General features: G+C 45.2%; 6 protein-coding genes and 1 long non-coding RNA gene across 41 annotated transcripts in view; 3 read left to right on the top strand and 4 right to left on the bottom strand.

Moving 5' to 3' along the window:
• CLASP1 (cytoplasmic linker associated protein 1) overlaps positions 1–10954 on the bottom strand; it is a 132460-nt gene extending 121506 nt beyond the window's left edge. For 17 of the 31 annotated variants that reach the window (XM_015868740.2, XM_015868742.2, XM_015868751.2 and 14 more), the window contains exons 1-2: positions 10795–10954; positions 1638–2112 (exon numbers count right to left, since the gene is read on the bottom strand). In XM_015868740.2, coding sequence (XP_015724226.1) covers positions 1638–1832 — 195 coding nt within the window. In that variant the 5' untranslated portion in view covers positions 1833–2112; positions 10795–10954. Of the gene's footprint in view, positions 1–1637; positions 2113–8271; positions 8371–10794 lie in introns of those variants that run through there. The other 14 variants (XM_015868755.2, XM_032445785.1, XM_015868758.2 and 11 more) reach the window with 2 other exon arrangements.
• Positions 10955–17296: 6342 nt separating this feature from the next.
• NIFK (nucleolar protein interacting with the FHA domain of MKI67) lies at positions 17297–18897 on the bottom strand. The gene is made up of 6 exons (XM_015868775.2): positions 18781–18897; positions 18577–18702; positions 18337–18445; positions 17923–18134; positions 17653–17730; positions 17297–17473 (listed from the first exon to the last, which is right to left on the bottom strand). The coding sequence occupies exons 1-6, from the start codon at positions 18895–18897 to the stop codon at positions 17297–17299; spliced, it is 819 nt and encodes a 272-aa protein (XP_015724261.1).
• TSN (translin) lies at positions 18784–22765 on the top strand. Of its 2 annotated transcripts, none has more exons than XM_015868774.2 (6): positions 18784–19210; positions 19316–19409; positions 20071–20167; positions 20729–20844; positions 21342–21421; positions 21784–22765. In XM_015868774.2, the coding sequence occupies exons 1-6, from the start codon at positions 18896–18898 to the stop codon at positions 22018–22020; spliced, it is 939 nt and encodes a 312-aa protein (XP_015724260.1). In that variant the 5' UTR covers positions 18784–18895; the 3' UTR covers positions 22021–22765. The 2 variants fall into 2 exon arrangements, with proteins under 2 accessions (XP_015724260.1, XP_015724259.1); XM_015868773.2 differs by having other exon boundaries at positions 19292–19409.
• A 4824-nt stretch (positions 22766–27589) lies between these two features.
• Positions 27590–61926, bottom strand: LOC107316822 (kalirin-like). 4 transcript variants are annotated; one of them, XM_015868770.2, is made up of 7 exons: positions 61767–61926; positions 36931–38660; positions 32617–32791; positions 31665–31869; positions 30617–31239; positions 30055–30200; positions 27590–29287 (listed from the first exon to the last, which is right to left on the bottom strand). In XM_015868770.2, exons 2-7 carry the CDS (start codon positions 38496–38498, stop codon positions 28492–28494), a joined length of 3513 nt encoding a protein of 1170 aa, XP_015724256.1. In that variant the 5' UTR covers positions 38499–38660; positions 61767–61926; the 3' UTR covers positions 27590–28491. The 4 variants fall into 4 exon arrangements, with proteins under 4 accessions (XP_015724256.1, XP_015724257.1, XP_032301685.1 ...); XM_015868771.2 differs by lacking the exon at positions 36931–38660 and adding an exon at positions 40178–40296 and having other exon boundaries at positions 61767–61920; XM_032445794.1 differs by lacking the exons at positions 36931–38660; positions 61767–61926 and adding exons at positions 40178–40296; positions 59477–59700.
• A 1240-nt stretch (positions 61927–63166) lies between these two features.
• On the bottom strand, positions 63167–81447 carry IQCB1 (IQ motif containing B1). The gene is made up of 14 exons (XM_015868772.2): positions 81239–81447; positions 80845–81007; positions 79941–80103; positions 78139–78268; positions 75893–75986; positions 74694–74793; positions 74003–74175; positions 71737–71849; positions 70512–70621; positions 66401–66543; positions 65832–65980; positions 65243–65371; positions 64723–64879; positions 63167–63716 (listed from the first exon to the last, which is right to left on the bottom strand). Exons 1-14 carry the CDS (start codon positions 81440–81442, stop codon positions 63487–63489), a joined length of 2058 nt encoding a protein of 685 aa, XP_015724258.1. The 5' UTR covers positions 81443–81447; the 3' UTR covers positions 63167–63486.
• On the top strand, positions 81405–93712 carry EAF2 (ELL associated factor 2). Its single transcript, XM_015868777.1, has 6 exons — positions 81405–81572; positions 82868–82962; positions 83786–83922; positions 84648–84790; positions 87585–87851; positions 92840–93712. The coding sequence occupies exons 1-6, from the start codon at positions 81470–81472 to the stop codon at positions 92884–92886; spliced, it is 792 nt and encodes a 263-aa protein (XP_015724263.1). The 5' UTR covers positions 81405–81469; the 3' UTR covers positions 92887–93712.
• A 32789-nt stretch (positions 93713–126501) lies between these two features.
• Positions 126502–133328, top strand: LOC116653702. Its single transcript, XR_004308079.1, has 3 exons — positions 126502–126753; positions 126920–127063; positions 127983–133328. It is a non-coding gene; the product is annotated as an uncharacterized LOC116653702 (long non-coding RNA).
• The last annotated feature ends 8403 nt before the right edge of the window (positions 133329–141731 follow it).

Raw genomic sequence — 141731 nt, 5'->3', positions numbered from 1 at the left:
ACCTTAAGATCCTTTATGCAATCCTCTGCGTCCCACCACAAAACATCGCTGGTTCATCAGTCTGAACACACAGGAAGTCACACTGACCACAGACATGTACATCAGGAGATCCTGGACCTACCTGACAAGATTATACCAAATGCTGCTCCAAGCAGCTCCAAGTAAGGTGGTCTGCCAATGACTCCCTGCTGATTTCACCACCCTCCCCCTCGCTATTGGATTGTGAAGGCGAGACAATACACTGAAGCCCCTAATATCACCACTAGTTTCACACATCTCAGTGCAGGCTTTAGTTATTCCCATGTGAAAGAGAAGATGGTATTGGCTCCTGTCTCAGTGCTTCACAAAATACTGTCAGGTTAAATAAAAATAGTGTATGAAAACACCAAAGTCTCAAACTGCCAGTGATGGTCATGACTTACACAGCTCAAACCAATGACAAAGACAATTCAGTCCTCCCCAAGTGCACAGCAGCAGCAGCTGAAGCTCCCTTTAGTGCAAACTGAGCTGAATTATGCCAAAGATGTCACATTTCACAGCAGTCTGAAGGAAAAGTACCAGTAATATAAACATAGGCACTAAAACAAAAGAGATTGGTATATTGAGATGAAACACTAGCAAGATATTAAAATAAATATCACTTAACTCCAGGTAGTCTCTGCTTGTCCCACTCAAAAGTTTCACATATGTGATTACAGTCATTTACTGAGAAAACAGTCTCCAGAAACTTGAGATAAGTCCACGTTATCCTCACTAGAACTTCTTAAATGAAACCAAACGCCACCCATAGAACATGAGTGGAACCACTCGAGTATGGAAGTACCACTGGTTTATTTCTGGATAGAACTCCACAATAACCCTGTTAATGAGCTTCACTATCAGGTCTGTAGGAGCTTTTACTCACAGATTTTTCTGGATTTACCAGAAAATACCAAAACCCTCCTGGTCTTCCCTCTAACAACAGTGCAAGTATCCCAGCAGCTTTGTCAGCGTGCCTTGGGAAACAACCAGAACGCAACTTCTCCAAAGCACAGCTGCAAACCCCTCCCCATTGAGGACACTGCAGACAAGGGAGCAGAAGCAACACGACAGGGATAACAAGGCAGCTGAGTTCCACATCCCACTGCTGTGGATGCAAGGTTGTTCAGTTCAAGAGAACGTACATGCTCGTTACCTTTCCTGAGCTAACTGCAGTAGATCAGCAGTACTTAAATTATCTCCAAATAGTAAAAAAAAGAAGAAAAAAAAATCTAGCAAGAATTAAGAACAGTATGAAAAGCACAGGCTGTATATATGTGCTTTTTGCCATTTTTATATGGCAAGAAATCATCCACACTGTCAACTAATAGGATGATCAAAGCGTTCCACAAACAACCAAGGCATACAAAGAAATCAGGATGTCACAGAGTACGAGCACCCAAAACAAATCCGGTTTGCTGAAGTGTAATTGCCATGAATCCCTGATATCATACCAGCAATCAGCTACCAAGAAATGGGACCAGGATGGGTGATTCAGTGTAATGACCAGCTTGCAGAACAGCATATTACGAAGTACGCAACACAAGTTCCACTTGGATCAAGCATCACTTGGAATTCAATTACAATCAAAATCTTCATTGTAATTTGACAAGTCTTACCTTATAATTGCTGGAATTCACCCAAGAGGTGGCCAGTCCATCAACCATTTTATCCAGCATCGTCTGATCATGTTCCAGATCAGCTGACTTCTGTTTATCTGAGAAGTAATCTATCAGTTCCTGACCAACCTGAAGTCTCTTCCCAACATCCTTCTGCAGCACCTGCGCTAAGCAGTACTCCATACTGGGCTCCATAGTGTCTCAGAAACACAGCACTTGCAAGAAAGCCAGAGGGCAGACAGTCCAAAAAATCCCTCTGTGAACGTACGCAGGAGGTCGCCTCTTTGTTCAGTGAAGGTTACTGAGGGCCTGGGTTTCAAAGATGCAATTCTGAGAATGGCAACAATGCACCATGTGTGTGTGAACAGCAGCTGGCAGGATATTAAAAGTCCAATTTAAATAACTAGTGATAGATGAAGCAATGAGCAGTGCTGTACTGTTGGGTCTGCAATAATTCTCAATTCAGCAGTCCATTCTGAAAGAAAAAGAACAGTATTATAGGTTAAATTAAGAACAGAGCAAAAAAAAAAAAGATTGAAAGCATGTCACAAAATAGGTTATTCACATACAGCTGCAATGCTGCGATAAGCTGGATATGAACATTGTTCTATTTTAAGGAATCAGACAAGGTAGGTCAAGACAAAAACCCCTGGTTATTCTTCACAACAGCACTTAGCCAGCAGATCCCCAGCAGCAGCTTTAGAGACAGACAGCAAATCTGGACCTTCAGAAAGGATTAATAATCAATATTCTTCCAAATGCCACCATCACCACTCACCTACAAAAGAACAAAGCCCTCATACAGGCCATCAGGAAAACACATCTGCATTAAGGAGTGAAAGCAGGACGGCATCTGGATCCTGTTTGGACCGCTGGCCACCAGCAGTCAGTGCCACCAGCTGCCTGCACGATTCAGTCCTAATGCTGCGCTCCAGGAACCTCAGCAAGCAGTTTTCAAATACTTGGTGCTCAAGGTGCTTGCAGGCTGAATCCTGACACATCCCAAAGCACAGACCCAGGAAAAAGCACGGCCTGCTGCAATAGCATAACCACGGCTCAACCAACAGGGCCTGCGGCATCCTGAGAACCACAGCCGTGGAGAAGAAAGGCCAGGCCAAATTTTGCTGCCACTCAAAGGCACAGCATCTTTCGTGAACAGAAAGTTGCACGTCTGAATTTGGCCACGTTCCCCAGCATTTGAAGCTCTCTTCTCCAGGGACTGCATTAGAAGTTGTTGGGTTTTTTTAAGGGTTTTTCTCTACCTCCAGCAAACCATCCCCTCCAGGCACAGACCTCCAGCTGTCCTCCACCAGCCAGGGCTCCCACTGCAACCACGCTGCTTCTGAACCACTTCCTCTTCCAAGTTAGCTCTTTGAGTAGGAGATGATAAAAACCCAGTATACCGTTTTGTTTCCAGCCTAGTAGCCAAAACTCCAAGTCTGCTCCGCTTTCTGCACCAGAATAAGGAAAGCAGGCCAAGCTCAGTGTGAAGCAAGAGGCTGTGGAGCAGATACCTGCTTCAGTACACAAGGGAAGCTGGATGCACATGCTCACTAATTGGAAGCACTGGGCTGCAATGCTAAATACCTTCCATTTGAGCAAACAAGGCCTTCACAAAAGTTAATAAAAAGCAAAGCAGGTCTGAAAGCAGATGAGACGCTCACAAAGTCCCTTGCCGGGAAGTAAAAGCACACTTGCACAGCACGCTGTATCAGCTCATTATCTCACCCCCATCCTCCCTGGCCGCACTTGCACACTGCTGCATCCCACAAATGGCTCCAGAGGCTGCACCACGATTCACCAGGCAGGATGAGTCCCCAGAGCACAGATCCTCCCCCCACCAGCTCAAATCCCCGCAGGCTGACAGTGGTGCACAGAACCAAACTGGTTCTGTACAGCCAGGGACACACGTCAGCCAACTGCCTGGCAAGCCCTGCCATCAACCAGAAGGGCTGCTTGATGCCCTCAGACTGAAATCCCTTCTCACCAGCAAAACCTGACCCTCTGGTGCAGCAAGGAGGAAGCATCAGCTGCATCTACACAACACCTGAGGCTCTGTCAGTGCCATGGGGCTCGAGCCACTTGCCTCTGACCAGCGCACCCACCTGAGCTGTCCAGACAGCATCTCAAAGCCTTATTGTTTTATAAATCCTATTTATCTACCTATTAAGTGGGAAACACAATCATGTCCTCTATTATAGCTTCTCTGTCAGACCATAGGTAAGACACTGACTTCCAGTTCTGAAATTGTCAACAACAGCCCAATCAACACTCTAAGTCAGAGCAACCCTTATTTCTTGCTTTGTAAATGAGCCTCAGGTTCCAAACTAGCAGAGAGCCATACCTCCTCTGTACTACTGGTGCTGCAGCTTCTCCATTGTGTCAGCTCAGCACTAACTGAAATACTCTGATCTCTCCCATCCTTACAGAGCACAATATATTTCTGGCAGCCAACAGCAACAAGAAGTGATAGTTTGAAAGTAAGCTTGACAAAAAATTAAAAATAATTTAAAAAACCATTCCCCAAAGTGGCACAGGTGAAAAACTGGGCCACTTCCATCACAAAAGCACAGCAGTCTTCCACTGAGCCTCCTCATCTGTGCCTTTGAATACAGGCCCATCCCCACCCTCCAGCAAGGGCAGGCCCTTGCTTCTTGCTGAAGGCGCTCCTTACACCTTAGAGGGTCTATCACACCCTGCACGGCCTATCTGAAACATCCTACTTATCTGAAACATCCTAACTGCGTGGCCTGCTTCTGGATCCCACTTTCAACAGGAGATCGGCTGATGTGGCCAGGAAAGTCCCTTAACTGCTCTTAACATGGAAATGTGGAACTTGCTTAAACCTGGAAATTAATTGAGATTCCAGGAGGGTGTGAATGACTGCGACTTACCGCAGAATAGCCATTGCTGATTAACTGCACACCGACAAGTCCCAACACATCCAACAAGCCATTAGGTGCCCATAGGGCCGTGAGAAAGAAACAGCCCAACTTTCAAGCCTTTCTATGCAGTTTCCATTTGAAAGTATCTAAGTCTCTGCCTACAAGCAGAGAACAATCTCTTAATTCAATAAGCCAGAAGGGCTGCTGGCTGCCTAGCACCTACCAGCCAACAGGTGTTTAATTTGTATCTTTGTTTTAAATCTAATACACTTTTCGATACATGAGTTAGTCTGCTAATTACCCTCCTTTCCCCATGAAAGTACCTCCTGAGAAAACCAAGACCCAGGCTCAAAAACATGAACTTCCCAGGTAGCAAAGAACACAGCCGTTCCATCAACACACCTGAAATCCATTGGGCAGATGCTCTGGAAAAAAGCTCACAATCTCAGCCCTAGGAGGCCACTTCTTTTCCTGCACAATCTCATCACCACTGGTTGTGGGTAGTGTTATAGGATACAAGCATTTCAGGCGAGGATTTGGAGTAGCACCTCTCCCCCTGAAGCAGAGTCACACAGGCATGGAAACCAACAACTCAGTGGCACAGATCACGTGCTTGGAGCTCCTCCATGTTTCAGAAGAGCTGTGGATGCAGGCTCTGGAGCACGGCGCTGTCCCGGTCCTCCAGCTACGCTCCCAGCTTGTAACAAGACTGACAGTACCAAGATGGAGATTAAATAATGTGAGGTGAGGAGGGGGAACATCCCAACCACACCAGATCTGCAATGGCAAAAATACAGCTCCTTCTTTCACTATTAAGCCATGAAAATGATGTGCTCAGCCAAAGTCCCTGCCAGCAACACCTACATTTTCCACCAAGAGCTATCCAGCAGAAAGTCATTAGTGAGGCTTAAGTGTAAAGCCAGCTTGGAGCTCAGAACGGTGAGTTAAAGGAGAAAGCTGACAGACTGAACAGTAGTATCAAAGCTAAGGAACTTCGGGCTATCACTGTAACTCCACCAAAGCTGGTACAACTTACAGCAAAGCAATTGGAATAAGTCAATTCAAGGAGCACAAAGGAAATACTCATTACCCAAAATGGACCCACTTTCATGCCACCACGTAACCCAATGAAGTTTTTTCAGTGCACAGCAGAATCCCACTCATTCCAGACTAACATCCCTGCTCTAACCACCACGTTGGGTTGGCACCTTCCAATTATGTCCAAAGGTCTATGTGCACCTTCACATAGACCAGTGCAGGTCACAAGCTCCCACCAACTGAGCCCCACACAGAGCTACCCAGGGGATCACAGGCAGCAATGCTCCACCTGCCCTCACAGGTCTTGCCAGCCCTTCCTGTAGGTTCTCCTGCCTGCTCCCAGCTCTAAGCTGGTCTCAGCAACTCCCAAACCAGCCAGCCCTTTTTTTGGTGCAATATTTTGTGCATAGTGGGGTGTAGCAGAGCAGCTGTATGAGTAACACAGTGACACAAGAGTGCCAACAAGGCTCCCTCACAGGTCTCGGGACATAACTGCATGCAAGCTTCAGTTTAAATTTAGTTTCATGTATATGAGACAGACTGCCTTGAACCTTGACTTTCCACAACAAAGAACGGCTCCTCCCAACCTCCACCCCAGCCAAATGCAGTAACTCTTCAGGTACCTTTTATCAGCTCCAACAGCTGAGTGCTGCAGGAGGGCTGTGCCTGGTCCCAGCAGCAGAGCCCTGCCGCATGTAGAGGCACCTGGAAACCATGCCCTGCAAAGCTCAGCCAGGGCCCATAGCATGGCAGCTCAAAACCCAAGCTGTGAATGAAGGGAGGGCCTCTTCAGTCCTCCATCTCCTTATGGCCTTCTCCATGCCCTGCCCAGGGGGGCTTTGGTATCAGTCCTTCACAAAGCTGGACACTCACTAAGCACCCAACTGGACCTGCTCCTCCCTAGATATGCAAAAAGCAGCAGTTTGCAGGAGAAACCCCCCAGCACTTGGCACGGAGAGGCTCTCCCCTTTCTCCACCTGGCTCCATATGTAGGAGATAATGTTTATTTAGTGCCCAGGGGTATTTCACAATCACTGACTGCTTTAAATCAGTAATTAGTGTTGCCTTGTACTTAAGCCTCCCCCCTAATCCAGTGATCCTTAGAGTTCCAGCCTAACAACTCCTGTTCAAATAAGCTGGAGCTGGTCACCATTGGAAGGGGTAGCTGCTCTCACCTTGCTGTAGAGCCTGCCGTGTCCCCTGGACCCAAACAGCACCAGCTGCACTAAGGCAGCTCCTCTCCAGCCCTGCTGCTGGGCTCACCTGCAGAACCACCTATGGCTGAAGGCTGCTGGGACCCTGCTATGTACCAGCTGTTCTTCAGGCTTGCTTGCAGTCTATGAAGGGGCTTTGCCTTTAAAGAACAGACAGTAGCCAACCCACACCAACACACAAATTCACTGCCACAAGGAAAACTGAAGCAGATTTCCAGAATGAAGATGTCTGAAAGATTTCCAGGGCTTAAGCTAAGACCCTGCAGCCCCCTGCAATCCTTCCAGGACAGACACTGGCTGTGAAAGTTGCATTACCGTGCCCTGGGTAAGATAAGCTTTTAGACAGCAGGCCTGCTTGTATGCCTCCATAAGGGTTTGCACTGCTGCCTCAGCAATGGGACAGCTCACAAAGGTGCTGATATCAATGAGGCCTCATCAATCTCCCAAAACATCTCTGCAGCAAGCCAAGACTACCCTGCAGGCTTACAACCTGTGTGTGTTCCCAGCAGCCCGGCACTACAGAAAGCACTGCACTGAGCAGGAGCCCCTCCTCCAGAGTGCGGCAGGAGGACGCATGAGTTGCAACGGCCTTTGTTTTCCTAATACAGATTTCCCCTAATTTCCCCTCTTCGAAATTAGCACTGACTCTGGATGATATCCAGCCATACAGTTACAGTACTTTAAAATGGAAGTGTCTGGCTCCCTTCCTACCACAATCAAGTGCAGGGCAGTTTCCCAGCACCCGGCTTTAACCCTGTCTCCTGTCTCCAGCAGCAATGAGATCTGCTGGAAAAACATGGGAAGAAAAGAACACTTGCACCTGGAGCCTTGCTGGACAGTGAAGCTGAGCTGTGGGAGGTTTAGAAGTGAAACGTCACTGAAAATGAGTGGTATCCCATTGATTCCCTGCTCACCAGCAGGAGCTTCCAGCACTCACCTGAGTCCCGCAGTCCCTATCTGCGCTGCAACAAATGCAGTCTTGTAGGCTCAGACCACTGATTTACATGATCTTGGAGATGAAAAGCATTTCTTAGTGTTAATGAGAGAAAAGGTGGGAGAATACCAAGAGCCTATTTTGCAGGCAGGAACGGGGCAGAAACTCATTGCCTTTCCCAGAGTCACTGCAAACAAAGCCTGCAGCAGCAGTAGGAACCAAGGGCCAGATAGCACCATGGGGAAATAAAAACCCATAGTACCACATGCTGGGTACAAGATCCGGATAATCTAGTTCTAAGAGATCAGTGGGTTGTGGTAGAAATGCCATATTCCACAAATCCTCCAGGAGCCTGTTATCCCCAGCAATACATAACTGGTCAGGGGCACACAACACAGAGGTAGGGCTTTTGTGTGTCAGCCCCAGCCAGAATCACCCTGGCAGCAAGTAACAGAGAGGGAAGTGCCAGTGCTCAAGTGCCTGTGAAAACCAAGGCACTGCTACTATGAACACACACACTTCAAACTGAACAAGACATTCACTCCAGCAGGCCTGGACAGTACCTTTAACACCGTGGAATGGGACTCCAGCAGATCCTAAGTGAGTCACTTTGAAAACTTTATTTTGGTCCTGGGCTCCAGGGGCAGCTCAGAGACTGCAGCTGTAAGAAATAACCTGCAGAGAAACAGGCACACCTGTGAACCCTCCCTGCTGCTCAGCATCACCCTGAAATACAGGTCAGCACCTGACTCCAGCTGGACCAGATCCCTGCTTCAGCAAATCACCCTTGGTTCAATGCAGCTTTCTGAAAGCTCCTGGAATGGGAAGCACCTGCAGGCAAAGCTGAGAGAGGAACCCAGCCCAGCCCTGAAACACAAACGTTTCTGTCAGTAAGTTACTGATGATGATGCTTTTCTAACAGGTCTATGACAGAGCCAGGTACTAAACAGCGCAAAATGCCACGGAACCTTTCTGAGTTCCTAGATATCCAGCTGTGCAAAACCTCTTAATTAGCTCACATCAGTGGTTCAGACAGCTCTGAAGACTGCTAACAGGTAACCCAAAATACTGAAAGAGCTGTGAAGAAACATGCTCCAAACTTCTGCATAGGCTGATGAAAACGAAGAGCAACGTGAGGGGCAAAGCTGAGGCTGTTCTGCATGAGGCTGCCACAATCGGTGCCATTCGTCAAGGCAGAACTGAGCCCCTTTCCTCACATGTAGATTGTTTGTTTACAATTTAGTAGAGTCTGAAGAAATCAATGAACAGATTGGTTTCATCTACTCACTCAGCTGCACTACCTTGTGATACCAGCCAGTATTTGTAACACACTGGCAAGAGCTGCTGGAAGGTGCCCCAGCCCCATCAGGATCCAGAAGGGAGCTTCAATTTTGTGCAACCAAAGCTATGGATGCCCCATCCCTGGAGGCATTCAAGGCCAGGATGGATGAGGCTCTGGGCAGCCTGTGCTGGTGGTTGGTGACCCTGCATACAGCAGGTGGATTGAAACTGGATGATCATTGTGGTCCTTTTCAACCCAGGCCATTCTATGATGCTGTGATGACTGCAAGCTCCAGCCATGGCCCAGCCACTGTGATGAGAAGCTCAGTGACACACGTGCCTGATCCAAGTAACATGAGGCATGACGGGTACCCTAATGGCAGCTCTCTTCAGCTACAGCTCAGATTTAAGGTTCTAACAGGACTTCAGAGATGAAGCGCATGGAGGACCGGCTCACTTGTTCACATGCACTCTCTACAATTGTCCCTCTGGGGAACATCACACAAACAGAGAAACCCCTCCCGGCCCCCAAGCACACCGTTGTCACACTGTTGTCTCACTTTTAGCACTGCTGTCAGCCAAGTGAGGCAAGGACTGAGCGTTCTTCTTGGAACACAGACATTTCTGAACCTGTCTGATCAATCACAAGCACTTCACAGGAACGCTGCACACATCACTGTAGAAAAGAGATCCTGTTTGTGCTGGCAGTCATTAAAAAAAGCATGACTATGAAATAGAGGCTGACGGTGATACAGTTGTTACCCCGTCCCTCTGGTAACTTCCAGGCTTTCATCCTACTAACGGATGGGATTCCACAGTGAAAAGAGGCAGGAGCTGGACTTGGCCAAGCCCAGCACTGCAGCACAAAGGCTCATCCCATACACAGAGCAATACTGCTGCGATGATGAACACCCTGAACATTGCAGTGCTACGGTTCCATCCTGCTGCAGTTCAGTCTTTGACTATGTCAAAAACTTTCCACTTTGGGAAGTTCCCAAACCCGTCCATCCCAAACCCCTACAGCAAACCCTTATTAAACCCAGCACGGTTGTTGCTCCTGATGCCTTCGGGAACGACCGTTTGAACGGCGGGCTCGTACCATCGGGCGTCAAGCGATGACACTCGGCTTTCTCTCCCACCAGCAACCACAGGGTGCCGCCAATGGAACCAAACAATGGAGATAACTCTTCAAAAACACGCACAAGAAACGTGACGGACTATCGGGCTCCGATAACAAAATGGACTCCATCGCATCCGCGTGAGATGCGCCCACAGCACCGAGGCGGACACGGCGCCCCCGCCCCGCCGGCTCCAGCTCTGCCAACGCTGCTCCGACGGGCTCAATCCTCCGACGGGCCAAAGCTCCCGCCCGGCGGACACGGGGAGGCGGCGGCGCGGCCCTTCCCTTCTTTTCCTTTCCCTTCATTTCCCTTCTTTTCCCTTTCTGTCCCCATCGCTGCCGGTGCGGCCATGTCCTGCTGCAGGTGTCGCGGGGCGGCGCGCAGTGCCCAACAGCGGCGGGTGACCCAGCCCACAGCCCGCAGCGCAGAGCGGGATGCGCCCAACGACGGCGCAGCTCTTTGTGCCCATCCGCGGCTCCGCGGCCCCGCGCCCAGGGCCCGGCGGCGCTGAGTTAAACCCAGCCCCGCGCACACAATAGGGACGGCACAAGCCCCGACCTCCCACCGCCCGCTCCTGGGCCCTGCGCGCCCCCCCCGCGACCCCGAGGGAGCCCGGCCCCGGCAACCGCCGCCCCGCTCCCCTCGCGATCGCGCTCCGCTCGCAGCCCCGCGGTGCGGCGTTACCTGTGGGGCTGGGCGGCACACACACGGCGGTACACGGCAGCACACACACATACACACACGGCGGCGGGGCGGGGGCCGGGCGGGCTCAGTGCCGGCGGCGCCCGCTGCGCTGCATGGCTGCGCCCGCCCCGCTGCCACGGGAAGAATGGGAGCCGGCGCGCATGCGCCAACCTCACCTCACGGCGCAGGCGCGGCACCGCCCCGCGCCTCTAGAAAGCTCCCGGCGGGCAGCGCGCATGCGCGACCAGCCCCCGTACGGCTCCAGCGCTGAGCGCGGCTCTATGGTACGGCGCGGCGCTGAGATCAGCGCTCTCAGTGCGCATGCGCGAGGCGGCAATCGCCGCCCTACCTCACACAGCGAGGGAGCGACATCCACCGCCTGACAGAACTGATCCCAATGGACGGACCCACATCCACAATGAGAGGGGCTCTCACTGAATAGAACCACAGCATGGTTGGGTTGGAAGGGACCTTAAAACCTAGTTCCAACCTTCTGTCATGGGCTGGTTACCATCAGATCAGTCCCATTCATCGTGGCCCTGAGCATCGCCAGGGATGGGGCATCCAGGTAGAAACAACTCACCGTACCTGAACAACCTGCTCCTGCCTTTTCCTTTAGGGCCCTTTTGCACAATGTCTGCTCAGGAATCTGAGGGCTGAGCACTCCGAGGTGAGACATTCATTTACAAGTGACATGAGGATATTTAGCTGCCCATGAGACCGCAGCACTGGAGCCAAAGCCTGGCTGGCCCTGGGTTGTACACTCGTGTAGACTTGGAAAGCCACATTTCCTTTAGGTGCTGTCACAGCTCCAGTGCTTGCACAGACAAGGGATGGCACAACTTAGCCTGATTCTTCATAACTCCGATCTTTCCCTTTGCCCTAACGTGGCAATGCCACCTCACGCACTGTTCACCTGAACACACCCATGCTGTGCTAAGGACAAGGCAGCACTGCTCCTGGTACAGAGATAAATAGCACAGACTAACACAAAGTGCTGACCATGCTTTCGAGTGGTGTTGATCTGCTCTAGCAACATCCCTGGGCAACTCACCTTGTCTACCCCTCACCTGTGAAGCAGGGAACAAGCTCCTTACTTGTACCGTGACAGATCACTTGAAACAGAGCATTAGCCAGCCTGGATCAGCTACAAATGTAGTAATTCCTCATTCTTTCCCTTGCACGTGACAGCTGTCATAGCCCCAGATGTGAGCACTTTCAGCTCAGACAATACGCTACCTTTAATTGGTGCTTCCCTGCCAAGCCTTAGTGTTCTGCATCAGGCTCTTTCCACGTGAGAGCTGCCACTAACAAAACATGCTCTGACCCACTTAGCTCCAGTGTGAAGGCATATGAAGCTGTGCTGCAGTCACCAAGCAGAAAGGAAAATCTGATAGCAGTAGGCTTTGATTAAAGGGAAGTGAGCAAATGGCTTCGAGGCTAACAGTGTGCATGTGGGTACGTCTGTGTGTGCCTGCAAGCTCACAGTCATTTGGCCACTCAAGAAGAAAGATAAAAGGTCACCCCCACACAGTGTCAATTGAGTTTGATTCAAGGTTTTCCATTGGAAATGAGGTCCCACAAGCCGTGCAAACACCTCCCAGGCCTCCTGCACTGACCTGCAGGCAGTGAATGGTCACCCTGGCCACAACATCAAGGCAGTATTAATTGTTTTGTAACTCAGGGGTCCAAGCTGAAACCCCCCATAAACTGGGTGCTGGCTACTGGAAAGCTGGTGCTTCCAGCCCCTTCTGACCTGAGATGGACTGAATGCAGCAGCCTGGGAGGCAAATGGTGTCTCGCCTTGTGCGGCCATAGGCAGTGGGCCTTGCAGTTGTGTTGCAGTGTACGTGCCCCTGCTCTTCCTGGCAGCCCTCAGGCCTCTGGCAAAAGACATTTACAGGTCAAACTAACAGGCATCCTATTTTTGTCTTACATTTAAATCGACGTTCAACAACATTTCGGCCCTATTTCCTCTTCCTACATAACATCCCATGTGCACATTCAGATGGATTTTTCCCTTCCTGTTCTTTTTCTGTTTCATCATCTGCTGTTTTCATTTTACCTTTTTTCCACCATCCAAACACAATTAAAACTCACATCTCCTGTTTTATACATGCACATCACACACACACGTACCTTACCAGCATGGATCCCTTTCATCTTTGAAAAACATTTCCTTTTTATCCTCACCCAAATATTAAACCAACTGGAAAGTGACATATCGAGGTTAGGAATGCAGCTCGCTCTTGACAGGGGAAAAACGCTGAGCTTTGCAAGAAGCCAAATAAGTGGATTAAGATCCTTTCTAAAGATTAGCTCACCCTTCACCCCAAATGCAGATTCCCACTGAAATTAATGGATGCTCTTAGAGCATTCAGTAGGAGAGCTGACACTGCCCAGCAGTGCAGCACACACACAGCAACAGCCCCCTCAAATCACTGATTGCAAACAGCCCTTAAAAACCAATGGATTGAATCTCTATGGTGTATTGACAGAGCAGGATTTCACCTTGTAAAATTACAAACCAGTTAAAAATATAAAGATGAGTCAGGAGTTCAGGAACAAAACAAGGGCTGCAATTCACCTGCCGTGACTGCACTGCCATTACACCAGAGGATAAGGTTTGCCTTAGGACTGTGTGTGCTGCCTTTGAACTGAGTGCTTTGCACTTGCACAGCTCTGTCCTGCCCAGTCACACAGCCCTGCAGCTCCAGCAGCTGCTAACGTGGATCCTTTGCTTTCAGGAAACAATTCAGCAGAGCACCCTTGAAGCATCACCCAATTAATAAACCACAGAACATCATACTTTACATAGGAAACCCGTGGGAAATGCTTTACAGCCTTGTTGTACATTTCCTCTGCCCATCCTGCAGGCTCAGCTTGGCATCAGGAGTCACACTGGGTTCCTTCCAGCTCTCCCAATACAAATCCCAACCCTGCAAGCAGCAAGGCAGCTGTGCTGCTGCTGTCCTGGTACAGACCCTGCTCACTCCCCTGTTGTAACTCACTGCTTCTGCAGGGCATGCTGACAACTCTGTGACAGAGGTGACTGCACTTCCCTGCCCATTTTTAAAGAACAAGAACCACACACAAGCCAGGGGAACTGGCGGCAGTGTCCAACTGCAGAGCAGTCTGAGCCCCAGGTTGGTACCTGCTCACCAAGCCCTCATCTCAGCCAGCACCAGAAAATGCAAAGGAAGGAACAGAGCATTCCCGACTCACCGAAAAACATTTTGTTTTTCACCTGTGCTTGCTCCAGCAAACAGATGCCGTGCTGACATCAGCTTTGTGCATCTGGATGGTGCTCCACAGCTCCTGCTTCACTCTCTCAAATAACAGACAGCATATCCTTTCCCAGCATATGAGATCCATAGTAACTGGCCACAGGAACTCAGCTGTGTAAGTAATCCAGCGCTCCCAGGACAGCCAAGCAGCTCTGTACCTGAAACGTGCTTAACTAATGCTAGGTGAGAAGCAATGAGAGGCCTCACCATCCTCAGACACGAGGAAAATGTCTCACTTCAGCAGCATTTGCACAGCACGGTGCACAAACAGCCCTGCCCAGCCTCCTGCATCACGCAGGCAAAACATGGACCAAACAGCCCAGCATAGACAGCTGGGAGAAGAGGAAGGTGCCAGAGCCCCCCACCCCTCCTGGTACTTTACATGGAGAGCAGGGATGCCACTTCTCAGAGCCACAACTCCTCCCTCGTGCTATGAGCCATTTGCAAACTGGTTTTAATCTTGTTCCTCGGGGCTGCAGACAATTAAAAGCCAAGCAAGCAAACAGGCTGGTTACTGGAAAGAACAAGTCACTTGCCCAGCCTGCTCTCCTCACTCGAGGCTCACAGGCAGGCACTGCCATCCACACCATCCATGGCTATTACACTGCTCATGTACCGTGAGACCTGGGGACCGTACCCCACATCTAACAGGTGATAAAAGCAATCCCATGTAATTCCTTCATCCTCTAGCAGTCTAACACTGCCAAGTTCAGAAACACCATTTCCTCCAGGCTGACTTCATCATTTCTATCTTCCCTCTATTTTTCAGCTAATTTTGCCTTTTCTTCTCTCTTTTACTTCCAGTGTTTCATGTACTGGGGAACACTGTGCACTCCTAAGCTGCATTCCCTGTCCTGCGAAGCAGAGGAAGCTTAATGAGTATAAATGAGCAGGCTTTGCTAAAGAGCATCTGTTTCTAAAGCTTGAAAATGGTACTAGGTACCAAGCCTGGAAAGTTTCTCATTACAGAAACGCAGAGAACTTGCAAGTTGTGCCTTGCAAACAAGATCCCAACACACCTTGCATCACTGTAAGAACAGTGCACAGCATGCCCTACATCCAGGAGCTTTATGTTTGAGCAGGAAGAATGAACCAACGACTGCAGAGCTGAGAAATGAAGATCAGACCGAGGCATAACTCATGACACAGCACGGCTGTTCATTTGCTACGGAAACTATGTTTGGCAAGTATCAGGTGTCTGAATTTCTGCTTATGTGCATCTCCCGGGACAGCAGTATATTAATAACTCGGGCAGCCCAAAAACAGAAACTGTCACCAAGAAAACTTACCCTTCTGCTGAGAGCTCCCTGCTTAGTGACTGGTACTCAAACGGCACAGGTTTGTGCTCCCTTATTTTAAGAGTCACCATCTAAGCCAACCTTGATTGAAAAACCAATAAGAAAGGGAAAGAAAAATGACAGCAGGAAGCAGGTCTTGTTATAAACAGAGCTTTCAGGAATGTCTTGCTATCAAGGCTCACACTGCCACACAAATATGAGGGAGCGAGTTCATATACACAAACCTTTCCAAGGGATCCACAGAAGCATGCAAGTAATGTCCTGGAAGCTCACACAACCAGACAAGCACGACAGGCAGTGTGAAAAGAAGCCACAGAGTCCAGCAGGGAAAAAAGAGGCAAACATGCAGAGGCTTCCAGGCATAGGCAGAAGAGCTGGCACAAGGAGCAGCAGCAGAAGGAAACAGCACAAGCTTAAAAGGCAGGGCAGGGAATGGGACACGTGGGAAGGAGTTACTCAGACCTCAATGAAAGTGAAACTATATAAGTTACTTTAGATAATGTTGTCTTAAGAGCAGCTTTAACTGAAGAGCCTTGGCAGAAGTAGTATTAATGGAGCGGCAACAAGAAATGGGCATATTTAGGATTCATGTCAGATTTCTCCTGTATTCTTAAGTCATCTTAGAGGTGCATCAGGCACAGCAATGCAGGTTGGGCTAGATGGGTTTTGCTGCACATGCAGGAGGTCAGTTCCCAGCACTCACTCTGGTTGCCAGAGCAGCGTGTCCCACACCGTTGCAGTGCTGCCCTCCTGTGTCAGGCTGCATTCGATGGACCTGGCTCCAGATGCAGCTGGGTGCAGCACACTGCTAACAGCCACCTCCACTAATACAACACAAATATGCGTTTTAAAAGAAAACTGTTTGCTCTGGGCAGATACATTTTATTTCTCTTCTGTTTCTCTCTGTTGTATCAAGTCTTGTAATAACCTTTTCCAGCGCTGCTTATCTGTTTCTAACACACTCATGCTGTGTTGGTATTTCTGCCAACCATGGTGATCACATTAATCTCAAAGCACAGTGCAAACCTTAACTACAGACATATGGATGTTCTACGGGTCTGAGGTGTAAACACTGCCTGTTTCACATCAATAAGCAGATGCTCCCCCCCTCAAAAAGTGGCTGGTGGTGATCATCAGGCTGTCAATGCAACTCCATTGCATGCCTAAGGTGACAAGCGTTTGATAGAAAGACAAACGCACCCAAGTGGCTTCCCCAACAGCTCCCCGACAGCAAAGGAAAGTGATTTGAGTCACTGAGAGAATACCATTATAATTACATACACCTTCATTGCTTCTCACCTTCCTGAACCCTTTTTAAGTCCATTGACCATTCCACACTGTGGCAAAGGGTGACATTCCCCGCAGTGCTGAAAGCCGATGGCTCAAGGGGGCAGCATGGTGTCCTGGCTCTGCACAACACAGCTCAGGGAAAACCTGACTGATCACCAACAAGATGAAATGTAAGGAATGTCTCCCCTTCTATTGGTGTAATTATGTGAGAAATCACACACAGCACAGACTCGCAGTTAAACAGAAGCATTACCAAAGCCAACGCAACTAAGAACAGTTAAAAACTGTATTTTAAGTCATCGTGAATAAGTATAAAATACAGACGCCATCAGCATGGACAGCCTGACATTTCCTTTCAAACCTGTGGGTGCTAGAAACAAATGACAGAACCATCACAAGGCTCTGCCATGACTGTAGGCACTTCTGAGTGCAAAGCCAAGACAATCTTCACAGGCAAAGACAGAGCTCCCAGCAGCCAGCAGCAGGGAACTACTGCTGAGTACTTCCCTGCCCATGAAAGACAAGCAGCCCGGTCAGAAAATCTGAGACAGGGCAGCAGAAACTCCACCTCATTGTTTTGATTTGAAGAAGAGGAAAAACGTGGCTACGGCCATCAGAACTTTAAGCCTACTTTTGTTTCTTTGAGTTGTTTTTTTTCCTTGGCTGCTTCTTTGGTCTCTGCGCAGTTTTCTTAGCGCTTGGAGGGGGCAGTTTGATCACTATTTCATTGTCTTCTGTGTCATCATCCGCCTGGTGAGCTTTCCTGCGCTGCAGCACTGTAGGAGTACAGACCGGAGTAGGATCCTGAAGAGAGCAGAAAAACACGATTCATTGCAAAGCAGCTGCCAGAGAAAGTCATCACTGCCTCCATGGTACCACAAGGCACCTCAGTGCAGCCTTCACAGCTTCCAACTGCAGACTTGAGCCGCCTGGCTCAGGATGGATGGATTGTGGTGCTGGGTGGCAGCACCGTTTGGTCTTACCTGGCTGGTCAGAGAAACATTCTGCTTGGGCTTGGATGCTTTTGCTTTCTTCCACTTGGCAGGAAGGCTCTGTGCAGCCTAGGAAGCAAAACAGAGGAGGAGAATCATTACAAACTTCCCACACGAATAGTTCTTTATAACTACAAAAGCTTTGCTGCAGGAATCACCCAAATCACACGGGTTGGAGCTTGGGAAAGGCCCGTGTTGCTCTTCTGTGTCCTACAAATCTAAACAAGGGACTATCACCCATTGAAACCAGCCCAGACTCACAAATCCAGGGAAGCTGTACTTGATCCCTTTTTCAGCCAGTCTCTTCCGCAGATTGTTCTCCTTCCGCAGCAGCCGCTTGGCCATCTTTGCCTTCTCAACCAGGGAACGGACCTTGTTGTAGCGCTTCACCGCCGGCTGGGACGGCTTATGGAACATGCGGTGGCTGTTTTTGAAGAGGTCAGCGTGGACCCTTTCAGGAGGCATGAACTGACCTGTATCATGTGCACGGATCACACTGTAACATCACCCACAGCCACACCGAGCACCATTATGGCGCTGTAACACACAGGAAAACCCCTTGGGGCCAAAGAAAACCAATAAAGACACAAGATTCTTCACGCGGCCCCCCCAGAAGCACAAGTGTGTGTGGGTTTGCTGTGCTCATTACAGACCGTGACCCGGGGCCGTACTCACACTTGAGCAGCCTCTCAGAGAACAGGTAATTGTTCATCGTGTCTGCCACGATCTTGGCCACGTCGTCAGACTCGAACTCGATGAAGGCGTAGCCTTTGCTGCCTCCCGTCTGCAAACAACAGCACAGAGACCTGAGACAATGCTGTGATACCTACATTAAAACGCTTCGTGATTCCAGACCCGCCGTGCAGCGGGAGCCCCCTGTGCCCGCTCGGGGAACAGCAGCCGATCACTACGCACCTTCTTGCTCCGTGAGAGTCTCATTCTCGTTACGGTTCCGAACTGCTGGAAGTATTCCCGGAGCTGCGGCTCGCACAGCCCGCGCGGGAGGTGCCCCACGTACACCACGCCCGGGGTCAGCCGCTCCTGCGGGACACAGCGCCCGCGTCACCACGGAACGGAGCGGGATGGAGCGGGTCGGGTCCGTCCGTGCGCCGCACTCACCTGCGCCGCCTTGTTGCTGCGGACACGCCGCACCTTGTTCTGCACCGCGCGCTGCAGCTGCGGCTCCAGGGACAGGAACGACGGCGGTGCCGCGCCGCACGAGGCCGCCTCCGCCATGATGCTCCTCACAGCGCCGGGCGGAACTGCGTCATCTCCCCTCGCGGCGGCAGCGTTGCACATCCGCCGTCTCCCAGTCCCGGTGCCTCCTGTAGCTCCGTTCGCTCGGCCCGCACAGCGCAGGGCGGAGCCATCGCCGCTCGGCGCCGTGACACCGGCCGCTCCCCGCACTGCGCTGCTCCCTTCAGCCCCGGGCTGTTCATCAGGCATCGCTCGGGGCAGCCCGAGGCGGTGTCGGTGCGGCGCCATGTCAGTGAGCGCCATGTTCGTGGCGCTGCAGGGCGCGCTCACGGCCGACCAGGACATCAGAGAGGTGGGAGCGGGACGGGACGGGACGGGCTGGGGTCTGGGGTCTGGGAGCTGTACAGCACGGCTGTGGGGCACGGCTGTACAGCACGGCTGTGCTCTGTGCCCGCAGGAGATCAGGAAGGTGGTGCAGGCGCTGGAGCAGACGGCCCGGGAGATGCTGACGCTGCTGCAGGGGGTGCACCAAGGGAACGGCTTCCAGGACAGTGAGTGCGGGCGGGGACTGACACGGGGCGTGTGCAGCGGTACCACAGGAATCGATATGGGGCCAAACGGCACGGGGCTGTGCAGTACCGAGGGGTTCAGCCCTGTACTATATCCCAATATATATTATTTGTGCTTTATTTAATACTAATAGCTACTTGAAGGCGAGAGGTGGCTGTGAAAATAGTAGCACTCGGTGACTGCAGCTGTATTTCCGTGTGGTTGAAGTGGTGCTGCTGCCAAAAGAAGCCGTGCTGGGTGCTGTGATCTCTATCGGGCCATCACAAGTGGCAGCGCTGCTCCCTGCTGCTACAGCCTTTGTAATGAGTCTTTATCAGCAGCTGCAGAGAGATGGAAACTCGAGGAGACGGCAGAGACACAGTGAAAAGCACTCAGTGGATTTAAGCCAGGCAGGGCAATTTGTAACCCCAAAGGGAAGGGCAAGGGGTGGCTCAAGGTACCTTCATAGAACTGTGTGATAACTGAAAATTATGGGCTCTGTCTGACCTTGCACTCAATGCCCCTTTCAGCCTTTCCCCACCTCCACTTCTCATCTGTCCTCATCGTTACACATTTGTAGCCCTGTTCCATGCAAAACGCTGGGTTCACCCACAGCATAACTTCTATCACACGAGTAATTAGTCACCATTGTTTCTTTTCCAGTACCAAAGAAATGTCAGAAGGCTCGGGAACACTTCGCTACAATAAGAACACAGATGGAATCTCTGAAGACCAAGTTTCCTGCAGATCAGTATTACAGGTGGATCTGAGCATGGGGCAAGCGTATGTGGCACCTCTGATTTAGAAGTGTGGTTGAAAGGCTCACAGAACCAGTGGATCTGCTTGAGAAGTGCTGAGCAAGTGTGAGATCTTAGGAAGGAAATCGTGAGAAATTGATGTTCTGTTGTAGCATCCCTTGGTTGTGAAAGCATTCGCTGCTCCGTTAATTGCAGTTAAGCTGTTAGGTCTAAATCTGCCACAAAACAGCTGTTTGATGCTGCAGATCATGAATGAAGTCATCACCTTTGTTTGATTTGTGGCCAGAAGGGGGCAGTGTGTAGCAAGGACAAATCACAGGCCAGGGGTGTCAGCTCAGAAATGCTGCGGGGAGACGAGGGGGAAGGAGGACACTCAGCTCGGGGGTGGTTCTGGGGACCGAGGAGCGGATTTCAAGCTTAGTGTGGTTTGGTGAGCAAATAACCTCACAGAGTGAGATGTGTACAGGTTGGAAACGGCCTGTACTGCAGGTGTCTGAAATGCTCGTTCCTCAGTAATAGACGTTACTTATTGTTTTATCATGATTTGGTGTTTTCTTCAACAGGTTTCACGAGCACTGGAGGTTCGTGCTGCAGCGGTTGGTGTTTCTGGCAGCGTTTGTCGTCTACTTGGAGACAGAAACGTTGGTGACCCGAGAAGCTGTTGCAGAAATACTTGGGAGTAAGTTGGTTGTGACAGAAAAGACCTGTGAACGTTGTCAGGTGTTGTAGCTTGGAACTGGAAAACTGAATGCAAACCAAGGTAGTTCTGCATCAGTAAGTTGTTCATTGCAAAGAGTGCACGCAGAGCGCCTCCTGCCAAACAGTAACACAAGGATGGCTGCTTATTTTCCTCATTTATAAAGCAAAGATGTTTTGATGCTGTAACTGCTGCCTCCCAGAGCTCAGGATATGGGAGGGGGAACACCAAAAAAACTGTAGACCTCTCTGCTCTATGTAAATTTTGTTAGATTAATTGTAACCAGTTGAAGATATAAAGGATGCTAAATCAAAATGCTATGGAGAGGCAGTAATTGCATCGTATACAGGAAAGGGATGGTTTTTATTTTGTAATAATATTTCATAAATTCGATATTTCAAATTGGCTGCAGTAAAGAAATGCAGTTTCAGCTTGTGCTCATGTCCAGTATCACCTCATCACACTCTGCCTTTTTTCAGTTGAAGCTGATCGGGAGAGGGGCTTCCACCTGGACATTGAGGACTACCTGTCTGGTGTATTAACTCTCGCCAGCGAGCTGGTAGGGAACATATCCTTGCAAACTTCTGACCTGAAACTGCCATAGAAGTAGCATGTTACTGTTTTCCCTGTCCCAAGCAGTTTGTGTAATGGTGGTTTGTATTTGAATGAGTCTGAGCTTTGGCCAGCTGCCTGTCTGTGCGTCAGGGTTGTTCCTCACTGAATATATCAATATTAAGTGTTAAACGAGGCTCTGGATTGAAAATTCACAAGTCTGGTCAACCAAAAGGCAGACGTGAATTTAATAACCTGACTGCTTGGAACAGATCGGCTTCATTTGCTAAAGGAACCGATGGGGAGAAGGGGAGTGGCTTGGGTGTGTTCCTGTGATGTTCTCCCAGGTGATTTGTGCCTCTGCTCCAGGCCAGGCTGGCAGTGAACAGCGTCACAGCCGGTGACTATTCTCGCCCTCTCCGCATCTCGACTTTTATCAATGAGTTGGATTCGGGCTTCCGGCTCCTCAACCTGAAGAACGACTCCCTGAGGAAGCGTTACGACGGCCTGAAATACGACGTCAAGAAAATCGAGGAAGTGGTTTATGACTTGTCCATCAGAGGACTCAATAAGGAGGCAACGGGTGGTGTGGGCGGAGAGAAATGAAGGATGCTCACTGTAACAGCACCGTTGATTACCTCAAATGGTTGCCAAGTTGGGAGGCGTGCGAGCAAAGCCTTCCTGCAGTAGATTAGAAGAAGTGCAGCCGATAGCTGCTCTCTATTTTCTTACAAAAGGCGTAGTATGGGTGTTAGATCTCAAACTGTTTTGTAACATCACGTAGGTTAGCGCTGCAGACCCTCTGTTCCCACTTCAGCTCCTGTCAGAACACACACTGCTGTTCTGTGGTCAGTCACTCCCACAAGCCAGGATTCTCACTGGCTCTGTAGCGAGAAGCGTAAAGTGACCAACTGCAGGTAGGATTTGAGTTCTAACAACCTGCACAGGCCAGGATTCTACTGTTTCCTGTGTTTAAAAACCAAAAAGCTCACACAGTAAAACGTGTGGCCCCGAAAAGGTCCTTTGCATGTGAGAGATCTGCAGACAGCACCAGCCTTTTCCACCTGTGCAAACAAACAGCTCCATCCTCCCAGTGCATCTGTTCTTCTCAATGTCTTTCCACTTTCTTCCTCCAGGGGGTGCAGTAGCGCAAGGGAGAGGAGCAGATTGTTTAGGAGGAATATTTCCAGAGGATGAATATGAACAATCAAGCTTACGTGGGTTAGTGGGTGTTTCACTTAGTTGACAAACGTTTCCCATTGTTTCAATTACGTTTTTATTTTGTTTATGGAAAGAAAATGTTTTCTTGGTTACTTTGGCCAATAAAAACTGCTCTTTGGCCATTTGGTAACTCTGCTGTTGTCTGATGATGTTCCTGCCTTTCCTGGGAGCTGCACTTGAAGCATCGCAGTTCAGATTCAGCCTTCAGCTGTATGTGGGCTTGTTTGGGGTGTATGCTGTTAAATGGTGCTAGACAAACTGCACACTGATTGGATAGGCTTAAAAAAGCAACTAATATTGACTAGTTAAACAAGTTAAAATGGAGAGATACAGAGGAGTCTGTTAGTGCTGTGTCCAAGATATGGCAAGGTTTATCTTCAGAGTGCCTCATAATATTTAATGTTTGTCCTCATCCTCACATTGGCAGATAGCAGCGTCTCCCTATCACAGCTGAGGAGAATGAGGACGTAACTTCCTGCAGCCCTTGGTGCTGAGCTCAGCTTTAAAAGCGTGTGTTTGTTCCCACCTTATGCCACTGCCTGCTTCTTATTTCAGCCTTGTGGAGGTGGGAGGAAGGAAGGAATTAAGCCAGTTCTACCATCAAAAGCAAAGGCTCATGAAACATTGCCCTAAGGCTCTGAGACTGGGACCAGGGTTACACAGGAAACATGTGGGAGCTTGAAACATGTGGGAGAATTAGAGGCTTCCTGAGCATCAGTCTGATGCCACTCAGGTTGGAGGGCTCTTGGCATGTGGGCAGGTTTCTGGTTGCAGGCCGTGTGTTAAGGCTTTGTGCTGGCTCAGTGCTCCAGCAGCTCTGGGTGTGTTTGGTCACGGAACAGCTCTGCTTCCTGATGTGGAATCCCATATACTTACCTGGTAACTCGGTAGATGCCGGATCTGGCAGCTGCTGCGTCTCCTGTGGCTTTCTGCAGCCGGTGAGGCAGCAGTGCTGTGCCACACGTGCTGACGTGCGGGTGCTGTGAGAGGGACAACTGGAAGAGCAGGTCTCTGAGGGCTTCCAAAGCCTGCCAGCCATGGCATTGTTTTGTCCAGGGCTGCATGAAGAGCCAGTGCCTGACAGTGCAGTGTCACCTCCCCAAAAGGTGTTTAGCAAACCTCTCGTTCTGTCCTGCTCCTGGTTCTGTGAGAGCTCAGCATCTCCCTCTGGAAAAGCGTTATTTGCAAGAGCCAGTCTGCGTTTCCCAAGCTGGGTCTGGGGACGAGAGAAAGAAACTGCAGAGGCAGAGCTCTGAAGGCTGCAGAAGCTTAATGGCTCATAATGGATGAGATGTTTAACTCGGAACTAACTCCTACTGGGCACTGAACACACTGCAGTGTGCGGGCAGCGGGGAGGGGAGGCAGTGAGTCAGTGAGGAGCACTGGAGAGTCTGACTCAACAGGCAGCACAGCTGCTCTGAACCGCTCCAGCCTGCAATGCGTTCCAACCAGCGCTCTCCTGGACCGTCCTTGTATTTGCTTACAGCCTTTTTCCTCCATCTTGACGTCATTTCTCTGCTGCTTCTTTGCTTCAGCAAAAAGGGCAGTCAAATAGTTGATTAACTGTTATTTGTTATGGCACTGCCTGTTCAATCCCTGCGGATCAATGAAAGTACTGACCTGAAACCGCTCAGGAAATAGGGGTGAGCGGTGCCATAGCACAGGATGCAGCGGAGACCTCAGGGTGGTTGTTTAACCAGCTCTGTCTGCTGGAATTGATAAACTGCAGCCTGAGCCCAGCGTCCTCTTAGAGCTGGCAGCTGTAAAAGGGCACATCATCACCTCCAGACCGCCCTGTTCTGGTGCCAGCACACGCCTTTGTGCAATGAACTGGATGAAGGAACCGCTCCAGCTGAAACAATCCTTTTCAGAGGTGCTTGCTCCAAGCCCGGTTCGCTGCACAGCGCTGCACACCGTGTGCCAGCACACACAGGGAGCCTCCTTCCTCACCCTGTGGTGCCTGCTTTAATTGTTTGCTGAGCTGCCTGATTTCCTTGCAGCCATTAACTGCTTCCAGTTGTTAGGACCTGCCGAGGATTTTCTCTTGGGGCGAACAACATGCCTTCCCTTCCTGCAAAGTGATGCCTTCCGTGCTGTAGAACCTCACGCCCCTTTATCAGTCGGTAAGGTCATTACACACTGAGGCAGTAATGTCACTACGTGTTTGACTTTGAAAGGAACAGTCCTTTACAGCACAGCATCTCTTGTACATGTGCTGTGGGCCAGGAGTAAATTAATTAGGATACATATTTCCAAGCAGGTTTTTCTCCCTGTGTTCATTGCTACTTCTGGTTTGCTCTGGGCAGCCATCGCTGGGGCACTGCCCTGCCTGAGGGGAGAGTGACTGGCCCAGAACGAGCCCTTGCTTGAAAGAACGGGGAGCACGCTCTTGTCTGAACGTTTGTTCAGCTGCACGTTCACACTATACACGCTGTCAATTTCTTCCCCCCCCCCTTTTTTTTTTCCTGGTTAGTTACCAGTCAGACTCATGCTAAATTCCTGCTAACGGTTCTTTATGAGTTCTGATGAATTAAGGGAGTGATCTGACTTTCTTTGCTCCCATTCATCCTAGAAGGATCTCTTCCTTCTGTTTTCCTTATACCAACAAGATCAGTTGGAAGGAGTTTTGCAAAGCAACCTTAGCTTTGTCAGTCATGAATTCTGAGAGGCATAGAAGTATCGTGCAGCCCTAAGAAGGCCAGTTTGGAACAAATAATGACTTCCCTGGCTTGCAGCCTCCTTCCAAGCACCACGTGTAATGACAGCACTTTGCCAGGCTAATCAGGAATGGAAAAATACCGCATGGCTCATCTCTAGGGCTGCCCAGGAAGATGTGTGCATGTGATACTGAAGGACCTGCAGCTTCCCAGGAGACAGAGGGACCATCCAGGTTCAGGAAGGCGCCTGAGGACGATGGAAACTTACAGTCTCGTTAATGTGCTGGCGCCGCTCACCCTCCCTGTGCAGGCTCACCCCACAGCACCAGTGTTGGCAGGGCTGGAGAGACCGCTCAGTGCTGGGCTCCCTTTCAACACCTGTAAGTTAAAAGCAGGCAAGCAGCTGAGTACACACTGGATACGCAGAAGATAAATAACATTCAAACTGTCCGGTGGGGCATGTTCCACAATCAGACTGTCCCTTACCGTAGCAGATGTCCCAGACCCAAGAGCTTGTGCCGTTTCCTGGCCATAGCTTTTTTTAGGACAGCACCGACTACATGTTGTTTGTAACTCAACACGGGGCAATTATGGATGGGCTTTTCTTTGGGGAGTGTGCCTGGTGCACAGGAAGCAGTGGAGGCAGGAGGAAACAGGAGGCAGTGTTTGCAGCAGCCGGGCTGGCAGGTGTTTCCTGTCCTACTTAGAACCCAGAACCTGAAAAACCAAATCATCCTCATGCAAGGTTGATGCTGAAAAGTAGACCTTATCCATATACTTGTTGGTCCCTAAGCTTTTGGAGCAGCCAACGGGACCGGTGGTAGCTTTATTTAAAGATATGACTGTACCAACAGTTCACCTCTGGTTTTGTTTTTGAGTGTGAATTGGAGAGAACCAGAAAAGCACTGGAAAATAATTGGCATCTCAGGAAGCAGCAGCAGCTCTGTGGCTGTGAAAGCCACTTGCCCTTTGGATAATGCACTAGGCTTACTTATGTCTTCTCTTAGCACAACTGCCAAAGGAGGTAACGAAGAGCAGGATGCTGCAGTGCTCTGATCGTGGGAGAGAAAAGGAAGGCACAACAAGCTGTTGCTTTTTGCATGGTATGAGAATGAGGCTCAAAGGCGGCTCGATGCGGATCTGTCATGAGAGCATCGCACAAGTCTTCATCCAGCAGCTGCTGCTTCTGCGTCAATTGATTTGAAAAACAAACAGCAAATTAAAATGAACGCCCCATGCTATTCACTGCCTGTTGAGTGTATGTTTGGGGGAACAAACAATTTGTTGTCTAACAGCTCGAAATAGCTGCAGGGAATGCCAGCTCGCTTCTGCTGCTGCCCTGACAGGCGCTTTGCCAGCTCCGGCTCAGTGCAGCGTGCTGCCACCCTCATCTTGGGGACGTGTCTGCAGCATCTCCAGAGGATGCACATACTCCTATTTCCTCACAGACAAAACAAAGCACTAAAGAGAAGATGCAGCCAGTAAGCGTGTTTCACTGCTGGGTCTGCTTCAGCACCCAGAGCAGGACAAGGAGCCACAGCAGCCACAGTAGAGGGACAAACCTGGATACCCTGTGGAGGCCTACTTAAGTGTTGGGTCAACGGGGACCTTACGGGATCAGAGCCTACCCACCTTTGTGGAGGCAGCCCTGTCTGCCTTTGTGGACCAGCTGATGCTGACCTCTGGACAGATACACAAATATGCTCCTTGTGTGTATCAGAAGGATCTTGTTGATGGCGAGTGATGCCGATTGGCTTTGTCCTGACCCTGGGGATCTGAATGAATGTTTAAGGACTGTTCTTTGAGTTTCACCAACCAAAACTGAGGCTCCTTTAATTCTGCCTCTCGGGCTGTACCGTGGCCTTTGTCGTGTTAGTCACAGCATGGCATTTTGCTGATGGTGTAATCGCGGGGCCACAGCCAGTGGGAATGTCAGGCTGAAAAGGTTAGGTCCTTTTTGCCTTTTACCATTGTTCGGCTACAAATAATTTCCCTGCCGAGGAACTGAGAGCGGTTGGACCTTACAGGGGAGCTTTGTGGTCTCAGTTTCAGCTCTCATTTCTCACGTACTGGGGCCTGACCTGCCCAGGCAGGACCTGTGGCCAGGGCGTAACGTTTTGTGCCAGTCTATTGTTGCTTAAGGTATCAGGGCTGCACTGTTCTCCCAGTTCCATTAGCACCACCTCTGAGTGCTGCTCAGGAGACACAGGCACATCGTTCACTCCAATGCTGCTCACATCAGTGAAATATCTATTCCAGAAAACCCAAACCTTTCTTTGAAAAAATACCCACCTAAAGCCATTGAAACATAATTATTAAAACCTTTTATGTTTCTCTACTGGACAACGTCAATTGTTCCTTTCAGTTAAATTCTGAAATACATTAGATTACATCATTTAAATAATCGCATTTTAAGTTCACTATTCGTGGTAGCAGAGCCATATTTACATACAGGTCTGAAATATTTTAGATGCGCTGTGATGATTCAGTCTCTTAAGTCCATGAAATGCAGACTTCCAATGGGGGGATACTGCTCTTCCAAGGGCCTTTACATGTATTTGGGTTGCACACGTGAGAGAGCAAGAACCCCTTTCATCGTCTGACCTTTTTAATGTGCTGTGAGCATGCAGATGGATCTGAGAAAATGGACTCCTACTTGATTTGGATTAAATATGAAAGACCTTTAAAACAAGTATTTTGACTGAGGGTGCAATTGAAAAATGAAATACAGTCCTTGGGAGTAATGATGGAAAATATTTTCTCCAACTTTCCTCCTCTTCTGCATAATCCTGCACCTAACTTTGACCCTGACTTTACCTACTGCTGATGAAATATAGTCAATGGTGGAAACCTCTCTCACGTAACCAAGACCGGCTTTCAACAGAATTCATGCAAACGCAGGCATCATACGTCATTCTCCCACAGTGCAATATCAACACATTGAACTCATTTTCCTCCAGAGGTCTGCTCCTCAGCAGGACCCTCTGTGTATGTACATCAGCCACGAGCAGGCTCTGAGTCCTGAGGCTGGAGACCAGGATAAGGCAGTAACACTTGGTTCCAGTGCTGCTCAGTAGTTCATGTGTCGGACTCCTTTCCATGTTCTCCATGAAGCAAATTCAAGCCGCCGAGGCTCTCCGCGGTCCTCCCACGTGGCTCTGGCCAAGCCCAGTGTCACAGCGTGCTGCTCAGGCGGCACTCAGGGCCTGGTATGAGGTGTGCTGATCATGATGTTGGGCAGCGCGTTCCGACGCTTCTTCCAGGAGCCCAACTCCCGCGAGTACCGCCTGATCTGCCGGAACCAGTGGTGAGTCCGTGCCCGGTCGCTGTCCCGGAACACAAACGCCTCCCTCCTGATTTCAATGAGTTCAAAAGTGTCATCACAGTCAGGATCAGTGGAGACAATGCAATTACTCAGCCTCAAGGGCTCCCTGAGCAAATGGAACTTGCCATTATTTTTGTCCCTGATGAGTACTAGCACAGCATCCTTCACAGGCCCAGGCTCAGCTGACTCCAGGCTGGACTCAGACACACGTTTCATATTCACCAGGAGCAGGACCTGCATGTTCTGGAACTTCAGGGTCTTGCTGCCTTTCTTTACCCACTGGCCGTCAGGGGGCTGGGCCAGCTGCAGAGACCCCTCCATCACAAATCGTGTTTCTTCCCGCAGCCATCCCACAGTTTTCAGGGCGGTTTCCCTCATTTCAATGTTAATGACTTCCCTCTTTTTCTTGCTGTCTTGGCGAAAGGAGCGGAGGGTCCACGTGTTCCCTTCCTGCTTGGTTTTCATGTTGATGTGCTCCAGGTGGGACTCGATGCGGCTCTTGGCCTCCCGCAGGCTGCCGTGATCTGGGTGGTACTCGGTGGTGGCCTTGATGATTCTGCTGAGCAGCAGCGGGTACTTTGTGACCCTTTGCAAAGGGGCCATCAGAAAGGACCTCAAGTTCATCCGTCGCAGTGCCGTGTTGTCATTCTGGGACACATTGAGGAATATTCTGCAGGGATTTAAGAAGAAGGAATGAAATGGTGGCTGTTTTGTCAGCAGATGCTGCAATCCTAAATGCAAAGGAGCAGTGAGGTGCTGACAGCTGCTGAGTGCTGCCTTGTGAATTTTGTCTTCTCAAGAATTAAAAACGTCTGCAGCCATGCTCAGCTGCAGAGCAGTGACAAGGGGCCTGGTATGCTAGACTGTAATATCCTAGCAGTCATCTGTTAATCACTGTAAAACAGTGAGGATGTGATCTTTCCCTGGTACACACTGACATAGGCCCGAGGCAAATGCATCAGTTTATATCAGATTACATAAATTTGTAGCTTCTTTTATCATTTGATCGCAAAGCTCTCTAAACAAGCATTTGGCACTGTCATCATTTTATAGCTGTTGCAATGGAAACAGAGAAATGACTCGCCCAGCAGACTGGGGTGAGGAATGGGGAACATTCAAGTCATGCACACTTCACCCAGTGGTTTTTCCCAGTGGAAATCCAAACCGTGCTCTGGTGCTCAGACTGAGAATGTTCTTAGCTGGGTGTTCTTTAGTGAAAGCTAAGCTCTGTGGTCAGTGGGCAAACACTGGTAGCACAAAATACCGTATATAGATGGATGCCAGCAGGCTGCCTCGCTGAGCATACTGAGGGCTGAACATATTCTGAAGGATAAAGCTCCTCACCCCAAGATATCACAGCTCATCCCTAACCAACATTAGCATCAAGACTTTGATCCAGCTGAGCTTTGCCCTCAGCCTGGTGCCCTCTCTCCTCACCTGAGCAACTCTTTCTCCTTCTCCAGAGCATTGAGCATGTTGACAGAGGAGGACTGCTGCAGACAGTAGGTCTGAAAGGCCGGCAACATGTTGACGAACTCTAGAAATATCTCGCCGATGCACACAGTCATCAGGTCATCATCCCCCTGCAAACACGCAATACAGCCCCTGCTGGGTTAGCTCAGGAGAAGCGTAAGCACAGGGCCTGCATTCAGTGCTATTGGTACAAACTTGCTGTAGGACCTGTGGTCACACTCTTGAAAGTGTCCAAGCTACGTGACTTAAAGCTAACTTTGGTAATAGGACAATTAGGTCCTGTTAATGGGATAAATGGCTGATGACCTGCTAAAGGCAGTGGCATTACCATTGCAGAGTGAGGCCAGCAGATGTTACCTGGCACTGATCTACTGAAAACACTGGTTTACAATAATTGAGTGAGCAAGGGACTGGGGAGATGACCAGAACCCACGATCCTACCTCCCAATCCCCCGACTCCAGCTGTGCTGCCTCACTAACACAAAACCTATTCCTACCTGCCCAGATCAGCATGCAGACACCATACCTGATCAAAGGCCTGATCGATTTCTTCCTGAAGTATCTCCAAGAAGCTTTCATTGAGGTCAATGAGCTCCTGGATATTGCTGAAGATGCCAAGGAGCTGCTCCTGAGTCAGCAGCCCAGCTGACTGCATGGGGAGGTAGAACTCCTCTTTGATGATGCGCAGGTCCTCTCCATAGCTGGCCTCCGTGTTGACAAACTCCAGCACAGACTCCTTGCGCTCCGTCCTACGCTTGCGGCACTTCTCACAGAGGTCAGCCCGCCTCTGATTACAGTTCTGCATGTCTGTCTCTACTGGGAGGTCCCTTTCTCCACAGTCGGTACAGGGCCGGTGGGCTTCCCAGGCCTGCAGGGAGCTCAGTGTTTCAGATGCCCTGTTCCTCCACTTCCTGGCTGACATCTGGCTAATGCCACTGTCTGCCCTCTCCACCTCTGCAGACTTGGTCCGGGCGGCCTCACTGGGATCCAGGTCATCACGGACATCGTTCACACCCACAATCCCGCTGTCTGTGCTCAGGCTGCTGACGTTGCTCCAGTGACGTCTGGAACGGAGGGAGCCACGCGGGGCACGGCGAGTCTCATCAAAGCTGCTGCCATGGCCGAGGTTGGCTTTTGCTACCACTGGACCTGAGAACAGACACAAATCATTACAGGCACTGCCAGCCAAACAGAGATCACCTGGGGAACTCAAACTGGCAAAGCCGCCAGCAGCAGGAGCCCTGGTGGGGAGATCTGATGAAAGCAGGGCTGTTGGCTGTTGGCTGTCTCCCCCTGTTTTGCTGCTGGGAAGTTAGGGAGTGGGGATCAGAAGTAATTGATGGGCGAAGCTTGTCTTCCCTGCACTGCCGCTATCTGTGATCTTGTTTGGGCTCCCTCTCCCACTGCCATCTTCCAGACAGGGACAGAGACACAGCAGGATAGATCCTGATTTCTTGTACATCAAGGTTAACTCTGGAGTGCTTCCCTTCCCCAGGTCAGTAGAGTTACAATATATTTACACTAGAATAGCAGGTTAAGCATCCGGCCCACCACAGAGTGCAGGAGGTGCGTACCATAATCTCGCTCCTGCCGGCGTTTCTGTGCATGCTGCCGTGCTGCTGCTGCAATCTTCAGCTCCAGCTGCTTCCTCTTCACTGAGTCTGTTGGCATGGGGTCACTGAAGTGCGGCCGCAGCCGGCACTCCCTCTGGGCCTTGGCACCATCCGTGCTCTCATGGACGATGTCAGAGCTGGATCGGCGGCAGCTGGGACTGGAGGTCTGCAAGAAAGGCAAGTGGGGTTGGAGCAAGGCAGCGGTCAAAGCAATGTCTGCTTTGCAGCCACTGGATTTCAGTTGCCAAAGGAGGAAAAAGGCAAGTCATTAGCAGGGCAGTTTGAAATGCAGATCTTCTACATGGTCAGTTTGGGATGTTCTATGATTACATGATCACAAACCCCATGTCCCTCTGTCTTGCTTAGTTCCAACAGCAAGGACTCCTCTCCCCTGTGGCTCTGTAGCTGTCAGTACAGCAGTTCAGTGGTGGCTGGGCCACAACTGTTGAATAAGCATGGAGAAGTGAACAACACAGCCCTGGCTAAGGCTCTGAAGTCACAGTTGCGTCAGTCCTACAGGGATCTAACTTTGATTCTCTCTGATCTGTGAATATTTCAGAGCTGCTGGTCCAGGCCTTTAAGCCTTACCTACATTAGTGGATTGACTAAGTGTGGACAATAGAAGGAGCGGGCACTGTGGCAACAGAGGGCTGGTGGCACGGTGAAAGCCACGTGGGGCTTTTTGCTGAGCTCCCTGCAGTGGCAGACAGGCAGGGGCACACAACTGTTACACAACCGTTTCCTTAAGTGCAATGAAGTAGGCACTATAAATCCTTCTGATAAATTGATGGTGGGAGTTGATGTGATCTCAGATGCCAAGCTGCCCAGCTTCTACAACAAAGAGAACTTTCAGAGCTTCTGACAAGAAAAAGTCCTAAACACACAAAATGAGAGGTGAATTCCTCTCCCTTACATTCCCCGCAGGTTGAGCATCACTGGATTTCTCATTGCTTGTCTTATCCTCCCAGCTCTCTGTTGCCATGGACATTGCTGTGGCTTGCTGGCTGTCCTCTGGAGGTGGGCGATCGTCTTCCTTCAGCTCACACTGTCCCTCAGAGGGGGATTTGGCAGCAGTCTCAGCATTGCAGCTGCAAGGAAAGAAGCAAATTCTGATGAACATCACGTCTGCAGCTTACCTGCCATTCCTGACGCAGATGAGACCGAGCAGAAAGGCAGAGTCTGATCAGCCCAACCACAGCAGGTCAGGGAAAGTTCAGGCAGGAATCTAGTCTGGTTGGCATAGATCTCTGTGTCTGTGTTTCAGGGGCTCTAAATACAGCTCTGTTATAGCAGTGCAAATAAGTAATTGCACTCATACCAGAATCAGTCTGGGATATCAAGTCTCAGGTGTTCACAGGACTATTTTGTGTTCATAAAACGTGAGCTTCACCCACTGGGACCAGAAAAACCTCCTTCTAAGTAGGCTATATCCATTTTTCCTGCTATTTAAAGAGATGCTGTCAACACAGAAGCCATACTGCTCATGTGTAAGAAAATCACCTGCAAGAAACCACAAAACTTTGAAGAGATTGGAGGATTAAAGGAGCTCTCCCTCTGTTCTTCATCTCATATGATCCCAAAATCACAGAAACCACTGGGAAGATTCCCTCTCCTTCCAGGGAGCTCGTGATCAGGATCTTGGTGCACTGAAGAGCCCTGAAATAAATGGCAGCCTGCGAGTCTCACTGGGCAATTCTGGGATGCTCTTAGTCACAGCTGTCTGCCAGTAACAAGGGGCTGGCCTGGCTGATACAGGAAGCCTGTTCCAACCCAACACTCCTCTCCCTGTAGATAACACCCCTCCAGACAGACACAGCGTGGTACAAAACCACTGACTTGACACAGTGGTGGCCAGGCTGCAGTTTGTGGCACAACCTGTAAATGGACAGAACACGGATGTTTGTGCATAGTGGAAGCTGGTGTCTAGAAATATTTAAGGTTATGAATGTACCTTGTGCTTAACAAACATCTCCTGTGATAAAATCTGCTTCTTTTTAAAGGCTCCTCTTGTGAACTGATGCTGGTAGGTCATACTGCTAATGCACAATTCCAACACTGTCAGCTACAAGCAAACACATGAGACAGATGGGCATTTTCTTTATGATGAATGACAGTTGGCTCTGACAACAAACCATCAGCCAATACTGAGATCACTGAAGAGGGAACAAATCTCCCAGAACACAGACTGGCTCTTGTCAGGCCAAAAAAGTTGGTCTGAAACTTTGCAGCTTCATCTTCCTCCATCAGTGCTTCCAGGTCCCAGCTGACACCACCAGATTTACCAACTGAAGAGTTGAGCTGTGGGCGTGCAGCATTGGCACAGTGTAACAGGAGACTCCTGGCTTTTGCTTTTGCTGTGCTAATGCCCTGCTCTGTGGATTTAGAAATGACATTTTGGCCCCCCTGGCCTGTAGGAAGGAGAGGCCAAAACCCACGCTGCTCTGGAGCAGTCTGTATTACCGTCTGTGTTAGAACACTGCAGGTGCATGGTAGGGCTGTGGTCAGATGGTACTGGCCTGGTCCTGTCTCTTTCCTCCCTCCAGTCCCCAGCCACGTGGTGGTACCACTCCTTCAGCACTCTATGTGGCCGTAATCTGGATTCTAGAATAAATCTTTGAAACCATCTGTGTTTGAAACATATCCTCCCTCACATATTCCCATCCAGATCATCTCAACAATATTGCACTGATTTGGGTAAAATGCAAAGAGCTGAGCAGGGCACACCTGAAGGAGGGAAGTCAGAGGTTGGGGCAGTAAGAAACTCTTAATGAGGATCTGCCACAGCCAAAAAACAACGTTTCCAAAACTTGCTCCTGCTCAGAATAGCTTCTGACTGAAATATACAGAAGGAAAGGAGCACGCTGAGGCACACAGAGCCAACAGGGTGTATCTGAGCATGTTTCCTTTCTGCACATCCTTATTCCAAGGTTCAGAAAGCGGACGATCTATAGAAATGCCTACAGAATTTCTGCCTAGATCACAACAACTCCTCCCATCCAGGACTACAACCCGAGTTAAATGTATCCAATGACCCAGGAGGGGATGAAAGCTGCTACGATTCCTAAGCCGAAAATAAAATACTCTCTGGTAAAACATTAAGCCAATTCAATGAGTCTTAAATAAATATGTATAAGTGAATAGGAAGGCAATTAACTTACCAGACAAAGCTGATCTGTAAAATTGTAGCACTTACACAAAACCACAAGAAAGACGATTTCAGCTGTCTTATTCTGTGACATTCCATCACAACATCTCTATCAAAGACTTGCTGAGTTCTACATCTGAAAATAGGCCCAAATTCCCAGCTTTCAGCTGCTTTCATGTAAGACTTAGGAAAAAGCATAGCCCAGTCAACACAGTATAGGACCCAAACGACAAGAAGACTCCTACCTCTGCAGTGAGAATCAGCTTAGGTTACAAATAAATAATCAGCTCTTAAAGTCTCAGGTGAAAATGATGGAAAATAGAGACTTTTCCAGCCAAAGGAAACTAGTGTTTCCTACTAAGCTCTACCTTGGCAATGCCAACAGATGAGTTCCCTCCTGCTATCCTGAACAAATTACGGCCTTTACCACTAACTGTTGTTAGTATCTGAAATAAACAGGTCAGGGTTGTTCACTGACATGAAACAATCTTTCTAATACTGCAATTCACATTTTTAGATGAATTCCCATTCTGTTGATTACAAAACTGTATGTATTTTAACAAACCCAACTAGGGAGACAATACCTTCACAGATACAAAGGCAACTAGGATATTAAAAGCACAGAAACTGCGCTGAAATCATAAAAGCCCTGAGCAGAAAGTATTTGGAAGCAGAGAGGGTAGTAGGAAGAAACACCACATGCACTATGCAGTTCCTGTATACCTTGCTATGCACGTACCTCAGGCTCTGGATACTTAGTCAAACCTTTGATCTACTCAGCCAGCTGTTCTTGTACTCTTACTCATAGCTTGTGCCATTCTGTGCATTTCATTTCACTTCACACTGGAGATAAAAATAACCTACTCAGTGAAAATGATTGCACGCCACAGCTTTTTTTGGTCTATTTCCTCATCAGGCTTTCACACTCTAGCACAAAGGCTGAGCTGGACAGCTGAAGGAAGCCTTGGATTATGGAGCTGCCCAAGTATCTCTGCTCGTCACTCTGGTTCTGTTTAGATGGGCAGCTACAGCTCCATAGGGGCTGTTTCAGATGACTCTCATTCCTGTGCAGAAGTCGCCATCATCTCTAGTACTGAAGAGCTCTAGAGTTCAAGCCAGTGCTCAAGGCCAATGCCCTGGCATTTCAGCACTGCATGTGTGGATGCTGGAAGCATCCAGGAAGCCAGTCAGATGTAATTCTTGGCAAAGCCAGTCCAGAAAGCCAGACTTATGAAACAAGCCACTCCACCAGCACTCCTCCTCTTCCCATCAGCCTGTGCTCACCATGACACCGCCCGGTGTTCCTAACTTACAGAACTTTGCTGATCCCTGTTGTGCCACTTGCCTGCATGGGAAAGCTTCCATTTCTTTGGAAGGAAGGAAGGAAGGCAGCAGGACAGCAGTGTCCAAAACTAGGACAGAGAAAGCAGTCCTTGTGAGCATCTTACCCAGAGAGAGGAATAAAGCATCTGGAGAAGGAGGAGGAAGGCTTCAGGCAATTATTTTGCTCACACTGCTGGTGCTGGCAGAGGGACAGTAGGTACTTTCACTTGCTGGCTCTGCTGATACTCTGGAGGGCAGTAAAAGGCTCACACAAGTCATCCTACTCTCAGTTGTTTGCCAGTTCACTACACAAAGACAGTAAGTGAAAGCCCTTTTTGCTGCACGTCGCACTACCTGCATTAATGTTCTGCAATGACATGACAGACTTTACATCTTTTTTTTTCCAAAGGGATTGTGTGAATGTTTTTTTTATCTCTCTGTTGTTTTATACTTACAACAAATTTACTACAAAAATAAAATGAGTGGGAAACTGAGCACCAGGGCTGCTATTAACTGCTGTCTGGACAGGATTAAGGGACTAAGGTGCACAAAATGGTGGGGGTTTTTAAGCTTAATCACAAACAAAGATGGATTTTAAGCTCAGTGGCTTAAAGACGTGTCAACACGCTGCAGAGACCTCAAGACAAAAGGCTCTGTCAGCAGCACATTTATGCTACAGGAGTTAAACGTGCATATCAGGAGAGAGACCAGATAGCTAACAAAGGAACTACTTCCAGGCGACACCACAGAGCATGTTACCTTTTCTTAATAAGTTCCAGGGCTGAACCTATGAATTCATCCTTCATTTTTTGAAGCTTAGCTCCATAGCTTGACAAGTCTGCGCCTTCTAACAGCAGCGATGAACAGCAAGAGGACTGGGCTTCAGAAGCCAGTGGCTGCCCTGCAAGGTGGAGGACATCATTTAATTGTCTTGTCTCTCCTTTCTGCTGCTCACCACTGAAGATCTCCTGCCCAGCTTTGCGTATTGCTCCTGCCTGCAAAGATGATCGTGGAATAGGGCTAGAGCAAATGGGGACCGGGGATATATCCGGGCTGGAGATCTGGACAGTTCTGTCCTTAACTTCAGGGCTGCTTATCCTGAAACCATCCCATGTGACTGGATATTGTGAAAACCCAGCAGAGGTGTGGTTTTCTTGGAACACATCATCATCCTCTGCTGCGATGGCAGCTTCATTCACAGCTTTGGTTCCCAAATCTTCTGGACAGATGTTCCTACTGCTCTCCTCACCCAGGGGCTGGTTTCCAAGCAGACCCTTACTCAAGCACTTTGTTGTCTCTCTGCTGCCAGCAGAAGGATTTGCCTCCTTACTTCTCATTTGCTTGAATTCCTCAAAGGTGGGTATGTACAGCCTCCCTTTACAGCGGCTTTTCCTGCTCTGCCCCAGTCTTTCTCTGACATCTATTTCCCCACTGAGTCGTTCCAGCGATTCTGCTGTTCTGGATTTCTCCATCTCATAGCTTTCCTCAGCATGCTGGAAGGGCAAGCTAGGGGAGCTATTCTGCCTGTGGAGTCGAAGCCTCCGCTGAGCCTCCTGCTTGATGTCTTCTGGACTGATGATCCTGTGTGCGACACAGAGTCTCTGCCTCCCGGTGAGGCTGTGTCTCAGAGCAGTGTGTTCCACCAACACTGTGCAGCAGCTGACAGCACAACCATTCTTGTACTGCTGGCACACCTGGCATTCAGAATACTCCTGTGCTGCCAGGTCAGTCAGGGCTGCCTGTGGACGCACTGGCTTGTTGGGCTCTGCCACCTTACTGCTGTGCAGCCTCAGCTTCTCCTTCAGCTCTTTTTTGGCATCCTCGCGCAGTGCTTTGTCCTCTGCAGAAGGGAAGAGCCACTGAGGCACTTTGACATAAGGAGGGAGGAGCACATTCTGTGCTGACTGTGATGTCTGTTTATGACGGAGAGAAAGATTTCTCAAAGACTCCAATGTGCTCCTTCTGGGGGCCACATCCACGCAGCTTTCTGACCACTGACGGGTGCCTCTATAGCGAAAGATGATCTCGTTATCCAGGCTCCGGCAGTGAGAATACAGCCCAGAGTCAGCTACTGTTGCCCAGTGAAGGTTCTCCACGCTCCGATACATCCGTTTTTCCACAGGACTGGCCAAAAGCGCCTTGCCTGTGTGGCAGGAGTGTAGAGTGGGGAAGTCCCCAGAAAAAATATGAGTGTCTAAGTTCTTTAGTGGATGCATGCTGCTAACTGAAAACTCCTTTAAGCCATGTTGTGCATAGAGCTGATTATTTTGGCAGCTCAAGATCACCCGGCAGTGTTCCTGTCTCTCATCAACATTGATGTATGTCATAGCAAATGCACATGGAGGCTCTAAGACAGTGGCTTCTAGGGGGAGAGGAGGGAGCTGGGTTGTCTCTTAGATGGCAGTCAATGTCCACAGACAGCAAAGTGTGCTGCTGGGTACTCACATAAGTGGACTCTCACATGGGTTGAGTTGCCATGCGCAGAAGACCTGTGAATGGAAGGAAAGATGAGTTACTGAAGCAGCCTGGTGATGGCTTGCAGGATGCAATAGCAGACCTGCTTCTAAGGAATGCAGAAGCTGACCACCAACAGCTTGGGTAGAAACAGAGCACTAGGGGGTGAACCACAGGGCTTGGGGCGGGGAATCTTTCTCACCTCTAGCCAAGCCAGCAGAGGCCTTGCACTACCGGTTTTAATTTTGGAGAAGCTGATACTATGCTCAGCAGCTCCCTCACAAAAACACTGCTCAACTCTAGTGAGAAATACTTAGAAGTGCTTGTTGCAGGCCTAGCTTACTCACACAGAAGTATTAAGGAGGTGGAAGATTTAGAAGAGAGCATGAGTTCTTTTTCTCAAATGGGTTGCAGACAAAAATGTGGGAGCTGAGCAAGAGGGAGGGGTGGGAATGATGGTGTGGTTTGCAGGACAGCTCAGGAAGCAAGGTGAAAGAAGAAGGCTTGGTGGTGGTGACTTGATTTACCCTTCACAGGTTAATGACTGTCAAGCAAGTCTTTCCAAAGCCTTTCTAGTGCAGAGATTGAGGTGCCTCACAAATGTACCCTCTGAAACACTGAGCAGCAGGTCTGAATGATCATCCCAAATTACAGCTCAGAAAGAGAAATTGTGGTTGTCAAGGTTGTTCCCATGGCCTGTGTTCAGCATTGTATGCTTGGGGAACCTAACTGACTAAATCACGTGTTCAGAGCAATACAAAAATACAAAAACATTTCAGTTAAAGCCAGTAGGATGTAGCCTAAATCATCCTTGGAAATGAAAGGAGTAATCTAAATCAGTCAGGCTTCCTTACACCAAATGGAAAACATCTAATTTCTCTTATGGATTTGGGCTTCATGGACTTGACTGCAGTCAACATAAGACATCAGCGTCTGCTTGAGACCCATCCATTTCCTCCACTGGCAATCAAAGGCAGAGGGAATGAGAGAGTAAGGGCCATATGTAGAGGAAAATAAGATTAGGCAGGGGATATGACCTTAGCCTGAGATTCATAAGGGCAACATGGAGCTGGGATGGCGGGCAATAGTCTCTTGTAACAAGCTGAGCAAGAAGCAATCAGCTAGAACACCCAGAAAGAGATCCTTTGCTAAAGCAAGACAGGATCATATAAGCTGTAGCCCAGACTGCTTGCCTGTCACGAGGCTGAATTCTCTGCACACTGCCAGCTACTGGAGCAGCACAGACACCTTGACCAGGAAGGAAATGAACAGACTCATTACTCCCTGAAGACTGTGGATTGCTTGGAAGCCAATCTTAGTAACCCTAGCAGCTTAATTCATGCCTTGATTAAGAGTGGTTTGAACTGACATACTTTCCCCTTGTTAATGAAACTATCTCTAACATCGTCCCAGAGAAAGAAGACAAAGTTGCTCCTGCGAATCACTGTGAAATGAAGAATATTATTACAGTCCTTCATAACTACTTAAAATTAAAATTAAAACTAGCTCTTAAGGTGTGGCTGTTCCCGAAGATGTCAAAGGCACTTCTCACCCAGTCTTCTCATGGTGGGGCTGGAGTTCCCCTTTCTTCACGGCTCTGGAGGAGCCCACAGGTGACAGCAGAGAAACGTGAGGATCAGGACTTTCTGTGATCATAGGTTATAACATGATCTGTTAAGAAAGAGAGAATGAGATGACATGAGAGCCAGTCGTTGTGTAAGGGCTCCTGTGAGATGGTGTCGATGAGTGCTTTCTGCACTCTGCTTTCAGATTGAGTTGAAAGAGAAAACAATCTTTGCTGTAGTGAGAGCTGAAAATAAAGCAGTCTTTGCCCATGGCAGTGAGCTCCATACAGTTAAGGCTGCTCACACCCTGTGCGAAGTGAGTCAGTGAAGAAAAAAAGAGCGCAGACAGGAGGAGAAGCAGTCAGGAGAAGAGTGAAGAAGCAAGGCTGGCAGCTGTGGGACACCTGCTCAGGTGGTGGCACAGACCATGCAGGGGTGCCTGTGTCCTGTGAGCTGGCCTCTGTGTGACTGAGTGGTGACAGGAGAGGGCACCCCTTCGCCTCGAAGGACAGCAGAGCCCAGTTTCATCAGGGTGCCTGCTGCTGCTTCATAAGGGCCGGATTTTCCAGATGGAGATGTGTGTGAGGTGGCAAAAGTTGCTTCTGGGGGAGGAACAGCCAGGAGAAGCTGGTGCTGGCAGAGGGGTAAGCAGGGTGGTGACAGAGGCAGAGCAGAGAGGAGGGCCAGAGATAGAGACAGAGCTGTACTGGAGGCAGCAGGAGATAGAGACTGCTCAGAGGAGGCTGTGCGGAGGTTGCTGACATGTAGGTAGGTACCAAAAATAACAGGATTTAGTGGAGAAAGAGGGATATTTTGTTGCTAAACTGTAAGCAAAAATCTCTGTAAAACACCAAGAGCAACTGGGACTACTGCTGACTGGGGCAGCAACCACAAAACACTGAGCCCTTCTCTCTCCTTCCCCTATTCTATGTGCTCCCTGCCTCGTGGCACAGAGCATTACAGTTTCAGCTCAAATACCAGAGTGTGTCAGGTCAGCGCCACTGCTATAACATAAACCACACATCCATGCAGTCAGCTCTAAAATAACATTACCACAAGCACACCACAGGCTCTCTGCTGTAGGATAGATGGAGACGAAGACAGAATAAACCATCTGAGTTCATCTGCTTATTCCTGATAAGCCCAAGGTGACCTTTCAACACATTCTTGCAGGCTCACTGTACATATAGAACATTCAGGTGCAGTCCGACGTTGAAGAAACATTGGAAACCAGCGCAAAATGAAGGAATTTGTCCCCTGACCCATTCAGAGCTATAGATATGCTCTGTAGGTGATCCTAGGTGTAGAAACCAGTGAGTGTCACAAAGTGTGAGGCGAAGAGGGATGTAAATGCTGATCTCTCACACAGTGCTCCAGCTCTGGGTCCTAACTCATCCTATCCTAAAGGTACACAGCAGTTCCAAAGCACCCTGTTTTCTTCTAGTCAAACCAAGCAGCAACCTGGCAGCTCTGTGTTGCATCCCGGCACACCTGAGCACTGGGGGTTGATGCTGTGCTCTCCTACCCCAAAGCCTTTCAAGTCAAGCAATCCTGGAGCCCAGCACAAAAAGCCAAATAGCAAAAGGGGGCTTAGTGTTGACTCTCAGCAGGAATGGCACCATCGCTGCTCTTTGATCACATTGCCCGTTCCCTGGCCCAGGGACCAAAAAGCTTCTGGCTGTTTCAAGCCTCATGCCTTAAGTAATCGTAAGACTAAAGGCATCGCGTGCTCAGCTTATTTTCTACCATGTGATTGTGTTTAATTTCTCCCCCACTACTCTGATAAATGCCTGCTTGGAGACTTGCCACTCACCTTCATTTTCTTGCAAAATCCTCACAGAGAACTTATTTCTCGAGGATTAGAGCTTGAAGGATAAATCATTCCTTTCCATAACACACAAGAGCTGTTCTGCTTGGCTGACCTTCCCAGCAAAGAACCAGGAAAATGTCAGGAGGATGAAGCAGGCAGGGATGAGGATAAGCTGTTCAGTGCTGGTGAAAAGCACTGCGGGGAGGACCATTCACATCCAAGGTCTCCAGGGACAGCAGCACAGGGGAGCACAGAGCCTATAGTGCCTCAGGAAAGGAGGACACAGAGTCCAGCAGGGCTGAACAGGTTTACAGTGCTGCCTTGCAGGGTTTGCTGCACTGAGACATGCCTGACAGACTTGTCAAACTGGGCAGCTTGTCCCACACAATGAAGGAGAGTTGCTTGTTATTGCCAGGTGTCTCCTGCCTTCATCAGAAATATTCAGCAAGTCTGGTATATTTTCCACTCTCCACACGTGTAACGCTTTAGTCCCAAACAGATTAATTTATGAGTCATGCCCATCACACCAAAATCCTGTTTCCACAGGAGGGGAGTAACTGAAGCCATCTCATTGAAGCTTGAAATAAGTGATTAAATGAGCCTTCAGGTCTTATCCTAATTTCTCTGACATAGGTTTTGCAAATTGCACCACCAAGGCACAGTCTCCCTTTTGTTTCAGAGATCCACCCAGCTAGAGGGAAGCAAAAGGCACATTTCAAAGAGCTGTACACAGGGTTTTAGCAAGGTACAATGCTGCTGTGAGTTCTGTGCTCTAATACAGCAAACCCCATGGACACAGCACAATCTCTGCTGCCCTGACAGGCACATTGCTCCACTTTGGCTGCTTCTGCTTCGCAGAACACCAGCAGTCTCAAGGGAAAGAATGCCAGAAGCATCTACTTTTCCAAGCTAAAGGTCAACAAGAAAAAGGAAGGTTCTGTGACTGCCTTTGCTTTCTTAGCTGTTCAGTTAACCAGGGCTGTGCTGCAGGAACTAGTTGACACAGTAGAGCAACCAGCAACCAGTCTTACAGTGTGTCTGTTAATTGTAGCAGCAAAGGTACAACCACAGCAGTTATCTAAATGGGTTTCGTTTCCTGGGTTTCTTTCCTTTCATAGGGTAAGCAACTGAGTGCAAAATTCCCCGAGTTTACAGCTTCATCACTGCTTTCATTGTTCGCTCCATGGCACAAATGAGGATCGCTAACAAGAGGAAAAATCTGCTATCTGGTTTCAAAACTAGAGAGAACACAGAGAAAACCGTAACCTCTTCCCCACCCCACTGCATTCAACACAAGTTTATGCAGCCCATTGGTGGTCACTGCTTAACTCAGGTCACTTTCAAAGCATCTCCACCACTGCCATTGTTACCAGAGAAAGAACCAGTGTTGGCCAAGGTCATGACTGGCTGATGAGAGCAGCCAAAGGCATATAGTTAGCATCAGGTGTTCCAGAGCAAAAGAATTCCTCTATAGAATCTGCTGTACAACGTAGGAACATCCTGCCATAGCACATACACTTCCACCATGGAGAATGCAGGAATTACTATAACTTCATGTGAACTCCTATTTTGGTCAGATTAGCTCCTAAACATTGTCAAGGTAGTGGAAAAAGCAATCACAAAACGTTAAGGAATCTCTTGAAGATCTTAAGCATTCTTGGCTTCCTTTCTGTGGAATTTTTTAAGCTGTTTGGGAAATTTGCTTGACTGAATGAAAGGTTTCACCTGAGGGGCCCTACTGTTCCTCACATCTGTGCACTTGGCAGCAGTGCCCCTGATGAATTTTTCTGGCTGCTCTTTAAGACTGAGCAGCTCCTTCTGATGACACAGTGCAGTTTTCTCCTTGTGTTCCTCTTTCAGGAAGGCTGTGATGACAGGATGCTTCCAGAATGCCTCTAAGGAAAGGCCAGCTCACTGATCTCAGTAGTGTCATTTCAAGGTGACCCGAGCTCCTGGTTGTTTCCGTTACTTTGGGAAGAGGTACCTTGTTTTGTTTCACTGATACACGATATCGCTCCAGTTGTCCTCCTAACAATGTAGCAGAAGGATTGCACACATTAGCATTCACTTTGTGGCAAAAGAAAGCTGAGTACCTCAGTTTATGTAGCAAAGGCTCGTGGAGACGCAATTGTGACATCTGGAGTCCCAGCTGGAGTAATGTGGCAGCATGTGCTCTGAGGTGCCCTAAGAGACAGCATCACACAGAACCTGCTGAGCTGTCAGTGGGTCAGCACCCTGAACTCCACTGGATGACTCCTGACATCCTATTGGCAATGAAACCCATTCCTGGGATGGATCACCCACAGCACCTGTTGCCTTGCGGAGTGCATATGAACAACAGATCCTGCACCTCATGGAACACCAATAGCAACTCCACTCCCTCCGCTCCTCAGCTGGAGGAAGAGCACATGGGGTTTATGAGCAGGAAGAGCCAATACTTAGCTTGACTCAGCTGACATCTGGGACCTACATCAACTCCCTAGTCCTGCTTACACACCAAGAACCAAGCAGTCCCATACCTTTGGGTCACACAGAGAAGATCTTGTCCACCATCCATCCTGGTGCTGGAATAGCACACAGCAAGCACCATTAGCCCAAACTAATTGCAACCTCCAAATCTTCTCCCTGTTTGGCTCCAAGATCCCCACATCGGTTGCATGTGCTTCTTGAAGGCAAACCTGAACCAGGAACACCCATCCAGCCCCCATCAGTTCTGGGAAGCACAAAGCTACACAGGAGCCTGCTGTACAGACTGGCACCAACCAGTTCCCACTCAGACACAGCAGCAAATAGTTTTAGGCAGGAACAGATGAATTTTGTCTGCAGCAAGAAAGAGGTAAAAAAAATCAAGCCATACTAAATGGAAAATAAAATCAGGTGCTTTTTTAACAGTGTAATTCAACCCATTATTTAATCTCATAATGTGTAGGACCTGAGTCCTGACACTGGACATTTTTCAAGGTGGAAATGCTCTGAGTCGGAATAGAAAGACACAGTCGAGAAGGAAGGGGGTATTAACACAGAACCAGACCTATACAGTTGGATCCATCAGGGTTGCTGAAAGGATTCATAATTCCTTGTTCTAACGTTGCACCAAGAGTCCCAGCATGAGCTTTAAAATGCATATGGCAAAGGAAGGCAATCACACATTAATTCTGCTAGTTAGTATGTCATCAGCTTCTGCTCCCTAAACCTTAAATTTTGATTGAATTAGTGGCTTACTGCATCGGAATTTCCAAAAAGGCAACATGAAGCCTAACAGAAAAATATCTCTCAAAGTAAATCTATTGATTTTAATTCATTAACTGCACTGGGACCTGGTCCAGCACCTCCTGAAGCTGATGGAAGGGGGATGAGCCGAGTCTTTTCAAGCCAACAGCGCACACCCCACTGGCAAGCTCAGAATTATGTCCAAGGGAAGAGGGAGATGCTCTGGTGGGTCATGGAGATGATCTCATCCTACAACTTATTTGGTCACTTCTCAAGGCTGCCAAGCACAGGGGTACTGCCTGCAGAGGCAGGTTTGGCATGGGGAAACCTGGGCTGCAGCATTGCCAACAGCCCTACTTAGTGAGGGTGTCCGCAGGCAGTCATGCTGCCCACTCTGCTGAGCGTGGATGTCCAAAGCAATGGTTCTGAAGAAAACCTGGGAAGGCTGTTCCAGTCAACTGTGTCAGCCCAGGAATTAGTCGTAAGAAGGTCCAAAGCTGCACGATGCTCATTTCACCAGGCAGTGAGAGCCCTGACAGAAAGCTGGTGTAGCCGGCCCGGTTCTGCCTCTGGGTCAGAACATCACAAGCCTTTTCTCTTCCTACCTACTGGAAAGAAGAAAGTCTCTTTCTATTTTTTCTTGTTTGCACATTTTCAGCTCCTCAGTACCCAAGTCTCCCCTGTGGGCCTCTATAAACAACCCCCTCCCTTTCAGATGCTGATGCTTTTCATCTAATTAGACACTGGGCCAGACCAGAGTTGGGTGTAAATCAGTAGAGCTTGTCAATGCTAATTTAAATCTGCTGAGAATTCCCCTTCCTTCACCATTTAGCAGAGTTATATGACATGTCTTTTATCTAACCTCACAGTTTAACTTGCCATTCCCCTTTCCTGGCCCCCGAGCCTCCTGCTTTGCTTGGAACTCCCCGTAGGCTTGCTGGATAAGTCGCTTATTTGCAATGTAAAGCATCTCTCAGTGCCACAGTACCGTGCAAACAAACCCAAGAGAGGCATATTGAACAATACTTCTGCAGCAAACCCAGCCGCAGCTTTTTCTGACAGTGGTTCCCTGCAGCACACACTGCTCACGACTTGCTAAAGAGATATGTCCCTTACCATCACCATGCAATGCAGAACCCCTCTCAGGGAAGGTAGTGGAAGAAGATAAGAGGTTTGACTCCACAGTGGCCCTAAACTCTCTTCTTTCTCCCTGGAGCTGGTGGTGACAGCCCATCACCCAGCTCAGCACTGCATACACCCTGACTGTCAATAGGCAGGACACCATGAATGACTTCTTGTTGCTATGGTGATATTGATGGATAGTCCCTAGGGCTGGTGAGAATTCAGGGAAAGATAAGAAAAAAAAAAGTGGGTCAAAAAAATTCAGCATGGAAGTGTGAGTTTGCCTATAAATGAACAGTTAAATGACAACCAGAATGGATTCAACAGCACTCTGCACTTCCTGAATCCTCCTTCTCTTTACGGGAACAAAGCAGTGCAGAGCCAGCACCATCACTCCTGCCAGCAGCAGGACTCTGCTGCTTCAGTACTATGAGGATATCTGCAGGCCTTTCATTACCAGGCACTATTTCTGCCGCTTCACCCTGGTAATTTACTTCACATACAGAGTTGAAAACTTGGCTCCAGTGAAATCACTTGGAGCCCTGCCAGCGGGCAAAGAGCCAAGAGTTTGCCTAGATCTCAAAAGGCCTTATCACAAGTGACAATTTCATTCAGCTGCCACAATAGCCACCAGCAACCTCCTGCCTTTCCAGAGCTGTTTCAAGTGCAAAAAAGTCACTGTAACGCTGCTTTCTTTGCTCTGCTTTCCAGACGCTCAGCACAGTGCAAACCTCACAGCTTTCTCTGCAGTACATGATGCAGTGTGATCTCTTACCCTTCATCCAAGCTGAGTAATGAAGCAGTGACCGCTGGCAAGGACAGGCTGTGCTCCGCTTGCAGTTGGGCACTGTCACCTTGCACAAAGTGCTCCAGGGATGTGGGGTTTAAGAACTGGCTTTCTAAAACGCCACTTCTCTCTTTGGCCTTGCATTCTCCAAGAATAACTTTATTTCTAATCCAGGCTACTGACATCATAGTAAAGGAACAACAAAATCTCAATGGACTTATTCCTCTGCACATAGCATTTATCTGAGCCTTTGAGGGGTGTACAGACTGCAAGGTGCTTGTTTCATGACCCAGATTATAATATAAATAGTATATTTTAAAGCATGCCTATTATCCTAGCAAAGGTTCTATGCTTTCTGCCGTGCTTTGTCTAGAAGTTGCCCTAAAGAAGTACAAACCTCACTAAAGAACTTCTTACTCCCAACAGTGGTACCACTCCAGGTAAGTAATCAGCTGGTGGGATTTTACTTCCAGAAAGCTGTTATTGTTTTGGATCTGTCATTATGAATAAATATCATTACACTCCCGGTCTTGCCAGTAATTGCCCTTTTGTAGATCAGATCCAAGTGATGCATCAGCTTTTCCACCACTCACACATTCAGATCTTTCACTCTCATGTGATTCAGGACCAGGAGACAAAATCACCCTGTAACTCTCTTCTGTATCCTTTGATAAACGCGATTTTAATGGACTATGGAGCCTGAAAGCACTTTATGACACGAACAGATCCCAAGAGCAAAATTCAGTGAGTTTATCCTACATCACATGTGGCTATTCATCAAATTTATTAGGCAAGGTTCCTAAGCACGCAGAGGCCTAGCCAGCACTGACAGAGGCTTTCTCTCATAGAGAAACCCTTTGATCAGACTGTCAGCATCACTTATTTGCTTGTGTTCCATATTCTTAAATGCTTCAATAAGTTATTTTTCCCAGCTGACTATCAGAGACAAAGGCTGCTCTTTCAACTTGGATTTGCACCTCTTTCCTTCACCTCCACTTCAATTAGCTATGAAAATGTTTAAGTTTTTTTTCCCTCCAGCTCCTTTTGTCAGCCTGCCTACATTAGATGTTTTAGGAACACTGATGGCTGAAGAAAACTCCAGTTGGTGTCCACCCTACAGGAAAGGCTGTAGCTAGCAATTAGCAAGCTTAATGTCCTGCTTGACCTGCTGCTGGCCAGGGCTGGGTACACAGAAACAAGAGCAGCAGCATCTTTCCCCCAGGTAGAAACAAGGAAATGGGTGTCTGTGAGCATCACAGGTGGAAGAAAGGTTTCACCACTAACCAGGTGTGGTGACATAGCCAGAAACTGGTTTTTCGCTCTGGAAGATGGGGGAGGCTGTAGGGACATAATATGTCCTTTAAATAAGATCTTTGTTACACGTCCATCATATCATAAGTAATTTCCTGGCAACATTTATATCATCACCATTAAAAAAGGAATTCTATGACTGATCAATATCAGCAAATATGCTCTAAGAATGCTCCTAACCACATACATATGGTTTAACTTTTCAGTATTGCCAATGGACTTGGTCTTTTTGGTGCTCCACTAGTTCGTACTCCAAAAGTTGATAAAAGAAGAGACAAGATACGCCCATGTTTTAAATCAGCTGTAATAAAATGGGTTTGTTTGCTCAAATGCACAAGATAACGTGTGTGACTAAATCGCATCTTCCTGCAGTGTAGGTCAGCCAACACACATGTAAAATGCTGAAGAAAAGTAAGAATGAACACAGCAGTTCTGCAGCTCTTTCTAAGCAAGTGAAGAAGATAAAGACATTAAGCCAGACCCCTCATCCTGTACCATGGACCCCAGGTACTGGCTGTATCACATACAGGGTATCTCTCCAGATACCCTGTGGTCCTTCCTAGGCCACTGTATTGCTGCGGGTTCTGAAGCTGGCTGCTTCCAACCAGCTCTGAGCTCTGTTTCCCTAGCAGTAAGAGGCATCATGACTTTCTTTCCATTCTGCAAAGCATTCCAAGTGTCTCATGAAGGCTGCTATATTCTTATCCATTTTTCTTTTTCAACTGAGGAAAAAAAATAAGGCACAGATCATAGTACATGACAAAAGTCCTTGACTGCTAATTGAAATTATCAAGGCAGGACTAAGTTGATCCAGGAACAGCATCATGGCTGAGCTGCAGGCAAACAACCAGATTTCTTCTAATAACTAACTTGGCTCCTATACAGCACTGAAGTCTGAAGCCTTTGCAGTTGTCTCCAAATACTGACACATACCCAAAGCTGAACACTCTACAGCAAGGAAAGACAGAACCACACTACAGTTGGGTGATATCAATCAAAAGAGAGGACGTACCATCTATGCAGATAATCATTCCTGGTAAGTAGATCTGAAACCTTCACAAATTCCTATTTTAAGTACCACCCTGAAGAGGAGATGGTGCCTATGCTACAGCCAATATGATGGTAAGAGCCTTGTACAACACAGCACCCCAGAAAGGGATTTAACCTCAGCTTCACAAATATTGTTTGTCAAGAATTCCTGCATGTAGCTATAACACCTCTGAAAGTTTAATTACCACTTAAGAAATGGAAGACAAAACGAGCTATGTGACCTTTCCCACCCCAGAATCCTGTAGGTCAGCATTATTTAAGACAACTGGGAGCCTGAAAAGCTAAACATTAGTGTTGGCAGATGAACAGATGGATGGATTACTGCCAGCATAATCCATCTTCCCACTTGCCTCCATAGGACTGGGTGACATTCAAAGCTAACTACTTCCCTATGCAAAGAGAAATGCACGCAGTGCAATGAGCAGGCTTTAAAATGGACTCATCAGCTGGCAGGACCAGTAGCAAAATGCTTTATGGCTGCTATTCAGTGTTGCAGGCGAAGCTATAAACAAAAGACATCAGGCTGTGACAAAAGTGGGTGCTGTAATGACTGCAGTGGATTTGCCATAAAGCAACTCCCTAGCAAGTTGCAGAAATCTGTCACTCCTCCTCTGTGTATACCCTAAATCTAATTAGCCTTAATAATTAATCAGAGCAGATAAAAGCATGGTGTTATCATTGAAGGGGATACCATCTACAGTTCCATGAAAAATTTTCATCCCTGCTTTTGTTCGGGGTTCCAAGATGAAATCATCCAACCAGTGAAAAAATAAAAAGAGCAAAGTCCATCTTGTAGATTTACAACCAGTGACTGTACAGACATTGGCCAGCCTGGAAATTGCCAGGCACACTCAGTTCAGAGCAGCTCACGCAGCTGATTCTAACATGTACATTTGTGCCTCTAACACCCTAAAGGACAGTCACACTGCTGACCGCCCTGCAGTGCCACCCAGATCACAATGTGTGCTGCGGGTTTTATTTTTGCAAGGGCTGAAGTCTTCAGGACTTACTCTACAGGCTGGCAAACATCAGCGCTGTTGATAAAGTCAGGCAGAGCAGCCAAGTGCAGGCAAAATCTGGTCCTGGGATCCAGGTGAACGGAGCTTCCTGTAACCCATCGAGCTTCACTGAACTTGCCTATATAATTTAAACCAAAAATGCACTCATTTCCACTTACTATTGCCCATATGCCACCATGGCTAAATATACTTACGTATTAGCATTTATGTGACATGCGGTACAAAATCCATATGGCTCTTTTCAGCAAGCAGCAATAGTAAGAAGGGGGAAGTGCAGAGATTTTAGAGACAGAGCCTGCAAAGCTCTTTCTAAGCACCATGAAATGCTCGCTGCATTTTAGAGACTGTTGGAGCCTATTCTGCTCTTCCCACACGGGCACAGTAGGATTGCACCCATTGCACAAGGCTGCTGTCCCACCTCAGCCTCCTCACCAGGAACATCCCTCTTGCTGCTCCATGGCATGGAGTTTTCCAAGCCCTCAGAGTTGGAGTATGACTTTTCCAGGTTAAATAGAAGAAATAAATATTTATAATTTAACAAAGGAACAGAAAACCAAGAGTTTTCAAAAGCCCATGCAGCAAGCACCACCAGGTGACCTTCCAGGGTGGATGTAGGAGTAGAGCAACTCGAGACTGGCGTCAGCGGCCTTTCTGACTTCCAAAAGGCAAACAACACAAAGGAAATCCTTTGAAGGTTAAGGATTTGCTTTAGTAGATAAAGTGCAAAAGTGTTTGCTATCACTGCTTAAATCACAGAAAAATAGGGCAGGTAATTAACTGCTTCTGGGTACTGCTTACCTTAACCATCAAGACCGTTAAACATTCACATCCACAAAGACAAAAGCTGTGTGCCTGCCAGAGCCTGCAGTCTGAGTGCTGAGCCGGGGCCTCACGCTGTTAGTACTTCCAGTCCTATAGATGAAGGGAACTGAACTCCAAAACTTGCTGTATCCCTTACGGGCACACGCTGTGTTAGACTTAACATTGACAGATAGTGAGGAATTGATCACAGAATTAAAAACATAACTGGTTGCTTAGTTACCAATGATCTGTACGCAGTTATGCTCACTGTGTGCAAACAGCCCAGTACAAACCAATTATCCATCATTACGACTCTGAAAACACTGCTTTCAGAGAGCTGAAAACAACCATGTGCCAGGCCATAAAGGAGCATTAAGCAGAAAAACCGAAATTATAATTGAGAGTTTGGGGTTTGGGGTTTGTTTTTGTTAAGTTTTCAAACATATGACTGAGCAAAATATATTGGCTTGGGAAAAAACATTGGGTTCTTGTTTATTAGGAAACTGAATATAGGCGTGGTATGCTGGGGAAAATAGAAAGTAGTAAATTAAAATGACAAGCTAAGAATTGTACAAAACTGATAAGGGGGGGAAAAAAGAGCTAAGAAAAAGCTGCAGGATTAACGATAGCACAAAGCAGCTGGAAACTGCTGGGTCCTAAAAACAGCACAGTCTCATTTCTGCAATGAAGGAGAACAACAGACAGCAGCAGTGCCATGAATGCAGAGTGAGCAGCAGCTACCTCAGTCAGCAGCTCAGCACTAACTGCCCTAGGAGCTCTGTAAAATTAATCTGAGGTGATTCACGTTCTTTGCTTTGCTACCAAGCATGAGATCAGTGGCCTTAGACTTGGGTCACTTTGGAAGATAACAGAAGAGCAGTGCGATCCTGTCAGCTGGGAACAGAAGCTAGACCACAGCAGACTACAGGTAGGTGCTTGATTTATGGTGAAGATCTGTAATGCCTAGAATAATCTTCTTGGGGCAGTGATGAGCAGTGGAAATGGGTAAGACATGGGGAACAGAGCCCAGCCCCCATGCAGGGCAGATGAGAAGAGCCAGCATGCGCAATGGATACAGAGATCTGCAGATATCCCCTCCATATCTTGCAACACAAATATATGGTTATTGCTATTTAATAGACTGTGGGGAGACACACTTTGATTTCTCACTATTAGATGCTATTCTTTCATGTTCCATCCACAAAGATCAAACAATTAAAACTCCCATAACCATGACCTTCCTTTAGCTAAGTATGCCCTTCATCTATCAATCAAAGTCTTAGTGCCACTAAGTCCTTTCATAGGCCCATGCTGGAGAAATCCTATGCATGTATCCCACAGTTTTTACAGAGGAAAGGATGAAATAGTTCAATCTCACTTCTTTATGCAACACAGCACCATATGAAATAAATACTATATTAGCAACATACATCACCCTTTTGCCTTTAACTCCATCATGAGATTGGTTCTTTTTCAGCAAGGCGAGTGGAAGCAAACAAAAGGTTGAGTAATTTTGAGGTTGATAGCCTATGAACAGAGACAAGAATGTTTGTGCACCCTCAGACGTACACAGAAACTGCCAATACTGCTCCAGTGTCAGAAAGCATTTTCTGTTGTTGTGCTTGAGCAGAAACACAGGGAAAGTTACGTTACAAGTGCAATCAAATTAGCTTTTAGGTTGCTGTGGTAGCTACTACGTTGTACAGAGGTTTATCGGCAACTCAGACAGGGTTTGCACAAGGTACCAAGATGCTAGTTGCATACGTACCAGCAGTACCAGATTGATCCATGTAGATGCTTACTAAATAGACTGGTTCATAAATGCTCCAATCTACCCACTCTGGGGAAATATTAGAGACTTAGTAACAATTTCAGGAGAACGAGTCATTATGAAAGATGGAAAGTGCCTATTAGCTGCTGCAGTGTCCAGGCCATCTGTCTGAAGGGTCACCCTTTTTTTCCAGAGGTCAGCATCAAGCAGCTGAGTCCACTTCCATACATGCAGAAGCACCTTCTCTATGTAAGGACAGAGCACTGGGATCCCACAAGAGACAGGGATGTTCTGTTGCCTCTGCTGACCACTGTAGAACCGCCCCAAATTAGCACTGTTTGCTACTAATCTCTTGTTAACAATAAAGGCCCTCAGGTAAGTAAACCTGGACACAATGTAAAAGGCCCCAGGAAATAATGGGCTTACCTTATCATACCCCAGTTGGCAGCACTGTCTGGAACATGGTGGAAAATTTGAGCTATTAAAATTAATGAAGGAACCGGCTATTCTTGAATAATTCATTACATATCAGCTGCTGCTGAGGTAATAGGAGCTCAGCAAGATCCTCTTTAGCACCTCACAGTGCCTACAAATCTTTAGCTAAAATAAAACTGAAGATCGGCTACTGAAAGGTTGAAGGGCTCTCTCTGTGTTTAGTGGGAGGCCCTGATTCCCATCACTGAGGTCTTCCAGCTGCCACCTATGGCAGCTATGCCAACCAGCCAAGGTTTCTCCAATGGAAGACACCCAACTAACACCAAGATTTTTCAGCACCCAAACCATTCTGCCTCAGCCATCAACTTTTGCAGAACATAATAGTTCTATATTTCACGGCTCTTTCCAAAAATCAGCCTTAGACTTTTATATTTACCATAAGCTAAGGATATCTGAAGATAACAACCAGAAAAACAAGTCGATATATTTGAAAATACATTAGCTGGTCATGCAAAGAAGTAGGTAATGCCATTCTCAGTATGGAGACCTCAAGGTATAACGTCTGCTGCTGCTAAGGCCTTTCATTACTACAGGAATCAAAGTGCCCACAGTCTGGGCAATGGCAGAGCTGGATTTTGGTGGAAGTACTCTGATGTCAGCAGTTGATATCCTGAGATATTTAACCCAGCTCTGTGAGAAAAGACCACCAAGGTCTTCTCTTTCCACTCCTCTCCAAACAAACCACGTCATCAATCACTTGTGAGATTAAAGCCTACCCCCTTTGCCTGAAAGCGAAGGCAGCACTTTCTCCCCTGGCTGGCTGTCTCCTTTCTGGGGGAGGTCACACCGATTTACACCCCTGAGCTTTTTGTGGACACAGGCAAAGATCATTTGGAAAAGCCACAAAGTGATGTTGCAACTTCTCACCCTGGTGTGTGGACAAAGAAATTACTGTAGTTCTTAGAGCTGGGGGGTGGGAGATGCTGGTAACACATGAGACCCAAGGTCTGCTCCTTGATTCCCCCAAAGCTTCCTTTGCTTTCTTCCTTGAGGATACTAGCAGGCACTGACTGCATTTTCTCCATGCGAGACATCATCTCTGAGATATGATCACGTTGTAATGATCTGAGGAGTTGAAGAGCGGAGATGGGAGTAAAGGATTTCACTATTAAAGGAATAAATAAACCACCACAGCAGGAAATGGCAAAGAAATCTTGAAGATACGCTATTTTCTTCAAGTGATGCTGTGAGGTAAAGACTGTGAGGGAAGTAGAAAAACAGAAGTTTCACCATACCCTATTTTTTTCAGGAAGATATTAAAGCACATCTCAGTAGAGACAGTTCTGGGGAAGGCTGGCTGCTGGATCCTATTCAAACATTCACCTGGTTTCTTCTTTCTCAGTCTAAGCAGAAGGGGAAAATAAAAATATAGTGTTTTGTTTTTTGTTTGTTGTTTTTTTAATCTTCCCTGCAGGTACGGTGGAACTAATCCAAAAGTGAACACTCACACAGCTTTGCCTAGGGCAGCGTAAGCACCTTCTCTAGTGAATCACTAGGTCCCCAAGGCTTTTGATCTCCCTAAATGAGTATTGTGGGGAAATGCTACCAGGTGCAAGACAATGTGACACTGCTGAGCTAATGCACAACAGGTGTGTGTGGTGAGGGCCCGTGGGACACTGCCCCAGTCTCCCTAAGGTGCTGATGTACACCAGCTTCTCACTGTGCCTCCGTTTTCCTGCCTAGTGCTATTTTCCAGTCTTCCACAAGTGATTTCCTATGTTGCTGCCCAGTATCTCTGAAGAAACTGGTAACAGCAGCTCCTCCCTGTTAAGGGGTCAGTAGGAGCAGCTGTTGGCAGATAGGCACAGAGGATAGCACTGGAGGCAAAGGAAAACAGAGACAGACAGAAAATGGATGCTTTGACCATGCTACAGACAAGTAATACACGGCAATGTTTGAAAACACAAGTTCTGCAAGATGGAGATAACAGAGGCAGGACCAGACCTACTCAGATAGATCTGAAGCTTCTTTGAAGGTACTGCAGCCATACAAACATACTCGCAATGAAGATGAGGCTGAACTGTTTTGATGTTAATTGCCTGGCTGCTCTAATTGGATATGGGCATCTAAGCCTCAAAGTAAGCTGTATGAAAAGCCAAACCAGTACTTAGCTCTCAACTCCCTTATCGTGACTTGCCCAGTACTGGATGGTCAGCACATACATTCCTGTGCATTAGAACTGTCCATGGAGCTGACGTTTATTTTGCACCTGAAGCTGCTGTTCAGATTCTCTGAATTGAGGCAAAGCTGCTCTGGCCTGAGCTCAGTTCCTGCTCCAGGGAATGCCCTCAGGCACCAATAACCATCATCAGGAATCAGGTAATAACCACTGAGCTGCTGCAAATTCAGTAGTGCAATGACCACGCTGAGATATCCAGTGATCTCAGATGATAAGACGCTGGCATCACTCATTCAGCACAGTGTTCCCCCGGACTTGGTGAGGAACACACTGCTCTCATATGGCAATTACATCTGAAAAACCAGCTACTACAAAGCAGTGTTTTGAACCAGAAGGTGATGAGCACAGCTTCCTGAGATGGCACAGAGTCCTGACATACTGGGCCCCTTGCTGCCATGCCAAGGGGCTAGCACAGAAGGGGACACAGTGCTGCAGTCAGACTCCTCCTTCCACTCACAGCACAAGGGTACCTCCCTTTATCCTCTGGCTCTCTACTAGCCAAGAGGGGACAGAAAACATTTACTCTTCTGAGCGTTGCACTCCCCTGAGTTAACCTGGTGGAGCCCATCAAACAAGAATGCCACATAACCGAGCAGAAAGGGAGCTGTACTTGTATTTAAAGAGACACTGTTACAGACCTGATTTTATCCTTCATTACCAGTGTAAATAACCCAACCTGAAGTGAGGTACTTGACTTTGGCTACTGCCAGAGCAAGGAGGACACTGCAAAGAGCTGCCAAGGGACACTACAATGAAAATGGCAACTTGTTTGAACAATTAATCACATCACAAGGCAAGATGAATCAATAATATGTATCGAGCTGGGAAAGTTAATCTGCATCCAGAGCATCATAACAAATTAAAAGGAAATAAAATCAGTACAACTCCACTGGCTCTCATTACTTTCACAGTGGAGAGTAATTAAAATCCATAGGCCAAATTCAATGCTGGAAGAACTCTTCTTCTGAAGCTGGAGGCACTGTTCAAGGGCATTGCTTTTTCCTACTGCTGTGTGTTTCAAACAGTAACAGGATAAGCAGGCAACCACATTAGAAGTGAGGCACCCTGCTCCTTGCCCTTCCTCATGTGGAGTCATTTTGCCCATGCTGCCTTGGTATCTGATGGGTCTGAACCTCAAAAGCTCCAGGCACCTGATGACATGGCCTCCCCAAGCCGATACATAACCAGCATTCATCAGCCCTAATCCCACCTCTTCCGTGCTCCCACTGAGCTGTGCTCTCTCATCCCCACTGCTCTGAGCACAGCCACTCCTGCTACACCTTACTTGCAACATGAATTCCTTTCCCCACCACAGAGCAGGGAGCTTCTTCCTAAGCCATCTGGTACAAAAAAAGGGAAGAGAACACTGCACACACTGTGCTGTTGTAAGCATGGAAAGGACAGCTGATGTGGCTGCAGGCTACGTGAGTGTCTGTGGCTGCTTCTGAGCCGGCCTACCTGTCTTATAGATTTGCTTCATGCTACTGCTAGAGCAATGAAAAGCCTGAGGAACACACTGACAGCCAGGATAGGTGTTGCAGGGTTGTTACTCCCCTATTTGCACGTGACCAGAAATAGCACAGTAGTGTATAGGAGCAATGACTGTGATCCTTGGAGACACTGCTGTACGGCAATTAGGTAAGACAAAACCTGGAAAAAAGGGTAGATCTTCTCTGAAAGATGTGGCTGGCTGTGAAAGCACTGTGGTAATAGCACACCTGGTTCTGAGAGCCTGGAGTAGGACCTCAGTCCTTCCCAGCCCCCAGACTCAAACAAAGAAGCAATGCATCCTAATCTTCAAAAGCTTAGCAGCAAGGGAAGCTTGCACGGCTTACTCTTTCCTCTTCCAGAAACAGATTTGCTTTTCTTTCTTTCACCTGTGACTCTGGCTGCTGTTTGCTCTCAGTGACGCTCTCAGAGCTTTCAGCGAAGCTGTGCTAACAACTTGTGAGGTCTCCCCACTGCAAATATGGCTCCTCCGAGCATAAAGCACTGCTTTGCAAAACCACGTTGCACGTCGAGTAGGAAGAGGGCTGCCACGCTGCGGCTCATAGACAAGTTATCTTACACTGCAGAAACCTGAAGCCTGATTGCTCACAGAGAACAAAGCTGTTGCAACAGCTGCGGTAGAAAATGGGGCACATGAGTGCAAAACAGTTAAGTACCACAAACCAGGCCTCCTGAGGGAGTGCTGCAGGATCTTCTGTAATTGAGAGGTCTCCATTCAGTTCAGGCCTGAGGTTTTTCCAGGTTAAACTACCACAACAGTGAAACTGTATTGATCCTTTACAAGAAGTTGTCTCCTACAGCGAAGAGGAATGTGATCTTAGCACAGCTGCAGTACTATATGTAACAGAGATTAAAACAAAAACTGGGACTCTAGGTAATGTGAAATCTCCTGTCTCTAGCAGTATGCAGTGATGGCAGGCAACTGGTTTGAAATTATCCTAGGTTCTCCGATCTGGTATGGCCAAAAGATAGAGATGCCACTGTCCTGTCTAAAGAATCTTCTCTCTACCTGATTCAGAAGGGAATTCTGAGCACTTCAGCTGTCCATTCACATGCCTTCCTCACCATGCCTCCAGAAACAGTCAGGCTGCTCCATCACAAAAAAACAAGCTCTGACAGGATGCTGCCATCACTGATCTCAGCTGCTGGGCTGCACAACATCCAACTAGAACAGCTCTAGGACTGCAGCTATGACCAGCATAGCATCTGGCTGCTCCTGCAAGCACTAATAAAGAACCAAGAGTGTAAACTGCTATTGGCATCTGCTGAGGCTTCATATCCCAAAGGAAAAAATATTTTTGCTTACATGTATCTTTAAGCATTTCAACAGCAGCGGAGGCAAGGGCGTAACGCTCTCTCTAGCTAACAGCACTTGCAAAATACAAAGCCGTGATAATAAGAACATACTGCTGCTTTTTGGCTTCCTGTGTAGGAGAGAGGAATAGAGATGAATTTCAAAAGCATCTTCAGTTCCTTCCTGGAAGGAAGCCTTTCCAGGTGCTACTTAATTCCCAATTAGGTTATTTCTAGAAGATGAGGAGGTTCTCAGAAAGTCCACAGAGGTCCCCACGTTGTTCCATGGCTTAACAAATAACGTAAGATGGTTGAGATTTTTTTTCCCCTTTTCCCCTTGTGCTTCACCTTGAAGCAGCTGTTAGCAGAGCCAGAGAACTCCTCTTCCCCTCAGCGTATTTAATACAGCCTTGGCAAAGGAAATGCACTCTGTCATCTTATGAATATGGGAATTGCTTAATTCTCCAGCTATTCTCATTACCTCATCCCGAGGGTCTCAGCTTTCCATAGCTAATTCCTGAAATCATAGACTTTCCTCTGTCCTCACTGTCCTTGAACAGCAAATAGCAGGTCCTCATATAACCAATGCTGGTGTCTGCTGTGGGAGCTCAGCCTTCCCAGGGCCCTCCCTGAGAAGGGAGTGCTCTGTGGACAAGGTGACTGATCCCAGCTCTGCAGGACAGATCCCAGAGCTGCTCACCTTTGTTGCTGTAAAGAGGGTTTGAAAACCCCAGCACTGCAACATGCTGCAGTGGCTCGGGACTGGCTGAATGGCTCTGAAAGCCAGGAGCAGTAAAACACAATTCTGGCAGCAGAGGAGGATCCTCCATTCCCAAAAGCCACCAAGCTCCCTGCCTCCTTTCCCCCATCCCCCATGAGTCCCACAGTGCCTTCCACCTGTCACTCCACTACCCCTCCTTGTCACATACCTTCTCAGACCACCTTCCTTCTCTTCATCCATGCAGCTGTTCTGTGCCCCCTCGTTATTTCTCCTAGGCTCACTGATGCTGCCAGCCTTCTCCATCCTCCCAAGACTCAAAGCAAAAGATGTTCCTGTGCTGCAAGGTGCTAATGGCTGCCAGGAACCAGCTGTTGGGGCCGCTGTGAACTGCCAAGCAGATGGAAGCTGAGCTCATTATGAAGCAGGGACTGCGAAACTCACAGGAACTCTGGCCAGAGGAGCCTCCCAGAGACAAATGGGTGCATCCTTTGCATGCCATCGTGTGACAGGTGAGCAGGACAGCCACTAAGCTGCAGACAGCTCTACAGCCCTGGCTGAAGAACTGCATGCTAAGCCTTCTCATCTCACAAGCACCCATGAGTGCTGCTGCCAGGCTGCTCTGGACAAATAGAACATGCTCGTGCACTGCAGTGGCAGCTGGGGAAAAACCTAATGCTGGTCTCAAGGGATAGATTCCTGCAGGGCACAGGCAAGAAGGGGCTCTTATCAGAGGCAAGGATGTATCTAATACAGCGCAGGCTACTGAGCCCAGACTGTGGCAAGGTAGAAAGAAACACAAGTTCTTCCTATTTTCTTTTGTGACACGGGACATTTTTTTGCCTGGAGTTTACCAAAACAATAACTGCATCAGTGCTAAATAGAAAATGGATCGTGTCTTTCAGCAGCTCATCCTTCTCCTTCAGGGCTCAAAACTACCCTGACAGAAGGAATCACCTTGAAGTCCATGGTTTTGTAACCAGAACCTCCCTTCCAATTAGTCGTATTATAGGGCTGTAAATACAATAGTTCCATCAATAGTATGGAACAGTCATGCTACATTTGTATTAACATAAATGAGTGCTAATGTAGCACAGAGCTAATCTGATATGACAGTAATTGGCCGATGCCCAGCAATGGAGGCCTGAAGCGATGCTCACTCCCTCTTCTCTGCAAGAACTGTCCCTCCAAAACACCAGAAAGGAAACAAACTGTGACACCGCATCGTGTCTGCCGGTAGGAAGCAATGCCTTGTGGTCCTGCAGCACTGCAGGGTTTGGCATCTTGTTTCTCGAGGGTGTTTGTTGCAAGAGTAGAATTTGATCTTCTACAAAGTTAAATATTGAGGAATAAAGGTTTCCAGAAGATCTCAGAAGACTCGAGCTGCCCAGAGCTCTGCAAATACCAGGTGGAGCACAATCTCAAACACTGCCCATCTCCTGTCTGGGCCACAAAACCAAGCGGGCAGGTTCTCAAGCAGGCTGGCATCTTTTGGGTTACAGTCACCACTTATTTTGCTATTGAAAGCGTGCCCTTCAGTGCAAGGTTAGTCTTTTCAAAGGGACAGGCCCTCTCCCTTTCATAAGAGAGGCTGACAAAGCCACAGCAGATACCTGGCCGTTCTGCATTTCCCTCATCAGCACTATTTGCTGTCTGATCATACAGTGCCTCATCCAACACCGAGCCTATTCCATGGCTGCTAGCTTATACACCCGCACACACCAACAGCCACAGATCCATGTCAGTCAGACACTGCTCTTCCCATGCTAAAGACACACAAACCTTGGCAAAACCATCTCAAAACATGGCCTGGTAGAGCCCAGGGCAGCTCAGGGAGCAGCTAGTGAGGATAAGAGATGACTTTATCATGAGGCATGGGAGAGAACCTCAGCCAGAAGCCTGAGGAGCTGTGAGAGAACCTCAGCCTGAGGAGCTGTGAGATCCTCGTTTAGGTTCCAGATGCGACTTAAATCTGACTTCAATCTTTTTAGGTTCCCAATCTGCTCCTCCATCTGCAAAAAGGGGGCAGGAAAAGCAGCACAACCTCTGCAGCAGGGCTCCGAGCCCCCATCGCTGCCTATGGAGCACTCTATGGAGTAGCAAAGGGAAGCGGGTATTATCGCCCCTGTGCCCTGCGTACAGCTTCTTCCTGGTGCCCTTCAGTGCCACAGCGATGAGGGGATACAACAGTGCAGGCGCAGCGCGCCCTTTGCTGCAGCGCAGAGATGGGCGAAGCGGGCGCCTCGATGCGCCCCGGGGGATTCCCGGACAGCCGCTCGGATCCGAGATCCGTAGCAAACAGCCCGGCTACCGGTACAACGGCACCGTGTGCTGCAATGCCCGCAGCATCCCGCACAGCCCCGCTGTGCATCCCGCACACCCCGCACACCGCGCTCCAGCGCCGCACCGACAAAGGCCCCACACAACCGGCGGCCCCCGGCCGAGGAGAGACGGGAGCGGCCGCCCGCCTTTGTGTGGGCCCCTCCTGCCGCCGTACCCACCTGCACAGCCCGCACGCGGCCCGGCTCCTCTCGCCTTTGTTGTGCATGCCCGGCAGCGCCGAGCCCGGCCCGCACCGCCCGCCCCTCAACGCCGCACCGCTACGGGCCCGGCTGAGCCCGTCACCGCGGCAACGGCGTGTGGAGCAGGGGGCGGGAACGGCACCGAGTAACGGCACCGCCCGCACAGCGACCGTGGGAGGGGAGGGACTGAGGGAGGGTGGGAGAGTTCGGTGTGCGTACCGAGAGCCTCATCTCTTGGCATAAAATACACGAAGCCACAGAATAGTGCGGGTGGCTGTACAGCAGAGGATGCGGTGCTGGGTGTGCAGACAGGCAGCGTGTTTGCAATGGAACAGGTGGTTTGCTGCAGTTCAGCTGGGCATTGTCCAGCACTAGAGCCTGGCAGCTGCTGGGGAAGATTCATCCCCATCTTTTCCAGCTCTGTTGTTGGTTTCTGATGGGCATGGTCTAAAACTAATAGCAAGGCTGAGCACAACATGTAATTCAGCAGTCACATGTGAGCACCCTGGCAAATAACGGGTTTTTCCACCGGTTAATTCTCCAAGAAGGGAGCTGAGAGCCAACTCAGTGCCTGCTAAAAGAATTAACCCAGAGCACAGCTCTTCCTCCTGGCAGCTGCCCAGTTATTCATTTTAATGTATCAGCTGCATCTGAACGGCCTTGGACTTCTGCCTACTATTTCTATGTATTTGTTTTCCCATTCATCGCTAAAATTAAAACTCAAAACCTTCTAGAGGAGATGGAAAGCAAACATGCTGAAGCAATATTGCTGTCCATATACAAATTGGCAGAAACCACTGCGCTTTTTCTTCCTCTGCAGTGTTAAAAGACTTTCTGGGTCTCACCTAATAAATACTTTATTAGTAGTGCAGGCACCTACTGCAGCCTTGTGTTCTCCTCTCTTTCTATGCAGATTGGTCAGCAGTGAGCTATGGACCTCGACTAAAGGTTTTCAGCACAGACCAAGTCACAGTGATTGTGCTGGAGACCTTCCTGGATTAAATGATATCCGCATGGTTTAAGAAGATGAAGGTGGTGGTGCAGATGGCCACACTGACACTATTGATCCCATTTAACAGTTACTGCGACCACGTTACAATGCAGTGCACTGGATGTGCAAGGAACTATGTGCTTTTAAAGGAAAACACATAAATTCTAATAAAAAAACTTTCATCTTCTTGCTTTTTCACTTGTTTCTAAGCATGAAGTGGAGATTCCTCAGTCCAAGCTTTGCCTGTGCTGACCAGAGTTAACAGTTCCACCCTGCTGGAAACACTCAACCTACTGCCTACTTGCCTGACTTCTTACGTCTTGATTTGTTTTGAATACATCTGAGTGCAAGTAATAAGTGAAAATGCAAAGGTTATATACAGTCAAAGTTACATAAGTTACAAAATATCTGTATTTGCAAATACAGTATTTAAATCCTTTTTGTAACAATTATAAAATATCCTTATTAGCAAGGACAGCATTTAATCCTTTTGGTAATAGCACAGTCAGTATTTTACTGCTGATGTACAGAAAGATTCTTAATACGGTAAGTAAAATAAAACCTTGTTCTTTTTCAGTGCTTTGTCTTAGAATTCAAGTATTTGGTTTCCTTAAAAACACATAAAAGTAATGCATAGTGCAAGGTATGAGCCCGGCTAAACAAGTAACAGATCCTTCTGCCTGCAAATGGATTAGCTTCCACCAATAGCTATAAGGATTTCCTTCCACCAATAAACAGACTTCCAAGTTCTGCATTCAGGGTGTCATCAGGAATGACATCATCCTCCTCAAACTCATCTCCAAGCTTCTTCCACCATGGCAAGCGAACGTATTTCAGCATAGCACTGTGGGACTCTTTGGCCTTGGTAGCTACAGGGACTGATCGACTCATGAAAACAGCGAGGTCTTTTTCTGTGGTCTCTGCTAACTGAGGGGCATCTGTAAGAACAAGGAGAAACAGGTTGCTGTATTTTGTTTCTTATGCTGCAGTTTTATGAGTATTTTAAACAAAACAATTAAGATCACTCCTCTCTCACCTCCTACTGTCCTAGGTTACTCATTATCCCTTGCTGACATTACAGTTTTATTGCTTTGTGATAAACCAGATTGGAGAAGTAATCCAAATTAACGCTAACTCAAAAAGTAAATACAGAACAGAGAGAAGCAGGGAAAGCAGGACTGTATCATTCAGTGATAGTGATGGTAACAACCAAACCAGATTCTCATGAAACTGTGACCTAAGAGGAGCTCCTGGTCACTGGTGCTGGATCAGCACTCCTGGCACAGGGTGATATCAGCGTGGCTGCAGCAGCACTGTGTGTTCACTGCCTGGGGGCCCCAGCACAATGCAAGCGTGCTGATTTGCCTGTTCAGGCAGCACTGAGCTGCAGTCACACCATGTGACAGAATAAGCAGTGGAATTTTGGTAACTTGCTCAATTTTGTCCTGCTTGGGTGCTCTCTGCTGGCTGCAGTTTGCTATTCTCATTTTCAATACAAGCTATGTGAAATTTAGATAGCACAGCAGTGAATTCTGTTTCAAATAAGGCCAGGCCAGGCTGAAGGAAGACATGCCTCAGAATTTACAGCTCAAAGATTTCCCTCTTCATCTGAAGAAAACAAGAAAATAGATTAAAAAAAAACATAGAGGTAGAGGTTGTGTAAGATGCCCTTAAAAACATCTATGCTTTTTACAAGGGCCGTTGCTTTTGTTGTGAGTACATCAGAAAGACTTCCAGCATAAAACTAAGCAGCTCCCTGAAAAGCAGACATATTTACAGCAATACGTGGATAATTTCTAACAGGGCCTCAAAATCTCACCATAAAATGTATGGCAAAAGAAGAAAGCTATTTCAGTTTTTAAATAAGACTGCTCCCTTTAATTTTCTTTCTAAATTAGTTTAATCCAAACGCTAATTAAAACTATGACCAGAGCAGTCACGTACTCATTAGCAGCTCCACATCAGTGTTGACCTGAGCCAGTAATGACTCTCTCCGCTGTGCTGCTCTCTGATCCAGCCTGCTTCTCAGCAGGAACTGTGCCAGCTTTTCCTGGGCCTGCATATGTAATTCTTTACTCATTTCTTCTGACATTTGGGAAGCCTGGAGGAAAATAAAAGTTTGTTACCATGAAGATCCATTAATCCGCTGGGGACAGATTAACATCCAAACAAGGAATACAAATGCTGTTCTTAATTGTTAACTTAATCATTTTGCTTCCTCTGGAGCTCTCTCCAAACCTATCTACCAAGTATACGTAATTTTCCAATTACAGTTTGTTTTGACCTTTTTTATTCAATTAATAGCTTAAATCCCCAAGATTTAAGCACCTTGCTCTCAAACAAGCAGGGTTAATATAGGCATATCTCACATGGATCATCTTGATCAGATTTTACGAATACACCTCATCCCTACAGTATTTTACGTTGCATCATTAATGAGAATTATGAAGTGACTAAAACAGACCGGATGCAATTTGATGTAGTCATCCACCTTCTGCTGTAAAGCTACTCTCTGTTCCTCAGTCAGCCCTTTGGGATCTTTCCAGGAAGAAACAGTTCTCTTTCTTCTTCGTTTTTCCAAGAACTTACAAGCCTTTGAAAAGAACACACGAGAATATGAGAATCATAGACAGGGAGCTTGGCTCACTTTGCAAGGAATCAGTGGCAGAAAAACATCCTAGAGCTGCACTCCTTAAAACATAACTTCAGCTATAATACCAAAAAGGCAACATAAAATTGTCAGCATGAATACTAAATAATGTTAGAACACTCGTAATAAATGATGGACTTATTCATCCCGTAGCGATGTTCCAGCCTTTGGTTTCAAGTGGTAGCTCGTATTTTAGTTAGAAGATTGTATCAGGCTTTTTATCTCATGCGAAATTCAACCTCTCTAGGTAACTTGTATCTATAGATTATCATCCTCTGCGTATGTTTTGAATAAGTTATAGCTATAGCAACATTAACAAAAGTAAATAAACAAATCTGGTTGGGAGGCGTCAAAATACTGCACTCAGTCCTATCTAATTTCAGAACAAAGTTTAGACACTTACTGCTCTCTGAATGACGACAGCTGCTTTATACTCCTTAAGAGATTGTTTCTGTCGATGAAAATCCTTCCTTGCTCCATAACCTCGCCAAAATCTCTGGATAGTTAATGCTGATTTCACCTCCATTTCCTGCATGTGCTTATTTAACTGACCTAGCAATGTGAGAAAGATCCAGTTATAAGACCGTGGGTTGAGATCTACCAACAATTTACACTTTTAATCCTTAAAAACTGGATGATATCAAAAAGCTTGGCTACTATCAGTTAAATACACCTCCTCGAAAGCCCACTAGCTGCAGGCCATCTTTCAGAGGAGACCTGTAGGTGCCATGGAGCTTTATGTAGAGAGGGCCTCCTTTTCTCCTGGACTACTCTGAAGGCAGCATTTCCCAATCAGTAGTTACTGAGCCCTTGAAGAATTAGCACGTTCTTGGTCAGGAAATCATGTCAGGAAAAGGGATGGTAAGACTACAGTGCAAACAGACATGAAAGATTAGGAAATACATTGAGGAAAATGTTCTTAAAGAGACCCAGACAGTTTAATCTTCTGAAACACTTCAACGTAACACATACTGGGATGGATTATTTCCAGTAAGGACAGCTGTCTTTCATGGAAGAGTCTGATGGCCCTCTGTCTCTGATGATGCATTTGCAGCTTTAAGGCCTCATCTTCCTTCTGTTTTTTCAGAAGCTGAATCTCCTGTTCTCGTTTAGCTCTAAAATACACAAGTACATTAACAATTAGCTTAAGTTATACATTTCTTAATAGAACCTTTGTCTATGTTTAATGGCCCAGCAGCTGCTGAGCCAGCCGCTGGCTGCAGGACGACACCAAGCAACAAGATGCCACCTGCGAACCAATAAATTACTGCACAACCAGGAGAAATGGGAGCCAGAAATTCAATCTGTTATCAAATAAAAATATATTTTTTTACTCAGGTTATAGTTTCTAAGCACACTAAAGAGAGTAATGCTTCATGTGGGACATTCACGAATGAAAACAACTGTTTTGATTCCATCATCTGGGGAAAAGGCAAAACAACAGTAGGCAACTGCTGCAGTTTGTATCTTTTCCAGTGCATCCATCAGCACACATGGCACCTGCTTTCCATCATAGGTACTATTTTTTTGTACAGGCTGCTCAGGTAGGTCAGAATGTTGATCGTTAAGGTCCACTTTTTAAATCTTTAAGGGCTTTTTCTCCAGGAAATAACACATTTTGACACATTTTCTCCATCGATTTTGTTAACAGAACATTAAGAAAGAATCTTCTTGCAAATTCTTCATCTGTACTGGTTGTTGTAATTTGATGTTAGGATGTTGCCCTGCTGTGCTCAGCATTAGAAACACCCCAGTAAATGTTTCACAAATCAGACAAGCAAAAACTCTGTGACTGGCTCCTAAGTGTTTAAGCTAATAATACGCAGACTAATACATTAATGCTAAATACACCCGCATATCTATACCAATAATTGTTGAGACCACTTGGACACGGTCTCAGTGAAGCCAGAGCTGTGAGCTAAGGCACCTTCTCTCCCCTCTCTTGTCCCAGTGGACCTGACAACCTCATTAGCAGTTCAACACTCAAGATTGAGTGTTCCCCCCACGATGAGGTAATGATGCAACTCCCTTTCCTATTGCAGAGAGATCACTAGCCTGCTTAAGGCCTGAGTGCCTCTGCTGGACCCACAGCTGGGAGTTCTGCTCTCCTCTAGCACTTTACTAGGGACAATGAAAGAGGCACTGGGAAAAGGGCACAAATTGAGTATAAGCATTAAGGGTGAGGAGGAGGGGAGAAAAAGGCAGCAGGCGAGTACCAGTGCCCAGTAATTTTGGTATCACTGCATGTCACATACCTTTAGACTCACAGTACCATTGAAATAACAGCGTGCTTCCTCATGGCTAGTATAAAATTAATCATACTTTTTTCCACTACATTTTCTCCTCAGTCTCTATAACTTCATTGGGAAAGATAGGATGGAAGCTATTATGCTCTGGATTTAAAGATCTGGCTTTAACTGATAAACACCATGATCTAAGAGACCATAATCCTCTTATGACAGTAATGCAGACTCTAAGTGTGCCCACACATCCACCTACAGAGACAAATCACGATATATACAATAACAACAGAATGGGCTCAAGTTTTTCAGCCCACACATTTGTGTAAATGAGAGCTCCAAACTTTTGCATTTTTAATCCAAGAAGGCACATACAGAACTTCTAAGCTGAATGATGTCACAGGGTGAAGCAGGACTTTTGATGACATTTCCCTAATAAAACTATCAATACTAGAAACTTTTATGAGCTCCACTATGTGGAAAACAACAAAAATGTTTTATGAGCATCTCAGATATGCATCTGTGAATCTGACAATAGTGTTAGGCAACTATGTAAATGTTTACTTCCCAAGTAGTCTGTAAAACACACATTCTTCTTCCTTCTCCATTTCTCCCTATAATAAACCACATTTGTTTGTACAAGACCACGCTAACAAAAGTACAACACACACAAAGATCCAAGCTTTCTTCATAGCATGGATTAACCACCTCCTGATAGCCCACATGTACATCTGCATTCTCACACACTCACGTGATAAATGATTAATGCAAATTATTGCCGCTTTAACAGTTCTACAGTTAGTTACATAAAAGTGAACTAACTTTATGGAAAGACTGCAAGCTTTAATATCACCGACGAGACATTTGTGAAACCACAGAGTTTCAGAAGTCTGTAACTTGTAGAGTTTAAGAACTTCCATTGCAGCTGCAGGTGAGCCACATTTGGAGTTTCAGCCTCAACAGTACAGAACCACATTTGTTCTAAAATAAATCCAAGAGTATAACCAAACCCTGACTATTAAAAAGCCAAAAGGCCACTTAAAAACTTCTCTAAAATAACGCTCACAATATTCCAAAGATTATTTTGATTTTTTGGCAAAACTGTAAGTGCAGTTTTAACCCAGAAAGAAAAAAACCCACTGCTGGAGCTGCATGGTCACTGTATCGTACTCAGTACACTGGGACTGACTGGACCATGATCATATGACTAAAAATATTAATACATTTCTATTCTTCTCAGTGTTAAACAAGCACATTTAAAACTCAGCTTGAGTGATTCAAGAACTGCTTATTTAAGATGCATGTGCTAATGCTTGTAATACTGAGAACATGACACAAGAAAGTAAAGCAGCTGGCTGATTGCCTGCAGCCTGGCCACCCTCTCCTTTCTGCTTTATCCTGCTCCACCTGATCCTATCAGAACTTCAGGACGTATTTACTTTATGGTGGAATATTTGAAGAGTTAACTGTGAAGCAGTTAACTGTTCTGCCACCAGTACATCATCCTCTAATGCTGTTTAGTGCAATCCAATGCTACAGTCCCACACTTCCAGTTTTCCATATGCTATACATTTTTACACAGAGGCATCACAGAACTAAGGGCTTTTTTTTCATGGAGAAGAATTTTGGCAGCTGGGAAAGGGACAGTTGGAGCTTTTGGCACCAGAAATGGCAATTTGGTACTGCTGGAAAAGCACATTGTTTGGATGTTTTTGCTAAAAGAATCTGCAATGAAACAGCTCATATTGGCATTACATTACTTCTGTGTTTGAGAAAATACAGCTGACAGGAAAAAGGCATCTTTCAGATGAAGGATCTCTGGGTTATCCCAAGAACATTCCCTGGGACACAGGAACAAACTCTTAGGAAAGCTACACATTTCCAAGCACAGGAAGCAAATAGGAACAGCCATGTAAGGTTTATCACAGACAAATTATGTGTGACCAGCTTGATGGTCTTCTGTGATGACTGGCTCTGTGGATGAGGAGAGAGCACCGGGTGTCATTTACTTGAACTTTAGCAGGGCTGTCATCAGTCTCCCATGCACTGCAGGGCAGGGCTGGCACTCAAAGGAAACTCCACAGACACAGAAAATGGGTCAGTACAAACCACATTAAATTCAAATGGGACGTCCTGCACTTGGGACTGAATAACCTCATGAATCATACAGGTTGGGCCCTGATTACCTGGACAGCAGCTCCACTGAAAAGAACCTGGGGATCGTGGTGGATTACAAACTGAACACAAGCCAGCAGTGTGTCCTTGCAGTAACAAAGCCTAGCTGCATAGTATGCTGCACTTGCAAAAGCAAAGACAACGGGTCAAAGAAAATTATTTACACAGCTTTACTCAAGCACTCTGGAGGGCACACCTGTAATACTGCCCAGACTTTACTGGGTCACCCCAGACAGACATTGACTAACTGAAGAGATAATGGTACAGAGCATATGGTATAAGTTCAGGGAATCTAATCTCTGTCTTTTGCTATCATCTGTAGAGAAAATCCAGCCACATTCTTCCAGGTGCACTGAAAAAGGACAAGAGTTAGTGGAAAAGAGCTGCAACAAGGAACATTCCTGCTAAATCTAATGGAAGAATTCTAATGGAATGTGAATCACGCAGCCCCAAGACAGGGACTGAGTGAGATGGAGGGTCTGCATCCTTGGAGATCTCCATCACTGCATACAGCCCTGAGCAGCCAGATCCTGTTGGCCCTGCATTTAGCAGTGATTTATATGACCTAATTTTTCTTGAAATTCTGTGACGTGAGAAACACCAAACTAAACACAAACAAGTCCTATCACACCATTCTCTAGCACTTTTAACAAAGCAGTGCTGTTTACCTGAAGCTCCTCTGCAAAGCTGCCACTGCTTGAGGAAGTTTTTTCAGTCTTTTTCTTGTCTGAAATCCCTTCCACATTGCCTGAATTACACAAGCTGCCTGGTGCTGTCTCTGAAATGCATAAAACAGTTAGCAGAATATTTTCTTTGCATATAAAAACAGGTTATTACTGTTTGCATATTTGGAACCATCTCAGCATTTGGTCAAACCTTAGCAGTTCTCCAATGCTCTGAAATGCACAGTGTTTATAACAGCGAGGGGGCAGTTAAGGTCTTAGACAATTATTATCACAAAACTTGTATTTACTCCAAAGGCAGCTAACCTGCATCAATGCTCTCTTTAGCAAACAAATGAATCCACAGCACAGATACATATTAACCACATAACTGGTATAGGAAATTTTAAAATTGAAAGTATCTGAAGCACTTGGTATTACAAGTGCCAATTCAGTCAAAATACCTTCACTAGAGAGAATGGAAAGGCAAGTCTGGAGAAAAACTGTAGGAAATATTTACATTTCCACCATGATCAGAAAATGCAACAAATATGATAAATATATATATATATATATTCTCAAATGGTGCTTTTTCTAAGGCAAGCAAAACACACAAAACACCCTGCTGTGTTTAAGGTGAAAGCAGGACTCTGTAAACATGACTCTGATTTCCTTTGAACTAATCACACTGAAAACCCTGCATATAAAACTTTGGTAAGCTCATAAAACACACATTTGCTCTTTTTATTGGAAACACAGTACAGACAATGTTCTCACTGAACATTTTCGCTACACGACTCTTAATTCTATCTGAATGTTCCCAAGAATCCAGAAATCTACATTTATAACACTGATGCAAAACGAGCAGATGCAATTATTTTTGTTTTACAGCTAACAGCTATTTTTGTTTTACAGCTATCAGCTAAAAAGATCTTTTTCCTTATGACTGTATAAAGTTTCACACCACATTGTGACAACACAGTCAGTTTCTCAATCCATTCCCAATTTCCATTCCTCAGTACCTGGAATTCCTTGAGATCTCAAAAATGAAAGAAAGAAAAAAAAAATAATAGAATGAATTGGAAATTTACAAAATCAAATAAAATCCACTGAAACAGTGAAAAAAAAAACACAAAAGTTTTGAAAAGCTCAGACAAAGTAATATAGGAAATTCAACCCGTGTACACATAACTACAAATTCATATTAGAAAGTCTCATTAAAATTCAGCACCTGCATTTCCCCGTCTTCATTGGATTGTTCCAAGTATAGCAAGTCCAGAAGTTGACTGAGATCCCTGTCAAATCCTTTGCCAGTCCACTGTTTACTTAAAAGCACGTTTAATCCTATGAAAGGAGAGAAGAACCATGCAATACTGCAAAGGCAAATTTCTCTTTCCACAATTTCAAACCATTTCCAAACAGAAAAATCAAATCTGATTTTATGTGCAAAGAAGACTAGATTGAAGCTGAACGAGCTCAATCATCTTTGAGTTTGCATATTGTCTCTGAATATCTGATGCTGAAATCATTATTATTAAATACTATAGTATTGTGTGGGCAAGCGATTACTGCATCTATTTAATTGGCAGTTAAATTAGTAATGTATTTCCAACGTCTTATCAGTATAGCATTGTAAGGTACTAAAAGAATGGCAAGCACTACGTAAGTGCAAGGTTTTATTAGCAGTGCTTTCATATTTTTCATAATAAAATCTATTCAGTTATAACTGGAATCCTTTGATGCCTTATTTGTACAGCACAATCTCACTGTGACTACCCAAGTGTCCAATTCCTGGCATCAAACAGCATTTCAGTTACACAGTAGATACAAATACACTTGTACACACTCCCTGTGATGCACACAGAAGAACACATAGTACACAGTAATGTGTTTCTTTACATCTCTACCAGACAAACCCCAGAGCTTCAGAGTACTCCAGAGTTGGAGGGATAAGAAAAGAAGAAGACAAGAATTAGACACATACTTGGACAGCATCCTGAAGAACTGCAGATCAAAATAACTTCTATCCTCAGATCCTTGGCTAGAACATATCCACACAGCCTGCTTACACAAACCAGTACCCTCAAAGAAATCCTGCAGGTCTGACATAATTCATTCATCAATTTCTGTGCAGACTACACAGCCACGTGCAATTTCCACTATTGTACAAGCATGGCTCTCAGATGTGCCATCCCATGCAGACAAAAAAACACCGATGCCCTCTTGCAATCCTGAAGTAAAGACCATGCTAGTTTTGGAGATGGGAGGTTTGAGGGATTTCCCCATTTCCAGCAGGCTGCCTCTACCAACAGAAATCTCACACTGAAGTACCTCACGCTGGCAACAGCTCTGAACCACCATGAAGCAAAGATACAGGCACTCTGTTGATACTGAGCAACATAGACTATAACCCCAAATCTTTGATGAAAGATGTTGGACAAACCAGCATTCAGCCGCTGGGATGATGAGAACACCACAGTGGCTCCACGAGAATCCACAACATTATATCAGCCTTGTGATATAACGTCTGTTTCACATTGCAAGGAAGTCCTCTCAGTTCTATAGGCAATAAGCTGACTGTTAAATCCAGAAATGTATCTGGCTGGTACTACCTACTAAGTAGTCAGCAATACTATAAAAAAGAGAATTGCTCTTTTTTGTCTAGCATATTCAGTTCCTATTGCTCTTCTCCTAAAAGGACAGAGACTTCATAAAAGTAGTTTTGATCATCAGTAATAACCAGAATATAAAAGACCTGGCAAACATCAAATCCTCTTTCTTAAGTCTCCATGGATGTGGCAGCCTAGGTCCAAGGGGTCCCTGCTATCCTGGGGACAGAAACATTAAATGGGATACCACGTTAAATAACAAAGGGCATAGAACAAATTATATGCATGCCCAGTCTCCTCACCTAAAGGCCTCAAGATAAAACGATGAACTACTAAAATGAATTCCTGAAAAGAGTTCATTCTAATCACTTGCCATCGAAAGACTGTCAGCTCCTCAGTAATAGAACAACACTTATCAGATAATCAGACTCATAAAGCCAACTTCTGACCCTGGTAGTTAAGTATAACTTTCTTGCTTCTGGAGTAGTGAGGTTCAGTACACTAGCAGGTATCTCACACGGCTCTTACTGAGGCAGCATGGACACCATGCTGCCAGGATGTCTCAATATGCAGCCTTCACATGAAAGAAAAACAAACGCAGAACATCACTCAGAAAGAAGGAAAGCCCATCAAGCTTTACTTGAGTGACAAACTACAGCTAGAAGAGACAAACTGCCACATGCAAAGTTTTCCATACACTGAAGCAAATAAATCTAAGAGGGGCAACACCTTAAATTACAACAAGAAATGAACAGAGAAGGAAAATAAAACAGCACTGCAGTTTCCCTCTGTACCAGATCATTACTGAACCAAGATGGCAACCTCCACCTTTGTATTTTTATGGCAGATGCAAAGAAGCCAAGTGATTGGTTCCACACATTCACAAACCTTTGTAGCGAGTTGCCAGTAACTTCAGGAGCTGCTTGCAAAATTTTGCCATCAGCAACAGCAGTTTTGTAGCAGTGTTTCCTATAACAGGATTGTTGGAAGATGAAAGCTTATAAACAAGTTCATCCAATACAGAGTGCAGGATCTCTTCATTAACCTGAAGCAAGGCAGAACTTTATAGACACAAAAAACAAAAGGGGGAGGGGAGGAGAAATGAAGAGTTAGTTACAAACGATCAGCTTTTTAATAGCGAATTCTAATTATAGATGTCCTCAGGTATTCAGCAAGCCAATATACTCAATTAACTGGACCAGCAATGTGATCCAGGGTGTAAGGAGATGGAACTGAAGAGTCAGTTTTGTTTTATGCTGCTTTTCTTCCTGTGACAAGTTGACACTCCCACGTTTACTCCAGTTAAACTGAGAAAACAAGTATTGCTAACTCAGTTCTCGCTGCCACTGACTCTGTAGCAGAGGCAGTACTGCTATTTCAACCCATTTCCATTCCCTCATTTTAACAACAGGATAAATAAAACATCGGATATTTCTATTTCTACAGCAAAGACTAGGAAAATAAACAAAACAAAACACACCACAGCTCTTGGATATGAGAAGTTCTACTTTACAAAGCAGTCATTAACTGAACTTGAAACTTAAGATTCGGGAAAATCAGTGACATAAGAACAACTAACCTATTAACCTCCAGAATACTGTGTAAAACAGACATCATTGTAACTGCTATTTCAACACTGTCTGATATTAGCAACCGCAGGAAGTGATCATTTTGCAGCACTGCAAGAAAAACAAACAGATGAGATCGCACAGTCAGAATCGCAGGCTTTAGAATGCTATAAAACAAATGAGCTTAATCACAAAACATAAAGCCATAGCAAGTAAAGGCAGACACTTTCTGGAACAAACTTCATCTTTTATAATTTTTACACTGAAGCTTACTGGAATAAGTAAACTATTTCAACATAAAAGAAAAAAAAACCTGCTGAGCTCTGTTTATCTGCCCTTGGATATCCCTTAGGCACTGGCACTGAGATGTAACAAAAGCTTTAAAACCTCTTATGTTACACTAGCACTGGTTTCTCATTACACTGGTGGAATTTTATCACTGGTGCAACAATACCCAGAGAAGATGAGCACTTCAACCTTAACAGTTTGTTAAACCAGCTTCATTTAATGCAAGTCCACCGATGACAATGAAGCACCACGTTTTCTTTTTATTCCAGTCACAGTCTACATATGTAGAAAATTTTCTGTCCATTTATGTTTTTAGCTACGTATTTTATGATCTTTAATTTATTGCTTTCTGTTAGAGACAAAACCAAGTTCTGCTTTTTATTATGGACTAAATATCCATGTGCTCAACACTGGGTTAATAGAAACTTTATTTTGGTCAAAAGTGCTAGTAAAGTTTGTTAAATACTCAGCAACAAATAGCATGATAGAGAGCACAGATAGCATGGCAATGAACTGAACAACCCATTTTCAGTTGGTTCCCTCATTTAGGCTTGCAATGTACTTCAGTCAAATTTCTGCATATATTAATCACAGACAAGAAGTTCTGAAGTACTTTCTCACTAAAAAATATCTGCCTTTTTAAAGGTACGAGATTACAAAGGGAAAGTTCAGGAAAACACTTTTACTGTTTGTTTCTAAAACACTGGAAATACAATCCCAGTATTCTCCTTTAGTGGATCTTTTACAACCTAAATACTGCTGCTCCTGATGAATGGAATACCTTAATAGATAATTAGATAATTATTAAATAGATAATAGACAAATTGGAAAGCTAGGTGGGGATTGGCTTATAACTGTCTCCTGCTATCTCTTTTTGATCTGAACAAATACCCAAGTATTTTATAAGTTAATTTTCCCTTACCACGATCTGTCAGTTGAATATGTCCACAAAACAGCCAGCAGATGGCATCAGTTACTGTTTGGAAATGGCGTAAAAAATCTTGTTTTTCTTCATCCTAAATGAGAGAGAAGTAAAAAACACCCATGTGTGTATCTTCCTACTACATCATGATATAGCAAGAAGTCTTGTGTACTTCAGCTATTTGGAAGCCAGCTCTACCAAATGCACAAATTAGGTTCGTCAAACCACAGCAACCAGGCAAAAAACCAAAACAAAATAGAAACAACTTGCAAGGCCAGAGATCAATCAACAAAACCTAAACATACTAGAATAAAGCATCCAGTCCTGAAACCTCTGTAACAGGGAGCGAAAAGCCTTGTTGAATTCTTAGAAGTATATGTTAGTATGGGAGAGCTAAGAAGGTAAGTGACAGGTTAATACAAGTGAATCACAGATTGGATTCACAAAGTAGTAAATACATACGTTAAGATCATAGCACAGAAACCATGAGTACAAAGCAGACAAAGATATAGTTAACAGTCCACAAGGTTCCTGTGAACTGTCATGGCGAGGCTTCAGAAGCACACCTAGCTGGAGGTCTGGCAGCAAATACCAAACCTCTGTTAGAGCTGAAGCTCAATCAGTTTACCTAAACAAAATATAGACATTCTTGCTTGTGGTAACGCTGCACTGGATACAACAACCAGGAAGAATCTAAGTTTTAATGGGAGCACACGCAGTTTGGAGTTTGTATTCCAGGTACGATCCACAGCCACTGGAAATCAATATTCTCAGTGAGTGGATAGCAAAGTGATTTGGTGACAAATGTCATTATAAAGCACTTAGCCTGATATCTCCCACGTTATTGAGCCTCCCCCAGTGAAACTCTGGAAGGTCACTTCCTAGATCTGCACAGTAAGTCCTGGCCATGACATCAGCCATGGTTTAACTGAGTATTTGGTACTGACTAAACAAGAGATACAAATAGCAGTAGGAAGTTAAGGCATAGTACTATCTTTGGTGAGTTTGGCAATTCATCTTCTGAAAACTATTTTAGTACTTCCCTTTACTTCAAAGACTTGTACAGAAAGAGAGTGAGGACAGAATAAAATACCAGCAAAGAGGGATTTTTGAAGTTTCAGTGAGGAAGTGTCGAATCTGGGTGCCCAGTCACCTCCGAGACCACAAGACTTGAAAACCAACATACTAACTATAATACAGACTGCATTTGCATTCAGAAGTAATCTTTGCCCACAAGCATGACTCAAGTAGCATGCAGGCTGAGACATAATAAGAAAGTGTAGGGCAAATTACATATTGCAGATAAGACTGGAGTCTCCTGGGATGTCATTCAGGAAGCTTGCTTCTTAAGCACTAAATACACGTCTAAAGTATTAAACAAACAGAAAATACGTCACTCAGCTGATACTTTCTGAGAAGCGATTACGTATGTACTGTCCAGAACAAGACACTGTAGGAAAACTTTGCGTAAGGCCAAGAAGCTGATGAGACAAGAAATGAGATACAAAGGAGAAACGGGAATAATAAATGGAACTATCAGAATGCACTGGGTTGGTTATTTAAGTTACCATTATTTAACCTTTTGTTTTTGCTGGTTCTGGCACTCAGAATGCTTCCAAAGCATAACTGGGCAAAACCCTTCCTCTCTGCAAAGGACAGCAATGTAATAAGTTCTCATCTGCTAAATCACAAAGGCTGCCTTTATGGTGCCCAACATGCTGGTTCAGAAGCAGCAGGCATTTGGGGAATTTTTTGCCATTTTCACTTCATAAGTTCTATAGCAAAACAAACTTTGACCCACCTGATCTAAAGTCTTAAGTCTTCCTAAACCATACCTTCTTTTGTTGTAAAGCTGAATGAAGCACTGAGAATAAAGCACTTAGAAAGACTGGACTAATCACACACCAAGTGACAGGGATGCTGGTTTTTAGGACTTTTTTTCTATCTTACTGCTCTAATTCTTCTGTCTTACATATAATTATATCCTCCCTAAACCCCTCTAACATTTCTCAAAGTAGTAACCAAATCCTAAATCTGTGGCAACCAGTTTGTTTTGGCACTTGTAATGGACAGAACGCACCACGATAACAATTTTTTCTTTACATAAGAAACTAAAATCTATTCTCATTTCAGGAAAATACTGTTTCATACTGCAGCACATCCACAATAACATTCTACTTGTGCAATACACAGGTTCAAAAAGGTTGCAGAGATTCTCTGCTCTTTTGATTATGAAACTTCAATACCTTGACCGCTCGGACAAATCGCGCTTGCAGGCGCCTTCCCAAGAACAGCAGGTTGTCTATAGCTGAAGGAAGAATTTTCTTGTAAAATTCCTCAGGATTTTCTTTCACCTCCAGTCCCACGCAACAATGACTGAAATGGGAGGAAAAATAACAATCAACCTAAATAGCCGAGGGCCTGTTTGAATAGTTTTGAATGAATGTCACATGTCATGTCATCAGAGGAGAAATGCTTCACTGAAATGGGACAATTCAAAGCTGAACAACAGTTAACTGCTGTTAGCTCCAAGTTAGCGGCCTCAGAAGGAGCAGTAATCATTGGCAGGCTGGAGACACCAAGTATAACACCACTTCCCATAGGTCTTGGTTTGAAACCTATCCCAGGCACTTTTGCTTTTATCTTCATGGGTTCTGTTCAGACTTGTTTCATATGTTAGGGACAGGCTCTGATGGTCATAAAGAAAAGAAGCAAAGGTAAACAGAGACTTGATAAGGGAAAAGAAAGTATGACGAAGGTGGTGCAGATCATATGAGGAAAAATACACCGAACAGCTATTACTTCACCACAGAACATTCTGTGAATCTGCCTACAGCTTTCCTCTCATTGAGGAACACATGTGGGCTACAGATCAGTTCTTCAGATCTCAGTGTTCTGCCATCACTCACCACAAATGCATAGGTCATTTCTGAAAGGCTGTTTACAAGCAATGTAAATGTATTTACTGCAGTGTTTACAGATGGGAATTTTTCAAGTCCGTATCCCACATCGATGCAAGTGCAACTAAAATGTCTTTCTAACTTCTTACGAATTTTGCTTCCTGCTTATCTAATCTTTGTTAGCTTTCTGCGAACACACATCATACAGCTTTGCTTACCTAAGCCCCGTGAAAGCACATTCTAAGCATGAAGCTCAGATTCATCCAGTTGCAAAAGGACATTTTTAAAGCTAGAATAAATCTCAGTTTTCTCCGCAAACCAAAATAGCTTCTAAGAGTTGATTTAAACATCACGCAGCCCTGGTGATAAATCTTGCATCTCTTAAGAGAAATTCCCCGCATTAAAAATTCATTTTCCAGATATGACATAAATAAGAGATGGTTGCCTAATTGCTTCATGCCTTAGAATTTCACTCCCTAGTTAAGCCAAAATCAGGTACAACTTGGGGAATATTTATAACTCATTATTTTTCCTGGCATCAAAAACCGAGATTGGATCGGTGGGATTTGAGTTGAAAGTTGGCTTATTTACTAGCTAAGAATTAAACTTCATTATGCCATTCTCACAACATCAGTACATCAAGCTATCTAGTCTGTAAGAATAACGTCCTCTTCTCCATTTAAAATGGAAATAGATCTTTAAATGGAGCCAAGTCAAGCTGAGAGTCAATCAAGCTGAAATTTTTGTAAAAAGAAATCCAAATAGACTGCTTTTTAATAATAACTGCAATTAAAACTTAGTAATTACTTGGAAAAAAACCCAAAAAACTGTGACACAGACAAGTACTGATCACAACAAAAAGATAAACCCAACACAAAAACTGTTCCCACCAAAAAGTTTACTCGGTTCAATGAAACACAATGAGAATGAATTAAACAGGGCCAATTAGGCTATGCCTGATCCCTCTGCTCTTGACTGCTCCCTGCACTTTAACCCTGGCCTTTCCTGAACAACAAGCCTTGTTCTGGATGGCAGCCAGCGTATTATAGCTTCAAAAGAAAGAGAGCAAGATGAAAAGCCACAGAGAAAACAAGGTACGGGGGGGTGGAGTGAGGGGGACACTTCTTAGCACGTCTTCTTTTTTTTACCTTATTATCTCTGCAAGCTGGGCAGCAGTAGCCCAGCCTCCATGCAGCCGAGAGTAATCTTGTCTAAGGACCAGCATGCAGTAGTGAATCAGATCATAGAAGTATATGTCTTGCTTAATTTTCTTGGACTCCTGATGCTCCAAGGAAGCACTACTTAGAATTTCTGTGGGAAGAAAGCAGGAGAGAGGGGAAGCAAAGGAAAAAGGGAAGTGAAGGGAAGCATAAGATTCTGCTGTATGATTTGGATAGTTGTGTTGTTTGTTTCTTTCTTTTCAAAATGTAAGAGGAATACAGAGAGCTTAAGGTAATTCTAAAAGTCCTAACAACAACCAAATATGTTATCAGCACTTCCACTCACAGCTACACTCTGCTTGCTGGACGACACGACACTTGGGAGGATAGTTGAATGTAGCTTTCCATTTTCTCCCTGTACATTTAGATGTAAAACAAATGCTATGTGGGACGTAGTCCACTCGTAGCAATGTCCTAGGCCAGAGAAAGCCACAGGCACCGCCAGACGTATGGCTCCCCTATAATTACCTCCCGATTTAGAACAGGGCCCGGCTTGTTCTTGCCATTCCCACGAGGAGTGGCTGTGGCAAAGGCACGGCAGCGGGGCAAGGCAGGAGAGCCACACCGAGCTGTGAGCTCCGGGCCAAGGCTTACACATCTATTGGCAGCCACAGCCACGCTGGGTGAGGGAGAAACGAGGGTGGGAGCAACACAGCCCTCATCGGCACGGGCCCACACAGAGCTGTCTCTTCTCCCTTCCTCCCTTTACCTTCACAATGCTGTCCCAACAGCCACGTTATCACCATCTCACAACTCCCAGCCCTGCCACCGCCATTCCAACCAACCCCCTGAACCTCATGAGGCGGCCGTGCTTGACCAGCGTTACAATTACCCTTTAACTGCAGCAGCAGCCCCGGCACGTCCCGCTCGCTGCTCTCAGCGACCCGCGCGGCCAGAGCCAGCACCCGGGGGTCCGCGGCCATGTGGGCAACGGGAGCCCAGCAGCACCATACGGCGGGGGGTCCTCGGGGCACAACTCCCGGCGCCGTCAGCCCCTAAGACGGAAACAAACACGAAGGAAGCGCTTGCGCCGCCTCCCGAGGCCTAACGGCTTCAACCACAGGCGTCAACCAGAGGCCTCAACCAGAGGCTTCAACCAGAGGCCTCAACACCGGCATCCCCCGGCCCCGGGGCGAGGGGTGACCGAGCCCAACCCCCGACCGCCCCCTCCCAGCCGAGCGGTCGCGGCCCTGAGGGAGGAGGAGCTCATTCGCATCTCCAAGTACCGGTGCCTCCAACGCCCCCCGGCTCGTGGAACCCACAGCGCGGCCTCCCCTGCCGTCCAACCGGAGCTCAGGGGCTGGGCTCCGGGGGCGGAGCGGCACGGCACGGCATCGGGGCTGGGTGGGAGTGTCCGGCGCGGCCCCGCCCCGCGGCGTGAGGGATGTGCGGTGGCGGCGGCAGCGGCGGGGGCCGCCTGTGCGGACCATGGTGTGAGGCGTGCGGTGCGCGCCGCCATGGACGGGATGGCCCCGCCGCTGTTGGAGCGCAAGGAGCGGGTGCTGCAGCTGGGAGAGACCTTCGAGAAGCAGCCGCGCTGCGCCTTCCACACCGTGCGCTGTGAGATGGGGGACGCGAGGGGGGGCGGCAGGTGCCGGGTGTCGGGCTCCGGGTTCCGGCTTGACGCGGGGTCGGACCCGGAGCGGCTCACGCGGCACGAGGCGGATCCGTCCCCGGGTTGGGGGGGGGAAGGGCCCGGTCCGGGCGGCTCTGCAGGCCCGGAGCTCTGCCCTCTCGCGCTTCGTTCTCAGGAGCCGAGCGCAGTTCGGCACCGAAGGTTACGGGCGGCGTTCGTCGCGTCCCCTCCTTGGCTGCGCGGCCGCTGCCAGGAGGGCTGTGCGCTCGCGGTCCTGGGGTAGCCAGGAGACGGCTGCCCTGGGGATGATGCCAGGCCGGGCCGGCGGCTCCGAGCGCTGCCCCGTTCGCTCACGCGTTCCCCGCGGGGCCGCACGCCGGGAACTGCGCTGCCGCGGAGATGAGCCTCGTTCTGACACTACACCGAGTGCTTCACACCGGTCCCGCTTTTCGCTGACTGCGGTAATTCGATGATTTGCTCTGAAATCTGTTTTGAAATCTCCCTTCCTTTCCAACGAATGAGGCATAGGAACTGGTGTACTCATCCCCGCTGTGTACGCAGAGATCGCTCTGACACCTGAGGCTTGTGTTAACGAATGACTAAAGGGGGAAGCACAGCTACTGGCTGCCGCTGAAATTCAGAAGGCAGCTTATGTGCGCTGAAATCGGTATCTCTGCTTGAATTGCCCACTAGCTTAAAGCAAATATCACCCCTGATTCCTGATGAGAAGCTCTGGATCTCTGCTGTGCTCCCCAGCAGCACGCTGTGTGTGGGGCACAGGACTCAAACCCACACGAGCACAAAGAATTTCCCCCTAACATCTCACAGCCCCCCAGACGTGCTCCAACAGGTCTGTGCCCTTCTTGTGCTGGGGGCCTCAGAGCTGAATGCCGGCTGCAGGTGGGGCCTCCTGAGAGCCGACCGTAAAGGGACAATCGCCTCCCAGGGGCTTTCAAAAGCTACTTACTGCCTTTCTGAAAGTATTTAATTGAAGTCTTTTCTTTTGAAGTCTAATGCATCCAGTCTCTGAGCCTTTAGCACCTAACACGGCTTCCTAAAGTATATCTGAAAGGTGTTAACGTTTAATCTGAATAGGGAGAAAACAATCTCGACTTTGAATTCTGCTGATCTACAGATCTGATCAGGGGATCGGCAGGTGATATGCCAGCAAAAAAGGTCGTAGCATAATAGTCTCCAATTGAAATGATATTCAGAGCGTGTCTAGGGTTAAAAGGGGCCTGAAAAGCCCACAAATAATCCAGTTTGTTCTTATCTTTAGATGACTTTAAGCCTGCGTCTATTGATACTGCTTGTGAAGGAGACCTTGAAGTTGGCAAAGGTGAACAGGTGACGATAACGCTGCCGAATATTGAGGTGAGTGGGTTGGCAGAAGATTGGCCGGCATATGGGGTGGTATATTTTGCTATCACAGAATCACACAATGTTTTAGCCTGGAAGGGACTTAGTCTCTCCAGTTCCACCCACCTGCCATGGATAGGGTCACCAGCCACAAGATTAGGCTGCCTGGTGCCCCAACCAGCCTGGCCTTGGTCACCCCGTAATTATCTCTTGTGGCTTATTGTCATAAGACTATGTTGAAGATAGAAGGATAGAAAGTTTTAATGTCATTTTAGAGCTGATTTTGTAATTTAAGAGCTCAAAACCAATTGCTCTAACGTGTAAAACTGCACAGGACCTAAAGGTTAAACAGCTGTGCTGTAGCTTTAAGTGTATTCACTGAATTGGAAGTAAGTTGTAGGATGACCCTGAAGTGTTGCACACACCGAAAAGCTTTATGTGTATATTGGCAGTGTGAGTTTCCCCTTGGTATTTACTGCAGTAGCACAGTTCTAAAGCAGGAAAGACTGGAAAAGGAAAATTTACTACCTGCCATGCTTTACTGCTCTGCTTATTGGTTACTGAAACCCTTTTGGTAAAAGGAGTCCTACAGTAAGTATGCTGTGATCTGGAAATAAGCTTGAAACTGATTAAATGCTGAAGATGAAATTTCCTTCCAGTCAGTCACCAGCTGCTTTTGGTCACGGTTGAGTCTGGTTTGAAATAACCAATAGTATTTCTCAAGGCTAGAAATGATTGCTTATAATGAATTTGTAATCTCTGTGATGGATTGTTTCCTGTTCATAAGGAGGGAAAAGTACTACTTTGTAACAATTGCTGGGCTCTTCTGATTTACCAGGGCTCCACTCCACCAGTGACAGTGTTCAAGGGCTCAAAGAAGCCTTACCTAAAGGAATGTATCTTAATTATCAATCATGACACTGGAGAATGTCGCCTAGAGAAACTTAGTAGCAACATCACTGTGAAGAAAATCAGGTGGGTAATTTACAAGGTGAACACCTGTCCTCCACTCATTAAGAGAATCTATTTGTTACTGAGTTGAAATTGAGAGATGCTTCAGCCCTTCACTATTTTTATCATAACGCTGTGTTTAGATTGTCTCTGGCTTTGTTCAATAGATTGAAAAGCCTGTGATCTCAACATGCCAACTTGGCTTTGTAGCTTTCAAGTCTTGACCAGCAGAAATCATAGAAAAGTCATTTTTCCTCTACTTTAACTAAAAAGTGGCACATTGTTAAGAGATGGTGACGATTATCTAATGATTATAGAGGGCAAATCTCTTTGGAAAGTAGTTTGCATAATGTCTTCTTCTAATGAGAAAATAGATCAAAAAAATCTCTGTTCTGGTTTCAGTAGTAGCAGTGACTTGTTTTTCCCATACCAAGTTTGTGTTCTTTTGTATTACTGAATCTCCAGAACTTTTTCAGTAGTTATTAGTGAATGGTCCTGGGCAGCCAGGTGTTATAACAAGTCAACTAACACAGAATTCAAAACTTATTGGCTCTGTATTTTAAATGTTACATCCACATCTAATTATATGCTAGTAAGATTAATTAATGTACCTGTAAGTGTAATGATGCTTTTTAGGAAGATATGGCAAGTAATTCCATAACTTGAGGTATAGCATCCCCTGTATTCCTGCTTTTTATCTCATATCCTGTCTTCTGAAGCAATGACAATTTTCTTCTCTTTTTAAACAGAGCTGAAGGAAGCAGTAAGGTCCAGTCTCGTATAGAACAGCAACAGCAGCAAATCCGAAACTCAGCTAAAAATCCAAACAATAAAAATTCCCCACCGAAAGACAAGATGTTTCCACCTTCTCCTATGGATGACATTGAACAAGGTAAACTCCGCTGCTATATGAGCTTTAGAAACTTTGCTCTTAACTAGGATTTTTTGAGAGCAGAGTGTGTTTTTAGTTTGACATTCACTCCAGGAGCTGATTGTATAAGCACTTTGCCCTCATGCTTTGGTTCAAGTGGTAGCAAAGCAGCATTTGAAACTTAACCTTAAAATCAGGTGAATCATTAGGCTTAATGCCACAAGCTATGCTGCTTTTACTCATACACACACACACACACATACACATATATATAAACATATGTTTTCTTCCTGCTGCTTCTATAATCAAGCAGAAAGTAGCCTGTATTATGGTACTGCAACCAGTGTAGTCGCTTCCCATTTTGACACAACTTCTTTTGTTTCTCTGCATTCAGCGAACGTATAGGGTGCAGTGCATTACAACTCAATTTTTGAATTCCCAGATGAGTCTTGTGGAAGATGACATTCAAGTGGGGGTGGGGGGGGAATACAGCAAGTGCCTGCACAAATCACCTCTTGAACAGTGCTACGTGCTGTGTTTGTGAGACACATATTTTGTGTAGTAGCAGGCCTTTTTACTTTTTGGAGGGCAGGGAAAATGGCAGGTGGCCATTACTTGCTACAGGAATGCTGACAGGTGACAGTTTCAATCAGTTGATGTCTATCTCGAAAGATGTTCTGAATTCCTTCAAATAGGTTTTTCAGATGTGTCGCTATAAAGATATACAGAACAGTATCAGAATAGAGCTGGGGTTGCAAAGACAAAGGAAAGCTTGAGTGCAGTGAATGAAATAATACTTTTTCTTGGTGTTCTGTTGCTTTTGGGGAGTGGGAGTGTTGAACACATTGCAAGATAACAAAGTGGCTGCCAAAATATATCAAACTCTTTTGTACTGCCAGTCCAATTTTGAGTGCTACTTAAGAAAATGCAGAATAATTAAGAAACAGGGCTGGAAGGGACCTCATAAGGTTATCTAGTCCATCTTTCTGTCCTAAAGTCAGATTTCTGATGTTTTTTTCTAACTGTGTTCTTCAAGCTTTCTGGTGATGGATTTAGAGTTTTCCCTGGCAGCTTATTCCAGGGCTTTGTTTTCCATATGGTTTATATTCATTGTGTAAGTACAGGCCAGATTACTCCACTGCGTTTAAGTAGCCCTTAATGTCTTAATATACTCAGAAATCTACTATGTCTCACCAGTTCTTTCTTCAAAATGATGCCATCTGGTAGATTCTTTTGTAGAAGTTTTCTAGATCACTAATTCATTGTCACTCTCCTCTAGCAACTTTTCTACTAGTTCAAAATTTTTCCTGCAATATGGTGCCAAAAACCAGTTTCAGCTGAGGTTTTAACCTTGCTGCTCTGAGCAAGAAGGTTGGCTTACTGGCACTGTCTTCATATATGAAGACCAGATAGCATCTTATCTCAACTCAGTGTAATGCTTGTCATTTCTGCTGCAGCATGATACAGTAGAACTGTGTTTAGTGATCCACTGTAACAGGCTCTTCCAAAGTGTTGCCTGCTGAATCATTTTTCATCCCTTGGTTGTGTAACTGACTATTCCTGTTTAAGTGCACTACTTTGAACTTGTTACTACCTTCATTTTCTGGGGCGGGAGGAAGGTCACTCTATATTTCTCCCCCAGTATACATATAGCCCTTCTTCCTCTGTCTGAAAATGCTTCTATTTTTTTAATGAAATTCAGTTGTTTCAGAATTCAGGGCAAAGTTCTCATTCATCAATTTTTGGTACTGTTAATTTTTTTTTAATCAGTAGTCACAAGTGAGAGCAGGGAGGAAGAGGCATAAGTGCACAGGACTTGAGCGCTATATCTTGATTAGCTTACAACCTCAGAAAGGTGGTAGATCAGTCCTTGGCATTTCTCTTCTAGAATGATTTTGAAATATCATCTTGATCTTTCTGCCAGCTGCTTTCTAATTTTTACCTTAGATTTTCTGGCTTATTTTTATGCTGATGTTGTGCATGCTTGCTCTTAGCTGCAGGATTCTTCCAGTTTTTAACCTCTATTTTCCCTTGTGTTTGAGTCAGATTGCAATAAAGGACCGCTTTGGTTCTTCTGTTCTTCCTTGGCATTGAGGTAGTTTGTCCTTGCAGTCATAGCCATGCTGTTTCAGGAACTGCCAGTTTTCCTGAGTGCCTTTTTTCCTTTAGACTGGCTTTTGATAAGGCTGACTGACCTGAACAACTTTTCCTTCAGGCTGACCTTTGATAATGCAGAATTGGAAGCATTCATGGAAGTTTGTGTTGAAGCTTATTCTTTTTATTTTCCTTTCTTGATTTGATTAAGCCTTGAACAATCTTACTTTTTGATCACTTTCATCTTCAGTATTTGATGATGTTGTCCATGTGCATGTTGATTGCATTGCTGAACTGCTGGAAGGTATTTTGAGTGCAGTTACTAACATTTTGTTGCTGACTTACTTCTGTGGTTGTAACTGCAACTTTTAATCAGGTAAAGACATCTTTAGGGAAAATATAAGACTAGCTTGTTACAGAAATTAAAGGCCATGCGAGATGGAATGTGCCCTGTGGAATGTGGGGTTCATGTTCAGTAACCCTTGTTCTAATGCTTGACTTGAAAGGGGAAAAACTGTCCAAGCTCAGGGAGAGGAAAACCACATGACAAACTAGATGTTTGCTTATACCCTTTTCTTTGTTCTGAGGTTTTCTGATTTTTTTTTTTTCCTCTCAGTAATGTGTTGATTTGTGTAACTGATTTTCTTTTTTAAATGACAGTTTTCTTTGTCCCTCTTATACCTCAACCATGATAATGCTAACTGAGAAACATTGTTTGCAGAACTAAAAGCAGAAGCCAGCATGATGGATCAGCTGAGTAGTTCTGATAGTTCATCTGACTCCAAAAGTTCTTCATCCTCTTCATCAAGTAGTGAAAATAGTTCCAGTGATTCTGAAGATGAGGAAGCAAGGCCCACTCTTCCCTTGTCAATGCCATATCTGCAGCCACAGCCTACTGTGTCTGCAGTACCACATCAGGCTGTCCCTGATGAAGATGCCAGTCATAACAGATCCCAGGAGAACAGTGGTCATATGATGAATACACTACGTAAGTACAAAGATGGTTCTTTTCTTAGTATGCAATTCCAGACATCAAGATTCTGAACGGAAACCATATTGTTTTTAAGTATGTCTGTTTTAATTTAAACTGTGGGAGGCAATGCTAAGGTTTGGTTGTTCAGCCAAAGTCTGAATTAGATGGTAGGCTGGAAGGCTTTTGGTCCCAAGAGATACTAAATTAAAGCTGTTGCAGTTCTGAGTTGTTCTGGCTTCCTCCCAGTTATATACATTGAGACTGCAGAACAGTGATTTTGTAATGAAAGTACTTGAACTTACAGGGTACTCTCAAAACATGTAATTTTTTGGTTAGAACTATGGGAAAGATACCACACTGACAATACTTTAAATTACAGAAGGGATGGCATATTCTTAGCTACTTCAATTACTATTATTCATGGCACTGTCCCAACTGGACAGCATGGCAAAACTCTCTTTTGCGTGTAAGGAAGGCAGTTGTTTATTTTCAGGTGATACTATCTTATTCCACCAATTCACACAACTAAAAATATCATTTGAAGAGTAGCTGCTGCTGTTCTTCAAGATGTGATTTCCACACAGCTTGGAATATGTTGCGAGTATTGTCCATAAAGGAGAGCTTGGACAGTGGAGGGGGAGAAAATCAGTAGGTAGAGTCTCAAGTTTGCTACTTAAGTAAGAGGGAGTATTCAGATGTAGAAGTTGTTAGCGTTCAGCTGTTTGAAAACAAGTATGCTTTTAAGTAGGCATTTAACTGCAGGCTCACATTATGAAGAGATTTCTATAAAACCCTACTGTACTGCCCAAGATCTTTAAGGCCTATCATCTATATGTAAACTGGTTATATTGAAGTTTCAGACTCTGGCGGGCCTACTTCTATTTCAGCACCTAATAGGTAATGCAAACAGGTTTGGTGGTGGCTTTTTTTTTTTTCCAGTGTTGTTTTTTCTTTTGTAGCAAGTATTGAAATACTTAAATATCTGTGGTTACTTACATACTGTCTGATCAGAGATAAGATCAGATGGAAAAGTCTTGTGACTTCATGTGCCAATAACTAAATGCTATCTTCATTTTACTGTCAGTGTTGAAAACAATGTCTTCATTTGTAATTTGTGTGACTTCAAAATATGCCATTTATTTCAACCCTCGTTCACAAATGAGATTCACCATTCTTCATGCGTTATTTAAAGCTGCTATGAAAATGAAATGAAGCTCTTCCTCCTGTGACAGAATCTCAGCTGTCAAAGCTTCCACTGTGAAACACTGTTAGGAGTACAGGTGGCCAACTCTACTAGTTCCAACAATCATAGTGAGAAAATGCTGCTTGAAACATGACAACATCAAAGCCATCACAGAGGAAGTTGATGACTTAGTGCTTGAGAACTTGCGTAGACAGGTGAAACCTTCTGTTTGTAGCATCAAGCCTTGGGCTTAACTATCTTCCGTAGCTATTGAGCTTAGTTCTAAATTGGAGAGACCTGAATTTGACAGAAAGCTTTCTTGGTAGATAGGGAATTAGATGGATGGTCGCAGCAGTGTAATCTTCAGCACAAACACAGGCTGGGTGGAGAATGCACTGAAAGCAGCCCTGAGGAGAAGTACTTGCAGATGTTAGAAACATAGAATATCCTAAGTTAGAAGGTACCTATAAGGATCATTTAGTCCAACTCCTGGCTCTAGACAAGACCATAAAAAAACAGACTGTATGTCTGAGTGTGTTATCCAGACGCTTCTTGAACTCTGTCAAGCTCAGTGCCAGCTTCAATCTCAGCTTCCCCTGGACAGGTTGTTCCAGTGTCTCAACACTCTCACGGTGAAGAAGTTCTCCTGATATCTAACCTGTATGTCCCCTGTTGCCACTTCATGCTGTTCCCTTGGATTCTATCATTGGTCACCGTAAGGAGATCAGCACCTCTCCCGTTCATAAGAAAGCTGTAGGCTGTGATGAGGTCTCCCCTCAATCTCCTCTTTTATAGGCTGAACAGGTTACCCAGAGAAGCTGTGGATGTCCTATTCCTGAAGATATTCAAGGTCAGGTTGGATGGGGATTTGGGCAGTGGGTGTCGATCATGCCCAGTGCAGAGGGATTGGAACTGGATGATCTTTAAACTGCTTTCCAACCTGATTCTGTGAGGATCTGACTTTTATTTACTGCTTGATTCTATACCTAACGAGTACTGTTAATGTTTGAAGTACACTTCAACTAGACAAAGATTAAGAAAGCCGTTTTGAAGAAGAATGCATTTCCTCTAGCTCTCTTGGTGAGGAAATTTGGCAGGAGAGGGTAAATAACAGTGAAACCTGGAGGCACTAAATGAATAGCACATGGTTCTAGCTTGAATGACAGGATTTCTCTGTTAGGGTTCGGGATGGTCATTTCTTCCATCTCAAATGTTTTTCAAAAATAAAACACTGAAGCAACAAATGTCCGCACAAACAAATAGTTTGCTTGTCTAATCCTGTTTTGAGGTTTGATCATGCGTGTGCATGACTAGTTTTGTGCAGCTCTGCAGAATCAAGGCCGTGATTAGCGATTAGTGAAGTTTCTTTGGCTTGCTGAATGCAGGCAGAAGTTTGGGGTAAGGGTTAGAGAGAGGTTTCATCTTAGGTATATAAATCAAACAGTTGAGGTTTTGTGGAACTTGGAAGGCACAGGAGCATGGTAACAAGACACTTCTAACAGACAGAAATAAGTTACCTTCTCAGGAATCCAGGGGTCAAAGCTGCCTCCTTACCCTCAGTGGCAAGGCTCACCCCTGAAATCCTGCTTCTTTCTCCCTTCAGAAGCTGATCTAAGCTCACAACTTGCCTTATAATAAAGCTTGTAAATACTGACGCTAGTTAATCTCTCTACAAATATTTGAACATATGTTGCTTTATGTTTACTTGTAAATGAGAGTTATACTAAGCAGACTCTAATTTTCTGGGAAAAATCAGCACACTGACTATACTGGGGCAGTGTCTCATGTATTCAGCTTTTAACACAACTTCAGTTCTCTGGATTCTTTTTGGTGCTGGTACAGCAGCTAGTCATGAAATACTTTTCCTTGTATTTGGTGTTGATGTACTAACTATGATCCGTGAAACGCAGACACTCTTATGACTCCTTGTCTCAAATAACTTCTTGCATGAATTCAACTGTATTATAGCCACAGATCTGGAAGTTTAGGAAATGCCATGGTTTACAGGGTAATCTACTTCCTTTATTTGATGTTACTAGTAAGCATTGGCACTGTGGAAGACTGAATTCCCATTTTCCCCCCACTTTATTACTGTGCAAAGTACAGTTGAGGGTAGATGGTTCTTCAGAGTCTTGTTTCAGAATGGAACCCTGATTTAATCTACTAACTCTGTTATTTTGCCATCTTTCTGCAGGTGTTCTTTTAGAGGTAGTTAGAAAGATGGGCCAGAAATTTTCCCTGAAATATATCCAAATGAATTACTTCTGACTCTGGAACTTGGAGTCCTTGCTTTTCCCATCTGCTGGTTTTCACAAGCGTTGGTATTTCTAGCTGGTGTTATTCAGTTTGTGTAATTTCTATTAACTGTGTTGAAATAACTTCTGAAGGCTGCAGAATCATTATTTGGAAGGTTATCTTCTTGTTCTTACTGCAGCCATCTCTCAAAGTAGGTAATGCATAATAGGATTAGGATTTCCAAGAACTCTGTGATTGTTTTCCTTTGAGTGATAAATGCTTGAGTTTAATTTGCTAGTGCCATTCCCTACCTTGAAATACTGTTTCTCAGGTTAATATATTGTCCTCAATTTCCAACAAATTACTTTTTTTCCCTTTAAAAGTTGCTTTTTAAACATTATAAGTGATATGGCTGTAGATATGCTCTTTAGAATTGGAAAAATGACTACAACAGTACTTTAAAGATTGCTGAAAAGATCCATCTTCACTATTCTTGTCTTACATAAACAGTGTTTTCTGCTTTGTTGCGGAGAATCATGTACCACACTTCCTAAGCTATAGTGCTGACATAGTGGAAAACAAGGGAAGGCTAAATGCAGCCATGTTAAAGACTTCAGTGTTCTAGCAGAAATGTTATGCCTGATAACAAAACATATGATCTGTGTGTCTTGCTGGTTTTACCCTACTGAGGTTACTCTTATCCATCTGGAAAAGTGATCTGTGAAGGGCGAAAGAACATGTGTAAATACTGCGCCTGCTGAGTTCCAGCCATTCTCTGTGCTTTTTAGTTCATTTCTGAACAATGAGAGGGATGCATTTTTCATTTTCTAATGGCTATTTCACAACAGAGGTGTGAGGAAAATCATACTAGCTGGAAGAAATTCTTAATCTAAAAATATGGGGTGCTGCTGATATGCTATCAATTCTTTATAACATACTGCTCTGTTTGTTTTTGTTGTTAGTGTTCTCTGATTCCTCCCCTCCCTTCCCATAAGCTTATGGGCATTCACTGCAAGCACAATGTAGTCTCTGTTCTTAATTTCCCATTTTGAAATACGTATATAGCTTCCAAATTAAAGTGCTGTGTGAAATTGCTTTTGATGTTTTGTTTGTTCGCTCGTTCCAAAACCTGTTTGCAATAGTAGGTCACTGATACATCTATACAAGGTGCATCAAAGAGCTGCTGCTCTTGACTGAGACATGGCTTTGTTGTCAAGCACAACTGAGTGCATTCAAATGTTTATTGAAAAAGAAAAAAAAAAGAACCAACAACCCTGCAACTTGTTTTTCACAAAACTGCATTTGCCAGCAGTTTTCCCCTTTATGAAGCATGAAAATGTGGGTGGCAAAGATAGGTGTCAGCTGTTGTGATCTTGCAATAGTAAATGCCTTTGTGACTAATAAGCTAATGGCCTTCCTGCTAAGAGTTTAAAATTGCAGAAATGTGGTCTCTGTGGTTCTGTTGGCTTCTACTCTTACGTAGAAACTAAAATCAAGTTGGTTGTGAGCCTTTAATTGGGAAAGGGGAAAATCTTGAAAGATATTTCCTTGAAAATGACTAATCTGATGACTCTGTCTCTTTTAGGAAATGACTTGCAGCTGAGTGAATCTGGAAGCGATAGTGATGACTGAACAAATCTTTGGCCTTAAATGTATCACCTTTCTTTTTTTTTTTCCTTTGCTAAATATGTCTTAGCATCTGTTTTGCACTAAGATTAGATTACCAGAGACTGGAATGAATGTCCTTGATTTTAATAATAAAGGTATCCTAATTTTCTACTGACACATCGAGTCCATGACACAGCGGCATTGGTATATTGTCAGTGCTGTGGTTACGTGTTTACCTTTCAAATAACTGTATTTACGGTAAAATGGTGTATGATCTGAATTTAATTATTTTGCCTCAGCCACCTGTGTTACTTGAAAAATGATTTGTAACAGATTTGTACCAGCTAGCTACTTTATATTATATAAATAGTTATAGGATGGAAAAATTGAGATATTTATGGAGGCGAGTTTCCTTTCTATCATTTAAATGCTGGATGCTGATCTCACAGCTTTAAGTTGGAGGGTATAAAAGGGAGAGTGACTAAATGAGGTCTGCTGTGTCAGCTACGCTTTTTGTTCAGTTCATAGATTATACCTTCAAGGAAACTGCTGAATAATGTGGTCCACTTGTGCAGTTACAGTTTACAATTGTTCAACACATTGCTGAATTCCTAATTTCATTGTATTATAGGACTTTATATTCTGAGCCTCAAGATTCCTGAGGGAACTTGTCTATTCTCTGCCTTTTTTTGTAACTTGAATAGGCTGGTCTTTTTACAACCTTTTTGTATCGAAATCTAGATAACTACAGAGACAGCAAGGAATTTTCTTCATTTAATTCTGTAATGGAAATTAAAGAATTTCTTTGTAGGGGTACAAAAGTAATTTAATAAAGCAATATTTATCATTTTATTGTCTCTTTCTGTTTTTACTGGTTAAAGATTCCACCTTTACTTAACCACAGTTGTGCCATTGAAAGGGTTATCATACCATCTTCTTGCTTTCTGTTTCTTTATAACTGATATGCAGTCACCTTCCACTATGCAAGACTTGGGCATTTGTTGCTTTTGTTTGCATTGAGACAACCCTCATTAAGAGCTTTGCTGTAAGTTTACTGCAGTGCTGGTGACAGGTGGAAGTATGTAACAGATTGCACCCAAATACAGTTGCTAAGCCATACTGTACTAGAGAAGAAAAGGTATCTGCTTAGCTCTCTGCCCCCAAACTATGGCACCTTGGCTATGATCCACACCAGATAACAGCTTTCTAGGGTTTCAGGTATCATAGGACAAAACGTTTTTCTGCTTATACTACTCACATTAATGACCATTTCTTCTTTGAGAAGAAAATGCTAATGAGCAATTTTAAGATAGGAAGTATGTAAATAAAGACGTTTTTGAGGGTATTGTGTTCTCTGATAAACTGTTGCTATTGGAACTTCAGCAGGCTACTTTGTTCTTGGCACCTGCTGCTAGTGAGGTCTGCTTTGATGATGGGAGGACCTGAGCTGTTACTGATCATCTGTAATTGTGTTAAAGCAGTGTCCTAAAGTGAAGTGTCTTCTTTTTGGCTTCCCCACACCCCTAATGGTTTGCATCAAAGCCTCCCTTCAGGCCAATGGTGTTTTTTCTGTTTTCCCTGAAAATCATGCATTTAGGGCACATGGGACTGAGCAGCTGTACAGCAGTGCTGACTAAGCTTGGATCCAAATCATGGGTGTTTATATTTCTAAATTATAATCATTCATTCTTTGCAGGAAAATGAACAGAAAAGCCTCTGCAAGTGCAGCCTGACTGTGCCCAATGTATAATTGAAGCGCCTGTGTACATGTGAATACAATATAGCTCTGCAGGTAAAGCAGCTTTCCAAGTTGAGTCTCATGACTGTAACTAAGCCTGCACTATCTTTAGGTTTTGATCTTTGAGTTAGAAGCTTTCCAGAATGGGAAGAGCCCTTGTTAAGCTTTTGTACATCACTTAGTACAAAGCGGTTAGAGGCGAGTCAGTCACTCCCCAGTATAAATATGTGACTTAAATGGGTGTATTCTGTCAAATGCATGGTTGTGATAATTCATGAAAGGCTCCCTTTAAATATCAGCACAGGAGATAAGATTCTGGAACAGAGTTCCTATTGAGATAAGAGGAAAAAGATAACAGACCTTGAACGTGTGAAGAAAAAGGTGCTATATGCTGGATGTAGTCCAAATGTATGCAGTCTTGCTCCCCTTCTCCATGAAAGTGTCAGGCTTTGGAAAGCAACCTAAAGAGTTTGCCTGGATCTCTTGTTGTGCAGAGGAGATTGGCTTGGGTCTCATTTGTGACCTGCTTGGGGCATTTGCTCCACTATGGCTTGCTTTGTGTGCTCTCCTGAGCTTGCTAAGTTACCTGCAACTCTTCCTTGAGTGTGTTATCAAATGGCAGAAGTGAGAAAGTGGTTACACTGAGACCTGAAAGCATGAGAGGTGTTCTTGCAGCAGGAAAACAGATTAGGGCTTTTTTGGTCCGGGATGATTTTTTTTTTCCAAGGCCTTGACTTGAAAATTACTTTTCTCTCCTCTAAAGTCATTTTTATTCCTGTTATGTTAACTAGTAATGAATGAAATCATTATCTGCAACACTATTTCTACAACCTCTGAACGTCTCTTTCAAAATACTCTTCTGAAATACATATGGTTCCATCTCTTTGCTTTCAACAGTTTTGTCTTTCTATCCAGAGATACAAAGCATGTGTGTGTGTGTGCATCTGTAAACATCTGAAGAGTAAGTACAGTTTTTATAGGTACATAACTAAGCTATTGTGTATGTTTGGGATTTGGGGAACATCTGCACACCACTCACACCGATAAATGAGAAATATCTGGCAATGCAGACTCAACTGAAATTAGTTTGCCTTATGGCTCCTGAAGCATTAAGAGCTACTGCAGGAACAGCCCACCTGAGCCTTCCTCTCCTCATGGCACCTGATATGTGTACAGTTTTTCTAGTAACTATCTCTTCTGGTCACAGTATTCAACTGTGGTTAAGTTCTGATATGGTGATAACATATACTTGCTAATTGCAGCTACCTTGCCTGACAACTTCCAGTTTTTTAAGATCTCTGTCCTACTCTTGTTTTCCATGGACTCTGCCTTGGGGCAGTGGGACAGGCTAAGGTGATCTCTTTAGGATAACCTTGATGCTGCTCTCTCCTGCAGCTAACACTGAGATTGCCATTTACTTGTAGTTTTACATCTATCTGTAATTTGCTCTTGAGATCCTTGCCCACAGTGCTGTAATGACCCCTTAGGAAGCTCTCATAAGCATCAGGCTCTGTATGATGTCTATGCAGCTGCATGGTAAGCAATAATCTTGTTTCCTGCATTCTCTCTCATCCTTCTTAAATAGTTCAATGAGGGCACCTAGGACAGGCAAAAATGAAACGTCATGAGAAGGAAGGAGACTGACATGGTTTACGGTTGTTCCAAGCCTGAATGGTTGCCTTCATGTGAATTCCTTCCCTTGCCATTTTTCAAAGTCATTCTGATAACCTTGTAAGGACCTAGGGATGGTCTGGCAGGATGTGGAGTTCAAATCAGCTTTCTGAAATGATTTAGAATTAAGAATGAAGGAGAGAGTTTTGAAAACAGGTTTTTGCAATGTTTTAAAATTTGCAGTCCTGCTTTTTGGAGGAGATAAGGGAAATGAGAAAAGAAGGTGAAGATGTCCTGAAATGAGGAGAAGCGTGAAATAATGAGTTCTTCTCCAGTTTAGACTTAAATTGAGATAAGGGGGCAGTCATCCATACCCAAGAGAATCTGAAATGTGAAAGGGAAGACTGAAAGGTCTATGTCTTCACAGATCTTCAGCTATTGTTCTGCCCATTTAAATGAATCTGTGGTGACAAGGCCACCTGTTTGTTAACTGGCTACCTGTCTTGTTCCAAATGATCTTTGTACCACCTGCAAAAGAATAATACACAATGACTTGGGTATTTGAAGGCAGCTCTCTGCTTACCAGATGTCTGGGTGCAGGAATGGGCTGAATTGGTGGAAGCTCTAAAAGAAGGTCACTGTGACTTCTATTTCACAGTTTGCATGTTCTGATGGTGAAGCAAAGCTCTTGAATATCAGACAACGCTCAGAGTTTGTGTCAGCAGGAAGAGCTATGCAGTTCCTAAGAAGACATACCAACTTTATGCAGGGTTTTCATAAGAAACTATGCTAAATCTGCTGTAGTGAAGGGTCTGGCCTGCTAGGAACAGCAAAGACTTGGGCTATAGTTGTTCCTGTGGTTTTCTGAATCCATAGAAGAAAATTAGTGTGTTCTCAGATTTTTCCTTCTCTGAAAAGCAAATCCTTCTGCTGTGGTAAGGAAGGAATGGAGGTTAGAAGCAAAGATGAAGGAGCCTTTCATTCAACAGAGAAGGCTTTGTTGATGTACAACACAAATCTGGTGAGTTAGCCACAGAGACCTCTCCTGACTTGCTTTAAACAGGGGCCCTTGTTACAGAACCTGCTTTCCATCTCTCATCTTCTATATGCTGTCTTTTCTGTGCAGTTTGGTTTGTCTCCTAAAAAATCATACCTGCCTTGTTCTCATAAGTGTGCACGTACACAACAGGGGATTATTGTCTCCCTGTGGGACAGGGAGGTCTTCTTCATGCTGTTGTTTAAAATTTAAAAAGCAGACTGTCTTAAGAAGGTAATTAAGATCCAGCAACAACATAAACTGTTCTTTAATCTCTTTAGTTTCACTTCCCATGCTGTGCATCTTGTTCTACCAGTTTCCATGCTCTTGCAAAACAGTTGCACAATGATTTCCTCTTAGCAACCAGCAGAACGAAGCTTGAGCTCACCTCCTTGGACATACCTTTCCTTAGACCCTTGATGTATTGAGTTTCCAGAAAACTTTGCCATCTTTTAATTGCCACAACTTTTGCAATAAATACTCATGGACATCCTCATACACAGTTATCAGAGAGATGCAGCAAATGATGTAGCCTGAAATGCCAAATCACCTCTTAACCGATTTCCTTGTTACATTTGACTTGCTACACACTGGCAATGCATGAAAAAAATATCTTAGCTTTAACCTGAGTCTTGATCCAAATGTTTACAGTAACATTATGGAATCCTCCACTGTCCAGTGATCGTGAAAGCTAAGGACATTTAAAAGGCCAGTGTCTGACTGAGATTTCCCCTTCAAATTAAGAGTTTTTGTGCGAGCTTGTGGTTCTGTTGGAAAGATGAGATAATAGAGACAGGTGATTCACTTACTAGGCTGTAGACTGTGACACAGGCAAAGCCAGACTGGATATCACATTACTTCACAGTAACACCAACACCTCTACACATGGATACACCTACCCCCATGGCAAAAAGCTGTTCTGAGCATTTCTCATCAGAACAATGGATAGGCATAAGAGCGGCACCGCACAAGGTGACACTTGTCAGAGCATTAGGGTCAGGCTAACTACAGATGATTTGGGAATTAGCAGTCCTAAAGCAACTCTTCTGGAAAGGTTTGCATGCTTGTGATCCCCTCCCATCACAGGGTGGAACAACTCCCACTCCTGTTCTGCATGATAACCTCCCCCTTTCCCCCACCCTTTTTTTTACCCCCCTTTTTCCCTGTGCAAAAATTACCAATAGAAGCAGTTAACATTTCATAAACACTTATTATTATTATTAATATTTATTTAAATAAGTAATGGTCATAATAAAAATGACTGTCAAATGTGACCTGAATGTAGGTGGGGAAAAACTCCGTGTAAATTAGCAGCTCCATGTGCCCCTCGCACACTTGAGCTACTTTCCCTCTTACAAATACAGCCAGACTTTGCTTAGTAACCTTCACCCAGATACAGTATTTCTCAAGGATACTGGTGATCCGTGGCTGTGGCTATGTTTAGCAGAGGATGCAAGACGGTTAATCTATTTAAGAAGTTCTTGCCACAATGAGTGTATTTTAGAAAGTACCATCTGGAAGGGTGGACTGAGCTTAGTGGGGACTTTTTATCCCTGTTCATTTGTAAAACAAAACAACTGTTCAAAGCTGAGAACCCATCCTCTCTATTGTACTTTCCATTTGACTCCCTCCTGGTGATGAAGCAACAGCTACTCACAGGTGATAACTGAAGTCCCCAAGAGAGAAACTAGTTAACGTCTTAATAATGTCTTAGCTATATTTATAATTCCATAGAGAGACTCTGAGCTGAGCGAGCCGAAGAAGCCACTGTGTTACATTGGAGCCTTTGATCCAAACGACCTCTGTTCTGGAAACCAGAAGTGCTTATGCTGCATAAATCTCTCTAACAAAAATACGTGTGACGTTGTCTGCACTATGGTGGAGAACAGCCATGGTGGGGTAAGTTCAGCTTCTGTTAAATAGGATAATCAGTGCAACAAGAGACTGATTATCAGATAGTCCATAGACGTGTTTGATGGTGCTGGTGATCTTATGCTTCCTAGAACCTGAAGTGTAACCCCCATACAGGTATGGTGGTTGTTGGAAGTGCAGAGATGCAGATGTTTCCTTGCTGCTGCTGCAGCTTGTGATCTTCCTGGGTCTTATCAGCTCACACCACACAGAGACCTCCTGTCGGGTATAGATGCTCAGCTGCAAAAGCCTGCCTCACAGTTGGCTTTTCATCACCTTGTACCTCTTTGACAAGGAGGCAGGGTAGTACCAATGGTAAATTTGTTTTCCAAGTCGAATGAAAACTGTAATTTCAAGTGTACATGCCTTGGCACCTCTCACAGCTTTCCAGTTTATAGGGATAGTGGCAGGGTGCTTGGCAAGGAAGGAAATATTTTGGTCATCCCACAATAAGGTGAGGTGACTGTTCAAGGCTGAATAATTGCTCAGCAGTTGGAATCCCTGCTGCCTGACCCTATTCACGTGACAAAACCACACAGTGTAACACCCTGTGCTGTTAAAGTTCTCCCAGACTGGAATATGCCACTGTTGCCGTGAATTAGACCACCTTGTTTCAGAGGCAATAGTATGATAAGCCATTGCTGTACCCCTTCTGACAAAAATAAATAAATAAGTAAATAAATAAATAAATAAATAAAGCCTTGTGTTTCCAAGGGTGTCACTTTCAAAACGTAAATAAAGAGTATCTCAGAAGAGAGCCAAGCTGGGTGAGTTGCAGTGGGTAGTCCTTTCCCTTTAAGGACTGAGTTAGTCACACATCTAAGCTCACAGCCCTGTCAGGGCATAAACTACCCAGCTGCATGGTCTCCCAGCCTCCAGCATTACCAGTTCATGAGGAAAGAATAAAACACAAAATGCAAATGTTTGAGTCACAAACAAAGGGTGGGTGAGGATTAGGTGAGGTCGTACTGACTAACCCATGTCAGCAGTAAGCAAGGATTGCTCCTATTTTGTCCTGAAGCAAATGAGCCTGGCTGTGCTGAAGCTCTGGATGGTGTTGGAAGGGGCTGCTGGGGCAGAAATGTCTGAATTCTGATCCCTGGCCACCTGACTAAAAGGTGTGTCTGGCCTGGGTTGACAGAGAGTCATCACAAAATCAGCCTATCTACAATACAGAGCAGAGCTGGGATATAATGTTGCTGCTGTTATATCTGGCGTAGATGAGCTGAATCCCTTCAGGCAGAGACAATTTATCTCTGGCACAAAATGATTCATTAGAAGCTGTTTCAAATAGTATCTTTGTATTGATAAGGTGTGTCCTGATGAATTTGTCAAGGACATAATTTCATTGTATTTTGTAATCTGATCTGTAAAGCTGTGCATAGAGTTAATGATAGTTTAATTGTCTATCTCCAGAGATGAGCAGAAAGATTTTTCTGACCAGAATCTTGGTCCCACCTTCAGTGTTTCTCATTCTTAAACAACAAAACAACTGGTAGTTAAAACAGTGTTTTCTCAAATGTCTTCTGAGGCTTTTAGGATATGATGCAATTAAGAATTTAATTGTGAAGCCAGGTATGGATAGCATAAGATTTGTCTCCAGTCATAATTCTGCTTACTCCAGACTATAGTTGATGGATATTTGTTAGTTCCAGCAGGGCCAAAGTAACTCCTCAGAGATGCAAGTTTAAGGCTGTCAGGATGTATTTAGAAGTAAAACAACTTACCTGTTCAGTCACAATGGCAAACAAGCACAAATATGAAAGTGTGTCTTCTTATCACATGCAACATGTGTGAGCGGGGTCTGAGACCTGGCTGCTTTGAATTCCCAGAAATTAGCTGATAATTTTCTAGCTGTGTGAAGATAAAACCACGTGCTTGCAAAGCCTGCTGTTAACTCTCTTTTGTGTGCATGCTGAGATACAGACAGCTCTGAAGAATGAGCATTTGGTGCAGTAGATTCTGGTCTTGACTTCAAAAGAATGAACAAAACTGTTATGCAGCAATTGCTCAGCAATGGGCAGTTGTTTAGTGCAAGGGAGAAATGGTTAATAATTCTTCATTTTTTCATTTACAGTGGGTTTAAATGTCTCAGGGTAATAGCATGGATTGTAATGTCTGACCACTATTTAAAGTAATTGCAAAATTCTAACTCACCTCAATGCGACCAAAATGAGAACTTGAACGTACAAATATCCCAGTGACATTCTTCAGGGCACTGAAGTCATTTCTGCATCCCCAGTGATGTAAGAAGTCCCCTTTCCCAGCTTATTCCTCATGAGTGGTGTGGTTTGGTTGGTCTTCCTGCACTTCACTCTTCTAATGATTGCCAACAGGACAGTTCCTCACTGACAAGGCCACAGTTTCTGCAGGCTGTTACCACACTCAACTCCTGACTTCCTGCACCCTGCAGGACAGATGGCCCTCACTGAGCCTCAGTATAACAGGCATGTTGTTTTGTTTAAACTGAAATTACAAGCCACTCCATCCAGTGAAAATATTTGCACTTCATGTGCTTGCAGGCTTCCAGAAGCCTAAACCTGACATCCCAGAACGTTCAACCAATTTGATCTGCTTGAATGGTTTGTATCCTCTCTGCTCAAACCTTTCTCCTGCAGATACACACTTTTTTTCCCCAAGAGTTTTTCTTTCCCCAGAGAGCTACATTTGAATGCTGGTGAAGCACAAATGGAACTTTTGTGCATCTTTAAAACTGGCACTGGGGAATTGGTGTACATGACAGAAGATGGTGCTGCATTCGGGAATGTTTTGATGCTCCGTACTCTTGCTCAAAGGAAATCAGAAGCAAATTGCTCTGGAGTGCATCCCTATAATGTTCTAGTCAAGATGTACTAGTCTAACATCTGTTATTTTCACATGCTGCACGCCTTTTCACTTGTGCAACCCCAGTTTGAAAACTGCCAAGGAAGGCAGGCAGCTTTTCCATGACCTTGGACTGAGACTGGAAAGGAATGTGAACCATGAGAGCTGCTTTTGGTATTGATTAGGACTGATGGAGCTCAGAGAGCTTTCCAAGTTTATTCCACAGAGCAGTCCAGACCATGACCTTTTACCAATGGATTTCTTAATGTTTGCCTAGGAAAGAAGGTGCTGTCATTTCCTTTAATCAGGATGCTGGCTACTAGGCACACAGGAGTTGAAGTATGTTACCAGTAGGGATTAAAAGGAAAAATAAAAAAGAGAGAGAAAAGAAAAATAGAATGGAGCTTTTTGAGTGGAGTGAATGGAGCTCCCACAGATGGCATTTCTCTGACAGTAGTTGTACAAACACCCAGAAGGCAGTTGTGTGAGTCCTGTATATGGTGTATCTCCCTTGTAGCGTCTCTCACGGCCATGCTGTGAGCTTCACTACTCTTCTCATCAGCTCCTTCTCAAGGAACATCCCTTGCTTTGCTCCTCGTGCAGCGATAAGGCCTTGCAGTTAGGCCAGGTGCCAGCTGGAGCAGTTGCCCAGCTTTATTGCCTTTGAAGAATGCTGGTGTTTAGTAGCTCTGTTCTCCAATTCCTCTTTTTAAAAGCACTTTCAGTATTTAAGTTGCGCTTGTGATATTGCTGTAAAACCAGGCTTCACTTTTAGCTTGTATGTATACCTCTTCACATGGGAGACAACAGCTCCTGAAGGGAACCCTCTCCTTCCCTGAACTCCACCAGATACCATTGCGAGTCCCACGGATCTCCCTCCCAAGAGCAGCTGTGAAACAAAAACATTTCTAAACAATCAGTCATGCAGAAAAAAAAACTTCAATGCTGCATTTCTATTGTTTCTCAGTGGATGTCTTCTGTTTCCTGAGGTCTGTTGCAAGTGCCTAATCCCAGCTGTCAAACTAGAGTTCCTGCCACAGCCTGAAAACACCGGCTGGTTTCATCTAACCAGGAACCTCCAATCTGCACTGTTTCTGTTTGGCAATCAGTCAGCATCAGTTTCAAGGCAGTGAGGACTGAGGGCAGCTCCACGAAGAGGTGGTTGCTTCTTTGCAGCTGGATCCAAAGATGAATTTGCCCGGTTCCCAGCACCTGCCACGGTATTTGTATTAATGCTGGTTCCCTCAGCCGTTCCGACTGCTGCCAGAAAGCTCGTTCTGTAGCTGGCAAACGTCCTCATCTCTTCAGGCCATGATTTAACCTTGCCAGTTAAAGGCTGTCATAACAGCTGGCGGGGGCTGAGGGAGCGCTTCCCCTCGTGCCAACCAGCACGGTTTTATGTAAAATTAAAACGAGAAGCGTGGCTCCCGTTCCCCCGCGGGCATGGCGAGGAGCTGTTTGATTTTAATGCTTCCCCGGGGACGAGGAAGTTTCCTCCATCGTGTTTTACCTCAGCGCCCCGCCGATGCCCCCTCCGCGCTGTGGCTAGAGGCCGCGGCTGAGGGCGGCGATGGCTGAGAGCTCGGCGCCATCTTCTGGGCGCTGCGGAGGGGCAGAACGCGGTGCTGGAGAGCGACCAACATGTGGCCTCCCACTCCTTAACTTGGGCTTCTATCCCTTATAGACTTGTGTTTCTCAAGCAGTTCAGGGGCAGAGGAGCTGATGTGATACATAATGTTTGCTGGATGCTGGAAAATTTGGTGCTGGTGGAGCATTGAGCATTCATGCGCTGAGGTTTCATGTTGTGTGGCGCTTCATGCCCTTGCAGCTCCTTGGGCTGGGCCATCCAGCAGCATGCTAATCGTGAGAAAGCTGGAAAGAAAACATACAAATCTTACTTGTGTTTCTCATTGGAGACTAGAGAAATAATGATCATAGCTTTGTATCCACTATGGCTAAGGGAAAGTGGAATGGAAGGGGGAAAAGCTGTCCCTGTGCACTGAACCAACAAACCCAACGAGGCAACAAGCTCATGAAGCATCTCAACAGTGCTGCAAAATACCATCATCGTGACACAGCACAGAAGGTCACCTGTAAGTTATATATCTGTGTGGCACAGAGTTGCAAAAGGCCAGATGGAAGGTGCTTTGGTTGGATGAAGGTGGAGGGGTGTGTGCTGTGCTCGTGCACTGCTGCCATCGGCCTTATGTTCTGGGGGGTGAAGTTGGATCTCAGCATTGCTCTGAGTGTGAGTCTGGTGAGATTTCCACTTGCCATCTGTCTGAATTCGGGCTCCTCACAGAGTCAGGGGGCATAACATCCTGTCAATGCTGAGCACTGACTGGCATCAGGCTACTGACTTGGTGTGGCTATGAGCAAGTTATTTCCTCTGTCTGGAGAAACTTCAGGTCCCTGAAAGCCAGAGAAGCCTGTGTCTAACATGAAAGAGAGGTTGGGAGTGGAGCTGCTTGTGTTGTGGTAAAGGAATGTTTTGTTCTCAGTTTATTGTCTTTTATTACCTGTCACATCAAAGAAGAAAATAGCAGACTATCAGCAGAGGAGAAATGCCTTTTGAGGAATAGTTAGTTCACTGAAATATACAGTTTAGTGGAAGGAAATTATTTGAGAACCTGCCTATGTTCAGTGAATTGTTTGGGCCAAAAATGAGAGGGAGAACTTTTATCAGGGAATGTTTTGCTCTGACAGCCTCGGAATACAATGTGACACATTTTTAAGAAAATAATGTTTAAATCATGACAAATTACAGGGAGGAAAGCAAGACATTTAATGGGGCTTGGAGTGGAGAAAGGCTTGAAGTTGACTGAAAAATCCTGTAAAAAAGAATCTTCAAATTTTCTGCTTGTGATCGGCATGTTTTATGGGTTGTGAGCATTGCCCAAAGCCCCCAGGTGTACAGCATAATAAACCTAGGCTGATGACAGGGCTCCCTAATCTTTTTTTTACTGCAGACAAGAAGCAGCTTTATCCTAAGAACTGCTTGAAGCTGATGCCTATATCTACAGCTGCTCAGCTGGATTGTCTGTAGGACACCAAGTGACCCTTCAGAAGGCCTGTGTGCCTTGCCTTCCTTCTCAAGTAGAAACTGCTCAGCATCAGACTATGGTGACACAGAGTTTTGTGTTGCTTGAATAACCGTAGGAGGGAGACCCACTTTCTAAGACAAACAGTGCCAGATTGGAGCCTTTTCCATTTAAGATAAATTGTGTTGCATTCCTGCTGTGTTCTAAGCTGTTTGAATTGCAGATAGATTGTCATTTGGAAAAGTTCCTAATGTGCAAACCCTGTCTATTTGTTAATTCTGTAATGAGCCCTGAAGCCCTGGAGAATGAGGGAGAAACTGCTGCAGCTCTTTCACAGGATCCCTGAGGTGGCTGTGAGGTCCTTATGCTGAGAAACCGTAGCTCTCTTTTTTTTCCTTGAAATGGAGAGAGAGTGCTTGGTGGCTAATTTGTGTGTGCTGGTGGGGAAATGGGGGTATCCTTCTGTAAGGACTTAATTATGCATATGTAGGGACAAGAGTCTTAATGGAAAAGATGAATCTCATCTCCAAAGCCTGGGTCATCTGTCAAACTGTGCATGTCTGTGAAGGAGTCTCTCCTGTCTTCTGGACTGTACTGCTCTGTATCCTTGACACAGCAGCAGCAGTGAGTCATGATGAGCGCTGTGAGTTGGGCTGCACATCTGTAACACTGCCGGTGTTACAGATGCCACATTAGAGGAGCAAATGCCAGTCCCCTGGCCGGCCATGCAGTGGCACTGAAAGCAAAGCTAAATCCCAGAGGTGAGCTCTTGCAAGGAGTGCACTGGTTACAAATGAGGTGCTGGATGGGCTCTATTACGTGCACTGGGAAGACTGAGAGGGAAGGTGGAAGGAATTCATCAAGTACAATGCGCAGAGCATCAGGAGATCTGCTCAGCCCTGCATCATCTGGGACGTGGCTCTGCTAACCCAATTGCTCATGACATGCTCCCTAGTATCCTAGCACACCAAGGCTGTACCCAAGGAAAAGTTAGTGCTTTGGATGCTTGCTTGGTTTGCCCTGAAGAAAGACAAAGAGTTCAGCTTTCCTTTCTGCAAGAGAGATGTATTTTCATCCTTCTTTTTTCTTCAGTGGAGCAGACACAGGAGTGGGACATAGGACTGAGTGTACAGTGTATTCAGTCCTAATGGAGAAAGGCAATTAAACCATCAACTTTCCAGCTTTTTCCAGTTTCGAGGTAAATACTAATCAGGTAGCATTGCCCAAAAGATTTGCTAAAAACCTTGAAAAAACATGAATGCAAGTTTCCTTTCTGTTTGTGTTAGATATTATCAATGCAGTTACTAGGCAAACACAGAGTAAGCAGAACCCCTGACCTCCTCAAATTAAACAATTCTCTCCGGATGAATTTGAATTAAAATAATCCTGCTGGCAAGGGAGGTTCCTGTTCTGCTTTGGAATTACAAATCAAGCATTATGAAAACAATGTCTCTGACCTTGTGCCCCTTTTCCAAGCATCATCTGCCCTGTTCTTGTACAGAACATCCCACCCTGGTATTACATCTCTTACCCTTCTGTGTGTATGGACACAAAGGAGGTGCACCAGAGCAGAGGTATTTTGGATTGGCAATTGGCTCAATTGTCAGGTAACCCCGGAGTGCCTGAGTTTGTGTGCTATATCATACAGGATATGCTTGCTGCAGTGTGGGATTATCATCTGCTCACATATCTTTGGTTGCCTCAAATCATTATTCTTTCCTCTGTGTCTTCAAGGAACGTAGCTGCTGCAACTAAACCGCCTCTGATTTTCTACCTTCTGAATGAGGAAATAGATAGATTTTGACTACCATGTTTGGTCTTTCTATCAGTAGAGGAATCATAGGGCACTAGGTCTGCTATACAGATGTGTGTCCATCCTGCAGCACATAACAACACAATTCTGAATCTGCCACTTTTCAGTGAGGGGCTGAGGGTACAAGCAGAGCTACAGTAAGACTCTGTGGAGTCCTTTGGTATTACATAAGCAACAGGCAGAGTCCCTGAGACAGGAAGGGAAAGAATCAAAATGACTTAGCTGGTCCTAAAATACAACCCAAAAGTTCTTGGGATGCAGAATATAGTTTTTCTTTCAAATTTATTACTGGCTCATCCTCTCAGCAGGCAGGAAGGTACAGGCACAGACCAGCTCCTGCTGGTCACAGCCTCTCCTGCTTGTGCTTTACATCAGCATTCTCCTCACCTAGCAGGTATATTGCTTTCCTCCTCTGCTGTCTGGCTCTGATTGATACTGTCATTTGTGTATTGAAACAGCCAGAGCCTATAAATCCTTCCAAACACCCTATTATTAAAAAGACATCTCACCTTCAACTTTGGGCTGGTGAGAAGGGCTCATTGTGCTTCTGTTTGTTAGCTGTGCTTATGCAGGCAGTGTCTCTTGGGGCCAGAGATTACGCTCGGATGTGCTGTGTAATAGGGTCAGTGAGCTGGCTGCATGCGTCAAAAGAGATCTTGAAGGCAGGCAGACCTCTCAAAGGCAGCAGCTTTCAGAAAGTGAGGTTTTTACAGCTGTGCTGGGAGGTTTGGTCACATGTGGTGGGCATTTGTGACTTCCAGGTGACACCAGCCCAGGGAATCATTTATTCCCTACCTATGGTAAAGATGGTCATAAAACCAGAGGCTCTCCTTAGCCAGTGCTAAGGCTGACTCACTAAGGTGCTGTGCCACTTTGGGGACAGAACGTGCCAAGGTGCACAAGGCAAGCGCTGCCCTCAACTGGTCTTCAGGCTTCTCAGCCTTCTCCTTCCTGTGTCCCAGGGATCCTGCATCTGCAGAGGTGGTAAAACATGGACCAGCCCCACACCAAGCCTACAGACCACACTCAAAGACTCCTTCAGGATGAGTCAGATCCATACAGATATGGCACTATTGATTGTCTGCTCTATATCACCTCTGAAAAAATAATGCTGAAATATAAATGTCTCTCTCTGCCCAATTGGATGGAATCTCCCTACGTTTGAGAGATTTCATCCCCATTTTTTATTATTTCTCCTCAGGCTGAAGGGTCTGGTTTAGGGCCAGCATAATAACTATCATAACTTTGTCAGGATGACACATCAGTATGGTGCCAATCACAGTTATAGAGACCCTGGGACTACTTCATCACAGCAGCTTCACTCCAAGGCTCCTTTTAATCTGTCCTAATAAAATCTAAATGACAGTAGCTGTTCCAGTCATGAACCAAGAAAAGCCTCTCATATTATTTCTTCCCATTTTTTTTCAGTGTTGGGTTCTCCATTTTATACTGACTAATTTATATGTGAGAGCTGACATCCTCTGGAGCCGGCAGCGTGTGTCTGAAAGATGTGGTGCTTCTGTTTAGTGCCTCTTTTTCTTAGCAGATAGGCTGTTTACACAGCACTATGGGAAATTGTATAGTTGAGCCATTGCCACCTTCTTCAGAATTCAGTCTGAATTTTCTGATGCTTATATGGGTGGTTTTGACCAGGAGCTGTTACCCAGTGTGGATGTGGACTTGGCTGTCAGCGATGTGACTCCCTTGTGGTGCTGAGGAGCCAGACTGCCTTTCAACCCCATGTTAAGTGAGGAGACCCAGCAAGTTCTATCATGCTTTCACTTTTCTCTCCAGAGGAAAATAGTAGAAGGAGAACTTTAAAAAATCTGCACAGCCTTTTCACTTTAAGCATGAGTGGCATGAGATGAGCGGTCTTGCTAGGAAAAGGCCTTGGACTGTAGGGCAGTTTGCAGTGGTTTTTAGATCCTGCAGGCTGCACAGTCTATAGACATAGACTTGACTCTGTGAAAATAAAACCTCTTTGGCAGTAAGATTCAAGCCACAATAGTCAGTCTCAGCCTTCCTGAAGTGTGAGGGGTCAGGGAGCTGTTTGGAAATCCTGTGGCTTGAACCTCAGTCAGAGCTATTTCTAGCACTGAACACACTAGGACTGGGATCGTGCCCATGTCTTTTTCTTATTTTTCATTTAACCCGTTGTTGGCTGCTGTGTTGTACTGCTTTTCAGACCAACTGAGAGCAACTGATGATGACTGCAATGAAAGTGAATGCGTATAATTTCTGGTGGCTGCAAAATCCATCCTTCTCCATCAAGACATCATACTCAGCATAGTTCAAACAGATACTTCTCACCTGAAATGTTCCTCTGTCTGCTCCTAGCAGAAAGCTGGAGAATGGCCTGAATCATTAAGTCTCTCAGAGGCCTCGGGGATGGATGCTAGCATAGGAAGGGTGTCAATCCACTGGGGCGGATGCTGTCCCAGTACAAATATGTCACATGAGAAAAGCTTGTGAGTCAGGGTTCCGTGCTATGGGGTGGGCAAGGGCATGGCTTCTGACCCAGACCCCAGGCATTGCTAAGTTCCCATCAGAAGGCTATGCTGGCAACATGTGAATACAAACCATGTGCCAAGGAGGTAGGGTATGAGGACTGCTGACCATTCTTCCCTCAGTTAATGTCATCCCCAGGCATATCTGCACTGTTCTGGTAGATCAGCTCCAGCTACTGCACCAACACAGCCCTCCCCTTCAGCTTTAGGACTTTTTCTCCTTTCTTTTAGCAATTGACCAGCTCACAGATGTAAGTTAAGGGCAGTGAATTATAATCAACACATTTTTCATCTCCATTCAGAATGCATGGCAGGGAAGGCGATATCCAGGGTTTTATTAATACTGAAGTGGTGAAATGTCACCATCTCTGTGGTACGAGCAAAACTTGATATACACGAGTATAATAGAGATCAGATTGAGACCCTCAGACTTCATTGTCAAGGGCCTGCAGGAATGTGTTGCATTTTCTTCCCTACTGATGAAACTGAAGTCCTGGGGGAAATGAGTTGTTTGATCTCATCTGAATTCTTTTTGGAGTAGTGCTGCCTTCAGAAACTCTAAGTAGCAGCCTGTGCCTCTCTTCTTGTCAGTCTCAGCTGGAAAGACAAGGAAATGGATGGGCTTGGAACAACATTTCTGGCATCTCTCAACCATCCGTGTTATCTCATTTAACTACAAGAGGGATTGGTACTGGAACCATCTGTTTGTCGTGCCTGTATGGAGAAAGAGGTAACGTTTAGAAGACAGAGTATGCATCCAAATCCCTTTTGCTTTTTAGGGCCAATTCCAAATAGACCAACTTGAAGAAGATGACATTTTTGATTACATTTCCTGTCATTATACAATGCTCAGTTTCCTTCCATCAAGCTACATTTTTCTGTATGAATATTTCGTTCAGCCTGTTCAAGACCAGGTTGCATGGGGCTTTGGGCAGCCTGATCTAGTGGGAGGTGCCTCTTCTCAAGACAGGAGTGTTGGAACTGGATGATCTTTGAGGTGCCTTCCAACACAAACTGTTCTAGGATTTTGTGATTCCATGACTGTGATTCTGTGATTCCATGTTTCTGTCATTCTAAAGTAAAGGGAGCCTTGATTCTTTTGCCTGTGAAGATTGTTTTATTTAGATAGTAAGATAGCTGTTCTGACTGCTGCTGCTGTAGGAGATGAGAAGGAAAGCCTTGTATATGGGAGCTGGGAAGCTGGACAGACCCAAGCCACTTCGTTCTCTGTGTCTCACTGGTTCTCACCTGTTTTTTGTTTCAGGAATCTTCTGGGATCCTTTTATCCCATGCTCATTTTGTAAGACTGTCTGTCCTTCAAAGATCTTATGCTGTGGCAGGCAGAATAGTGACCAAGATGATTTCCCTTGGGTGGATTGTTCCTATCACTCCTGCCCTATTCACTCGAGAGGATCTCTGCCTCTTCCTCTTCCCTGAGGTTTATTTCTCTCTGAAAAATCCATAGATAATGTGGATATTGTTCGCTATTTAAGACATGAGCCTACCTCTGAAAAATAGATGGGTTGAACAAGTCCCTTTCCTTTCCTGTACATCTGGCTTTCCTTTGAGACAAAATGTTCAAAACCACATCCCACAGGAGCAGCCTGCTTCATTAGGAATTGGGAAATACGTTGCAATCTGAGGATAGATTAGTTCTGAGAGGCACAGTGTTTCAGATTCCTTGAGAGCTGCCTCTCCCTGCCAGTAGGTGTTCTTGCCCCACTCTAAATTACAAATCTGGCTCCCCATCTGTCTCCCCAAGGACAACCTTGTTATATCACTAAGGGAAAAACAAAATGACATGTCTGGTACCAATTTTTTGCAGCAGAGAGTCTGAGTAGTTCAGCGGCTGTTTTCTGGGTGGATAAGAACCTTGCTTCTCATTTTCAAGGGACCAAATCCTCAGCTGAATCTCATCCATCTAAAGATTTTACAAAGTGCCTGGAGCTTACTAGAGACTAATGTTACCCAAGGACACTTTCTCTTGTCTATAGCTTTTTGGTTGATCACTTCAGAACATAATAGACAGTCAGTTCTGAAGTCTTGCAAACCTCTAAGGGGGTAACCAAGGCTCAAAGGGTTGTGATAATTACAGTGACATCCTTTTAAACCCCTTTCTTTTCTCTTACTGCATTTTAAATCATCTGCCTCGCTGCTTGCCTTTTAACATGTATTATTTGGTTACAGTTTCTGGCATAGAGCAACCAAAGTTCTGTTTAGGGGCGACTGGTGTATGAATCATTACCTGCAAGGCTTGCAGTTAAATAGTGGGTTATAGTACTAATTAAGGTAAATGTCATAGCAAGAGCATGCTGACGTTGTTGGAATTAATGGCCCAGAGCATTACTACTTAGCACACCTTTTGAAGTTAATGGAATTGTATTAATTGGGATCTTGGAGGGACTGAGGGACACAGAGTACATCACTCCTGAGCAGCACCTCTGTTATTACATTAAGTCTGGAATAGCATCCAAGTTCCTGCTGCCATTTGTGCTCCTCTTGTACAGCCATTTCACAAATGGATGGCTCTGATGAGACTCGGGGGAAGGTTGTTTGGTCCTAGGGTAAAAGGTGAAAAAGACTGTTCCACTTGCAGCTGCAGAGAGTCATTCTGCTTCAGAAACCAGAGCTGGGAGCTGCCAAACTGCCACTGGCGCAACCCTGAGGGAGCAAGGAAGTAGGACCAAAAATATTCTGTGCTCTTGTCCCCAGGTCTGGTTCTGCACGTCATCCTTCCCTGCACTGAGCTTGTTCCAAATGAACACAACCCGGGGTATTGCTACAAAGCACAGTGTGGGAGCATTAAAAAATAACGGTGTGTGTCAGAGATATTAAGTGCTTTGGGGTATTTGTCAGCTGCTGTAGCAGTGAGACCCATGCGGTGGTCAGACCTGAAGCCAATACAAAATTAATTTTGGCATAGCAAAAATTGGTTCATGGAGGGCATCTGCTTTCTTTGGGAAATGGAACAAAACAGCTGAGAAAACGGATGCTTTTCACTGGAAAACCTGAACTCAAAACTTTTAATAGAATGCTTTGTGCAGCTGGGGAGAAGGAAGAAAAAAACCCAGCAGTTTTCTACTGAGAATTTTGATTTCAGACCAGAATGTTCTCGTTTTCATCCGCATTTTCCACTGGGGGAAATAATTTTTAAGCAGCTTTCATACAAAGTAATTAACCACGGACAAAGAGTAGATGATTTCAGAAGAATAGGAACACATACTATCTCTAGATAATGACATTAAATCCGTTATGCATAGGGAATGGAAGTTCTTATGGCAACGTAGAGTGGCTGCGCTATTTTATCTTTGTCCAGTCCAGATTTGGAAAAAAGATACTTAGCTATAATATAGCACTTTCTCTGAATTAAGAAGAGTGCAATTATTAATCGTCCTTCACATTATCAGGATGTAGGTTCACAATTACCGTTGACTACATTTACAGACTTTCACATTATCTCCTGGGTTAGCACTGGGAAATTTTAATAATTGCTTGAAGTGATGATGATTGGATGTCAGCTTACTCTCACTCAGCACAGAAGCTGGAACAACAGCATGTCTGGGCTGGTGCTGCCCACATGGGAAGCTCCCTGTCAGCTTCATGCCGTCCTCTTTTGCTGCCTCAGACACCCGGGAGGCCTGACTGCTATATCCAGAGCTCAAGTATGGTGCTGGTCTGCAGCTGGGCAGGAGCTGGAACACATGAGCCTTCATTCTGCTACAGACTTTCTACCTGATGTTTGGCACATCCCTTACTGCTGAGCATGCTGTACCACAGCCTGTAATTGGCTGCAGAGTTTGCCAGCAGAAAGTCTCTGTGTGCAGGATAACTTCTTTCAGGACTTCTTACTCTGACCTTTGCTTGCAGAACTGCTTTGCTCCCAAGCAAGCACGGAGTGCTCCTTGCTGTTTAAACCTATTGCAGTTCTGTTTGAATTGAAAGATTCCTCTGTTCCTCAGTGGAGTGTGTTGTAAAACAGTCAGTGACATTTGTTAAATGGAGAACACACAGGGCAAGGACTCCATCAGCTCCGAGGAGACAGTGAGTAATGGTTTCTTAATGTCTGAGAGCTTTAAAGCTACTGTAATATTCTTCAAAGTCAAGATAGCGTGGTGGGGCCCTGCACTGCTATCCCGTGTTCAGGGGCAGGCCATTGCTGAGTGTGTAGCCACTCACCATTCTTCAGCAGCAGCTATGCAGAGATGAAAGAATTAACTGCTGTGCAGCATGCATCACAGAAGAGACAGATTTATTATTTACTTGCAAGCGTGCCTGTACCACCCATCACTCAGCTTGTTACCCATGCCTGCTAGACACTGCTCTGCACTTCCAGTTGTGTCTGCTCTGCCCTCTTTCTGACACAAATCAATATCCTAAGGCTCAGTGCATTTTGGAAGGAGGTAGAAGATGCGCAGCCTTCACTACTGAAGAGTGAGCATTAGGGAAGTGCTTGCCCGTAGTCAGATGGAAACCTGCAGTACAAGTTGGGTGAAGATCTCATTTTGGATCCCTTAGGCCTCTTACCTCCATCCAAGGTTAAGACACAGTCTTCTCTGACTGAGGACCACATGTGTGGAGCTCTTAAAAGAAAGGGCAGGGCTGTAACTAGTTTATGAGTCTTGTATTTGGTCTCTTCTTTCATATACGTGGGTCTTGAGCTAAGGAGATGAGTCTGTCCTGAACACATTAGGGTGTGCAAGTCTCTGCTGCAGCCATCATTACTTCTTTTCCCATGCACAGAACAGGGCTGAGCCAGTCGACTTCATTTGTCACAGATATACAAAGATGCATATTAACACTATTAGAAACTTGGCTAACTACTGTGTGGTAATGATCTGCACAGTTTTAGCTTCAGAATCTCTGGGATGGACTGAAGCAGAGTGATAATTTACATCCTCAAACCTGTTATTTACAAGCAGTCATGTTCATCATCTTCCTGTAGACAGATTGGAAGAGCTGTACATTTGCCACATACAGTCTATTGAGTTAATGCTCATGAGAAATGTAGTACAAAACATTCATTTGTCCTGGAAAATTGAGCCCAAACAGTACTGTCAAGGAAATAGGTGCAAAACCTGAAAATAGGTGGACACACTCTACATGGTCTTTACTATAAATAATTTACTGCCCACATAGACACAACAGAAGAAGCAGGAGGGAAATTGGGTCTCCTGAGTGGCAGTTCACCTTATTAATCACTGCCACCAGTGACTATTTAAGTACTAATTGGAGGCTAACTGTGGGTCATGAGAAATGAACCAGCTACCAGATAGGCATGATAGCACTGTGCATTTATTCCCTTACTGATCATATAGACCTAAAATTTCATCCCTGGCTTTCAGTAAGTGTAAGGACTATTGACAGTTTAGGGTAGATCTGGAAAATAGCTCTGCCTTGTTTGTAAGGAAAAAATCAAGTGTGTATGTATGTGGGAACACAGGCGTTACGTGAGATAAGGTACAAAGTGTGTGGGAAATGAGGTCTTTGAATATTTGCACTTATTGCTTTCTGGACACCCTCATGAGGGCTGTGTTGTTCAGTACGACTCACCCCACACAGGAACATTTGTAAGAGCAGAGACTGGTGACGGTCTGTTCTTTTCCTTTGAAAACAAACTGGTGTTTTGACACCATAATTCCCCAGCACTTGTGGCTTACCACCCAGATACCTGAGTTTAAGGAAGGGGTGCATTTGCAGCTATTTTCTGTACTATGTCTCACTTCCCTGCAAGCTGACCAGGCTCCAGTGAAGTTGTTATGGACCCACAAGAAGGAATTGCCAGTTCTTCCATGAACTGCCTGTGCAAAGGAAGAGGACAAGCCTCTGTAACAGCTTTGTGTCCCAGTTTCTCCTTCCTTCACAGTCCTGTTTCCTGCTGTGAGTGGAAAGCATCAAATACTGTGAATCCCGGTGTGCTGTGGCTGATGGGCAGAGCTACTGGCAGGCTCCTATAGTCTCAATCAGAACCTAGGGCACAAGCCTTCCTGCAGTCCTGCTGTAAGGCTGCCATTCAAAACACATCTTTTCTTTCTGCTTGGCTGTTACAGTGAATTAGAGGGAGAAGTCTTTACCCCTTTGTTCAGGGCTACCTGACGGTAAGCAGGTTGCCAATTTCTCCATACACTGCATCTGCCTATTTTGCTGTGTAGGCTTGGATCAGCCAAACCTAGGAAATCTGAAGTGCCCAATGAAATGGGGCCTGATGGGGTCATGGCAACCGTTGCATAGTCGTGGGGCTGGCAGGGCACCTGCTTGCCTGGCTGTTCTTCCAGTCCTGCTTAAGTATCTCAGTGCTGTGCTAATACACTAGGGATATGTACTAATACTAATCAAAACATGTCTTCCATTGTGATCCTTTGCTAGCACTGCTGGGTGTTTTAAAATACCTTCCTTAGACCTGATGCTCTCTGACTGTTATCTTCATTTCCCTCACAGCAGCTAGGTGCATTTTCTCTTTTAAGTGAGTATTTCAGAAATCTGGAGGTGGTGAATGCTCTATATTTTCCAGAATCACTTCTATTACTGTCTGCACATTATCTCGCCCTTTCCCAACCAGAGATATAGACCCTGTCACAGCACCGGGCTCCTCCCTCCCTTCCCTGCAAAGAAGCAGGAGGAAAAAAAATTGCTTCATAAATTCCACTATTTCATCACCTGCTGACTCCAGTTTGCCTCTGTGATTTTTACTGGAGTAATTGTCTTGTTTACTTTCTGTCTGGTGCAGGTTTGTCCACAGTGCCCTGTGCTTTCTGTGAGCCTCTCTGTAAGTCTGATACTCAGTATCTCTTTCCGGTTTCTTAATCATCCTCCTAACTCACTTCTCTTTGTTTTTATAGGACTTCTGGTTCCCTTGCTAGGTAGTTCATATCTTTAATGCAATTCTTTTTATTGCCTGTACTCCTCTTTACCTTCTGGCCTAAACACATCGGCCTCTAATGCCTTGGGTTTTGCTCCCAGTCTAGACTCTGTAATTAACACTGAGCTCTCAGCAGGTGAAGCAGTAATTTTACAGAGTTGCCCATGGCCCTGTGCGTGTGAGAGAGCATCCAGGGGCAGAACCCTGCTTTCTCTTTTTCTAAGCTGCCTCTGCCACTGATGCTCCAGAGGCCCCTCCTACACAACACCACAGCAGCTTTCCTTTTCTGCAGTCTATTGTTTTTTTCCATAGCTGTAACTAATCCCCACTTGGACAAGCAGGTGAAGTGTGATAATGTATGTGCACAATTTCTTTTGCTCCAGCACCAGGAACAAATCCAAGCAGGGTTTCACCCCGCATCTCAGTCTTCAGCACGCACTCATGTCAGAAGTGATGCAGTTCCTCCCTATGAACCACAGCTGGGGGCCTGGTCCATGCAGTGTGGCTTGGGGTGCTAACCTGTGTAAATGGCAAATAGACCCTCATCCAGTTCAGCATCACTCCCGCTGCTGCCTGTGGGTCCTTCACAGCAGAGTGTGCTAAAAAGAGAATAAAGACTACAGATGAATTTTCTCCTAACCCCTGACAGAGAACTTTTCCTCTGATCAATACATTGGCTCATGTCCACATGAGTATCTGTACATGCAATGCAGAAATTCTTCATCTGCACACAGGACTGTTAACAGGAAGGGAACATCTTCACAGGCAGCTTGTTAACTAAGTGAAAACAGAAATAGTTTCTCCTTCACTTTGCTGAGCCAAAATTACGTGCTTTTCTTGTCACCTAACTTCCTGTCTTCCTTTTTTCCTGTGTCAGTAAGAATGCTAGCAGGATAACTTTCTGCTGAGGGCTCGAGAGGCCAGATAGCTGAAGAGTTGTGGAGTTTTTCAAGAAGACAAAGATCTCGAGGAACAATTATGGCTTTTTTTATAAAGCCAAAAAGCTATGCCAGATGACTCCATCTTCCTGCTGGCTCAGAAGATACAGAGATGCTTTTAAGGCCTTACAGGTGCTGGTATGTGCATGCTGCATTTTGTGTCTAGTGTTGCTCTGCTTTATTGCTTGAATTCTGAAGCACCAAAGCTTGCATTGAAGTGGAAGTGACTAAGAACAAATAAGAGATAAAGACAGGATTCCGCAGTAGTTACAGTTCTGACACAACTCAAAAGAAAGTGTGGATTTTTGTTTTAGAGAAGAGAATGGCACTGAAAACTCCCGGGTTCTTTTGTATTCAAAACCAAAGCATGCCAAACAAACCTAATTGCTTTTTTTCCTGTGTACCATTACAAAAATTAATAGATGTAGGTAAGAACACAGCATGAAACACTATGGAATAAAGTGTGGAATAAAGAATTAAGGCACTGTTTTATGAGATGTTAGAAGCAAGCAAAATTAATTTTGGTTGGCTGAGATGTAAATGCTACCCGAGGCCTCAGAGACACGTTTCAGATTGCTAGAATATAAAATGCATATTCCTGTCTTGAAAGGATATGCGTGTGGTATTGGTTGCTGTGATTATTTATTTATCTGCATATGTATTCTACCCTGCTGGAAGAGACAAAACAGAAGTGAAGAGTGTTCTGAGCAAGCCTTCTAGCCTGTGTTGCAGCAGGATGTTGGCAAACAGCTTCCCGAGCCTGCTGGTGCAGGAATCCTCTGCCCCACCTGTAAGCCATTCAAATGCAGGCTGAGAAAATTGCATCTCTTCCAATGAAAGGGGTAGGAGATGGGTGGATGAATTCCCTGCTAGAAGTGTTGGTCTCTTTGCAGTGACTAGAGGGACCGTCCCAGTGAGCAGAGACCAGGTGTAGCTTCTGAGTGGTTGAGAAGTGAGAGGAATTGCAGAGCCCTTGCAGGGATATTTAGTGTCAGTTACCCAATCACTTTCAGTCTTAAAGGCTCTGGGAATTCTTATAGACAATACCTTGAGAGCAGCAGGAGGTCGGTACGAATGTCACTCATTGCAAGTAGCTAAAAATACATGTTCCTTGGTACTGGAGAAAAAATATTTTCATATTTGGGCATTTGGGGAATAAAATGGTAAGATAAAACCCAATCATTTTGATTTCCCTGTTGGTTTTCATCTTTTGATATAATATGTGTTCTGACGTCAGTCACAAGAGCTGCTGGCTGGATGTGGAGTTAATACAGCGCAGTGCCTCGCAGCACAGCACATCAGCGAACCTGCGCAGCCTCTATTTTGAGTATCTGTGGTAATATTGGCTGCACCTGGGCATGCTCTGGGAGGGAAAGGAAGACAAGAGTCACAGGGAGACAATCCTTTTTGAAAGGATTATTCTCTGTATTTCATTCTCTTTTTCAAAATCATCCTTATTGTCTTCAATTCCCAATTCTTCACCGGTTTCAGAAGACTTAATTAAAAAGTCGTATTCATCTATGTCTTTTGCCCTAGATAGCTCCTGTTTCCACTTTCAAGAGAAGCTAAAATTCCCTAGTGAGGATAAATGGGGAAAGTATTAGACCAAATTGAGTAAATGCAGTTTCTGTGGAATGCACAGAGAATGAAAGCATATGTAGAAATCACATCTCCTGACAAGACTGTTCAGGCAAGACATTAGTCACAGGCTGGAAGTCAAATGGTTTCCTGAATAGCATCAGGGAAGAGCAGCTATCATCAAATGACACATAGCAGCAGGACACTTTGGGGCAAATTGCTTAATGCATATGCATTTCAGCTTAACTCTCTGTGAAATAAGGACAACAAAGCGTTCAGTAGTCCCAAAATGTAAATACGTGGGGAAGATAATAAGTTCTCCAGACATGAAATGATACATCAGAGAGTGCCGTGCACTGAAGCTTACACACTGCTACCTGTTCTTGACAAACATGCAGTTTCATATTGTGATATAGGGAAGCACCTACTTATTGTCGTGATTAGTTTGCCCATAGTTCTGGCTGAGGGGTAAAGGCATACATAGTATATATGTGCTCCTACTCTCTGATAGATTTCAATGGAATTGCTGTACTCTGACCACATTCTGTACTTTCTGTACTTCTGACCAGTCTGAATGTCGTATGCATACATTTCCATGCATGCCCTTATGCACGTTCATGGTGGAAAGTTAAGTAGGATACGTTATGTTACCCCACAAACATAAGTTATTAAAATGTGAACTTTGTATTTAAAATTGCAAAGCCAATTTCCCTCATGTAGTAATGTTCCCTCTATTTAATAAGGCAATTCGTTGATCTGAAGCAGCAAATTATACTTTTTGAACATTTAAGTAATACTTCCACTTGGCTTCCAGTTTATGAGGCAATTTAATATTTCCCTGGGCTCACTAGTGCTGACTGTACAGAACTTCTGGTGCTGGGCATTTATTCAGCATAGAATCTTAAACAAAGTTATTGCTATTTTATGCACAATATGGGAACAACATTTCCTTTTAGAAGTCTCCACTTTGCCCAGCTACCACCAGCACCATTGGAATATGCCCAATTTTGGAAATATATATATATATATAATAGATCCCAGAAGAATGGAATTGTCCAAGGGAGCTGCATTAAAGGAGACCAAGACCAGAGACAGGCCATGGTGCCAGATTTCTAAACTAGCCTGACCTTCTTGTCATGTCCTCAAAGGCAGCAAAGGACACAGCATCTCCCTTGAATAAAGGGAAGAACACAGTATAGGAATCAAGTGCCTTGAGGAAAACTATTTCAGATAGAGCCACTGGACAAAAACTTGTGGTATTTCTGTGTTGAACTCTAACTGAAGAAGGTATATTTCTGTCCCTAAAGCTATTCTGGTTTTCCGTTTATGTCTGCTTATCTAACAAAAGATACTACTGCTCTCTAAAAACCTTCATTTGCCAGTATGCTTAGACACAGTCACCAAGATACCACTGCTAGAGTCCTTGCAGTGTTGGCAGCAGAAGACGTCTGGCCCCATCCTTTGGCAGCTGTGGTTGCTGAAATCTACCAGGACACTGCAGCAGATTTCTGGAAGACAAAAATATCCCTTTTGTAATATTCTATATTCCAAATGGATCCGTCTTCAGCTAAAAGCCCTTTGTAGCATGGAAACAAAAACTGTGGTTATTCCAGGACATTTTGGAACATTGCTGAGAAATTTCCTTTAGGTGGCAGCAGGAGTACAAAAATATTCAGCTTCTTGGATACTCCGGTCTGCTGTGGCAGAGCAGCTGTGTGCTGAACATGAAGGCAGTTTTACAACCCTCACACAACATATTAAACTTTGCTCTCTTTTTTTTTTCTTTTTATTTTTTTCTTTTTCTTTCTTTTTTTCTTCCCATTTTCGAACACCTTGCTGATGAGCAGAAGTCATGAATCAGGATCTCCTCACTTGTCTGGCCAGTCCTTTGGGTCTCCACATAACAGCTATGTGGGGACTGTCTGGGCACTTAACAGAATGTGGAAATGATGCAGTCCCTGCCTAGGGGATCTCAGTCTGGACTCGGCATTGCTTACACATAACATTGCAATGGAGCGTGAAAAGCAAGGAGGTACAGGGAAGAATGCTCAAGATCACAGTGTTGCTTGTTTACCCGCTTTACAAGTTGAGACAAAACTATCGATATGCCAAATATAATTGTAGTAGAGCTGCTAAGCTTTGCAGAATTCCCTTACTGCTTGCTTGTCTTCTGAGGAGCCAAAGGATGTTTGTCTATTCCTCCCTGCATCTTTTCACTCTTTCTACCTTCACATCTCTTATGGTCTGCTCACAAGACAAAGAAGCCAGTGGAAACTGGTATGCCTAGGGGTCTCTTGGGAAGCAGAAAGGAGATCTACAAACATTGGTCTTATGAACTCCTTAGCATGCTATTCAGGCACTTCCAGCCAGCTGGAAGTAAGCAGAAGCTCTCAGTACTGCTGAGGGAGACCAATCTTAGTCTAGGTGGGTGTTGGACTCATGGGAGGCAAGGCAGGGGCAGGTCTACAGCTGTAATTTCTCCCTCATTATTAAGTGAATGATGTGGGGTCTAACTGGGCTCCCATGGCTTGGGACCTCTAGTAATTGCTCACATGCTGTCCTGTAAGAGTCTCCTCTGATTTCTGGACTTGCTGATCTCTGATTCCTTATTGAGTGATGCTTGAGAGAAAAAATAGCGTTTCCCTACACGCTGGGCTCATGCCTCCTCAAGGGTTCTCATCTTTTTGAAGAACAAGCAGATATACCTGGTCTATACAGTTGCAGTGATTTGCAGAAGCTGCTGGCTTGGTGGGATTTGTTCCAGCATCCTGGCATGCTCTGTCATGCTCAAACCTCCTTCCATTCATCCTGTCAATGAACAGCTACCACTGCCTCACACCCTCTTGGAGTCTGGCCATTTATCCAGCTTTTATGGTGAGTAAATAATACGCTCAGTTATATGTCTGGAAATAAGGTTCTGTACAAATTCCTCAGGCAATCAATATACACAGTCGTTTTATGTTAGAAATAGCTTGTTCCAAATGGCCATATATATCTTTATTATATTGTAAATTCACACACTGTCACTGGGAGCCACACATGCCTTATTACCCAGCCTTGGTTGCAGTGCAAACCCCTTACCCTCTTCTCGTTCCAAGTCCCTTTCTCTCTCCTCCTGTCCGCTTGGCTCAGCACTTAGGACTTCTCTCTCCAATGCACTGCAAAATCTCCCTCCCTCATTTTTCTTTTTTCTTCCCTAGAAGATTCCATTTTGCAGCCCTCTCTCCCCATAAAAAAAGCAAAAATGAAAAGGGAGGCTTGAAACGTTCATGCCCTATAGTCTTACTACTTTAGTCGTGTTTCCTCTGATAGAAGTTATTTATACAGTAAAAACATTGAGAGCTCCCAGCCAGCACTGAGCCCCGTTCCATTGGGCACTGTACCTACTGCACAGAATGGCTTTAGCCTCAAAATGCTATCAGTTTTATCAGAGGTCACCTGCATCTTCTGTTTAAGGTCCCAGCCAGGAGAGCTGGCTCCAAAGGACAGGGTGCACATCGCTGTGAACCTCACCTTCATGTGCCAGGCACTTGCTAGTGTAAAGAGCAGAGCTCCATCTGAAATCCAACATGAGCCTGCAAAATGAAGCCACAGCGGAGCAATGGGCATGTCCTCTGCTGTTGCAAAGCACTGCAAGCTGATTGATTTGAGGGCCTATCTTTGAGTATGTCACCAAAAGTTCCTTCAAAGGAGTTCTGAGAGAAATGTTTCCTCCCTGGTCTCCTATTAGCTTGCCTGTGGTTATACATCTGCAGTGTGCTATCAGCATGGAGCTTGTTCACAATAAAAAGAGAGGAGAGAGACTGCTGTTCATCTTATTGACCGCTTATTCACTTCTTTAAAAGTAATTAGGAGTTTAATCAGAGTTTCTATGGATTTTTGGGGGAATCTGTAATTAAAATCTACACAGTCCCCTTGTATTATATACTTAACTTTCTCCCAGAGCTGCTCAAATATTCTCACTTCCCCTAATAGAAACTGTCAAGTGCCCACCATAAAAACGAGCAGCTAAGGAAAGGGCCGTCAGCTCCTTCATTTTCTTGTTAGGGGAGGTCCAATGGGCATTTGCAGCCTGAGCTTCAGGTTAACAGACCTGGTCGACTCCAAGCTGTTTTTTCTAATGAATAGAGATGTTTCTTTTCATCAGCATAAGGAGTGTGGTGCATGGGGGGGGGGGGGGGGGGGAGGGAGGGACGGAGAAAGGGAAAAGAAAGAAATAAAAAGCCATCTCACTGCGTAGGGATGGAGCCAGTCTCTTGATAAGCTTTCAATTACGAGCAGATTAAAATTAGGTTTATCTTCTCTTGAAAACGGCAATGACGTTAATATAATAATACAATTTAATAACTTAATAGCCTGGTGGGAAGTGACTCATCCATGCTGGAAAGATCAGAGTTTTGCTGCCTGCTTCTGGGCAGTTTGGGCCTGCCTACCCCTTGCTGTATGGGCTTGCTGTCAGGCTCCTGACAGGGGAGATGGTGATGGGCTCTGATTCACCTGACACACAAATGTCCTGATAATTTGTGTGCTGGGAAGACAGCCAGGGTTAACCTTGAGTGGCTGGCCCACCACCTGGAGTGGTGTCCAGTTGCCCTGAGGGATGGTGACAGCCTGAGGCAAAGGCAGAGGTGTAGTTGAGTCCCTGTGGGTTCCCATGCTCAGAGCAGCTGGTGCCCATGAGCAGCCAAGTGTCACCTCTGCTTGCAGCACAGCACATGGGTACAGCCCCAGCATGTGACTCTATTTGGGTCAGCTTGGGATCTGGCAGGGCCAAGGCTGTCAGGGCTATCAGGACAGTTGGTTGGGATGTGTACCTTAAAGCTTTGCTCTCCTGGGCCAGCACAAAATATCCACTGTACACCAATTCCACCTTTGTTCTGGAGTGCTTCCCCCTGCCTGGCTGTGCCCCTTGGTTTTTCCCCAGTTCTGAACCTATCTGGGGGCATTATTTCGCAACTCCTCTTGCGCGATGCACAGAGGGTCCACGTTGTTTTTCCCCTACTTCTCAGTCCAGCCCAGCACATGCATTAAAGGGGCTATGAAATCCAGTGGTCTCAGTGGGAGTTTATCTTCTCTGCTCACGTAAAGGAAATAGATTTCCTCTGCCACCAAAGTGTGTTAGTGCAAGCTGCCCTGTGCAGTGTTTGCTGCCCTGAGCTCAGGTGTTCACCCTTGCAATTAACCCAACCTGTCACCCCCAGCAGCCTGATCGAACTGGTGTCATGGGAGGCTGCAGCTGCTCATGCAGCTGGTGCCGGACAGGGCTTGGTGATCTCCAACATACCCTTTGTTTTCAGGGAAAAAACTGGTAAATCTTCTGCAATCCCAACAAAGCAGCATTTTCCTTCTCTTCCTAAAGAGTGACTATGGCAATTTATTTATGTCTGGGACAAATGCATTCAGAAATACTTCCATTTTTTTTTCTAATAAACCTCTGTTTGGGATCAAAGCATTTCAGTTTACTCCTAAGGTGCTTTGAAAGTAGGATGCATGTCTGGTTTCCAGCTGCTGAAATCTGTAATTGCACAGCGTATTTGGGCCTGCGTCTGCTATGAGCTCTAAGTTCATTGCTTAAAAAGCTGTGAGGTTTTGTATTAAAACCCAGTGAGGGCTATCAGCCTCTCAAGGGCTTTCCTTGCCAGAGCAAAGCCTTTGTAGGCATTTCTTCTGTTAAGGGCCCGGGAGCTGGAATTATCCTCGATGCTTACCAGCCATTTGATACCACTGCATTGCTTGTCAATCTGCCTGAAGAGTTTTACTAGTAAGACCAATCCATTGATCAGCGCTGCAGGCTGTAACTGATGTGAGAGAAAGGTGTTTGTCTCTGTGCTCTGCACACTGTTATATGGAAGAAGATATAAAAAGCTTCTCTTCCCTTGGCACGATGGTTGTCCTCTTGGTACAGACTGTGGGTATTGAGTTTTACACATAAGAAGTAACTGGATTAAATGGGTTGTCTTCTTGGACAGTGCACCCATAGCCTCTGAATAATAAAGTGTAACAACAGTAATTTTCAGATGATAATTTCTGAATGAGTTACTGTGCTTTTGTATGACAGCCACTGTATTGCGTGCTGGAGATTGCCTGTGCTTCTGCAGTGGCTTAAGGCTCAAAACAAAACTTAAAACAATGAATCAAATCAGTTTTCCAGTAAGATAAACACTTGCCTATTCCCAAACACAAAACCTTTCAGAGCAGTATTTACAAAAAGTATTTACTTTGACCTTTAATGTGGGCCTAGCCCCTTACCTTGGGTCAAGTGATCGACTGCAGGACCAGCCTGCTCAATCAAGGGCAGGTGCATAAGGTCTGGTGGTAAAAAAAGATAAATAAATGAAAAACAACAAGGAGCAACTGAGGTAACAAGGAAAGAACAGCTTGGACAAAACCAAAGAGATTTCTTGCCCTTGGCATTATGGGCTGTGTTATTTCCACCTATGAAATAATGTGTGTAGGATTGCTAAGGTCTGAAAAGTCTAGCTTTAATTCAACACTGCTTCTAATGTACTGTCAAGTCTTCTAGTAGACAGCGATGGCACAGCAATGATACAGCAAAGACTGTAACTAAGCACCCTGTAGTTTTCCCTTCCCCATATACTGGGGGAGGGGGGGCTGCCTGTGTCACATGGGTGAAGATGGCTTGTGACTGGCGTTCAAAGCTGAACTTTGCAGACTGTGTAGCAGTTTGGTGGATATGGAGGCAGCAGTTTCTTGTTTGGATACGCCGTGCCTGTGAAGGTTAAGCTGTGCTCTGCTTTTAGGTGCTTGTGTCCCCCTTTCACCTGCTCCCACGACAGCAGATTGTGGTGACTGCTTAGCCACATTTCCCTCCAGACAGTCACCTGCAGAACACCTGCATAGATTTATTAATGCTGTCAGGGGGAAAGAAAAAAATCATGGGGTACTTTGCAATGAGAATCTGATTTTTATTGTTTCAACAATACGAGGTGTTTTGTTGAGCTTTGGCCTGTGTTATTCTGGCATACTTTTGCAGGTTTAAGCTCTCAGGAGGCTTTTCTCTGGTCTGGTCTCACACCTGAGGTATTTTTGGCGTTCATTTGCACTTGAGTTGCAAACTCAGATGCTGGAGGAGCATTTGGGAGTGCATCTCTTGCCCTGTTTTTCCTCTTTTCCCTGGACACCTGCCTTTGGTCATGGTTGAAGATAGGCTCCTGAGTGGGTGCTTCATCTGTTCTATGAATGCTGCTTTTTTCTGTCACTCTTGTATTTTTTTTTCCCTACCCTAACACTGAGAAGTTGCTTGAGAACATACCTAAGCCTCTTCCCTAACTTCAGCTTGGCATCCGCTACAGGCTAGACACAGTGAGGGCAATGAACAGTTCAGGTACCAGTCTCCAGCTGCCAGGTTATACATTAACTCTCCAGAATAAGCCTCCCATATTTATATATATATATATATATAAACAAGTAGCTCCCTGCACAGGTCTGGAGAGCAGAAACTGAAGGCTGGGATGGGAAGCTAGAAGAAGGAGGAAGATCCACCGGGACCCTTCCTTTCTCTCCCTGGCCCTAGTGAGGATCTGCTTGGATCCCATGCTTTGTTTTGAGTCTGTCACCTCAGTGACTGGGGAGCTGCTGGAACAGGCTGGGAACAGGCAGTGCTGGTGCCAGTGGCACAACACAAAAAAGCATTCACAAATAATGAAGCTCTGAAACACCCTGAGCAAGGATGTGTCAGCTGCTTGAATTGGGGTCAGCTGTGCTATGGAAAGAAGAGGGCCGGGCTGGGGGAGCAGGGAAGTGACTTCCCCCCTCGTCTGTCTGGTGGAAGCAGCCTCCAAGGCAATAGGAAAAAGTGGGCTCTACTGCAGGTCCTTAACCCTGCTGCAGATCAGAGTCTGGTCACACAGGTCTTCTTCAGATCTTTTGTGTGAACTCAGAAAAGCATCCTCCCAGGCACAGAGCATGGCTTGTTGTGGCTGAACAACCTTGGACAAGTTGTCATCTTACTCTGTGTCTCAGTTTCCCCTTTTTTATAAGAGGACAATGACACTAGCCTAACAAGTGGAAGAAGGAAGGTGAGGAAGGGTGTTTTTTATCATTATGGCTGTCCCTATCTGACAGGCTTCTGCTCCCAGAGAATGGAAGGAGGTTGGTTTTGAGACTAAGGTAGAAGGATCCTTTGCCATTAAACTCTGCTCTGGCCATGTGATGACACCTCTTCATCCTATTTCCTTACAACAGGAAGGCAGAACTGACCAGATCCAAGCAACATCAAGAGCTTGCTGAAGCTTAGCTCTGTACCATCCAGTCTGTGGTCCCCATTTGGCAGTACCATTCCTCTGACTAAAGGAATCTTGTCAAGTCATAAAGACCCATCACAGCAAGGTATGTAAAACATCAGCTTTTCCACTGGCAATGCCTGCTTCATGACTTAGCTTTGAGGGAAGAAGGTGAGATTTTTAGGGCTGCACTGAGAGGGAGCAAGGCCTGCTTCTGCCTAGCAGGTGTTGAATAGCAGCTGAGCTGCTAAATGACTCTGCCAGTATAGTCTTTCTGCAGTACAGTACCTGGGGTTGAGCTGCCAGCACTGCCTGCTTTGAAGACATGAGATGCAACCCCAAGGACATGTGGGATGTAGGGATGCTGTTTTTCATACTGGAATGGTTGAGTGTGCAGATACCACCTGGACATGTGTTCAGGGTTATTCCAAGTGTAGATGCCTAGTGCTGTGTGCTGAAGCCCTGGTGCTGCTTTGCATTGGATGAAAGAAGATAACGAGGATCCATATGCTGTTTCATTGGTCAAAGTGTAGAGAACAAACTGAAGAGGCTGTTTTAACACAGTGATACAGCTGGGCTCTTCTCAAGGCAACTCCTGAGAAGTCACATCTCCACGCATAATGAAGGGAAGAGCATCTGGCTTAGTTGCAGCTGGCAGGGCAGAAATGGCTAGACTGGCTGATGTTAAGAAAGTCTTTGGATGATTGCTTGACAGAGACCAGCAAGCTGTAACCTTCCTTCCCACTAAGAAGACTAACTAACGAGAATCTCAACAGATTTCTACATGAGGAGAGAAAATGGAGGTGTGGGAGTGTACGCATGTTTTTGGATGTTCCTGGGCAATTTCTATGTGGTCTAGAACTAAAAAACCCACAAAAACAAGCAAACAAAAGAACAACAAAAAAACCCCACTCTGATCAGGAGGCTTTAGCGTGCCAGACAGAATCTACCTACCTGTCTCCTGAAATGCTCATACAGATGCAGAGTCAATAAAGGTTGCCAGTGATTGTTCTTTCCTTTTCCAGGTGAAAACTTGGCCCAGAGATTAAGTGCTTTGCTGGCCTTCAGAAAATGTGAAGCAGAGACAGGTGATGAACTCAAGTCACTTGGCGTCCTGTTAGATCTTCTGTTACCCAAGCTGCCAGCCTGCCTTGTGGGAAACTCAGCAAGAAATATGGGTAATGAACCTGCCCAAGTGCATGGAAGAATGGCTCTGCTGCTAAACAGCAAGTAATTCTTTAGATTTAAGAAATAACATAACTTGTAAGGAGGAAGTTTACAAAATATGTCATCTGAAGACGCTGCCATGTTTAATGCATTTGGTGCCAATGATTTGCTTTCCTTTGCTGTGCTGTTTACTGAGCAGCTGTTGCAGAGCTGTTGAGCTTGCTATTGAAGATGAAAGGCTGGTTGTTTTTCAAAGCCCTTTGTGTTTTTTTACTCCTAACCGGAGCTGTCAGTGCAGATGCTTTTTATTTCCTTTATAACTGGAGGTCTGAAGTCCCTTCTCTAAAGATTTTCTCAATTCAAAGGAAGATTTCTTTTGCTCTCAGTCCCCAAAGACTTGGAGTGTCTTTGCTCTTTTGTTTGGGCTGAAGACTCCACAGGCAATGGCAGTGCCTTCCAATGCGTGCTGAAAACCTTTAACCTCCAGGCAGCCAGTGTCCCATCTGAAGCTCTTTTGATGGGGGCTTAAGGAATTCATTTTGTCCTGATTGTTTCTGTGGCCTGGGAATGAGAACACTTCTCTTGAGCTATAGATGCAGTGAAAATGTTCTGGTGATCATTGTGTTTACAGTAGGAGATAAAAGATGCTGCTTCCTAAAACATTGTCAGAGAAGAAGAGTTAGATGCTGTACAAACCTCCATGAAGAGTTGCTTACTGAAGTTGTTTAAAAGCCAAGTAATCAAGCTATGAGAGGTCAAGTAATTTACCCAAGATCATGATAGGGTGATGAGACGTAGATGAGAATTGAAAACAAGGTATTGCTTTGATACCTTAACAACTTAATTTGCCTGTTATGGTGCCATCTCTTACACACTGAAATAGGCTGAATTACAGGATTTTCTTTCTTTCATATAGTCTGTCAATTGGTGTTTCTGTTACTTTGGTGGAGAAAATCTTAGAGCTTAGATTCTGTATGATTAGTCATTTTCCCTTGCTCAAAAAAATTCCATCTGGTGGGTTTCTCTCAGAGTGGCAGCCTGAAGAGCAGTGCCTACCATGCCCCTTTGAAGCACACAGTTTTCCCACCCAGCTTGCTCCAGCAGGGCTATCTGTTAGTCAGACTGATGCTTCTCAATAGGTACACAGCCCCACTGGCAGGCAGTCTATGTAAACCTGGTAACAAAGCCATACCAAAAAGTACAGGATCCTAAGTGTTCTCCAGAGCTCTCCCGTCAGTGCCTTCAAGTGACTTCTGACTGATGGCATGCTCTTCAGATAAATGTACTTTTCATCTATAAATGTGTTTTCTGTAAATGATTCATAAAAGTGATTTCAACTGGTGTTTCCCAGGCTGGGCTTTAGTCCCACTGCTGACACCCTTCTTGAAGACCATATGGTATAACTGGTGAGGAGCTGCAGATAAGCTGCTTGTGAGTTGTGTGGGGTGATAAAATTCACCCAAGTACTGTCACCTTAGCTGAGTCAGAGAGTAACAGTTCACAGTCACAGTGCTCACTGTTGGCTAGAGAGGGTTTGCTCTCCTTGCTGAGCAGTTGGAGCACTGAGCAAGGGATAAATTGATTCTGAATGTGCCAAAACCAGTGCAGGAATGCCTCTGGATTTATTTCCAGTTTAATGTTTCCCGCTTATGAGAAAGGGTCACTGAGAGATGCAAACAGGTATCTGCTTGTTAGTGTAAGATGTTTCCTTCCTGCTCTATTTTGGGGGTTAGTGTTTACATGACAAACCACATGCAAAATGCACAGAAGCTTCTTCCTCCTGTGCATCCACACACGATCTACTGCTTTGCTGGTATAGATTACAGAGGGGAAGTTAGAAATACCTAAGTGTGAGGCAGGCAACACAGCTACCAAAGAAAACTTGTGACCTGCATCTTGCATATCGGATCTCTAGAGAATTGTGTAAAGAGAAATTAAAATGGACATGGCTTGCATTGAAGGTGACTACATCTGAGCAGGGAATATAGTTCTTTCTCTCAGTATTTGGCCAAAATGCACTGTATCATTATGAAAATCAGTCACTAAGCCTGAAAAACTTAATAGTTTTTCAGTTTAGTTTTAGCATTAGTTACATCAGAAGTCTGCACAGAGCTAGAAAATTAATGTGAGTCTTTTATGTACTAGAGCAGTACTCTGGCTTTGCATTCTCAAACATTCTGCTTTCCCTACGTGATTCTGTTACCGATTTTGCTGATTTCTACTTTAAAAAGGGTTTTGTTGATTTTTATTTTGTAAATTTTAACATCTTCAGAAAATATCCCGAGTGCACTAAATATGTCACCTCCTGCTGCAGAAACGGATTGGCTTGATAATTAATAGATTGATCACTGCTGGCAATTGGCATACTAGTCAAAATTGCACGTAACTGTTTTCTATACTAATGCGATAAAAGTGGGTCTGCTTTTACAGTGGCAATTTTAGTAGCAATCTAAATCAACACCCTGTTGATGATAAGACAGATCTTTCTTCGAACAGAAAAGCAGAGCAAGTGAGGTTGTTAGTATTATGAGCACATTATTGTCTTTACTTTCTGCAATCAGCTTTTATTCATGCTTTTACAATAGGTGTAAATTTTTATATCTCCTTAGGCAAGCAGAAGAGTGAACTGAACTTCTAGAAAATTACTTAAAATAGGTGTTGCTGATAAGAAATAGTCTAGCCCACACAGTGTGGAAAAGGTTAATGGATTGGAGTGCTGTGTTCTGCAAATGGGCTGCCCTGCTATGCTGGGGCTGGTAGTCAGGCAGCTAAAAAGGAAAGGCTCGACTAGGGAGCTGCTTGAAGTGTGGAAGAGTGTTTTCTGGATGGGTGTGTTGGGGAACTTGGGAAGGTAGAGAGAGAATTTCTGTGGCATGAGGCACTGCTGCAGAGTAAATGGTGTCTGAAAGAGGACTCACCTTCCATGAAAGTGGTGGACTTCCTCCTGTGACAGACCTGCCCTCCAGCAGCTGTGCCTTATTCTCATCCCTGTATCTCAGGCTGAGCCATAACCAGGGGTAGGAGAAGTGAGGGAGAACAGGGAAGTGCCCTTCGTGTAATACAGTGACAGACAGAAATACGAGTAACTGGTAAGCTCAGAGTTTGATGCCCTCAAGCTGTAACAAAAGCCTAGAGCAGCCAGTTTTATTTTTCATTTCTCTTGACAGTATTGCTGTAAAAAATTGAAAGAATTCACTGTGATCTCGCTGTGCTGTAGTTTAAAGAGAACTTGTGGCACAGGAAAGTTTGTTGCTCCAAATGATGATGTTCATCAAGCTGTACTGACTCAGACAAGAAACACGATAGCAGCTCACACTTAGAATAGCTTTCAAAGGTAGAACTTCTGCATTTCCTGCTTTCTGGGCCTGACCAAAGGAGCCTGGGTCAGTCACAGGGTGCCTTGCATGCCTCTGTCTGGAGGGAATTAGGTTTTACACTCACAGTTGATCTTGGGATTTCTACTTTACTTATGTCAGGAGAGCAATTCCTGTTGGTTCCCAGGAGAATCTGTTCCCCAGAACATCCAGACGTGTTAATTATTATTCTTTCTGCTCATTTAATGCCTGAACGGTCCCTTGCCATCCCCTGCAGAACAAGATCACCCATAAACCAGTTTGAATGCTACATGCAATGCATCACTCCCACCTGACAGCTGTGCTATGTGCATGGCTGCACGCAGGAGCTGAGTTCCTGAGGTGGACCTGTCTTTCAAAGCACCTTCCCATCTGCTTGCTTTTTGTAAACTCTCATGAAAGTTGTTTGCAAAGTGCTCTCATTGCTGTTTTCAAGCAAGAGAAGGGAAACAGTGCGGTTGGACTAAAAGAATTATACCATATTATTCCAACTTCAGTCCTTTTACTTTTTTTCTAATGGGTAGCAGAATGAGAATGTGTCAGTTTAAGTTGACTGGTCTTTGGGCTGAAGGATCATGTCAGAATATCAAGAGATGGCTATACAGTGACATCTCAGACAATTTATATGTCAAGTCTTGTATGTCAGTGTAGAGGATTCTTTGTTAACACAGCTTGGAGTAGTATAAATTCAGATTCTGGGCAGAAAATCTCCTTGGCAGTCAATGGGGAATGGCTATGACCTTGAAAAGACCGAGGAGGGGAGGGGCTGTGTATCTACAGTAAGGTGTTAAGTGATGGGATCTTGCTGCTGTCCAGCCATCTGTCCAGCCTTTGATGGCAAAGAGGAACTGCTCACTGTGCTAAGTTGTGTTTGGTCATCCTGTGGTTTGGGCAGATCTGCTGACCTTATCTGGCTTGCACATCAAGACCAGCTCCCTCAGACAGCCACCCAGTGCATCTACCACAGCTTCCATTGGCATGGACAGTGTCATCTCTTCTGTATGAATGGGGCTGAAACAGCATCTGGCACATTTTCACATCACTGGGATCTGTTGTAAAGAGTGAGGGACTGAGCACTCCCACAGCGTGACTGTGAGATGGGATTCAGTCACTGTAAGCTATGGTTCTGCCCTGATGTGGCTTTTGAGCCAAACTGAATCAGCCTTCTTCGCCATAGTGTCTGACAGCAGCAGAGTCGTAATATCAGTCACCGACACAGATTTTGGCTCTCTGTGACTTCAGTTTCAGTGGTGCATGCTTCTTGTTGGAGTTGTTTGCTCTGGCAGCCAGCACATAGCAAAGGAGGGCTGTCTGAATGGAGGTCGTTAGATGGAGCAGGTGGCAGCTCTCCATCACCCTGTGCTTTGCCCTTCACTAACAGCGAATTAACCCCAGAGCTTGTGCTCCTGTGCTGGCTGACAAATGAGCCATGTAAACCTGTACTGTCCCTCCCTGCCTGCATTGGCAGTGCACTTGCCTCTAGCTTTAGAAGATCTGAACATAATGGTCTTAGAGGCACAGAGATGCACCCCAGGCTCCCACCCCACCAGCGTCTGAGATTTGGACAATCTTTGTCTTGAAGCAAAACAAGCTTTCCTCTTTTTGAAATATTAAAAGACATGGCTTGAGTCAGTCACAATGTTTTTTGAAATGTTTTATTTCAATTTTGACCTTTAAATATGTGTACAGAGAATTAAAAACCATAACTTTTAGCTTTGAAACAACGTGTCTGAATAATTGTGAAATGTTAATCTCCCTCTCTTTGCTTACATGGAGCCAATCTTCTCAGTTCCTTTCTTCTGCAGGCCCTCACTTTTCACTGGTCTAAGTGATTCCCTACTTCCTGCTTTAAAAAATCAGCCAATATAATCTAAATCTGCTTGATTCAATTAGAAAGAGCTTTTGCAGTGCTGCAGTCTGAGAGTTTATCTCTAGAATGCTAAGTGGAGGCAAAGAGGTCACCTATGGATGTAAAATTAACCCTAGAATCAGTTTTCTCTCATTTCTAGTTTTAAACACTGGTAATTCTGTCTTTGGTTTGAATCAAGAAATCACAATAAGAGGCCTTGTAAAGCACCTAGAAATTATTTGATAGTGAGACATCAGAGATGTACATCCACATATTTCACAGTGCTCGTTCACTGGCAATTGGTTCCAAACCCCTACAGAAGGCACTGAGGAAGTGTGTGTGCTTGAGATTTACCATCAGCCAAGTTTCCCCTTACACTGGTTCTTGTGGCTACTAATAATGCACTAGTAATATGAGACCCAAGGAAGTGAGCCACCCAGCAACTTAGCACCAGGGTAAATCTGTTTGCTCCTTGCAGGATGTAATATTTTTTAGCTAGGCTTTGCTCCAGCTCTGCAACCCTAGCATGCAGAGCTGGGCCTGCTTGTGCCTTTCTGCAATCCTGTATGCTCTGGTGTACGACCCAACACTGAGCAGGATGGTGCCTCCTCCAGGGCTGACATAACATGGATGTATATGTATTTGAATGTGTTCTGATGTCATAAGGTGTCTGTAATTGTTTGAACAGTTCAGCCTGAGGAGTGTTGCACTGAGGTGAAAAAAAGCACCCCCTGTTTGAAATCTCTGCCGTTTCCAGTGATAACCAAGCTCACCAATTACTCAATTAAAGCTAAACCCACTTTAAGTCAATACAGCTAATTCAAGCGGCCTTAGGGATTTTTTAGAGAAGGATCAGCTCCTAATCAGCGCAGTGGGAATTGCCCCCTGTTTGTTCCAGGGCTGAATTTGGACCCAGACCTGCAGATGCTGATCTGGAGAAAGAAAATCAATCGTTTGTTGTTAATAAAGAATTTGTTCCCTGGGTGGTGGGGGAGGGGCTGAAATAATTTCCCTGGATGGTTTGGAGTTCATTAGTGCACTGATCAGGGAGAATGTGCAAAAAAAAGTGCAGATGAATATTCCATCTTTAACCTTCGAACCAGTAATTCAGAAAAAAAGCAATTTCTTCTAAATCTGAGTTCCAGGTGACTGCCTTTTATCTGAGCTCCATTAAATTATTCCCCTGCTAAATTCTCATGAAATAGGCTGTTTGCTCCAGCAGCCGTTGACTCCCTGAGTTTATTTTGCAACCAAAATGTTCTGTTTTCATACGTAATGATCCATCTTCCACCCTGGTGAAGTAAGGGGCTTGAGAAAGGTGGCTGCACCTGGGCTGCAGCTTTCCCCACAGGGTCCCCTTGTTTCACCTGCACAGAGCCCAGCTGGGTGAGCTGGCTCCTGCTTATCGCCATGGCTGTGTCCAGCACTGGGGTATGACAGAGTAGTGTGAACGTCTGGCAGTGGTCTTGCAAAGCCCAGTGGCTGAGGGTGCTGCCTTATGCTCACTGCCCAGAACTACAGCCTCATCCTTCCCACCTTCATTCCCACTGCAGTGTCTCTTCAAGATAGTATTTGTTCTGGACTGTGATTTCTTCCATCCTTGGTTGCCCTGTGTGGTTCTTCCCCAGAGTTTATTTCTGTGTGGCAACCACTAGATCCAACTTTTCTACTGTCTACTGTTTATTCTGGACTTACAGAAGTTTCTTGCTGCAGTTTTCTTACAGAACTCTTTTCAAAAATACAGTTTTATTTATTTTTACTGACTGTGGCCAAAGTAGCAGTTCCAAAATCCCATAGGGATGGAGCACTGGGGGCAGACGTGCCGAGCTGGAGCTGCTCTGTATGCCAAGTGCAGCTGGCTGAAAATAGCTTTGACCTTTTTTATAAACTGAAGCATTGTCCAGCCTTGTTTTCACTGACCTGACATGTTAATGTGCAGGAGAACTACCTCAGCATTTCTGAGGTGCTGTTTGCTTGGGGCATGTTTCCCTTTACAGATTTCTTACTGTGCATGAACTCTGAGGCTGAATGAATAATTTATAAAGATTTTTACATTTCTATCTACCATTTTATGGCAAGGCAATCAGAGCACCCCTCATACCATATTGCTTCTCTTCCTCCCTCTATCTGGTCAGCCTACAGTCATCAGTGCCTGAATTCCTTCCCTTATGTACCTCATGCTCTCTAAGGAGGGCTCCATGTTCATCACCCGATGTTTGTGGCTTTGATTCTAGCTAATAGTCTGTGAAGGGCAGTTCACATAGCTTGAACACACTTGGCATTTCTAGGTGTATAGAAGACCCTTGAAGCCTGTGATTCCCAGCCATCCTTATGGCCAACACTCAAGAAAGAGATTCTTCCAATCAAACCTTTTTATTATAGGTTTGGCGGCACAGACAAAGCAAAGCAGCTTCTTTTGCTTCTCACCAAACGGGTGAGAGGTGAGTCAGTCTCTCAAGGGAACACATAGCACTGTATCAAATCTTCTGAAGTGCTCTGCCACAAGAAGCTTGAATGTCTGGCTTATCTCCTGTAAAATAATCACTGTCAGTCAGCCTTATTTAATAACTAACGTGCCACGGGTGGTTTAGCAACTTGAGCACTGAGGCTGAAATAATTACATTCTCTGGACTGAACAGAGAGGGAAACACGGGAGACTTTGGGATGCTTGAGAGTTGTGGGAAAGTCAGTTTGATCCAGCCCAATTCCTTGAGATGCTTTTCATTCCCCAACAAGGAATGGAAGATTTAGCCAGCACCTGTGAAAAAGAGGAAACTTTAGGCTCAGACAGATAAAGTCCGGATAAGCCTAGATTCATCACAGCTCCTTTTTTTAGCTGCTTGTCCTCCCTGTAGGACCACTCGTTTCTACATGTTGCCTGCTCTGGAGTGTGTGGCAGTTGGGAAGAGATCCCATCAGTAGCTCTGCAGTTACAAAGGCAGCGAGTAGTGCAGAAAATACAAAAGACACCCCTTAAGAAAATGAATGATGAATTAAATAATGATTCCTCAAGAAGCTTCAAGTTTCCATACAGAAATCAGGTGCTTGGATTGTATTCTGTTCTTTTCACATTGTCTGGCTGAGAAGTGCTTAGGCATATGGATGCCATGAGAGGAATATTCAAGGGAGTGGGCTGCTTTGAGGCACTAATCCAAGATACTCATGAATTGATTCAGACTGAGAGTTGTGCAAATCTGAACTGTGAACCTGTTTCTAAGATGTATGTTTATCCAGATGAAAGACTCTGAAGTCTGCATTGTAACCTGTGTGTCCTGTCATGCATGCTTATATTGCAGATATAAGATAGCAGATAATGCTGCCAAACTACCTGCAATTATTTGCAGAAATTGCTTAACATATACTTTTGAGAAACTAAGGAGAAAGGGAACAACAACAACAACAACAAAAGGCAGAAAATGAAGAAGCTACTGTTATTTATTGTGAATTAGTCACCCATCTCAAGATCTGACAGAATAACTGGGAGGAGGCTGGAGTCTCTTTCTACTCTATTTTCAGCCAGTGCTGGAAGAAGAAATGCCAGAAATCTCTGCAAAGTCTATTCTGATGAGATTTCCCTCCAGTTTCCTGTATCAAGTAGGTTTGGATTAACTGTGAATAAGCCCTTGGGCAGAACTAGCGAATCATGGCTTCATTGATCACAAAAACTTCTGTGCATGATGTCTGACCCAACGTTCAATAAAGGTGATGAGAAACCTATGGGGGCAGCTTATCCTATAGCTGCAGAGCCTCTTTGCAGTTCTCTCTACAGCAGCTGGAGTCAGCCCTTCCCAAACAATGGCAGCAGGACTGCGGTGAATCTTGCCTATGTGCATGGGCCCAAGTTATGGGTTTTTGAATCAGGCCTGGGGGCACTGTACAATGCCAATTTAAAAACAAAACAAAAACTGGTCTAGCAAACAAGACTTGGTAAAAATCAGGCTCATCTCATCCTCCTGCTGCTCAGATGCCTTCTTTCCCAGCAGCAGTTAGCAAGGATGAATGCCTACTTCTTCCAGGATTGTTTGACTGTGGGGACAGTTTCAGGGCTGTCCCTAGATGTTGCCTACACAGTGATGTTGTCAGAGTTGTGCCCCTCTGTCTGTTGAACAGTTTCTAGGGGTTCTTATTGTGAACTCACAAGTGTCTGTAATCAACCCTGCAATTATATTAAATGAGAGAATAGTGTTTAAAGGCTTCCCCTCCTGAAGTGTACTGTGCACTTCAGAGGTGACAGGCAATGTGTGAGGACCCAAAACAGAGACATCTGGGAGAGCTTTTAGTCCTTGAACCTGAGCCCAGACATACATTGACTTTGGTTTGGGATCTGAGGGCCTCTGATTTAACCACACCTTTCTCACTTGGCATCCAAGCCAAGCGCAGACCACGTTCCCTTTCCAATCCAGAGGAAGTTGGAGGCCTTAAGAAAAACACAAAACTCAACAATTTTTATCAGAAACTTATGCCTCAAAATTATCTCCCCTGTAATGTCAGAATGACTCATCTTATGGGATTTCTGTTGAGAACAATGGTAGAAGTCCTGTGCGGCTGTCACTGCCTTGCTTCGTAATGCTGCTCAGTGCATGGGTTCCTCCTGTGCATCCCAAAACTAAGCAGAAAGTTGTTATAGCTGCTGCTCCAAAGCATGGATAAAACTTGCCATACATATATATATTAAAAAGAGATGAAATATCTTTAAGAGCATCAGAAAGAGCTGTGGAAACAGCTCAGTATGAGATAGATAAGGAAGAGTGTGAGTTAATGAAGTCTGGGTACATGCTTATTATGATCACAACCACAGCAAGTCTGATTTGTGTCAGGAAGGGGAAGCATATATGTTTGTAGGTTTCCCACTGTACTGCAGCCTGACAACCTCGTAGTCCTTCTGAGGAAGGAAAGAGTTAATGCATTCTCCAGCATTTTTATCGTTCCTGTAGAATAATCACCGTTTTAAAGATGCCTGCCTTGAAATTACAACGTAATCCTCTGCCTGACTTAACTCTAAAAATCTGGAGGCTGGTAGATAAAAATCATTGTGAACGATCATTTCATTTGAGGCATCAATAACTTCAGCAGAGCTGTTAGGTCAACAGCTCAGCTGCTCAGTGCTTGGCCTGCAACCTCCAGCACTGCTGGCTGGGGCTCCTGGGGAGCTGTGATTTCTGCAGGTGGAAATACTCTATTCAGGGAGACTGGGGAGATCAGAGGTGCTTGTGAGGCTGTGTGTAATGGTAGTTTGTGCTCTGAGGAGTAAAAGCACTGACTGGATGGTCATTCGTGAGTTCTGGTCCCAGGTCTTGTGTCTGTGGCTCATTTTCTTCATGACCTTGTAGTAGTTGCATTCTTTCCTTGTCCTTACCTCAGCTTAATCCCTGAATCAGTTTTGTGATAGGTGGGGGACAGCAGGAGAGCTCAGACCTTCCATCTGTTCCTTCAGGCAGACTGGACAGCCCCACACCTAGTAGGGTTTCTGCTTGAAATGACCAAGAGCCGAGAAAGCAGGACACTATGACCTGTCTCTGTGTTAGCTGTCACTGCACACCAGGACAGCTCTAGCACCAAACTGTGCTTATGGAGCTAGAGGTGGTGACAGATGATGGGAATTGCGGGGGACGCCCTCAAGGTATGAGTTTTCCTTCAGAGCTTTTCTTTTAGAGGGTGAATGATCTTAGCCACCTTTATCCTGTTGGCTAAGACACTTAGGCTGACAGCATTCAGGTTGGAGGCTGATGTAGGAAGACAGCGTGGAGTGAGTCTCTCTTTGAAGGAGTCTGTACTGATTAGGGTCAGCTGCTGTTATCTTAGGGGCAGTTAATTGAGTGGGTATCAATAGACAGCCGGTCGTTTATCTCCATAATTTTCTTTTCCTATCTGCTATTTAATAAAACAATTGAGAGGGAAGTTGTATTAACTTTACTTTTATCTTTAATTCTGTAATTGCAATAAAAGCTGGTGTTTGAGGAGTCACTGAATACAGGATAGAATTGGTTCTGTAATAATAATAATAACTTGTTTTCCCTCTTTGAAAATAAATCTAGTCTTTAGTTGAAAGCTTTAACTGTTGCTGGCAGTCATTCAGCCAGCACAATTTGGGCTCTGAGTACTTGATTAGAATAACTTTAAGGAAAATTGCCTTCCTGAATCTAGTAAGGATCCATTAACCTGATGAAACAGGGTTTGCTTATCTGTGAGGTTAAGACTCAAAACACAGCCTGGTCTGCATTAGATGAGACCTCTCTTAGAATGGCATAAAGACAGAAAGTAATAAAACCACCATCTGTCGTGTCTAGTCAATCAGATCCAGTATAAGAGCGGAATTATTCCTCTGACTTTACCATTATTAGATCATCTGTTTGTTAACAATGGGAAGTGTCAGTAACGCTGAAAACTGCTTTTATTGCCTCAGATTACTTCTAGCTGTCTTTATCTTGGAGAGGATGAATATTAATCTGAGTTTTTGCAACAAAGAAATATTTCTAGAGGAGCAGAATGCCAAGGCTTTCTGCGTTTAGTCTATTTTGTGATTGATTGTTGGAGGTAAAACTGAATGAGAGATGGAGAAAAAGTGCCATGTACACTTTGCTTCTGAGAATGATTGCTTTTATAAACAAAGCTCTTCTTGTGGGTTGCTGAGCACTCTGAGGTTCTTTGAAGTCAATTGACTACAAACCTCCTGAGTGGCCCTCTGTATCTCATAGGACTGGCACTGCCAGATTTTCTCTTGTATCCTAGGCATAGCCAAAGGCCATGTAAAAGGTGACTGCTTTTTTCATCATGGCTTTATTAAAGCTAANCTAGGCATAGCCAAAGGCCATGTAAAAGGTGACTGCTTTTTTCATCATGGCTTTATTAAAGCTAACAAATATTGGCACTAATGGATTTCTGTCACTGAATACCAGTGTAGTCTCCTCTGTTTACTGAAGGCTGTGCAAAAGCTCTTGGACAGACCTAAAGCTGAATACTGAACAGCAAAAGATCAGCTATGAGCACAGGTGTAAGAGGTGGTGGAAATCCATATTGTCATTTGGAGCTGCTAGGCATCCACAATGATGCAGGTGGGAATGGCAGCTGGTGAGTAATAAATGCAAAGAAGGACCCAATCAGCGTCTAACAAATACACTGCAGGAAGATAAAGGAAATCCGTTGAGGGTTTGTATCCTTATAGTGCATGAGGAACTACTTGGAAACAGGTTGGGAAAGCAGAGGGGCCAGGAGGTGACCATAGTGGCCTGACGAATGAAAGCAGCCTCAAATAGATTCATCAGACCACCTGCTGTTGGAGCCAGACTCATGCTGAGCCTGCAGTTGCACAAACCCAATGACTTGCAGCATCCAGGCTGTAGGTGCAGGAGAAATACCATGTACCATTGCCTGCTGGTGGGATGTGCATCTGGCTGCTTCCTTGCAGCTTCAGCTCTGCTCTGCAGCTCCCTGTGTCCATGAGGAAAGCATGTCTTTGCTCAGGGGTGCTGTTTGTATGAAGAAGAGCAACTTATGAACTCCTTCTCTTATGTGAGTATAACCTTTCTCCCCTGCAGTCGGAGGGGATTTGCACCAAGAGCCAGTGGAGAGCAGACTTCCTTGTGCACAGCATAGCCAGGACAAAAGAAATTGTGCTACAGACTGTCAGTTCAGACTGTGTGTTTAGGAAAAGTCACTAATTTTGTGTCTTTCCCTCTGGAGTTTAATACAGGGAAAACCCACTCAGCTGCTCTTCCTGCTGGAGTTGCTGGCTTTCCCCATCCGACAAAGTGATCCCTGTGGTCACTGCAGAGGGAGGCAGAAAAGAATGGATGGCACCACAAGCTCATTATAAAAATGTGGGGAACCAGAGTTAATGAATCTTGGATGAGCCCCTGATCAGCCTGGCCCTGGGTGTGGCAATGGAGGGAGCTGGTCCAGGAGGATCTGATTAAAATCTCATAGCAATGACAGTCCCTAGAATGCAGGAGGCTGTGATGTGTCTATCTGTGCTTGCATCTGGTAGGGGCCACTGATGTAGAGCTGGGATCTCTCTGGATTAGATCAGTAGGATTTCTACCAGGACAGATATTATAGGGATTTACATGTTCCCTGACCTGGCAGCTTGCCCTAATGAAACACTGATTATGCAACAGCAATCTAACTTAAGCTCTAGCCAAAAAAATCCTCTGTGCTGAGAGATGGTGAGAGTACTCTCTCTGCAATGGCAAGGATTTGAAATTGTGCAGTGCATTAAGTTTGCAGATAATGAAACAATCAGGCTGTTTATTGTTGGTGCATGAAAAACAAAACTGGAAAAACTACAATTAGTGCCTGCCCTGAGATTCTCCTAGTTGTATGGCCAGATTAATGGATGAAAGTGTTTCCTTTGTGTGTATGGGAGATTAGTTCTGCTTGTCTCTCATTTCATGGCCAGTGGAGCTAAG

The sequence above is a fragment of the Coturnix japonica genome, chromosome 7 (assembly GCF_001577835.2).
Source record: "Coturnix japonica isolate 7356 chromosome 7, Coturnix japonica 2.1, whole genome shotgun sequence".
Classification (NCBI taxonomy): Eukaryota; Metazoa; Chordata; class Aves; order Galliformes; family Phasianidae; genus Coturnix; species Coturnix japonica.
The sequence above is the reverse complement of the archived record's forward strand: the minus strand, read 5'-3'. Positions and strand labels throughout refer to the sequence as shown.

Bases quoted from the DNA above. Each gene is read 5' to 3' on its own strand.
- EAF2 (XM_015868777.1), top strand. From the start codon at position 81,470: ATGGACGGGATGGCCCCGCCGCTGTTGGAGCGCAAGGAGCGGGTGCTG. The intron at 81,573-82,867 runs GTGAGATGGGGG...TCTTATCTTTAG, and splicing joins CGCCTTCCACACCGTGCGCT to ATGACTTTAAGCCTGCGTCT. The intron at 82,963-83,785 runs GTGAGTGGGTTG...CTGATTTACCAG, and splicing joins TAACGCTGCCGAATATTGAG to GGCTCCACTCCACCAGTGAC.
- IQCB1 (XM_015868772.2), bottom strand. From the start codon at position 81,442: ATGGTCCGCACAGGCGGCCCCCGCCGCTGCCGCCGCCACCGCACATCC. The intron at 80,104-80,844 runs GTAATTGTAACG...TTCTTCCCACAG, and splicing joins GCTGCTGCTGCAGTTAAAGG to AAATTCTAAGTAGTGCTTCC. The intron at 78,269-79,940 runs GTAAAAAAAAGA...CTCCCATTTCAG, and splicing joins CAGCTTGCAGAGATAATAAG to TCATTGTTGCGTGGGACTGG.
- NIFK (XM_015868775.2), bottom strand. From the start codon at position 18,897: ATGGCGGAGGCGGCCTCGTGCGGCGCGGCACCGCCGTCGTTCCTGTCC. The intron at 18,135-18,336 runs GTGAGTACGGCC...CACATGATACAG, and splicing joins CTCTGAGAGGCTGCTCAAGT to GTCAGTTCATGCCTCCTGAA. The intron at 17,474-17,652 runs GTAAGACCAAAC...TGCTCTCTTCAG, and splicing joins ATGTTTCTCTGACCAGCCAG to GATCCTACTCCGGTCTGTAC.
- LOC107316822 (XM_015868770.2), bottom strand. From the start codon at position 38,498: ATGACATACATCAATGTTGATGAGAGACAGGAACACTGCCGGGTGATC. The intron at 31,240-31,664 runs GTACGCACCTCC...GTCTGTTCTCAG, and splicing joins CCGGCAGGAGCGAGATTATG to GTCCAGTGGTAGCAAAAGCC. The intron at 30,201-30,616 runs GTATGGTGTCTG...GCGTGTTTGCAG, and splicing joins TCGATCAGGCCTTTGATCAG to GGGGATGATGACCTGATGAC.
- TSN (XM_015868773.2), top strand. From the start codon at position 18,896: ATGATGCTCCTCACAGCGCCGGGCGGAACTGCGTCATCTCCCCTCGCG. The intron at 19,211-19,291 runs GTGGGAGCGGGA...ACGGCTGTACAG, and splicing joins CCGACCAGGACATCAGAGAG to CACGGCTGTGCTCTGTGCCC. The intron at 19,410-20,070 runs GTGAGTGCGGGC...TTTCTTTTCCAG, and splicing joins AGGGAACGGCTTCCAGGACA to TACCAAAGAAATGTCAGAAG.